This window comes from Monodelphis domestica, chromosome 1 (genome assembly GCF_027887165.1).
Source record: "Monodelphis domestica isolate mMonDom1 chromosome 1, mMonDom1.pri, whole genome shotgun sequence".
NCBI lineage: Eukaryota > Metazoa > Chordata > Mammalia > Didelphimorphia > Didelphidae > Monodelphis > Monodelphis domestica.
The window spans coordinates 191,835,993-191,949,082 of NC_077227.1; the positions used below are offsets into that span (position 1 = coordinate 191,835,993).

Consider the following 113,090-nt stretch of genomic DNA (forward strand, 5'->3'; position numbering starts at 1 on the left):
TCTGACTCTCCTTTTTCTCTAGTTAATCCTTTTCAGGTACTGTTGTGTGTTCCTCTTCCTCTTTTTGCTCCCCTGTCTGAGTGTATACTTGTTGCTTTCTTCTCTCCTTACTTTTGCCTTTTAAAATCTCTAATTTTCTTCAAACCTCAGCTCAAATATTACCTCCAAAAGGAGGACTTTCTTCATTTCCCCATTGCTAGTACTTCATCTCCTTCCCCACAATTATCTTGTGTTTACTTTATATATGATTATATGTATAGGGGTTTCCTGTTTTAAAAGAACACAAATCTGTAAGGGCAGGAACTGTTTCGTTTTTGTCTTTGTATTTCTAGGCTATGCCATAGTATCTTTCATATATTAGGTTCTTGATAGATACTTTTTCCTTTTTTTAAGTTTAGAATATTTTTCCATGGTTACATAATTCATGATTTTTCCCACCCCCTCTTCCCTTCCCCCCTCCTGGTGCTGACAAGCAATTCTACTGGGTGATACATGTATCATTGTTCAAAACCTTAATAGATACTTTTTTGATTGATGTCCAAAATTGAACTCATCATCTTCTCCTTCCATCTATCTAATCTTCCCAGTTTCATTTCAATTTGACTCAATTACACAAACATTTAAGTACCAACTATATGTAAGATAGTAGGCTTGGGGATAATAGGAAATAAATTTACAAGTCTATCCCAAGTACACGTTAGTACAGGGTACTTATACTGACACTGCTGCGACCATGGAGGAATTCTTGGGGGAAATGAATTCTCAAAAGTAACCCAGACGGTAGGGACAAGAGCCATTAACCTAACCTTATTCCTATACTCTTCACTCATCTGTTCTCCACTGAGATCATCATCCTTTCTTAGAGGCAAAACTGGTTTCAGTTTGGTTTGATTTGGGAGACTGAAAGGAAGTTTACCTTACTCCAAAATATTTCCCCTGATAATCCATGACTATCCCTAAGTCACATATCTTATTGGACCTCAGTTATAAGCTGAAGTTGATGGACTAGATCAGTGTTGGTGAATCTTTTATTGATTTGTGCCCAAACTGTACCTTCAAGCTGCTTGTGAGCACTCCCTCCCCCATAACCCCAAAGAGTGGAAGGAGAAAGTGCCAGCATTGGTCTGCTGGGAAGAGGGTGGGGCATGCAAAAATACCCTTAGGCTCCATGGAGAGGGTGAAGGGAGCAACGCCCTCTGGCATGACATGGGACTACTTGAACTCCGAACTCTCTTCCAGCACTAAAATACTGTTATTTATTTATTTAAGAGCTCTCTGGTTGATTTGAAGGAACATCACAGACAATTTCTGTCTATTTTAGGGTCTTGTCTAGGGTCAGCTCCGCTCAAGGGTCATCACCTTAAAAGATGGCATTCTTTGAATTCAAATCCCAACTCTCAGTTGTGTAATCCTGGACAAATCACCTAAACTTCCCAGCCTCCATTTCTGAAAAATGAGGTGTTCGGACTGGCGAGATCTTAATGCCTTTTCTAGTTCTAAGTTGACGATGCTATAATATTTGAAGAAAACAGTCCCACAAATAGAAAGGATAACTCATACAGGACCTACAAAAGTTCTATTTGAATGGATCATCATTATCAACAAAGTGTAGAGATCTGGAGAATTCCAACAGGGAATTTAGAGATAGGAGCTCCATTTGAGTGTAAGCTCCTTGATAGTAGGGAGTGTCTGTTGTCTCTTTTATTTTTTCTTATTCTCAACGTTTAGCACAGTGCCTAGAACATATTGGGTGCTTAATAAATATTTATCGAATTGAATCCAATTGGTCCAGAGAGCTAAGCCAAGAAAAAGTCAAAAGGATCAAGTTCCTGCATTGCACATATATCGCCACCAGGGGGACCTGTAGCGAGAAGTAGGGTGCCGTAGCCTTTGGAAATTCAGGCTCCTCCTCCCTTCCCCTTCACCCGAGGGGCGGGGCTGGAGCCGGGTGAATTGCTCTCCCAGCTGGCTGCGCGGCGGGTTTTGAATGGCGCTGCCGGGGGGCCGTAGACTGGTGCTTGGGGAGACGCTCTAAGCTATCGGAACTGCTGCTGAGGAGGCGCCGTACCATGAGCCGCTGGTGAGTGACTTCTAACTCTCCAACTTTTGCCTTCATCCTCCGCCAAGCCAGGGCCAGAGTTCTCCTTCCGAATCCTCCGCTGCGTATACTTGAGGCCGTTCTCTAGCTGCTGCTCCTGGGCCTGACTACCCCTTCCGCCAGAGAAGAGGTCTCCGCCCTCTCGCGGCTCTCGGCTCCCCTCTGTCTAGTGAACGCCAGGCGGTAATCTTTTCAGGCTTCGGAGCTAGGGGGTAGGAGCTGAGCTTGCTAGGGCGGGGAGGACCTGGGACGAGTGGGGGAGAGGCGGCCGGTCTGCCTTTAGGAGAGTGGGGGAGAAATCGAGACCTGCAGTCACGTATTAACTTATCCTTTGGGTGGAGCCGACATCTGCTGAGTGGCTAAAAAAATAAACCCGAACCACTTGTGCATCGGGAGGGGAAAGACTAAAGGTGCTGCTGGTTGCCCCTTTAAAGATCTGTGAACTTGCTTTTACCGAGAGTGCCCTGTGGCCCACTCTCTGGATTTCTCGGATGGCACTTCGGCACTTTTTTTTTTAAATTAAGCTTTTGTTTCCCTAGAGAAATAGTTGCATAAAATTTGCTGACTTCGCCTTTGAAAACCTTCATTGTGTATTTTCTGAAAAGTTGTTCTTCTGTTACAGTTCTCGGGCATGGTAACTTCTTAGGTGACTTAAATATTGAGATAACAAAGAGTTGTTTTGTTTTTCTTTTCTTGTTGCCTTTTGAAGTTCCTTGAAAACAGAAGTGTCCAAGCTACTCACTGTTTGAATTAAAACGCACAAAGCTGGGTAGAGAGATTTATTTTAAGGAATCAAGGTTTTAACCATTATAAGCTTTGGAATCTTAGTCTGTATCTCAGCTTAAAATACTGCGCCCAGGAATCTTGGACTATATATAGTTTAGCTGTTTAAAATATTTAGCATAATTTAAGATGTCCTTTTAAGGGACCAATATTTAAATAGTTAAATATTAGGAAAGTACAAAGACTTGGGCAATGTCAAACAACTTATCAGAACTCTAATCGCCAATTGGTAATTTGATGTGAAGTAGTTCACAGAAGGATTTCTATGTGGATTTGGTTGTATATTTTGAAATCAGGTGCCTCTTGTTATCGACAGTTCTCAACTTTAGAACACTAAATAAGAAGGCCATTGTATTTTCGAAGGTGAATGTAATTGTTAGAGTTGAAAGAGGTCAAGAAATGCCCTTTGTGTATATATCTGTAGTTTGTGGCTTTCTGCCTTTGAGTATGAAATATTACTTTATTTTTTATTTTATGGTTTGTATATACATGCAGTTAGCATTCAAGATATGAAAACCGTGTCCTACAGCACTCTTTTGACTGGTAATACCTGTGGACCCTTTGAAGAATAATGTTTTAAAATGCATAAAATAAAGAAAAAACATTATCTTGAAATACAGATGACAAATAATTATTTTTTAAGTGTATGGGTCCCAAGTCAAGAAAGAAAGAAAAACTTTGCACCTAATTTTAAACAGAATAGTTAAGAATCACTATTTACACGCCCACTGTAGGCTAGGCACTTGATGTTTGATAACAAAAAGAAAACTAAAGTATACTGAGACCTTCTTACAAGGAGTTTCTAGTCTAAATGTAGAAATAAGGCTTCCAGATGTGAAATAATTAGGCAACAAGTGCTAACCTTGGAAGCAGCTGTTTAAATGGGAAAAGTGATGAACTTTTTCATTTAACTTGACATAATAGGACCTTAATTTGAATCCTAATTCTTAATAAACCCAGACAACTCATAATTTTTCAGGACCTTTGTCTCCTCATCTGTAAAGTGAGGGGATTGGGCCAGATGATCTTTAAGGTTCTTTCCAGGTCTATAGCTATTTTATGATCCTATGTGGAATTTATCAGTAGTGCATGAGAGAAGGCAGTGTAGTCAGAAAAGGCTTCTTGGAGGAGAAAACATTTGAACTGGACCTCCAGAGATAGGTTGGAATTAATTAGAAGTATAAAGATGGACAGAATAAATAAAAGTACCAATAATGATTAAATGCATGGAAGTTGAACTTTTTAGGGAAAAGGAACATAGAGCTGGAAGAAACTTTAGTAATCATCTGTCTCACTGTTTTACAATTTAGGAAATAGAAGTTCCAAAAGGTAAAGGGATTTTACCCAGGGTTCTGATTCAGTCTAGTGCTTTTTCCATTGCAAGATACTTGGGTAGACCTGGTAAGTCAGAACAGAAGCTAGGCAGATATTTTGAGCGATAATATATGATTTGGGATTCCCTGTAGGAAATAGTGATATGATGAAAGTGGTATTTTAGGAAAATTAGTCTGACCCTAGTATGCAGGAAAGGTTGAGGGATAGGAATAGGAATAGAAATGGGTGGGGTTTGAAGTGATGAGGGACTAAGGTGGTAGTATTGTCATTAAAGAATAATCCATGTGATATTTTGATTAAGAAATGACAGAATTTGGTGACTTTGTCAATAGAAGATAAAGGATATAAAAAGTTGAATGTTTTTAAAGCTTTTTTCCTGAAAAAGTTAAAGAATAATACAACCATTAACTACATTATCTTGATGCTTTTATTAAGTTTCCCAGGGAAACCTCGAATGGATTATTGTAAATTATTATGTGTTATTCAAGACATTTATAACTAAAAAAGGAAAAAAAGAAGGAAAGGAGCATTTATTAAAATTCCTTTTTTGAGCCAGGCTTGGTGGTAAGTGTTTTTACAAGCAGTATCTCATTTGATCCTTATAATGCTGGGAAAGAGGTGCTATTATTATCTCCATTTTGCAGTTGAAGATATTGAAGCAGACAAATTAAGTGACTTATTCAGGGTCACATAGTGTCAGGTCACATTTGAATTCAGGCCTTCTCCATACCTGGCCCTGTGGCCATCAGTTGCCCCTAGACCACATTGTAATTCTATGAAAAGTATAAGTGTAATTGTTTAGATGAAGTTTTCTTCCCTGAAAATGACATTGTTTTATTTGTATTTCTTTTGTACCCATGTAAAGTTGGTGAGTTTTTTGCTTTTATTTTATTCAGTTCATTCTTCCAATCCTTTTAATTTAAGGAGCTTTATTTTTTTTGTGTGTGCAATTATGTTTCCATATGTTAGCTCCTACATTCTTTATTCTGACTGGATTTTTTTAAAAATGCATTTAATTAAATTAATTAAAAATGAATGCATTTTTGCATTGATGATCTGATATGGGAATGTAATTGTTTTACAGTATCTTTGAATAATCCGGTAATACACATCTTTTGACAAAATTCTCCAACAGACTATGTTAACATATTTAATTATTAGTGTTAGCACTTAATGGAACATAGGTTTTTATTGACAAATAGTCAAATTGAGGATGGGGGGAAATGATTTTGTTTTTCTAAAAAGGAACAGAAACTCATAAATTTTACCTGGAAAAGAATGGCTTAATAAATATATATATACATATATATATTTAAAATGTGACAGAGTAAGTCTATTTCTGAGCTCAGCCAATTGTATTAAAAAAGTGGCAGACCAAGTTGAGGAGGGGAATTTAGAAAAGTGTCTCACTCCCACTCCCACTCCCTTAAAAAAATCTGTCCCTTAGTGAGAAATTGTTACCTCACATTGGCAGAATTTTGGCATGTCTTCTGGTCAGAGATTCATTTGGGTAAAATAACAAAGTTTTTTATAAATGCTCTTTTAAGAGCTATCATCAATCTTTACCACCTTTATGTGAATTTAGCTTACTTTTTTTCTGAACTACAAGAGTTTTTAATGGGACAGGAAAATTAAGAAAGATTGAGGTTCTAAGACAAGAGGACTTTGGGTAGCATGTGACCTTTAAACACTAGGTGGTATGAAAAAGAGAATGAAAGGCTGACCCCCTTGACTCATCCCAAGGGGAACATGTTGGACTACAAATTAGGACATTTGTTATTGGTTCTGGAGATGACCCTAGATATGGATGGGATAGTATTGATCATCTTTTTGTCAGCCTTTCTTCTCTCCCTTATCAGCCTTAGTGCTAGGTCATACACACAAAGGATGTTATAATGGAAATATCTCTGAATTTTAGGAATAAAATCACAGGTCTGTTAAAAAGATGCAGTAATTTATAATATTATTTAAACTTTACAGAAACTTACTGAGGAAAAATTGTTATTCTTATTATATAGATAAAGATCATGAGATATGAGGGGGAGATTGTGCTATAACATGTCTTCTTATTAAGAACTGGCCCCCTTGGAATTAGGAGAGGGAAGAAAAGAAAATAGCTGGCATCTAAAGAGGTGCTTTAGATAGCCTCTTGGACAATTAAAGAATGGCTTAATAAATTGTGGTATATCACTGTAATGGAATTACTGTTGTATCTTAAGAAATGATAAGAGAATCCTGGGTAGCAGGAACTAATTCAGATTAAAATGAATAAAACCAGGAGTTTATACAAAATATGAAGAAAAACAACATTGAAAGACTTAAGCCCTCTTAAGAATATGGTGATCATTTATAGTCTTCAAAGACCTATAGGAGGTATTTTACTTATTTCCTGACAGAAAGATGATGGACACAAGGTGCAAAGGCATACATTTTTGGACTCAGGCACCTTATAGATTTGTTTTGTTGGCTCAGGCCAGCCATCTCTTTATTTCCTCTCAAGCTATACTCATTTGGACTTCTCTCTCATGTTCTCAGAAACCTTATTATCCTACAGGCTCATATTAGCCTTGATGTTCACACCTCCTCTGGACCCTCTGCTTTTGAGACCTCTCTGAATGCAAGGTAGAATGGAAAGCTCTTCTCAAAAACTCCATTCAAAGAGGATGTTCAGGTCAGCCATCTCTTTGTTTTTCTACCTAGTGGCATGCTCTTGAACTTTCTATCATGCTCCTGGTATCATCTCTCTTCAACCCTTTGAGCTTCTTTTGTGAGTGTTCTTCCTTTATTGTAAGCTTTTGTAGGACAGGGTCTGTTTTTGTTTTTTGTATTTGTATCCACAGCACTTAGTACAGTGTGTGACACATAGTAGGTGCTTAAATGTTTTGACTGATTGACTGTCTATACTATTTTAACATTTTATGATTAAAAAAAAAAAAGCCTTACCTTCCATCTTAGAATCAGTACTGTATATTGCTAATGAGGCAGAAGAATGGTAAGGGCTAGGCAGTGGGGGTTGTGACAGCTAGGAAATGTCTTGAGGTCAGATTTGAAACCAGGACCTTCCATCTTTGAGCCTGGCTCTTTCTTTCCACTGAGCCACCCCGCTGTTCCCTATTTATAGATTTAACATTCTTTTCTTTTTAAATTTTGAGTTCCAAATTCCCAGCCTTCCACTACCTCCCCAGAGAAGGCAAGCAATTTGATATCAATTATAAATAAGAAATCATTTCAAAACATATTTCTATATTAGCCATACTTTTTTAAAAGCAGGAAAAATAAAGTGAGAAAATTATACTTCAGTTTGCATTCAGAGTTCATCAGTTCTCTCTGGAGATGGATAGCATTTTTTCACCATGACATCTTTGGAATTGTCTTGTATTGATCAGAGTGACCAAGTTTTTCACATCTGATTATCACTTCAATATTAGTATTACTCTGCACAATGATCTCCCAGTTCTTCTCACTTTACATCAGTTTATATAGGTCTTGCCATGTTTTTCTGAAACCACTCTTCTTGTCATTTCCCATAGCACAACAGTACTCAATCACAATCATTCCAGAGCTTGTTCAGCCATTCCACAATTGATGAGCATCCTCTTGATTTCCAATTCTTTGCTATTGCAAAAACAAAAAGAATTGCTATAAATATTATTTACATATAAATGCCTTTCCTTTTCCTTTGATCTCTTTAGCATATAGATCTAGTATCAATATTGCTGTGTCAATGAGTATTAAAGCACTGCACACCTAGTTCCAAATTGTCCTCCAGAATGGTCAAGCCAGTTCACTACTCCACCAAAAGTTTAATAGTCTATTTTTCCCAGCATTTTTTCCCATCTATTTCTCCAGCATTTATCATTTTTGATAGGTATGAGGTGAATTATTTTAATTTGCATTTCTCTAATCAATAGTGATTTAGAGCACTTTTTCATGACTATAAAAAGCTTTGCTTCTTCTGGAAATTTGCCTGTTTGTATCTTTTGGCCATTTATCAATTAGGGAATGGCTCTTATTTTTTATAAATTTGACATGAGTCTCTATATTTTTGAGAAATGAGGCCTTTGCCCTTAATTATTAAAAATATTATTTCATTGTCTTTGGTACTTTTTAGCAAAATGTAGTTTCCTGATTTATCTCTTTTAGTTAGGTCTATTTTTATGTTTGCTTTTGTCTGAGATAATGGTTGCTACCACAGATTCTGCTTCAGCCCTTTTATTTTAACTTTGTGTGTGTCTTTCTGTTTCAAGTGTGTCTCTCATATACAACATATTGTTGGAGTCTGGTTTCTAATCCCATTTTGCTATCCACTTCTGTTTTATGGGTGAGTTCATCCCATTCACAATCAGTTATGATTACTGATTGAATTTGTCTCCATTCTATTCTTCTGTTTCGTATTCTCTCTCATTTTATCCTGTCCTACCTCAAATGCCTATTATGCTTCTGACTACTGCTTGCCTTAATCTTTCCTCCCTTTTATTATCCCTCTCCCCAATGTTATCCCATTTGGCTCCTAATTCCATATTGATACACACACACACACACATTCAATTGGGGATAGAAATTTATATTATTATATATGTGTGTATATACACACACACTCTTCTCTTTTTGAATCAATTCCATTGAGAGGTTTTCAACATTGCCTTCCAAACCCCTTCCCTCCATTTTGATTTCCACTGTAAAAACTCTTTGTACATCTCTCTTATATAAGAAAATTCTCCCTAGTCTGCTTTTTTTCCTAGGGGCATCTCTCTTTCTCCCTCCCCATTACTCCTACTTAATTTTTAAAAAGAGAACATCCTAACATAATGGACTCCCATTCTGTGTAGATTCCTTCTAACTGCCCTGCTAATGATAAAGTTCTTGAGTTACATGTATCATCTTCCCATATAGGGATGTAACAGTTTAACTTTTTTGAGTCCCTTATTACTCTTTCCTTTTTACCTTTTTCTGCTTCTCTTGAGTCTTGTGCTTGTCATATTTTCAGTTCAGCTATGATCTTTTCATGAGTTTTAGTCTCTGTCTTTCAAAGGTCACATTCATTTCCAAATTCCTTCATCCAAAAGCAGGAAAATATAGGTACAACAAAAAAAAAAACCAAAAGCAACACCATACTTTAAAGGGATGCAAAGTCCTGGTGGGGAGGTAGAAGCCTGAGGCCCCTATTATGTGAGCTTCACCTCCCCACTTGAATACAGTAAGGCAGAAACTGAAGAGCACTCAATATATTTTGCTACTGCCCTTTGGATCACTTGTAATTTTGATTCTTTTAAAAGAAAAGTTTTCTTTACTACTGTATTGACGATTTTACTTATCTGGGAGATCCCACCAGTGAGGCTTTCCCCCTACCATTTTATTGTTATGTTTTGCTTTTTTATTATAAACATTTATAGATGACTCCTATTTTGTTCAAGTTCTTATGTAACAAAATGAAAACAGTTAAATAAAACTAATAAACACAGTTACCTTTGAAAGCTTATGAAACATTTCACATCCTCACTTCTATAAAGGATATAAGTCTGTCATATAACTTGTTGGAAATCTGATGAATCATATATATACACACTTTTTTCCTATACAGAAAAGCTTGGGAGTTACAGAACATGATCTCTAGTTCCAGCTCTGGTGCAAATTATCTATGTGAATAAATAATTTCACTACAGAGAATTTCAATTTCCTTAAGTGCAAAATGAGAATGTTGGGCTAGATAATCTCTAAGATCCCTCCTAGCTCTAATATTTTAAGACATTTTATAATTTTGCAATCTAATAATGTGTTATCTAAAGAATAAGTGGTTGTGAGCTGTTCTTTGAGCATTCTTTTCCTTAACAAGTCTGTGGTTTAATAGTTAATTCTAAAATTTTGCCAGGGATCGATGCCAAGCTTATTTATCTATAGTTATTGTAGTCTTCTTCACTCTTTCAAAATTCACTCTAATATTTTCCTTTGTCTAGTGTTCTGTTATGTATCCTTTTTGTGATTCCTCAAAGATAACTGACAATTCCATCCACATCTATAAATTCTTTCAGAAGCCTATAATTTGCTTTAGACTGAGACCTGAACTAATTTAAAGTCAGGTCTATGTACTGTCTCACTATTTCATTCTCTATTTACTATTCATTTTTGTGTGCATTATCTTAATCATTTGTTCTGAGAGAGAAAATAAAACAAACAAAAAAAACTGGAGAGTTCTGCTTCTCTGTGCAACATTATATCATCTTTGAGAGTAGGTTTATGCCTTTCTTATTAATCTTATTCTGAACCTTTAAAAAGCCTTTTTGTCACCTTTACTAATTTTTTTTCAAAGGCTGTCTTCATGATACTATTTTAAAAAATTATTGTCATGCAAAACATACTTTCTTATTGGTCATTGTTGTAAGAGCAAACACATACATAACTTAAAAACCCAAAATAAAATAATAAATACACTGATATGAAAGATGACTCCAACAGTTCTTTCTCTGGAGATGAATATAATTCCTTGTCATAAGTCCTTCAGAATTGTCCCAGACCATTGCATTGGCAGTAGCCAAGTTTTCACAGCTAATCATCATCCAATATCGCTGTTATTCTGAACAATGTTCTCCCAGGTCTGCTTATTTTGTTCTGTATTAGCTACTGCAGATCTTTCCAACTTTTTCTGAAATCATCTTGCTTTATCATTTCTTATATCACAATAGTATTCCATCACCAACTTGTTCCACAATTTATTCAGCCATTCCCCAACTGGTGGACATTCCCTCAGTTTCCCATTCTTTGCCTCTACAAAAAGAGCTGCTATAAATATTTTTGTGTCAGTAGATCCTTTCCCCTTTTTTATGATCTCTTTGGGAGACAGCACCAGTAGTGGTAATACAGGATCAAAGGGTATGAACAGTTTTATTAAACCCTTTGGGCATAGTTCCAAATCGCCCTCCAGAATGGTTGGATCAGTTCACAATTCCACCAACAATGCATTAGTTTCCCAGTTTTGCCACATCTCCAACATTTACCACTTTCTTTTACTGCCATATTGGTCAATCTGATAGTTGTGAGGTAGTACCTCAGAGTTATATTTTAATTTGCATTTCACTAATTAAGAGTGATTTAAAACATTTTTTCATATGATTATTGACAGCTTTGATTTCTTCATCAGAAAATTGCTTGTTCATATCCTTTGACCCTCTGTTACTTTGGGACTGGCTTAACAAAGTTTTTTTAAAAAGAGGGAAAAAGTAATTCAGCAAAACTAATTAGTACACCAGTCCTGATTGGCAGTATTATACATGTAATATTCCACATCTATAGTCATTCACTTCTCCACAATAGAGGAGGAAGGTGCAATTTTTAACTCTTCTTCAGGGCTAACCTTGGTCATTATAATTTAACACATTATTTTAAAATTTTTATTCTTTTCCATTGTTCTCTTTTATTTATCATTGGTATCATTACCTTGGTATCATTTTTTGGGGGGGGGTATTTTACTTGGTATCATTTCATACATATTTTTTTATTCTCTGAGTTCTTCATATTTATCATTTTAAAAAATACAGCAGTATTCAGTTACATTAAATCACTACAGGGTTTAGTCATTCTCATAATTTCTGAGAATCTAATCCAAGGAGATTAAATTACTTATCTAAACCTCACAAAAGGTACCACATGATATATTTTGGTGTATATGAGACCTTTCTGTTTTTAACTGTTTTGGAATTTAGTAGAGGGACCTCTGAAAGCTTTGAGTTTTGTCTATATTAGGCACTTGGTTTTAGTATAATTACATATTTGCAGAATGGTTGGCTCCATCAACAGTAAAGTAATATGACTGCCTTTCCATAGCTCCTTCAACATTAGCCATTAGTTGTTATTTTTGTCAATGTACTGGATGGAATATAAAAGCTCAGTGTTGTTTGGATCTGCATTTCTTTTATTACCATTTTGGAGCAATCTTTTAGTTAAATTTATCATTCTTCTTTTGAGAATTTTTCATTCATACTTTTTGATCACTTATCTGTCAAGAATGACACTTATTTTTCCATATTTGTGTTAATTTCATATTTACCTTGAATATCAGACCCTTACCAGATATATTTTGATGAAAGATTTTTCCATTATTTGATGCTTTCTTAGCAGCATTGATTTTATTTATAGGAAAGCTTTTCTGTTTAATGTAATCAGAATTATTTTGTCTTTTATCATCATCTTTATCCTTTATTTGGTTAAGAACTCTTCCCCTAGTTACAGATATGAAAAGTATTTGATTTCATTCTTTAAAATTTTTCTAAAAATAGTATGATGATTAATATTTACATCTCAAATCCATTTTGCTCATTGTGGGGTATGTTATAAGACAGTAGTGACAAACTCAAAAAGTAACTCAAAAGGTTACTAAACCTTAAGGATCCCTATTCATGGCTTATTGACTTAGAAAACCACATGTTAACATAATCTTTGGTTTGTTGTATTTTTCTTTATTTTGTTGAATATTTCCCACCATTTTAATTGGTACCTCTGATGGTAAGGTATTGCTCTAAACTCAATTTCTGCCAAAGTGTTCTTAAATTTTAAAGACAATTTTTTTTTTTAACTCTTACCTTCTGTCTTGGAACCAATATGTAGTTTTGGCAGAGAAGAGTGGTAAGGGATAGGCAATGGAGTTTAAGTGACTTGCCCAGGGTCACACAACTGGGAAGTGTCTGAGGTCAGATTTGAACTGAGGACCTCCCATCTCTAGGCTTGACTCTAAATCCACTGAGGTACTCAGCTGCCCCTCTAACTCTAACTTGGTTTCCATTATTTCTGATTCATTATGTAGTCTGTTCTACTGAGCTACTTTTCTATTTTTTAGCCAATATGAAATACTTTTGTTTACCATTTTATAGTATAATTCAGAGTCTAAAAGTGCTGTTTGTTCCTATTTTTTCATTATTTCTTTTTAGCCCAAAGACCTTTTGGTCCACCAAATTATTTTATCCAGCTGTATAAAATAATCTTTTTGACATAATACTAAATCTGTAAATTTATTTAGATAATATTTTTATCATATTGGCTGGGTCTAACACTGAGAATGTATATCCCTCTATTTAAATAATTTCTGCTTTATAATTATATTTCTGTAAGTCATTCATTGGTAGATTGATTCTCAGATATTTGATGCATTTCATTATATGACATTTCTATTATTTTCCCTTGATTTTCTCTCTGTCATTGATATCTTAATAGCCAAATCCAATTTCTTAGTTATTCATCATTTGTAACTACTGTAGCATTTTACATTATTGACCATTTTCTCCTGGATTCCCTCTCCCATCTGGATTTTTATGACAATGTTTCTCTTGGTTTTCCTCCTATCTGTTTGGCTACTCTCATTCTTCTTCTTCCTCCCCCTTAATCCTTAAGTAGAGGCAGTTTTCTCATTTCTTAATTTTTTTTTTCTTTTCAAAACTATGCATGAGTACCTTAAATCTTATTAATCTATGGGTTGGAATTGGTGTATAAGTATTACTTTTGGACTTTGCCTACCCTTGAGAGGGTAAAATTTAGCACCTCTTTTTCCATTAAAATATTTAAAAATGCATCAAAACTATATTATTTAAGTATAGAAATGGAATTAGATATTAAAGAAACAGGGATATGGAATAAAAGAATTATGATTTTAGTCTTTTAGAGTTAAAAGTATCCTGGAAGATCATCTAATTTAACCAATATTTTTAGACGAGGTCAGATTTTAACCGAGGACCTCTCATCTCTAGGCCTGACTCTCTATCCCTAGAGCCACCTAGCTGCCCCCCAGGCTGGATCATCATCCACACTCCCTGTGGGTGTGCTATAAGATTCTGCCTTCGATCCCTTTTCTCTCTTCCTTCTCTCTCTCTTTTGGTGATCTCATCAGCTTCAATGGGTTCAATTATCTCTATGAAAATGACTCCTAGATCTGTACACCCATCCTACTCTCTCTTCTGAGCTGAAGTCATTTAACACCAACTGTCTTATTAAATGTTTACCACTGGATGTTCCTTAAGCATCTCAGGCTTAACCTATCTAGAGTCCTTTGTATGAATCAGTGGTGGAAAAATGTAACCTAGGTCAATCAGATTTTTAATAGCTTTTGAAAAGATAAAAGGGTTGCTGTCTTTTTTTTTTTTGGAGAATGACTTGTATTCAATGATAACAGACTTTATATTTCAATTTCATTTTTTAAAATTTACCATAAGAAATTGTTACTGGATGGGTGGGGGAGAACAAGTGTTATTATCTTAATGGTAGGAGTAGAATCAGTCAATCAGCAAACATTACTAACTGCTTTCTATGTGCCAGACACTATGATAGATGTTAGTGATACCAAAAACAAAAATAAAACAATTCCTGATTATCTACTGCAAATGCAGAGTTAAAAAGATCCTTTTCTCTTGATTCAGATCTATGATTTCATCATAGGGGAATTCTAGTGTGAAAACTTCATGCACCAGTGCAGATCAGTAGCTCAGGTAATTTATAGTCCTAGAAGGGCCACTGAGAAGTTAAATGATTTGCCTGTGAGATACAGTATGGGTCAGAGGCAGAATTAGAAGCCAGGTCTGCTTTACTTTTAAACCAGTTTTTTCTCTGCTAGACTGCTTTTCATACACGAGCATAAGTTATTTTAATCTTGTTCTTTTACTTGAATTATTGAAGAAATAAGTCCAGACAAGTTTCATTCCTTTGTGTTGAAAAGGCTTGTCTTCCCCAGGTCTTGTCAGTATATATGAAATAGTTGAATACTCATTACTACTTAGTCTTTGACTTGGCTGCTGTCAAGGTAGACTATGAGGGAATACCTTTCCATCTTTCTTGTGGGAGGGAGGTAGTGTTAAATTCATATCTAGCACTTCTTCTGAAGGCTATTATTTTCTTTTCTTTCTTTTTTTTACAATATTTTATTTGATCATTTCCAAACATTATTCATTGGAGACAAAGATCATTTTCTTTTCCTCCCCCCCAACCTCTCCCATAGCTGATGCTATTATTTTCTTACCTTTAAACAGAACAACTTATTTTAATGCTTCCAGAAAGACATTGAGTTTACAATTGATGACATTTAATTGTCAGGTTTGGGAAAAATGAAGTCAGTGTTTTGTTTCTTGTGTGTTCCCCTTTGACTGGTAATCTTTGATTCTTTTCCATGACCTATACTTATATTCATTTTTGATTCAAGTTCAATTCTGAGTTCTGAAATTTGGAGTTAAATCCTAGATTTGCTTCTTAGTATCTATGTGACTGTGAGCAAGTCAGCTTCCTGCTTTGGGTTTCAGTTTCCTCAGTTTTCAGAAATGGAGGATTGAACTACAGAATCTTTGAGATCTCTTTCAGAACTAAATCTATGATCACATAATAATACTACTTTATTGGCATAGTGGGAATAAGATCATAAAATACTGAAATATACTTTTGGAGAATTATTTAATTTATCTGATTAAGCTGTTTACTATAATAATGCTAATAATAAAACAGCATTATTTCTAAAATTTCTTTGATTCCATGAGAAACTATTCTGGCATACTATTTCTGACATTTAATATTTATTTTGAAGTAAATTAATAACTCATTATTTTTACTCTTTGAAAACTTTTTCATTTGTATTACAGCTAGTTATAGATTTTAGATTTAAAACTTTTTATCTCCTTTCTTTTACCCCTTTAAATGGCCTTGTCATTTTTATATATTTTCAAAGTTATACCATTCCAAACTTGAAATAGCAATCTAACCTGGTTCTGTTCATTCCTCTTACTTAATTTTTATATAGGGATGATACTTATGTATGCCCATTTGTTAAACATGTAGCTCCAAAATACAAATTGGTCATGTTTTAAAAGTTCACTTACAAATAAATTTCTTGAAACTCAGATTTTTTTTTACACAGAAACAGTCTTAAATAGTAGCTAGGCAATAATAAAAATAGCTAATATTTACATAGTAGTTTAAAAAGTTTGAAATGCTTTACATATATTATTTCATTTGCTCCTCAAAACAACCCTGTGAGGTAGATGCTATTATTTTCTCCATTATAAGAATGAGGAAATGGAGGCTCAGGGAAGGTAAATAATTTGCCCAGGATTATGAAGCTAGTAATTGTTAAAGGTGATATTTGAACTCATATTTTCCTGATTCCAAGTTCAGTGCTGTTTCCAAACTAATAGGAACAATATTATTTCAGTTACACTGTGAAGGTTTTTATGGGCAATCTTGGCAATCTAACCATTATTTATAACAATTTCTTTGGAAAAAATTTGAATTCCAGTTTGGGAGGCTAAGTACATCTTCCCCTGTGGCAATCTTTACAGGGATTCTTCTATGGCACCAGTCATTTGAACATGAGACCGTGTCTTTTGTCATTTCCTGCATTTATTAGTAATCACTTCTTCTGTTGCATTTACAATGTTTCTTTTCCCTCAGATGTGGCACCTTATTGCTTGTTGCTAAAAAACTTTATTTTTCTTGCTTCTGAATCTTCATTACCTTCCCACTTTTGTTTTTATGTACTCTTTCCTATATGAAAACAACTTATCTTTGAAGACCTAATTTAAGTTCTACCTCCCCAGTGAAGTCTTTTTTGACCTCTAGACCAAAAAAATTTTTTTTTCTTTTGTACTACTCATTTTGTCATTTTATTGTTTGGTAGTGTCTTGTTTCTCTGCTAAACTCCCTGAAGCCTGTGTTTATCTTTTTTTTTCCTCCTGAGTTTAAACAGTTCAACAGATATTAAGCCCTTATGATGTACAAAGAACAGTGCTGTGTGTAGTATGGGTAGAATTTTGAGAGCAGAGGATGGAAGAATATGCAGGTGAACGAAATAGCATGAGCAGTAAGGCAAGAAAGCATAGGTTATGCTTGGGAAAGTCAATTTTGCTTGATTCTTAGTGGGCAGAAAGGAAGAAATATAAAGCTGAAAAGGTAGCTTGTAGCCAGATTTGAAAGATTTTAAATGTCTAACTCATCAGTTGGGATTAGATTAAATCATGGGAAACCATCAAAGGTTCCTGAGCTAGAGGAAGTGACATGGTTGGAGAGGTGTTTTAAGGTTTCCTAAGCAGTAGTGTATGAATGGGAGAGACTAGAAGCAAGGGGACTAGATAAGAAGCTATTGCAGAAGTCCTACTGAGAGTTAATGTTGATAGTGAGGATAGATTGTAGAGGCTTTAGAGATATAATTGAAAAGACTTGATAGTTGTGATTCAGTATGGTAGATGAGAAAGAAGAGTAAAAAATTACATTTTCTCTTTATGACCAGGTGAAATGATTAAAAGAAATTACAGCAATAGGTAGGTTGGGAGTTTGGGGGAAATTGAAGATAGTATTCTGTTTTCCAAGCATTGACTTTGAAATGGTTGGAGAATATCTAGGTGGAGATGACCTTCAGGTTATGGATGTGGACCTTAAAAAGATGGTCAAAGTTAAGAACACTTTGCATAGAGGGGAGGAAGGACTGACTGAAAAGGGATGAGGAGAAGAAGATTAAAGGTAGATACTAGGGTTGTGTTGGTGAATCCATGGCACATGTGTGTCCATGTGCTGGAAGGGGCTGCTCTATTCCCCCTCTCCACAGTACCTGAGGACATTTTTTGCATGCCCCTCTACTCTGCCCAGCAGCCCAATGAGGAGTGCTTTCTCCCTCTCCTGTCTGGGGTAATGTTGGGGGAAGGCCCACAGGTGACAGTAGGGCAGTGATGGCAAACCTTTTAGAGACCATATGCTGTGCCCCTCCCCCAGAGACCTTGTGCTGTGCCCTCCCTCCCCCCAAGTGCTGTGTGTGGCTCATACACACCCTTACCCCATACAGGGGAGGAAGAAAGCACTCCTCTTTGGGTTGCTGGGAGGAGGGGCTAATGAAGTGAGGAATGCCCTCAGCACAGATGAAGAGGGGGAGGGGAGTGGTGGGAGTGGTCTGAGTGCTTTGCTTCTCTTCAGTGCTGCTGCCTGTGAGCCCACCTTACCCCCTGTGCATTCTCAGTGGACTGCTGGGCAGAACGGTAGGGGTATGTGAAAAAATGCCATCAGGCACGATGGAGACGGGGAGGGGAACAGCTCTGCCCAAGTCCCTTTGCTTTTCTAGTAACAAATTCTGGCTAGGGGGGTGACGGTGGTACGTGCCCATAGAGAGTGCTCTACATCCCATCTTTGGCATGTGTGCCATAGATTTGCCATCATGACTCTAGGGGGACATCAATCATTCTTTAGGTCCAGAGATGAGAGATGGAAGGAACAATCAGAAAAGAAGGAAAAGAACCAGAATAATATTATAGTACATTGGGGGGCAGCTGGGTAGCTCAGTGGATTGAGGACCAGGCCTAGAGACAGGAGGTCCTAGGTTCAAATTTGACCTCAGAAACTTCCCAGCTGTGTGAACCTGGGCAAGTCACTTAACCCCCATTGCCTAGCCCTTACCACTCTTCTGCCTTGGAACCAATCCACAGTATTGATTCCAAGACGGAAGGTAAGGGTTTCAAAAAAAAGAGAATATAGTACAGTGATAGTGAACCTATGGAATGGGGCCAAAAATGGAACGCAGAGTGCTTTCTGTGGACACATACCAGAGTTAGTTATTAGAAATGCAGAGGGACTCGCATGGAGCTGCACCCTTCTCTTCCACCCTGTCTGATGACTTTTTTTTTTCACATCACCCACCCCTCTGCCCAGTAGCCCAGTGGGAGCATTTTCTCCATCTCCTGTGTGGGGTAAAGGGGAGGGAGGGACATGCCTGGCACTTGATGGGGGAGTGGGCATGGCACTGGGGCTGGGGGGGGGGGCAGGACCCAGCACTCCATCTCTGAAAGGTTTGCTGTCACTGATATACTATATGGAAACTGGAGGAAAGACTTAACCAGGAAGGAGGAAAGCTGGTCAGCTTATCTGCAGCAAAAGCTTCTTTTAAGGAAGGTCATTGGATTTGATATTTACCTCAGAATATGGGGAAGGGAAGATAGTTACATTAGATATGTTTAGTTTTTAGCTGGATATCTAATAGATGTTTCACAGACTTTTGGGAATATATGGAACTAGAGCTGAAAAGCTAGATACAAGTTTTGGTTCTACATAAGATTAACTGTTCTTGTATTTCAGATACAGCTGAGAATGTATTAAAAGAGCTGCTTGCCTTCAGGGCAGAAGCAAGACATATTTAAGTAGATTTTTCAGCTGAATTTGGATATAGTAATTGTGAAGTAGTTTTGAGGTTTCTGTTAAAGCATTGAAGAGCAATAACACTTTTTTCTTTGAGAGGCAGAAAGCTATAGGAATATTAGTTTTTTGGGTTGGAATCTTTATTTTTTTTGCATTTCTTATTTAATAAAAAAATCTACTATGTGCTAGGCATGGGGAATAAAGTACAAAGAAGGAAACTTTACTCCTACCTCAATTCACTTGATTGTCCCTCTACCTCCTCCCCAGCTGCCATGCCCACTTCAGGATGACACTACTGTAACCTCCATTATTCTGATTATTGAATTCCTTGTTGGGATCACCATTTTCTTCCCTATATTTCCTTCTCTCCTTCCCTCCTTCCCTGATAATTTTTTAAAAATCAAATTAACCACCAGTTTATCTATTTTATTGGTTTCCTTAAAACCATATCCTTGTCTTCTTTTATTAGTTCATTATTTTCTTATGTTCAATGTTATTAGTCTCTCCTTTGACTTTTAGGATGTTTAATTAGGGATTTTTGATTTGTTCTTTTTCTAGCTATTTTTAGTTCCATAGTCAGTTCACTGATCTGTTCTTTCTCTCATTTATTGATGATATAAAATTTCCCCTTAAGGTACTGCTTTGACTGAATCCCCCCAAATTTGGTATGTTGTCTCCTTGTTGGCTTTCTCTTTAATAAAATTCTTTTTTTTTTTAAACATTATTTTATTTGGTCATTTTCATACATTGTTCATTGGAAACAGATCATTTTCTTTTCCTCTCCTCCAATCCCCCCCTTCCCTAGCCGACGCGCGATTCGTCTGGGTATCACATCTGTCCTTGCTCTGAACCCATTTCCTTGTTGTTGGTATTTGCATTAGGGCACTCATTTAGCGTCTCTCCTTGATCATGTCCTCTCGACCTCTGTAGTCAAGCAGTTGCTTTTCCTCAGTGTTTTTACTCCCTCAGTTTGTCCTCTGCTTGAGGATAGGTTTTTTTTTTTGTTTGTTTGTTTTTTCCTCGTAGATCACTGCAGGTTGTTCAGGGACATTGTAAAGCCATTACTGGAGAAGTCCATTACGTTCTCTTGTACCACAATGTGTACAATGTTCTCCTGGTTCTGCTCCTCTCACTCTGCATCACTTTCTGGAGGTTGTCCCAGTCTCCATGGAATTCCTCCACTTTATTATTCCTTTTAGCACAATAGTATTCCATCACCAACATATACCACAATTTGTTCAGCCATTCTCCAATTGAAGGGCATCCCCTCATTTTCCAATTTTTGGCTACCACAAAGAGCGTAGCTATGAATATTCTTGCACAAGTCTTTTTCCTTATTTAATAAAATTCTTGATTGTTTCTATGATTTGTTCTTTGACCTATTCATTCTAGGATAAAGTTATTTGGTTTCCAATTAATTTTTAATCTTTTTTCCTGTAGCCCTTTATTGAGTGTAATTTTTATATTCTTTTAGTCTGAAAAGGATGCGCTTAATAATATTTCTGCTTTTCTACATATGGTTGTGAGGCTTTTATGTCTTATTTTATGATCAGTTTTTGTGAAGGGGGAATCACCATTTCTTGAGGGATCCCAGACAATTTGTTCACTCCAAAATATAGCACCTCCCCATCAGTTACCTTGCTCCCTCATTGTTAGGTCCTTCTCAGATCCCCTTTATATTTTGTCTTCCTCTGTTACAATATAAGTATTTTGAGAATAAGCCCTATCTTATTTTCTTGTATTTGTATTCCTAGCACTTAGTACAGTGCCTGGCACATTGTAAGCACTTAATAATTAAGAGGGGTTTTTTTTTTGGCTCATTATCTCAGTGAACTTGCTCTCTATTGAGAAAAATAAGTATATATAGACATACATAAAGAATATAAATATAAAGTTAATAAATATGAAATAGTTAAATATACAGTGGTTGGGGAGGGGATAGCATTAGTGGTGGGGTGATCAAGAAAGACTTCATGTAGAAGATCGGACTATAACTTAAAGAAAGAGAAGGACTCTGAGGGGGAGGCAAGAAGGGAGTGTTCATTCCAAGCATGGGAAATAACAAATGCCAAGGCAAGGAGACAGGAGTGTCATGTGGGAGGAACAGAGAGGCCATTTTGGCTGTATCCAGAATGAGGGAGGGAGAATAATGTTGAAATACCTTGAAAAAAATAGCTTGGAACTAGTTTATATAGAACTTTAAAAGTTAAATAGCATTTATATTTGATTCTAGAAACAATAGGAAGTTAAAATTGGTTGTAGAAGAGTTACATTATCAGATCTACATTTACAGAAAATCATTTTGGTAACCTTGTATAGTATGTATGGAGTGAAGAGAGATTTGAGTCAAGGGAACAATTAAAAGTTGTAGTAATTTTTGTGAGATGTGATGAGGGCTTGAACTAAATTGGTAGCTATATGAGTGGACAGAAGAGATTAGAGGTGTGTTACTGATATCAAAATAGCAAGGTTTGGTAACTGGTGTGATATACGGGTTGAAGGAGAGTGGGAAATCAATAATAATGTTGAGATTGTGAACCTGAGAGGACTAAAAGGTTTGGAAGACAGGGTGTAGGGGCACAGATGAGTTCAGTTTGGGAGATTTTGCATTTCAGAAGTTTCCAGGGCATCTACTTTGAAATGTCCTATGGGCAGTTGGTGATATATTGAAGCTAAGGGGAGATACAGGGACTATATATATTTAGTACTATATCTCTTTATATCCATCTCACTCCCCAACCATCCATCAGATAGTAGAATGCCAGGACTTTTAATTGGAGAAGCATGGAACATTTGTGGATAATACCCAGATCTGGCATGTGCTGATTCCTGTGTATGATAGAAGTGAGGGAGAATGAAGTGTTTAAGATTTGAGGGATGGAGTGAAATAATAAACTTTGACGGGAGATTTTTAGGGAGAAAGATTATGAGTTCAATTTTAGATACTGGAGTTAAATTTTGAATTTAGATTGCCTCAGTGCAAAAAAATCTTCAAATCTTACTTGCAAAATCTTCCAGTGATTGAAGTCAACTGGTAGTGCCTTCAGGAACCAAGATCACCTTCATGCCTTGATGAACCATCAGATTAAGATTTGTATGGATTATTTAGAGGAAAGAGAGCTAAAATTTGAGTCATAAAAAGTTGAATTTAAATCCTACCTCCTCTAATTACTAGCCATGTGACCCTGAATGAGTAATATAGTATCTCACAGAATTGTTTTGAGGCACAAATTAAATCATGTATATAAAGCTCTTTGCAAACCTTAAAAGTGCTATGAGAAATATTGGTTATGAAAAGAAAATAATTTGTTATTATCCAATGCTTTATAGACTTATTTGACTGATTAATCTATTACTGGCCTTTTCCCAAGAACATAGTAACCAAGCCTTGCTAATCTGTTTAACATTTATTAAGCATCTCCTGTATGTCAGAGAAGCATCAAATAAGGCCCTAAAGAATGAAATATATTTTAACAGCCTGGAAAAGCCTTGTTATTAATGTGGGAGTTACTCTTGAATCATCTGTTTGTATACTTAGAACTAAGATTAGAATTAGCAAAACTAAGGAGAAAAATATAGGGCATACAAGTGAAATATCTTAAGCTTGAATTTTAAATGCTATTTTACAATATTAATGGGAAATGGATAACAGAAATGACACAGACCATAATAATTTTGTGAAGAAGTTTAACCAGTATAAATGAATTGCTACAACAAGAAGGCAAAAAGATCCAGAAAGCACTCCCGTTGACAAACATCTGACTTACTTGCCAAATCAGAAGAGGTGGCTTCCAAAGACAACACCAGGCTAGAATATAATAAGCTTGTTGTAAAATCTTACAAATAATGATGGATCATAATGAGTAATATCCCATAAAGCAGGTAGAGCATTGGAAGGTAAAGTCAATTTAAAGAAAGCTTGACAAAATATTCAGCCAAATAAAATCATCCCATTGGCATTTAGGTAAAATGAAATTAAGACAATAAATAACAGAAAAAATGGGAAAGATTTGTAAAAATCACTATAATGACAGTATGATTTTTTTTCTTCATCAAGGATAGTCAAACCAACAAACTTGGATCCTAATGTCACAGACCTAGATGTGTTTATAGATGAGAAAGAAATGTCAATAAGAAAAACAAAGACAAGAAAAGCAAACAGATTAGACAAAGTATTTTGGAGGAGATCTGTGCTAGAAGCAGTAGTAGATTTAATGGAATCTTATAAATCGTCATCCTCCTTGTTCTCTTTCCAGGATTTGACACTTGCCCACTTTTTCCTCTTGGATTCACTCTCCTTTCTGGGTTTCAGGACACTGGTATATAGGAGAACTAGAGAATTAATTAGACCCAGAATAAATAGAAGGAAGAGATCATACTTTATTGCTTTTGGAAAATTACTGAACTCCTTTAAAGACTCCCAAGTTACCTCTGAAAGCAAAGGCTGTCTTGTTAATACTGATATACCAGTATTGTTATATGGCAGAGATATGGAATAAAACAGTCTTCAAAGACTTAAAAGAGAGTATTACATAACTGACATAGAAAGGCCGAGTAGTGGGTGTGGGCAGGTGGTAGCATATACATAATGATGAAATCTGAAAAATTAGTATAAAAGATATCATCAAGGAATAATATGATAGACAGATCACATGGTAAAAGGGAGGCCTAATATGTGGACAGTCAAAATATTATACTGATAATATTTGTGATGCCAGGAGAAAGTAAGGAAAATACTAAGTACTATTTTTAAATGGCAAAATTTAAAAATAGTAAAAATATCAGTATGCCTTTGCTTAACTACAGTCTCAGCTCAAACTACTTTTAAATTAAATGCATTAAACTTCCATTTCAAACAATGTGCTATGTCTTAAATTCATATAATCAAAACAGAATTTACTGCCTTTCCCCCCACCACCTCCCCAACTTGCCCGCACTTACCTATTACTATAGCATGTTACCATCCTTCTGATCACCAGGGTTAATAGCTTTGTCATTTTTTTACTTCTTACTTTTAACCCCACATTTCCAATCAGTTGTCATGTCTTGACATTTTTATTGCCACAACATTTCTCATGTATCCTATTTTTTCTACCCTACTCCACCCACTACCCACCCCCACTTTACTACTACCCTACTGGCTTTCATAACTTAAACTTGGATTATTTTAATCATTTCCTCTTTAGTTTCCCATACCTAAAACCTCTTACCATTCTTCCTCTTCACAGCCAACAAAATGTTTTTTCCTTAAACATAGGTCTGACCTGATCATGATCATATAAAACTCCCTTCTTTTTTTTCCATAATAAACTCCATTAACCCTTTATTACCTCTATGATAAAACAAATTCTTGTTTTTGTCATTTAATTCTACTCTAATGATACATTATTCCTTTCTACATTCTTTACAATACAGGCCTACTTTAAGTTCTTCACATGGTGATCATCTCCTCTGTCATTGCTTTTGTTATTGTCCCCCCCTACCCCCACCCCCCAGTTCCTGGAACCTAGAATGTATTCCCTCCAAACTTCCACTTCCTGAAATCTCCTTAGTCTCTTTAGTGCAAGTGCTACCTCTTATAGAAGCCTTTCTTGGTCCCTCCATTTGCAGTTGCCTCCTTTTTGAAGTTTGGTTTTTTTGTGCTCAGTGGGACTGTGTCTAGTTTTTATATACCTATATAGATGCCACTCTAGTAGAATATAAACTTCGTGAACTCAGGGTCTGTATCACTTCCATCTTTGGATCTCCAGCACTTAACACATATAGGAGCTCAAAAAATGCTTGTTGATTGAGGGACCATTTGATTTCAACAGCTCTATGAAGTAGATCTCTACTTTCCAAATCCACATTTTAAATTTGGAGAAGGCAAAGGGTAAGGAAGTTAATATTTCCTAAATGATGATTGGGTATTCTCTGTGTCAAATGCAGTGCTTCCTGTTGTGGGAGGATAATGATAATTAGGACATTATCCTTGTACATAGCATGATAAGAGAGATGACTGCACAGGTGAACTTCAGTACAAAGTAGAATATAGAAGTGCAGTGATTAAGACATAACTTAAATGTGGGAGGAGTTCTGGGAGATTACATTCAATTAAGGCAACAATGATGAACCTTTTAGAGACCAAATGCACAAACTGCAGCCCTCACACCACATGTGAGCTGGGCATCCCCCCTTGCTTAACCCCAGACAGGGGAGAGAGGAAGCACTCCCATTGCGGCTGTGGGATGAGGGGGGGGGGGGGAGAGAGAGAGAGAGAGAGAATGTGTTAGTCTTCCTGACTTATTTGCTTTTCTGATCTTCAGTACAGCTTAGAGCTGATTATCATGTATTGCCAGTGTTCTAATAATTTGACTTTTTTCAGTGTCACTTTTTCAATGTCATATCTGCTTGGTGTGTCCTCACTTTTTAAGGTTCTGTAAATAAGAAAATTTAATTTACTTTGTGAATGAAGCAAAATTCATTACATGAAATGGGATTATTTTTGTATGTTTATGTTCGAGAAATAATGATAATGTTTCACCATATGTAGTCAAAACTTATTTCTTTCAAATTTTATCATCCAGGGATATAAGAGATTATGGCATCTGAAGCTCACAATGATAGAAAACGGAACCTTTTGTATATTGAGGGCCATTCCATTGATCTTCCTAGAAAAAGGATCTCTCATTTCACTAATAAGAACATGAAGGAGGTATGCTCATGTATTTGTAAATTTCTTAGATAAGATGTGCACATGGAAATGGGTATCAAGTAACAACATTTGTACAACCCAGTAGAATTGCTTGTTGGCTCTGGGAGTGGGGAAGGAAGATAGGAGGGAAAGAAAATGAATCATGTAAACATGGGGAAATATTTAAAAATTGATAAGATGCACAAAAAATAGAATCTAAAGTTTCTGTGGTGCTGGCAAAGTTCTGATTAATTTTTTACATGATAGCAGGGTAGTAATTTAGTGCAAAAGTTTCCTCTAACCTTGGCATTGTTTCTCCTAAATCATCATGAAATCATAAATTCTTATGGAAGAAAAAGATATAGGCAATGTGTTTTATATGTTTCCAAGGCAAAAGAGCTGTCAGTAAGGGTTAGATAATTGGGGTTAAGTGACTAGCCCATGGTCACACAGCTAGGAAATGTCTGAGGCCAGAATTGAATCCAGGACCTCCCATCTCTAGGCCTGGCTCTCAAATCTACTGAACCACCTAGTTGTCCTGCAGTGTGTTCTAAAACTTAAAATGTATTCTAAATGAAAATAGATTAGTTGAGATAGACAGATTTCCTACCACATACCATTGAAATCAATTGAATCATTGAAGATGATGCCAAATAAAAAGTAGGAAAATGCGTAGAGCTTAATAATTAAGGAAATGTTAAATAAAAATATAATTCTAATCTTTTTTTCTCCTCCAAAGAATAAGAACAAAGAAGAATTTTAGATTTATTGCTATCAGCCACTTCATTTGGCACAATCTCTTTAATAGAAACATTTATCTAGATATAATTGTTCTTGGGTGACAATAATTTTCTCCTTTTATTGATAGGGTAAGAAATCTCCAAAACAGTTGGCTGCTTATACAAATAGGTAAGAGAGACTTTACAATTGTCGGGAAGCAACTAGTCTTGAAGGTTGGAATGGTTAAAAGTAGGAAACTAATAAACATGTTGAATTATCTTTAAAATGAGGTTGCACAAGTATAATTTTAGAGTTTCTCTTAGTATCCTAAATTCTGAAATTCTGCCTTTGATTCTACACTATATAAAACAGCAATGATTGCTTTTAAGCCAATTCTGTGATTTTTCACCTTCCTTATGCCTGAAATTATGTCAGAAATACCTAGATGGTTGGATGGACATCAGACAACCAAACTTTTACTACAAAATTGTTTTTTGACCTTTGATTTTTAATAAGGTAGGATTTTGTTTCTTTTACCTAAATAAGTTAATTATTTTTACAGAACAGTTGGATACACTGTGAAAAGTCCAGACAAACTGCACAAAGAAGTATATTACAGAAAGAAAGTACATCATTATTTTCCAAATCCTTGTTATAGAAGAAAACACTTTCCTAGAAGCAGGGGCTGTGACATGGCAAATAAAGAAAATGAACTGGCTTGTGCAGGCCACCTGCCTGAAAAATTACGCCATGACGGTCGGACATTTTTACTTAATGCCAGTGATTCTAGTTCTTCACAAACAGAAAGCCCATCTTCAAAATATAGTGGGTTTTTTACTGAGGTGAGTTATTTCCATAAATTCATTTTTTATTTCACATGATTATATATATATATTTTTTTCTTTTGTTGCTCTTTAGTCTGCAGAATATGTCTTATTTTTTGTCTACCAAATCTCTTGAATGGGGTAGTTGGTCAAGCCTTCTCATAGTTAGGTCATGTAAACTTGAAACAATTGTTATGGCCACTTTTAAAAGTTTTTATTTTTCTGCATAAATAGAATAGATTTAACCAGCTACTATGTCTACTGCAGAATTTAGACTAGCACATTTATAGATGGAGGTTACAAGGGAGTAGAGAGAGAGAAAAGATCAAATCTTGTGAAAAAGTTGAGCTGTTCTGTAGAGACATGGGAACCAACTCTCCTGTCTGTCACACTTTACTTGTCTCTTAATTCAATGGAGGTATAAAAATTTAAACATCCTAGTCAGTGGAAAGAATTCTAGATTTGGATTCTGATCTTGGTTCTGCCAACAACCTACTTAGACCAGTCCCTTTACTCTCTTGGAATTGTAGATTTTCCTTATCTATGAAGTGAGGCTTTGGTGCCTTCCAATTCTAATATTGTTTCTTTGCCTACAGGTTTCTCAGGATCATGAGACAATGGCACAAGTCCTTTTCAGTAGAAATCTGAGGTTGAATGTAGCTTTAACTTTTTGGAGAAAACGAAGTATAAGTGAACTGGTAGCCTATTTGGTGAGGTAAATTGTAATTTTTTTCCCCCCAATTCTTGTTTCCTGAAGTGTAGCATCCAGTTTCAGGGATAGCAGTCTAGAAACAGCTTTTCAGCTTATGATAATGTTGCTTGACCAGAAAACGTGAACTCCCTATACTTAGTATTGTTAAATCCTTACCTTCCATCTTAGAATCAATACTGTGTATTGGTTCAAGGCAGAAGAGTGGTAAGGGCTAGGCAATGGGAGTTAAGTGACTTGCACAGGGTCACACAACTAGGAAGATATCTGAGGTCATATTTGAACCCAGGACCTCTTATCTCTAGGCCTGGTTCTCAGTCCATTGAGCCATTTAGCTGTCTGAGTTCAGTGTAGCACAAATTTGATAACCAAAAATTCAGTTATTAAGTTTATCTTTATTCACTGTGTGATGTTGAATGAACTTCCTCATATCTGTAACTTAGATCCTCATATATATAGAGAAAAATATAGATTGCTTATTGATTTTGTGGGAACTGACTAATTGTTAGGCACCTTTGCTGATTTAGGTGAAGATAACTTGAATGTGAATATAACTAGCTACCTAACCTTTGTTTCTCTAACTACTTTAGGATAGAAGATCTTGGAGTGGTAGTAGATTGCCTTCCTGTGCTCACTAGCAGGTAAAGAAAAACATTTTTTAGAAGAGTCAAATCCATGACCTCTCCAAGTTTTTTTTTAACCAAATGTATATTTTAGTTTACAGGAAGAAAAGCAGTACATTTCACTAGGCTGCTGTGTAGATCTGTTGCCTCTAGTAAAATCACTACTTAAAAGTAAATTTGAAGAGTAAGTGTGTTTTTGAATTTCATTTTTCACTTTTAACAGCATTTATTGATGACCTACTATAAAATAGTTCAGTATTTTGCTGAGATAAGGGCAATCTAGTTGGGAAGATAAGATTTATATGTGAGAAACAATTTGGGAAGATTGAAATGGTATCTTTATTAGCAACTCTATAATACTTAACATTGATGATGTTGTCAAGTACTAAAGAAAATTCAAAGTAAAATAAAAGGATATGTATTTAGTTAATAAAGACTTTGTAGGAAAATATGATTTTTACATAAAATATTATTTCAGATATGTGATAGTTGGTTTGAACTGGCTTCAAGCAGTCATAAAAAGATGGTGGTCAGAACTGTCTGCTAACACAGAAATTGCAAAGGATGGGTGAGTATTAGAATTTTTATACTTTTCATATGTTCTTCTATGTTAAAAAATTATATGGTCAGGATGACATCTTGGAGATAGATGGAATTTTTAAGCTCTTTCTATGTATCAAACACTGTACTAAGTTCTAGGAATACAGATATAAGAAAATAAGATAATTCCTATACTCAAGGAAATAACATTCTAATGGGAAAAGACAACTTATAAAAGGGAGCTAGAAAGGAAGAAGGAATGGAATTGGAAGAGGAAGAATATCTTTTTAGGGATATCTCCTGATAATGCAATTAACTTGGAACTGGAAGATATTAATTGAAATTTTATCTTTGCTGCTTACTACCTTTGTGACTGGGGCTCAGAGAAATGATTTGCAAAGGAGATAACATCATTTGCACTGTCTACTTTTTGAGGCTCTTGTGAGGTTCAAAGTTCATGTAAACCTTAAAATAATATATAAAGATAAGCTATTTCTATTAGGCTGCTACAATGATAACTTCATTGTAAGATTCCAAGATAATTGCTAGAATCTTTCTTTTTAACAGATTTTATTTATTTAAATGAGTACTTGAAGATTTTTATCTTAGAATATGCAGTTATCTCTTCCACATCACAGCATCCTCAGAATTCAGAAAATCTGTGTAAAATTTTTGGCCTTCTCTTTGTACCAAAGAAGAAGTCTAAATTTTTAATTTTTCTTTTATGGGGTATTTATACTACCTTAATGTAAATTTTCAGTGAAGTATGCATTTCTGAGTTTCTATTTTTTTGCTATGTCATCTGTTGACCAAAAATTCCCATTTAATTTCTTATGTCAACTTGTGATATGTCAAAACCATGATGGGGAAAGTCACAGTGTGGAAGGGGGATACCTGTACTTCCTGTGTAGAATTTCAGAAGCCAGTAACTCCTTTTTTCCTGAAATTGTTCTCATTTTGCAGAAAAGACAGGGATGGCACTGCTTTAAGTCAGCTTACTCATTATTATCAGGCATTTCTGGAGTTGCAGGTATTTGGGTTTGGGAGCAAGGACATCTTATGAAGGTAGCCAACCTATTGAGAGTTCACTAGTTCTGTAGTTTTAGGCATTTGTTGATTATTCTACAAACTGATTCACATAATCTTAAGTAGCTCCTGACTTTCTTCTGAGGGAGCAAGGTTTCCTTTGAGGACTCCCAGAGTCAGCTATTTCCTGTGTTGGTATAGATACAACCTTTAATCTCTGTGAATAACTGATATATAACTATAAATAATTTGAGTTACAATATCATGTTGCCTCAGAATAAATTCTTAAATATTAATATTTATTCATTTTCTCTGAATGTTTATATGTTATACTAGACTATATATATAAACATAATCATGATTAAATTTTGCTTTAATCTTTTTTTTTTAATTAAGAAACATTCATATTTTAAAACAACAGTTAAGTGGATTGTGGAAGCAAGAAAACCATCTTACTTCTGTTCCAGGATATACTGGTAATATAGCTAAGGTATGTACATAATCAAAAGTATACCAGATATTTGACTTCAAATGTTAAAAATATCCAATAATCTAGCCTTGTGGACTTCTGAAAATTGAACTTCTTAAGATCAAGTCAGTAAATTACCTCGCTAGTTAAGTAAATGATACTGTAGTCCTGAAAGGAAGTATACCTCCTAAAGTGCCAGAATACTCTGGGTATAGGTATAGCATTCTGTTGCTTGGCAAAGAGCAAAGTGACTGTCCATTAGATGTCTTTCAGTTGCATTTCACAAGATAGGGGTCTTAAGGGGGTATGATATCCTAGTGTGGTTGTCAGAAGTAGAGAAAGCATTTAAAGAATTTTAAGGAGGTTTCTTGGGAGCGGACAGTGGCAGGAAACCATAGAGAGATGATAGACTCGTCACAATAGCACAGTTCTGGACACTTAAAGCCTCTCGAAATGAGAAGGAAATTTGATCAGTTTCTCATACCAACTTAATTTTTTTATTTGGTGACAGATGTCTCTCCACATGAAGGATTATGTATTAACTCAGTTTTTTGCATTAGAAAAGTTCACATATAATAATTGTACCCAAAAGAGATTTATTAACTATTGACTCATTATAGCAGACTAAATAAAAGAGTGGAATTTCAGAAGTCTACAAACCTAAATCTATATTGGAGTATTAGTGGGGCATTTCACCAGATGAAGGTGATGGTATGTCGTCTATGAAGATAATCTCCCAGCTTCTCTTCTTGTATAGAAAAAGTCCCATTTCTAACATGAATTAGAGATGTTCCCTACTCTTCCAGAACTGTAAGATGATGATTGGCAGGTAGTAAAGTGTTACCTACTATTTTTGCTTCAAGATAAGTGAGTTGTAACCTTGAATACAGTAATAAGTCAAAGGGAATAAAAGTGTTAAAATATAATTTTTTTTATTTATTGAGCTAATGAGAGATAGGAAGGACCTTATTGATGTCCCAAGGGCCATTTGTGCCCAAATGAACACTTATTTTTGAAATCAAACTGAAGAAAGAATAGATATTCCAAACTGGTTTTAGTGGTGAAATCAAAAGAAAGCAAGAAACCAAGATATTAGCCCATTGATACAAATATGAATCAGAGCATTCAGGAAAAAGGCTAAGAAGATGGCCTCATGTTGTTTTCTCAAGTGAGACTCTAAGGCTTTATATAGGTGCTTATTACCTTTTTCTTTGTGATTCTACATCTGAAATGCTAGCACAAATTCTATAGTAAAGGAATAATACCCTCCAAACATACAAAGATACTAATGAGGAAAAGAGACCTTAATTGTTAATGCAGATATTTAAAAGTTTGTATGCTTGTGTATATTCTATAGCAAACAATATTGATTTATTTCTATTTTCCCAAAGGGAAGATGGTACTTTCACTCATAATATTTAAAGAAGAAGGCCAAATAACACTAGGAGCTACAAAATCACAAGAGGTGTGAGAAAAGGGAGATAAAAGCTAGAGAAAACCAAGGCATTTGGAGGAGATAAGGGGAAAAGGGAGAGAAGAGCAGGAAAAGTATAGAAAAAGTATCAGGGACATAAAGAACTGATAAGGTGGGAATAGAGTGACCCCGAAGTTGACATTCTTTATTTTACTCTGAGACAGAGGAATCAAAGTTTAATAGAAATGGTTTCCATGATATTTCCTGGGTCCAAGTCACTTTAGCCTAATCTCTTATATGTTCTATGTCTTGATTTGTATAGCTTTGTACTGGGAAAATTGATATGCAGAATTATAATATTGAAGTCCTGAATAAGCAGAAAAATTGATATTTACATAATATATTTTGAATGATTTTCAGTACTAAAGATGAAGCACAGATCATTGCTATAATGCTTATTAGTTAAGCAGAAAATTAATTTATTAAATTGTTAAACAAAAGTAAGCACTGTAATGGTAGAAATTTTAGGCTTCTGGGAGAGGTTATGAGCACTGTAATTGTTAAAAATGTGGCTACAGGATTTATGTAATATTGAACAATGGCCGCCAAGGAATTTACTTATGAAATTCCTAAAATGAAACACTCAAGTCAGAATGGAGTTTATGGAGGTTTAATCACACTGGGAGTAGGGAAAGGAGAGGGAGAGAAGGAGAGAAGAGAAAAGGGAAAGGGGCTACTCAACCTCTGACCAAGGCAGAGGGAGGTTTAGGCTCAAAGGGCCAAGGTGGAAAGAATCAGTCCTTAACTCACGTGAGTGATCTGAAGGAAAGCTGTCTGCGGGCGTCCTCCCTGTCCAAGCTCCTAACACCAACTCCCGTCTCGCTCTCTCCACAGGAAGTGAGCGAATTCCAGAGGCTGTTCCCTACCTCACTTCCTGTGTCTCACAAATGCCAATGGTTGGCTCTAGCTTGGCTTAGGACAGCCCAGGTGGGCAGTTAGTTATTTCTGATTTGTCATTGACTAGCACATGCCCGTGTAGTGTGTGTGTGCACAATTTTTGGGTGCTAGACCAAGATGGAGACTTTTAAAATTCACAGCACTTAAATGAGGGTAGGAGTTTAAGTATTAGTTAATGGTCTATTTTTATTTTATTCTTCAAGGACGTAGATGCTTATTTATTACAATTACATTGAGAAGTGTCATCACCTGAAGAGGACTACTTTATTCAGAATTCTCCTGGACTGTGTTGCTTCCAGAAAGAGGTGTCTTCTGAGAACTATGAACCAAGGAGGGAAGTGGAATCTTCCAGAAATGCCATTTAATGAAACCACTAATTATACCCTAACAATCTACTTCACATTGAAGTGGAAAAATATCCACAAGGAGCATCTTTGACTTCAATGAGGTGAAAGTGCACTATGAAAAATTGTATGTCTTGACTGCGTTTGGGATTTGTATGATTATTTGGGGGAAAGTTGTTTAAGTGCTTCTATGTCTTATTGCAGTCCTTCATATTGCATAAAAATATAATTTATACTGACATGAAAATATAAAATGAGCAGGACATTTTACTAGGAACCACAAAGACCAATCATCCTTAATATTTTTTTAAGATTGTGTTTTATAAAACAAACCACTAAAATGTGTGCAGCTACTTTGTGATCATATTGAAAAGACTTTAAAGATGTTTAAAACAACATAGCAAATAATGGATAATTTTTTCATACTGAGATACTGTGTAAAGCAAGATGCCTTAAATATTAGCCTGTTTGAAAAAGCCAATGTATTATGTTACTTATATCTTTTAAAACAATCATGCATACAAGCATGAAATCAGGGGTTTTACATTCATGTACAATATTGGTTTTGGAACCTATTTCACAGTTTGAAAAACTTGAGTATATTTTTCTCTGATTTTTTGCCAGAACTTTGTGTGTGTGTGTGTGTGTGTGTGTGTGCGTGCGCGCGCGCGCATGTATGTATGTATGTGTGTGCATGTGTGTTTATTTTGAGTATAAAAAGTTGAATATGAATTTGATGAATGCTTAACTGGAAATGTCCTTGGAGTTAGGTAATTTATATTCACTTTTAAAAATTATATTTGAATTTCTATTATTTTCAGTTCTGTATCACTTAAAACTTTTATTTGAGTAAATATACTAAATGTTTCTTTTTTTTATTTTTTAATTCATATAATTTCATACACTTTCTAAATTCTCGCCACTTGTGTTTTGGATAGTAGTACTTAATTCTTTAGAAATGTTTACAGCTAGACTTGACCTTATGTTCTCCATCCAAATAATTGATATACTACCTCCTCTAATGGTTGGTATGGAATAGGGTTCATATTTTTCTTGGTGTGTACAAACCCAGTTTTGGTATGATTACCAGTGGAATGTGTTAAAATTCCACAACTTTTATCAGTATGGCTAATATTGCCACTAGGTAGGGATAGGAAGCTTTGTTTGTATACCACCAGCTCACTTAGAACAAGCCTGGTAGTGATCTAGCCAAATGGTTTTGGTAATCAGTTTTCTCTGAAATGTTCCCTCATGGGCATGAATGTAAATCTGTAGCATTTTCCAATCAATAACTACTGATGTGAATATTGAATGTGCATCTTTCTTGCTTTAAAAGCATAATTTTCACTGAGTCTGGATGATTTTATTTTGTAGTTGTGCCACACAGTGGAAAATGTCATAACTATTGCTTTTCTTGAATCTTTAGCTAGAAACGTTCCACATTACTCTAATTCCGTGATCTTAAGAGGTGAGAAGGTAGTAAGTATTGATAATCTACACATTTGAGAGAGAAAACATTAATTTCCCTTATTTCTCATTTAATACCCAAGTAATTATTCTTTTTATTGAATAAATAGTCTGAGCAGTTAGTCAATTGGAATGAAGTAGTAATGAGATTTAGAGAATTAGGGGATCTGATCCTTTTTAGTTAGCTTCAGAGAAAAATAGCTGTGTTGAGTGCCCCTACCCAGTCTTCAAAATTTGTGGTTTTATTGACAAGGAGAACCAGTTGTGGATAGCTCAGCACAAAGCCATCACTAGTGGAAAAGTAATTCAAAAGTATATGTTCAGCTGACTGAATCAGTAGTGTCTTTGGATACCAAAGACAGCACTTTATGAATACTACATTTAATACTATAACTGCCATGTTGATTTTTGCTTTGGAACAAAGTTTTTAATTTATTTAAATTTTTTAATAGATGTTTAGTCGATCTTAAGTAAAAGTAAGATAGCGAACCTCTGACAATATACATCATAAGAAAATATAATTATTCTTCTATCTCCCTCCAAAAAAAAAAAAGTGCTCTTGCACTTGAGCACAGACATTTTGGATAGGAATGCATAATACTCTACTTTAAACACTCTAAGCTCTATAGGCAGCTTGAAGATCTAAGTTAAAAACTATTGAGTAGCTCACACTCCTGTTTTCCTGTTTTTAGTCCTCGTGTTTTTTATTTCAGTACCTACCTCTCAGACATTGAAATCTAACTAGTGTTTGTAAGTGACTTTTAGATTGCTGAAAGAAAGGTATTAGATAAACAAGTATAATTAAATACTTCTGGTGTTAAATTCTGTTCAGCTATAGTAATTTTAATCAGAACAGTGTTGAATTCCAGAAAGAGCCAAAGAAAGTGTTTACAAAGTATTCTGGTAATTGTAAACAGTTCAAACATGCTTTGACCTAGATTAGAACAATTGCATACTTGTTGCCCATTTGTTGAACACTAACAGTGTTAGCAGTGTGGTGATATTTTATACAGAATTTAGGGACTAGACCCTTTCCAGTAGGGACCAAAGAGATGCTTCCGCCTTTTCAGATTCTCTTCTTAATTTTGCAGCCTAGGAAGCCTTTGGGACTGGAAATTTAAAGATGTGAATTGGGGTTATCATATTCATTTGGATAGATTGGAATCATGAATTAGATCATAATTAGAATGACACGAAGAATTAAGAGACAAGGACTAAAGTAGCATGACTTTAAGAAAAGGTTGACTAATGATAGCACTAGCTTGTTTGCATAGCAGAAACTGTAGAGTCCTGAGTTATGTGAGAGTTTGCACGTATGCTACCTATATTTCCTTCGAGGAATGATGCATTTTAGCAACCAAACATTGGAGACTCTTGAGAAGTTAGCCTAAATGTTAGTTGAAACAGAATTCTGTTAAATTGTTCTGTAAAGATATGCTGCTAAATTTGTAATTGAATCTGTTGTTAAAATAATAATCTTATTAATAACAACCTTAGACTATTCTTTCATTTGGAAAGCTATTGAGAAAAGAATGTGCTACAGAAATAGAGATTAAATTGTTATAGTCCCTAAACACAATTCACATCGTCAGCATTTTAAACTGTTTACTTGGATACTTAAGTCAATCTAGGAGCCACAAATGGAAGAAGAAACAAAGTTTTCATTAAAACTGATTTACTCCATTAAAGTTTACCCCTTCCCAAACCAACTACTTTCTTATTTAAAGTTAAGATACTATCAGATGCTACTGTCAGTTAAAAAATAACAATTTAAACAGCCAACTCAACTAATCTGATCCATTCTGTATAAATACAAGAGTTTCAGTCTTTTGACATAGGTTTTTGCCTTGCAGGTCACATTAGCTAGAAATAATTTGCTGTTAGGGATGAACTATTATGTCCTTTTTCCTTTAGCAAGTTACATTTCAGACTAATTTGAGGTTATTTTAAAGCTTTTCTTATGGCATAGACTAAAGAAATCGAATACCTAATGATTTTAGAGTGAAGAAAACATCTCCAAACTTTTAATGCTCTTTTGATGTACTGCAGGTTTTTTTTTTGTTTTAATAACAGCACTATATTTCTTAAATTAATATGAGTATAATAGGTCATTAACTACCCTAGAACCTGAATTGAGATTATTGCAAGTCAACTAGGCAAGATGAACCATAGATCAACCTCCATAAGTGGGGTACAAAGTTAGCAACATTCTCATTTAAGATTAGACCACCTTATTAAATTTGTTATCCAGTTTGCTACATTATTGATCTAAGCCTTTTGTTTCATCCAGGATCTGCTGTGTGGTCAGAGCCTATCTATAATACTGTAGTGTAATCTCAGCATAGCAGTAGAGCTGGTATTTAAAGGAAGGACCTAATACATATTAGGGGTTTTGAGCTGGCATCCTCTTTCTCTTTTATTGTAACTGGAAAGGGAACAAAGTCAGCACCTTCCTTCTGCCCCAGAGTCACAGAAACTCTGATTTCAGTGCTGAAGGGAGGGAGACTTCAGAGACAGTATAAACACAGCTTTTGGTAGAAAAGAAATTCATTCTAGAGCATTCCTGAGAAGTAGCTATATTGCTTATGCTTAAACTATTGAAAGAGGAATCCATTACCATCAGAGGCCTTCCACTTTAAGTAGCTGTAATCATAATAACATTTTTCTTGCTATCAAACAAAAATATGACTCTGGGTCACTTTCACTCATTGTTCCTCATTCTGCCCTGTGGAATCTCTTCTGTATAACAGCTCTTCAAGAGGTTTTCTCAAATTTCATGGAGAATCAAAGTTAAGACTATAAATGCATAGATTAAATCATCTATCTTCCCTTGTTTATGAAAATAAGGGTAACATTTACTGATCTCTAGTTTTTTTTCTACTTCTGAACTCTGCAGAGAGGACTGACAACTTGGCAATGACTTCTGGATAGCTTAATTATTTTTCTTTACATCAAACCAAAAGCTGCCTCCTCATACTTTTTTACCCATTGTTTCTGAAGCCAAGTAAAAATCTCAGCCTTCATATATCTGACAGTTCTTTAAATACAAAGACAGCTGTTTTTATACTACTCCTTATTTTTTTCCCTGACTAGTCAACCTCAGTTCCTTTAAATGAATCTTCTGACAAGTTCTGTGGTTCCTTTTATTATATTGTTCTTCCTTCTCTGGAAATGTCCAAGTTTGTCAGTGTCTTTTCTAAAACCTGGCAGACAGCTAACATTTTAAAATGGGCATCCTGTAAGCATATCATCTTAATAAGTCCAAAACAGAATTATCTTCCTGGCCCTCCACCTTCCCCCAAATCGACTTCCTTCTTCCAAACTTCTCTATTGCCATTAAGGCACCCAGCTTTGTTGGTTATCATTCTTGATTTCCTCATTCTCCTTCACACTACCCAGTAAATTGCTAAATCCTGTTATTTCTTTCTATATATCTTTCTCGTACTTCCCCTCTTCTCCACTCACAGAACAATCATCCTAGTTCAGACCCTCCTCATTACATCTCATCTATATTACTCCTATTTGGTTTCTATGCTTTAAGCCTTGCCCACTCCAATCCATCCTCCACATCATTGACAGTGATTTTCTCAAAGTGCAAGTCTGATCATGTCAACCCATTCCCCCCCTCCCCACCTCTTAATTCCAGTGACTCCCTCTTAGCTCTTGCATCAAATATAAATTCTAATATTTAAGTTTATCATAAACTGGCCCCTTTCCTTTCCAATTTACTAATACATTTTTATTCTCACATTCCATGATCCAGCTCTCTTGGTCAATCCATTTTTACACTCATGCAAAATTCCATCTCCTATCTGAGCCTTTTCATTAGCTATATTTCTTTCCTCTCCTCCTTGAATGCCTACAATGCACTGCTTCCTCACCTCTGGGTTTTGGAATACCAGATTTCCTTCCAGACTAGATTCCAGTGCCCACTTCTTCATGAAGACTTTTTTGGTCCTACCTGCTGCTAGTACATTCTTGCCCCAAACTTAAGTTTATTCTTTTATATATATATATGTATTCTGTATAGACTTGTATGTATAGGGATCTCCCTCTTTAGAATGTAAACTCCTTGAACATGGGGACTGCTTACTTATCTTTGTATCTCCAGAGCTTAAGACAGTTGCTAATACACATTAAATGCTTAATAAATATTTGTGATTTATTGGTGTGCTATCATCAGTGGAAAGTGCAGTGGAACTATCAGTCACTTCCTTTATTATAGATACTATGCCTCTCTTAATGCAGTCTAAGTCATCAGGTTTTCTGACTACTGTTAAACTCATGACTCATTGAACTAGAAGTCTGCTAAAATTCTTGGATATTTTTCACCCATACTGCATTGTTTTGTATTTACACAGTAGTTTTTTAACCCAATTTTTTCTTTATCCCTATTAAATATCATCTTAATGAATCCTTAATTCAGGGTTCCTTACCAGAGCTCCTTGCTTTAGTTCATGCAGTTCTTTACATGAGTATATATACTAGCATAATTCTATGTCACCACCTCCTTAATAGAATGCTAGACTTTGAGTCAAGAACTAGGCCCAAATACAGCCTCAGACACTTACTAGTTATGTGTTGCCTTGGATATTTATTAGTTGTCTCAGTTTCCTTATTTGTAAAAAGGGGTTAATAGTCATGTTCTTCACGTGTTCATTGTAAAATTAAATGCAATAATGCACTTTGAAAACCTTAAGGTAATATTTGAAGATGAGTTATTATTTTGAATGCTAGTGAAAAATACTTTGCTAAAAAGTATGGGTGATAAATAGAGTAAACTAGATATCTTAATGCCAAGAGTGAAATTTGACTTACAGAGGTATCACAGATTCCATAGGTGTATCCCATTACTAGTATTCAAAATGATAACTCACCTTTAAATTGCCACAATTTCTTAATTATATTTTCAAGCCTTCAAGAAAACTTTTTTTCCAGTCTTACTTGTATTTATTTTTCCTGAGCAAAGAACTGATCATTTCAATAGTCATAGTTCCAGAACCCAAATCATGTTAATCAGATACTATCTTCCTAACTAGTTGTTCACATTCTCATACACACCTTTCTTTTTTGAAGTCTTCATTTTCATTTGGTAATGAAAATATCACTTATATTTTTAAGTTCTTCAGTTTCTTGTACAAAACTTCATTATTCTAGCAGCATTTCCTAGGTTTCTTTTGGTGGTATGCATTACCAGTAATGCATAGCAGTTGTGTTTGACAAATCTTAAGAGATTTTATATCACACTCCAGGCTTGAACTCCTGACCAGGAAAATAGCATATTTCTTTCTTTACCCCAAGTCTAAAAACAACCATCTCAGTTTCCCTAGCAAGATATTTCCAGCCACTGAACTTCACTTCTATCTTTGATTAGAATATAAACTATTCTCCAATGGTACTTGTGAAAACTCATAATTGTTCATTTCAGCAAAAATTTGTTAAGTACCTACTATGTTCAAAGCATTTCTAGGTGGTGAGGATCTTTCCATGGCATATGGGATACTGTTCCTGCCTGAGAACACTTGGAGCTGAGCTTTATGTTCCTTTGGAAGAGTTTCATATCTATCCATAGTACCAAAAGGTTTAGTAGTTCTTCCTTTTTTTGTTTTGTGTTTTTTTATTGTTTGACTGTCCAATACAGCTTAAAAATTCTTTTCTGCCTCTATAGATTTTTTATTTCCCCTTTCAAACAAGACTTCACTTTTCTCTGATAATTTAGAGAGTAGAGAAGATTCTTCAGCCCCTTCATCTCCAGTTTAATGTGCTATAGCAGACTTTTGCTACATGTTGCTTGCAGAAATTAAAATATAGTATGTTCTCTACAAATCAATGCAAAATACTCTTTGCTCTCTGTATTCAATAGAACCAGAATCCTTAACACTTTTGTAGTTCTAATTCTTGGGTTGGTGATTCCTACTTCCTTCCTTCCGCAGCCTGATCCACACTTAGTTTCCTGCCAAAGCGCTAATGCAAGCAGGAACTGCCTTCATTTCTCTGTGTGAAGGTGCTATGAAAAAAATCTAGCTTCTAGTCGGCTTTCTTTTAATCTATTTCTCCTTTTTTCTTTCCTTCCACTGTTGATCAGACCTCAGATACCTAATTTCTAATTCCCGTTTTTTCAATATTTTATACTCTCATTTTGACTATAAAATAATTACAAACTCTGAAATATTATCTAAAACATTTTTAGAATTCAGTATCACACTTGTATTTTCTCCTTATAGGAAATGAGGTATCTGAGCTTTTTTCTTTTAGAGATCTCACATGCCTTTTGGGACCTGTTATATAAGGAAATAATTTAGTACTCTGCCGAGAAGTATGAAACCAAAGGAGTTAAATTGCCATAGCCTGGAACAAAGATTTTTTCTCCTCTTTGGTTTTTATTGTTGTTTTTATAAAACCATGTGGGTTTTATGCTCTATGTTAAGTTTTCATATTGTTTCAAAAGTTAGTGGAAGTAATATTAATTACCTATAGTTTTTCATTGCTACATTTGTCTTTCTGTTATATGTTTTTCACATAAAATACATGAACTGTCTTTAAAGTGAGAACTGCCTTTGTTTATGTGTTTTCTTTTCCTGCCTCAGTTTGATCTAAACACTACCCAGAGGTTCATGTAAGATAATATTTCTACCCTTTTTTTTAAACTGAAAAAACTAAAAGAGGGGAGTGGGGAGTTTCCTTACATGAATTACCTACAGATCTTCTAGGAGAGAAATGGAAAGAATATGAAAAAGAATGGATTTGAGGAATGCTTTGAACAACTCACAATTCATGTAAAAACCATTAAGAAGAAGATAGCACATAGATTTTATTTTGAAGTTTGGAACAGAAACATCTGTCTTTTGGAGGTTTTATTTTTAATTATAAATATTTAGAGACAACCTTCCATTTTAATGTATTGACTTTCCTTCAAGCATCAAAAAAAATCATTTTCTGAATCAGTAGAAAGCTTAGATATCAGTATTAAGCAAGTTATTTGAGATAAGTGTGTGTGTAGAGTTGGAAAAGATTTTTGGATGAATTCCTACGTACGATAACCATCATACTGTTTTGCTTTAGAAAGAAGGACCAGTTTAAGATATAAATCATTTTTAGCTGTAAATAGGTTAATTGATTGAAGCCATCCTAGTTATTGCTGGATATGTTTTACAAGAACCTCATAACACTCAGATAGTAATCTTAAAATTGTTCTCCCTTCATAATTAAAAGCAAAACATAATCATTTCTACAAGCTTTCTTGGAAAGGAAAGTTTTCTGTAGCTGAATCTGAACCTAAATGTACAAATTTTCCTCCTTCAAAACAAACAGAAGCAAATATAGAAAGATTGTCGCTACAGTGCTTGACAAAAAAAAAGGTGAAAAAAAGCAAATTCATGTTTTCCTTCCTGCCCAGCTCTGTTGCTTTTTTATAGGAAGTTAACAAGCTCAAGTGATAACACAATTTTGCCGTTTGTCTTTTTGACTTTATAAACTGGATATTTTTAAGTGGTTATCCTAAGTAGGAATTGATCTTAAAAATAGATCTTGGCCATTCCTATTCATATCTACCCTGAGTAAAAGGGTATATTTGCATTTAGGAAATGTAATGATGTTCTCTGTTAAAATGTATCTGAAATTATGGGTTTATTTCCCTATGGCATTACTTTTGCCACAGCAGAAAATGAACAGAACCCCTTAGCAGACTCTTATAATAACACCTATGATTTATTGGTTTTGTTTAAAACAAAAGTATTTAAATTACCATATAATATCAGCAATAAAAATATATTCTACAAGTTATTTGGTGGTAGTGTTTGTTTTGACCAAGAATAGTTTTTACCTCTTAACTCTTTGGCTTCATTTTAACAACCAAAGTGATCAGGACATAACTATTTGTACCCTTGTTCTTTACTTTTTTATGAATTATTCTTAGTTTTGTGACTTCTACTTCATTTGTAAGCCTTTTCTTTAAAGGAAAAATGAATATTTTCAAAGTACAATGAATTAAAGGCATTTTCCAACTTCTGGTCTTTGATACTATTTTTTCTGAAGATGAACTTAGCAGGTACCAACATGTTACCACTCAGTGTTTATTCATGATTTTACTACTTTGATGTCTTTTAAAAAATTGCTTGTTCAATCATTACTGTGTTACCAAATTTCCAATAGATTGAACAATTTTATTTTTTCTTCTTTGTAGACCAGAATGTTTGCTAGTTATTTCTTTGATATGTGGAAAATTGTTTTGTTATAAAACATTTTTGATTGGTGATACTTTTTCAGTAATTTACAGACACATCCACAATCAACTACGTAACGAAGTTCACAAAGCACTGGAACAAGCAATGATGGGTCTGACTGAAGAAAGAGTTTTGGAAAGATGGAAAAAACTAGTATTGCATTGTGAATCCTCAATTTTTTCTTGGCAAGAATACCTTTCTTTTGTTAACAGTAGAGTGTAAACATGACTTCATTTTCCTGTATTTTGCTAGCTTTATATATTTTTAAAGTTTAGAAGGTTAACTACATGATATTTGTCTTATTATCTGCAGATAATAGTCTAGGTTTTTATTAATTTATTACATTTTATTTTATTTTTTGCATTTAAAAAATTTTTTCTAGTTCCAAATTCTTTTCCACCTTCCCGCCCTTCATCCACCCATTAAAAAGACAAACTATATGAGCTATATATGTGAAATAATGCAAAACATTTCCATGTTAGCCATGTGGCCCCCAAAAAAGCAAGAAAAGTAAATGAAAAAATTATACTTCAGTTTATACTCAGAGTTCATTAGATCTTTGTCTGGAGGTAAGTAGCATTTTTTCATCTTGAGACCTTTGGAAGATAATAGTTATTTAGTAAACTGATAAGTTCAAATTTAAACTGCTTCAGGGGGAAGTTATTTAGGCTTTGCCTTTATTTTTTATTTTTAAACCTTTACTTTCTGTCTTGGAATTGATTCCAAGGCAGAAAGAGTGGTAAAGGCTAGGCTGTGGAGGTTAAATGACTTGCCCAGCGTCACACATCTAGGAAGTTTCTGAAGCCAGAATTGAACCCAGGATCTCCAATCTCTGGGCCTTGTTCTCAATGCATTGAACCACCTAGCTGCCCCCTTGAGCTTTGTCTTTTAAAAAACAAGACATTTCTATTATTTTGTCATAGCATTACCTGCTCAGAGAATGTTCGTTAGAGACTGCCTGATATCTGAAGCAGAATACTTGAAGATCGTAGCAGCCATTGGTTCAATCCTTAATCAAATCACATATATTTTAGGTTTCTTTTTCAATATTTTTTTTATAATGTTTATGTCATAAATAGTATTTCTATGGTATTTCTTTTTTTTTCCAATTTAAACATTATTTTATTTGGTTATTTTCAAACAATATTCCTTGGAAACAAAGATCCTTTTCTTATCTTCCCCCCCCCCCCCCCCCCCACTGCCCTTCCCCTAGCCAACACACGATTACACTGGGTATCACATGTGTCCTTGATTCAAACCCATTTCCATGTTGTTGGTATTTGTATTAGGGTGTTCATTTAGAGGCTCTCCTCATTCATGTCCCTTCCACCCCTGTAGTTAAGCAGTTGCTTATCTTCGGTGTTTTTACTCCCACCATTTGTCCTTTGCTTGTGGATAGTGTTTTCTTCTCTTGGATCCCTTCAGAATATGGTATTTCTTTTAAGAAAGGAATAACAGCTGTCTAGACAGTGTGAAAAGCTTTGCCTATTTTATGGTAGCTTTAAACTTATATGTGTATATACATGTACACACACAAGATCTACCTATGGATATGACTAAATTGTGAAGGGGTACAACTGGCCTATAAGCATTCTAATAGAATGCATGTCAGTAAGTTTGAGTTACAAGGGAATCAAAAAAGCATGTGTCAGGTGGGTACAGTGGAAAGAACATGCATTTGCAGTTAGACTTCACGTTCTTCTACATGGGACCTCAAGAAACTCACTTAACCTTTCTGATACTCAGTTTTCTTTTCTATAAAAGGGGGAGTTGGACTAGATGACCTCTCAGATCCCTTTCAATTCTAAAGCTATGATCCTTTGATCCTATTATAGTTCTTTGGATACTTGTTTCACAAGTTTATGAATTTAGTTTTGTGTAAAGAAAACATATTCAAAATTAAAATGAAATCATAAACTCCCAAATAAATTGGGATTAGAGGATTCAGATCTGCTTTTTTTCCTTTACTGCTCCTTTTATGCAGTACTTTGAAATCATTTCATATAATCTTTCTTTCACCCAAATAAGGGAACTGAGCATCATCTCTTTTGAGTAATTTCCTTGACAACCTTTTAAATAAAAAATTAAAGTAGGAAACTTTTCAGTGTATACAAATATTAAGTTTTCCCCTTTGTGTGAAGCTAACCATCTGCTGAGCTATACTTAGCATCTAGTCATTTATCAACTTTTGGTAATAATAGTAATCTGGCTCCCACAGATTATTTGCTGTGTTCTCTTGGGTGCCAGACACTGTGCAAAATGTATGCAGTACTTGTTCTCAAGAAGTTTCTATTCAGTATGAAATTAAGTGCCTTCCATTGTATAATTAGAATCTGCTCCCCAGGACTCTAAATCCTAACATCCTACTTTCATTCTCATGTTAACATCCTTACATTTTGGAGAATAAGTTTAGGTGTTACCCCGCCTCTCTCTCTTTTCCCGTGTACACTGCTGGAAAAATTTTTCTTTACTCAGGCTCTTACTTTTGTACTTTTATTTCTTCTACTTCAAGTTATTATTAACAAATCTCATAAAATATAATACTTAGAATTATTGGATATTAATTTTAATTTTATGCCATCTAGGAAAGCACTATAATAAATTCTGGAGTTGCATGGACAAAAACAAAACAGGTTGTACCAAAAATACCCAAATATATTAAGGGATTATAGAATTTTAAAATACCCAAATACATTAGGAGGATTGAAAAAGACTTTTGAGGATGCCTTCAGGCAGAATGCATCTAAACTATTTAATATAGTGTAAGGCAGACTACTGAATAAATTGCATATATCAGTTGGAAATCCTGAGAGATCATGGACAATCCAAAATTGCTTAGAGGAAGGAACCCAGGATTATTTGAAGACCTTAACAAAGAAACTAGAAGAGAGGAGTCTCAGCTGGGGACATAATGGCTGTCTTCAAATATTTGAAGGACTGGCTTTAGAGAAGGAACTATATTTGTTTTACTTGATCCAATGGGATGGGAAACTGCAAAAATACAAAATTTAGCTGTATCTGTTTTGCCTGTGTTTTACATATATTCCTTTATCTGCATGCTGTTGTCCATTAAAATGTAAATGTTTGTAAATTTAGGCTATATATCTATACATATCCTAAATTCCCCTTTGTTGGAAATTTTCAGGCTGAGGCTAAATGGCTGTTTCTTAAGAATATTATAGAAGGGATTTCATTTCTGCTTAGGTAGAGGTTTGACTAAATGAATTCTGAAGTCCAACTGAGATTTTGTGACTCAAAGAGTCTAACTGAGTTACTCTGATTCACAAAACTAATAACAGATATATTGATCCAGGATTAATTCCAGAACACCAGTATTGTGTACCCTGCTTTTCCCAAATTTTCCTGTTTGTATGGACACCCTTATTTTTGTTGCCTTCTTTGCTTCTGAAGAACAAAGTGACTTCCCATGGTGAGTATTTCAGCCCATAATTTAAACATATATATATATTTTAAACCCTTACTTTCCATCTTAGAATCAATACTGGGTATTGGTTCTAAGGCAGAAGAGCGCTATGGGCTAAGCAGTGGGGGTTAAATGACTTGCCCAGGGTCACACAGCTAGGACATGTCTGGGGCCACATTTGAACCCAGGACCCCTCCCATCTCTGGGCCTGACTCTCATTTCACTTAGCCACCCAGCTTCCCCCTATTTAAACATATTTTAAGTAATAAGATTACTTAAATTTTAGTCCATAGGTGAGAAAACTGAATTTTACATATGCAGTTATTCCCATTTTTTAATTTATATATGTTCAGAATTACCCATTAGAATTCATGCTTTCTCCAACCCCACTTTTTTTTTTTTAATCAGAAATAGAGATACATCGTATTTGATATGCTAGGACCAGGATACATTTTTAAAATAATGTTAAACTGTTAGTGATACTCCCTCACATTTCTCTACTGCATATTATGACTTTCACAAGCATAGATAAACCTGTTGGAACAGGCATCTGGCTAGGGAGTTTTCCTTATGAGAACATGCCATAAAAGAATTCTGGTTACACAATTCAAGTCATCTTCTTACCAAGGCTGAGAATTTCAACAGCCATCAAGCCTTCTAGTGTTCTTTGTTACCATTACATATGCATAACTACTGTCTTGTTTAGTCACTAACTCTTTTGAAGCCAATTAATTAGTACTTGGTAGACTACATTAAAAATGCATTCATCTGAATTTGTTTTGCCTTTCCATGTTTAATTTAGATTAGGAAACTAGTAAAATGGAAAATCTATAGTCAAAGGATCATAAATTTAGGGCTGGACGCAATCTTAGAGGCCAACTTCTACAACTGACTTATTTTACAAATGAGGAAAATGATGCCCAGAGATGAGAAAAATGACTTGTCTAAGGTCTAGCAGATATTAAGTAACAAGTGGAATTTTTAATCTAGATCTTCTGACTTGAAACCCAATCTTTTTTCGAATAAACTACATTGGGTTTAATAGAATGCTTAGCAAATATGCTGGTTTTTACCCTACCTTTTTGTAGGGAATTCCTTACTGGAAGTAGGCACTACCCAGATATCTTAAATATTTATGCAAGTATAAACCTGTATGATAAGTACACTGGAAGGAACAATGGGTTTAGAGACAAAAAGATTCAGGTTCAAATTTTGCCTCTCCCCTCCTTATTGCCTGTGTGACTTTGGGCAAGTCCCTGGATTTTTCTTGACCTCAGTTTCCTTATCTATAAAATGAAGGCATTTTATTAAGAAGTTTTCTTTTTTTTTTTAACTCTTACCTTCCATCTTAGAGTCAATACTGTGTATTGGTTCCAAGACAGAAGATCTATAAAAGCTAGGCAATGGAGGTTAAGTGACTTGCCCAGAGTCATACAGCTAGGAAATGTCTAAGACCAAGTTTGAACCCAGGACCTCCCATTTCTGGGCCTGGTTCTCAGCACATTGGGGCACCTAGCTGCCCTGTAGAAGTTTTCTAATGTCCCTTGCAGCTCTAAATCTATGATTCTATGAGCCTAGGATTTATCAGTGAGAAAAGGGATATATACACTCATGAAATCACATCCTTTAACTATTGAAAGGGTAGGTGCAGTAGAGAACTACCTAGGGTTTAACAAAGAGTGTAGATCGAGAGTAGTGAAGGTTAACATAACATACATTGAAGGTGATGATAATATTTTTTACAAATACAAATATTTTTAATGCTAGGAAATTCCATTCCCTATAACCTGAAGGCATTTTGTGACCAGTAAAAGCCTCCATTAATAGTAATGCTGGCAAGCATTCATATAGTGCTTTAAGGTTTGCATAGTGCTTTTCTTGAGTTACCTCATTTGATTCTCACAACTGTGAAGTAGGTGCTTATTATTCCTATTTTACAGATGAGGAAACTGAAGCAGGTGGGGGTGAAATGACTATCCCTGTGTGACTTATCACATAGGTGTAAGTGTCTGAGACAGAACTCGAACTCAATCAAACTTTGCAGCTTCCAGTCCTACACTTGAATCACTGAATCAACTAGCTCAATGGGGACACTCAAGGTAGTGAATGAGAGAAGACTTTGTAGTGATGCTGGCATCTTGAAGGAAAAGGTGGAGATGGGTGTCCAGGGAAGAGCAAAGTTATACTTCATATGTGGAGGAGGACATCTGAAGCATTGCCAATAAGAAAACAAGTCAGAACTATTCAAAATTTTACCCAATTCCAGAAAGTACTGACTTGGACATTTAAAAATGGTTACTCGCTGCCTGGAGATGGTGTTTTCAAAGTATAGATAAAGGCCATACCAAAAATTACTCCCTCTCTTTGGGTGTGGTTAGTAAAGAAATCACTAGACACCTTAACTTCTCAATTGAAATCACTGATTTTTAACACTCTAAAATACTGTTCTAGAAATTCATTAAAGAGCCAGTCTCCCATTTTTCTTTTTTAGTGATTCAAAAGAAAGGTCTGCCTTAGATCTCTAAGACCTACATTTCTACAGAACATAGCCAAATAGAGTTTTAACATTTAACCTAGGGGTTTGGACTCTAAAATTAGAGAAGTGTCTGAATTAAAATATTCTACCTCTGAAGAGATGATAAATTCTCTGTATGTCCGCAAATAGCTTAAACAACAAGATGTAAAAGAACTTGGTTACATTGACTCTTATTTGACCTGGGGAAAGGTGGCTTAGGGAGGGGCCTCACTGTGACAGACATGTTTCTATTTTATACTTCTGCTGAAAACATATGCCAGAAAACAGCTGCTGAGCTAAACCCTTAATAAGCTTAACTCACTTCACTGTAACCTGATTTGTATGTATGAGATATTAAGAATCTTACTGAACACACAGCAGTAATAAATTTCATTTCAAATTTTGAACTTCTATCCTTTAACATATGTTTTGGAAGTATTTTCAACTTGTATGAACCCCTACTGTGGTCTTAGGTACAGGAAATGAGTTACCCAATGTCCATTCGGGTATCACATTAATATTTTTGGTGTGTTCAGATTTGAGTCACTCCTCATCACCATTTACTGCTCTTGTACTTCTATAGCAGTTTTTATATAAAACATAATATGACCAGAAACATATTTTGCAAGACCTGCACTCAAACCTTCCTTTCCTCAGACATGATCTTAAGTTCTTTTGCTCTGTTTGCCCAGGAGACCTCATGCAAATTGATAAGAAATGGGAAACGTACATAGAAAAATCTAGGAGAAATTGTTATTCCTTTGGTTGATTAATAAAAATTCGTTTAATAAATTATTGAGCATTTTGTTGGAATCTTGTGTGTGTCTTTGTAAGGCTAATAACAATCAATAATAGCAGTATCTGAGTGATTTTGTGTTACTGCAAAGAACCTCATATAAGACCCATAGTTTGTTCTCACTGAGTCTGCAGGCATATTTAAATTTTAAATGTCAGCTACATTAAATATGATGTAGATGTTGTCATTAAGATTAAATATCAACTACATTTTATCTCTATCTCCAGTTAAACTTTCCCTATCTATACCTATTAGTCCTATAAAATCTATCCAAGTCATGTATCTACCATATATAACCATAATATTGAATAAAAATTTTATATCATACACTACTTTTTTGAGAGCAGGATAATTAAGTGTAATTAAGAAAGACTTTCCCATACTTGATCAAAGATAGATTAGGTGCTTTAATAACAGGATGTCTGAACTGTGGCTGAATTGCAATGACTAGTTGAGAGTTTATACCATAATTGCAAATATGCATTCAATCAAAATTCTAATGTTAAATAATATTTTAAGAAAATTGAACCAAAATATGATAGTTATTATCTGCATATATAAAGGAAAATACAGAATGAATGTAATTTTTTCCCATACTAGTCTGAAGTGTTTTGTTTTGAATTAGATACCATTTCACTTCACTTTTGTGTGTGTTATTAACACATACAAACTATTGTGAGGAAAGAAGATACAAATTAGAAAAATAGTATGTGAAGTATTAAGTACTTCAAATTAACTGCATCTTAAAACTGCAGGGGTCATTACTTAAAATGTGTCAGCCAGCTAAATACAGATAAAGCTAGATATTGTCAGCACTTAATACTCAGCACTTCAAAGATATATAATATCAACAGCTTGTACTCACCACCGCTAACATTGTGACTCCTCTATACTTTAATAGGTTTTTGAGTCATTATGGATAAACAACAACAACAAAATACCTGGTGGCTAACCTGGTAATGAGCCTTGGAACTCTGGCTATTGGTCCTTTCACTGCAAACATAAAATTTGTTGCCCAGCAGTACTTTACACCTTTGCAGCTTGGTACAGCTGGACAGGTTTTGTACTCCATTGGCATAACCTTTCAGAACCAGGGTCTCCTCAAGAGCCTCTATAGACAGTGAGGCATGAGAGGAGGACTGAAGTGGAGGTTTAGCATCTCTTGAAAAAAGAAAGAGGACAGAGCCACATGTGCCAAATAGCTCATACTCCAGGGAGTATGGCTGTGCCTTTAGTGAATATACTTCCCTAGCTTTCTTCTTTATTACCTAACTGTGAGTTATCCTTGGCAGTGTAGTGTTTGTGGTACATACCCCATATATATGGGTGTTGGGTTCCTAGGCCTGGGAGTAACAAGTTGTTTGAACTTAAAATTTGTAGTCACTATACTTGAAGCATTTTATTTTATTTTATTTTAAACCCTGGCCTTCTGTCTTAGAATCACTACTGTGTATTGGTTCTAAGATAGAAGAGTGGTAAGGGCTAGGCAATGTGGGTCAAGTAACTTGCCCAGGGTCACACAGCTAGGAAGTGTCTGAGGCCAGATTTGAACCCAGGACCTCCCATCTCTAGACCTGGCTCTCAATCCACTGAGCTACCCAGCTGTCCCCAACTTGAAGCATTTTAAAGGGCTTAGTGTTTATGAATGGGCAAAGGTGGATGGGAGAGAATGTGGATTCCCATAGTCAACTCCCTTGGCAGTCTTTTGTTCTGCACAATTGGAAAATAATGTTGAGGGCCAAAGTCTTTGGGATAATCTATTTTAAAATTTCTGCTAACCTTGAAACTTGGGATCCCTTGAATTAACTAGTCCACATATTCAGGTATATACTATGGGATCAGCCCTAGGCTACAAAATTATCTCCCAGACTAGAATGAAAACTGGTCTCTGTCTTTAAGGAACTACAGAAGAGGAAGGGGAACAATGATAAATTCATCTAAAAAAATCACCAACTCAAGATGGTAGATAATTGTTAAACAAGGGTTATATGTAATCACTGCTAGGGGAGATCATTCACTTTTACCTCGAATGGTCATGGCAGGCTTCATCAAGGTAAGGCTTTAAGGTTTAATGGGGGAGAAAGGGGGAGAGGGAAGCTGAGGGAAACCTCTCCTGGATATTTAAAGTAATTTAAATAACAGGTTGTACTTTACCTATCACACATCATTAAAAGAAAAAACTAAAATTGTCACTTTGCTAAATACCAGGGTATATGAAAAGAAGTAATCATTTTTGGACTACTTCCCTCAAAGGTTGGTTATAAGGAAAGCATTTTAGTAAATTATTAGCATTTAAGTATTTCCTCAAAATGGTTTTAATAAAATCTTCTATTTCATCCCCCTGCTCTAGTTCAGACTGGGCTGAAATCTCAATACTGGGATATATCTCCTGGAATGAACTTCAGGGATGGAACTAATGGGGCTATTATATTTAAAAAGGAATGTTTTTTAAATTAAAAAAAATATATAAAACCCCCAAATTCTGATACTCTCCTCTTACTTTGTTTTAAAATTTAGTCTTGATTTTTCAATTTTCTTGCCTTTTATTTCCCTTTAAAATTGGTTCTGCTTCTAGTATCCATGTTTAGACCAAACTTCTGTTCCATATTAAATGGGTGACTAGTTAAGCCTGAAGAAGACAACATCAAAAAGTACTAACTCTACCAAAGAAAAAGATATACCTATCATACTTGGCTCAGTATCAACTCAGATTAAGGGGAGAGGGGACAGTTAGGTGGCTCAGTGGATTGAGAGCCCCAGAGACAGGAGGTCCTGGGTTCAAATTTGTCCTCACACTTCCCAGTTGTGTGACCCTGGGCAAGTCACTTAATCCCCATTGCCTAACCCTTACCACTCTTCTATCTTGGAGCCAATACACAGTTTTGATTCCAAGAAGGAAGGTGTTAGAAAACTGCAGGCATTTTTTTTTATCACCAATATGCAGGAGTTAAGTATAGAAATATAAGCTCTGGATAGAATGTAAGCTCTTTGAGAGCAAAAGCTGAGTGTATGCCTTTGTTTTTGCAATGCCAGGTATGTGTTCAATAAATATTTGCTGATGGATGGATAGAAATTACAGCAGAAAAATTTACAGAACTCATAAGGTTGTCTTTGGTATGACTTAAAGAAGACTTCTCTGTCTTCCTGCACCTCATCCAACCCCTGAGAGAAAACTAACTGAAGCACAGTTGTTTACAACAGTTACAGTGTATTTTTGACTGCTAGAAGGCTGTGCAGAACAAGAGTTTGTGCAGTTGTCAGTCATACATCATCCTGGGCAGTGGTCCCTTTGACAGAAGCATTCAGTGAATGCCAGTGTTTCTTCCACTCTGTGAAGATTAGAGCAACAAGACCTTGTCCTGCAACTGTCAATCAACACCACTGCAAAATATTACTGCTTTTGGAGATTACTTATTACAGGTCTGGGTCATTGTGAAAGTAAATGTATTAGTGAAAAATTAAGCTGTTTACCTTTATGTATACTTAGTATAGTTCTCTATGTATACTGAGTTCTCAATAAAAGTGGGTTAATGGGGGACCAAATGAAGAGAGGGGAAACTGGGTTTGCTGGGATTCTTATTGGGGAATCATAGATTTTACTGTTAGCACCTCTAATCCTTTGCCCTCACCCCCGTGTTAATTCCCTCAATTTGTAGATTTTGAAAATTTTTGAGGAAATTGAGGCTTAGCTAGGTTGAGTGAGTTACTTAGGGTCACCCAGGTAATTAAGGGTGTGAGGTTATCCTTTTTTTAATATGCTCCCACAATCACCCACCTGTGCTCTCCAGCCCATTCCTGCTTCATTTATCCAATATCCAATTGCACTATCAATTTTTTACCCTCACTACTAGCTGTATCCCTTTGGTCTACAAATGTATCCAGACTTCCTCTATTTTGTGCATGTTTACCCTAATTCTCCTGATTCCAAATCTAATGATTTCCCCAATATACCTGCTTCCTATTCTCTTCATTTTTTAAAAGTTTAAAATTTTTTTTACATGTGGATACAACTTTTAATAATCATTTTTTGACAGTTTGCAATACATGTTCTCTTCCTCTCTCTTAACTTTCTCCCTTCCCGAAGAGGACAGATAATATGATATAGGTTGTACGTGTCTTATCATACAATATATATTTCTATGTTGATCATGTTGTAAAAGAAGACACATTGCTTACATTAGGGAAAAATGCATTGAGGAAATAAAATTAGTGGTATGCATCAATCTACATTCAGACTGTGTCGGTTCTTTCTATGGTGGTAGCCTTTTTCATCATGAATTCCTTGGACTTGTCCTGGATCTTTGTATTGCTGATAATAGGTAATTCATTCACAGCTGATCATCCTACTATATTGCTGTTACTGTATTTAATATTCTCCTGCTTCTGCTCACTACACTTTGTATACCTCTTTATCCTTAAAAAGCAAACAAATCCCTCACCTGTTACCACTCCAGCTACCCCCCAACTCCTTTTCATCACCAATGTTCTAGAACTAGTTATTCAAAGAGTTATTCTTATTCTAGCCATCACTACTCTGAAAATGCTTTCTTGAAATTCACCAAAGGTTTAGCTAACAGTTCCACTGACATTTTCTAAGTTCTCATCGTCTTTAACTTCTACAGTCTTTGAATACCCCCTCCCTTGGCTTTTGTGACACTATTCCTTTCTCTTCTCACTACCTCATGATCACTTCTTTTCCTTCTCTATCTTAAAAACTCATCCCCTAAATTGGGAGGTCATCCCAAGTTTCTTTTCTTCACCCTCCATCCTCTTTCCACACTCTGTCCCTTTGTGATCTCATCTTCCCTGACCAACTAACCCTTTATGGCTTAAACATCAGAGTGCATGAATAATTCCCACATTATCACCAGCCCTAATTTTTCCCAGTCCCTCCCGTTCCAATTGCTTGTTGGATACTTCCATGTAGTTTTGGGTAAGCAACTCAGTATGCCTAAAACTAATCCTATATTTTTCCCAAAATTCACTTGTCCTGATTTCCCTTTTTGTGATCATTATAACAATAACCATAACACAATCTTTACATTTATTCAGGCTAAAAACTGGAGTAGTCTTTGACTCTCTCTCCCTTACCATTGTCACACTAAAATATGTTGCTCTATGTCTGTAGTGCCTTACATCTACTCTTTACTTCCATGGTCACCAGTTCTAATAAGGTTGCTTCACCTTTGAATCCAATCTCAAAAAAATATATCAATAACTACAAAAAAATGGAACAATATTTTGAGGCCCTGTTACTGTTGGTATGTGTATTTTTTTCTCTGCTATAAGGCACTGTAACAGATGCTTTTCTAAGAGATGTAGTAGTCAAAAAACTCATCACACTGTGACCATCCTGGGGATTCTGGGACTTTGTATAGTCCATTTCAGTATCTATACTTGAGTATTCAGAGCTGGTTTTCAGTGGCCAGGATCATGTGCATGGCACAATGAGCCGTGGGACGACTAGTGGAAATGAAATGAGCAAAACAAATTAACTGTGATATGTGTACAGAAAGTGCAGCTGTTTTTTTTCCTCCCCTGAAACAAATGTACTGTAATGGGAGAACTAGATTTAAATAGATTCTGTTCTATAACCCTACAGTGAAAATAACAGAAAAGGTCACATCATAGTTATCTTGTGGTAACCATCTTTCATGTGTTGGGGAAAAGGCTTGCTAGAAAGGACATTGGATTTGGGAGCCAGACAGTCTATTGAAATCTTAGCTCTATTACTCCCTTTGCAACCATGGTCATTTAATTCACTTTATACATTTGTTTTCTCCTTTGAAAAACAGGAATTATAATCCTTGATGAGACAGCATGGAATAGTGGAAAGAGAGCCTGAAAACCAGGAAAATCAGGGTTCAAGTGCTGTCTCTTATGCATGTTGGCTTTGTGACTATAGGTAACTCATGCTCTGAGACAAGTTTCAGAGATGACATTTTTATATTTAGTAGAGGGAGTTTCCTCATCTGGTAGTGGCTTACACCTATGAAAACATTGCTCCCCTACTGTATCGCCCTAAGTTTACCTAATGGGCTTGTGTGGAACAAGTGTTTATAGGACCCTAGAGTGGTTATGGAAACAGGAGTTGATACTAAACCTTAGAAGCCTCATGGAATAATGGATAGAGAATAAGGCTAGTCTGGAATCAAGAAGACTTTTTTCCAAGTCCTTTTTCTGAGTACCTACTGTGTAACTTTTCAGGTCTCCCAGAGAATTTATTGGACCATAAATTATCAGTACTGATGAAATGACAGACCCAAACAAAAAAACATGCTGAACTTAAACTACAGAAAAATTCCTGTTTTCTGTAATATCTACATAGGGATATAGTTTGTTTTCCTAGAAAGATGCTAATGACCAGTTGTCATGCAGGAAGCATTAAGTTCAATAATAAAGCTCAGGAGCTTTACTAGGATCCCTAATTATTTAATTTACATGTTACTCATAGGAAAGAAATCAGTAGTAGGAATGCTACCTTTAGGGAGAGCAGAGGCTTATGGGCATGGAAGAGGTTTGGAACTGGGTAGGGTTAGATCTCAAAAGCTTTGATTCATTTATCATGTACTCAAGTGGTAAAGAAATGATTTGACTGTTATTTAGAGACATTCCTTTAGAGATGCAAGGATCTTTGAGTTCTAACCCTCTGATTTTGTGGATGAGGATGTTGAGGCCCCAATAATTTAAGTGGCTTCTATGATCACAGAGACAGCATAAGGATGCTCATAAATTGTTCCTTCAAGACCCTGTGGTTGTGACCATTTGGTTCCCCAGAAGAAAAGGGAATGATCAATGATAATTCATGGTAGAGTATGCCAATGTCCAGACATGATTGACATGTAGTGAGAGACAGAACCCTTATGCTTTGTCTCCAAATCCAACAATCTCTGCTACATCATGCTCCCTCTAAGTAGAGTATATAAAATAAGGAGACTAATGGTCTTTTAGTTATATTCAATAGTATATTCAAGTTTTCCCTTTATATTCACTGGGAAAAACAAATACAAAATGCAATGATTTTTCCACAATCCAGTAAAGTTGTTTTTTAATTTTCTTGTTATGGTTTCAACCTCTTATTGTTTAATAGATTATAAACTCCTTGAGGGCAATGACTTTGGTTCTGTGTGTATCCCCCACAGGGCCTATCAATGTGGCTTAATCTAATAGGTATTCAATAGATATTTTAAAGTTATTATCTTCTAAATTTGTGCCTTAAGTTTCCCTTTCACCTCTTCTTCTCCTTCTCCTTCTCCTTTTCCTTTTCCTCCTTCTCCTCCTCCCTACTCCCCCCTTCTCTCCCTCCCCCTCCTCCTTCTCCTCCTCCCTACTCCCTCCTTACCTTCTATCTTAAAATCAATACTTCTGTACTGGTTCTAAGAGGACTGGCAGAAGAGTGGTAAGGACTAGGCAATGGGGGTTAAGTGACTTGTCCAAGGTCACACAGCTAGGAAGTGTCTGAGGCCAGATTTGAACCTAGGACCTCCCATCTCTAGGCCTGGCTCTCAAGCCACTGAGCTACTGTAAAGACTAAAATTTAGGAATATGGGGAGACCGAGGCAGGTAGAAATTAGTTTCTCTCTGCAAGGGGTATTATATTTTTTAGAGGTTTATTAAGGATTAAGGATTAAAGAATATACAAGTAAGAAACATGTGCCTAGGCCAGAGGCCTAGACAAAATAACCTCACATCATGGAAGAAATGCCTCTGCTCCAAAACGGAAGTCCAAAAAAGCCAAAAAGAGAGAGCCTTTCCCACCAGCTTAAATCCTTCCTCGATCAGAATTCCCATGAGATTACAAAGCATTTTGGGGAAGTGGAGCAAGGGCTTGTGGGGATTGAAGTCCAGAGTTCAAATCCTCTGGGAAGAAGTCCTTCCCCAAAGGATCATAAAAACATAATCAATTTAAAGATTATAATAATTTGAGGATAAGAGAAAAAAAAAGAACAAAACCAATAATTACTGGATGCATTGACAGAAAGCCAGTTAGGGGGCAGTCCCCTTTGGCATAAAAGTATACATATAAGTAAATGTTCAATCAACCACACCCAAAGTTCATTTTTGTGCAGCTTGTGGTCTGGAGGCTTCTTCATGGTGGCTTCTCCAACAGTTCAGTTCTGGATTCAGAGAGGTAGCATCTTCATTTTTACCTAAAATTCTTCTCAAAAGGAATTTAAACTTTGAAATTTAAAATAATAATATTTTTTTACATTCCCCCCGTTAAGAGGGTGATTAAAAAACCCGGGATCACTTAGGGATGCATGGCTCAGGTATATGAATCAATTGGTAAGAGAAATTGGTTCAAGATAGATCTTCAGAGAAGAAGCTTGCTAACTAACTGAATCCAGAGAATGAACTGTTTGCAGAAAGATATCTAAACCTTTTCACTACAGGAAGATCCAGAATGAACCTTGGGGTGTGATTGATTGAACATTTTTTGAATGTACACTCTTATGCCAAAGGGAACTGCCCCCTAATTGGCTTTTGTCAATGCGCCCAGCAAAACATTGGTTTGCTGTCTTTCTCCTCTATTTCCCCATATCTACAACTATTATAGTTTTCCTCTTAGTGGGTAAATTTTTTGTATACACTTACAGTTAGAATTTTATGGGGTGCAGTATGCTTATGTTTAGTGATCAATTGGGGAGACTAGTCCCCCAATCATCATCAGGGGGGATTGTGAATTTTAAAATCTCCATCTTGGTCTAGCACCCCAAAATTGTGCACATACACACTACACGGGCATGTGCTAGTCAATGACAAATCAGAAATAACTAACTGCCCACCTGGACTGTCCTAAGCCAAGCTTGAGCCACCATTGGCACGTGTGAGGCACAGGAAGTGACGGAGAGAGCAGCCTCCGGAATTCGCTCACTTCCTGTAGAGAGGGCTAGAGGGCAGTTCGTGTTAGAAGCTTGAACAGAGAGGAGGCCCACAGACAGCTTCCCTTCAGATCAGTCACGTGAGTCAAGGACTGATTCCTTCCATTGGCCCTTTGGGCCTAAACTCCCTCTGCCTTGGTCAGAGGTTGAGTAACCCCTTTCCCTTTTCTCCTCTCTCCTCTCCCTCTCCTTTTCCCTACACTCATTGTGATTAAACCTCCATAAACTCCATTCTGAAATTATATGAATTAAAAAATTAAAAAAAGAAACATTTAGTATATTTACTCCATTCTGACTTGAGTGTTTCATTTTAGGAATTTCATAAGTAAATTCCTTGGTGGCCATTGTTCAATATTATAATACTCTTAAAAGGTGAAAATTTTCACAACACTACCCAGCTGTCCCCTTTTTCAATATTTTGGTTACTTTTGCAGAACATTTTTTTTCTTCCTCTTTAAAGAAATTCCTTGTACCAGTTCTGATGACTTTGGGAAAGGATGAGGAAGAGGGATATGGTAGATAATATACATGATTTTAAAACAGATAACAATAAAAATTAAAACAAAATTTACCCTTCATCATATGTATATTGGAAAGTAAACTTTTTAAGGACATTTGTTTGTGTGTTTCCGGAAGCATCCATTGTGTCAAAACCCAAATGTATTATGTAAATCGTTTTTTAAAAAATAATGTGTTAAATTATACATTTTTCTCCTTGGGCTCCATTTCTTACTCTGTTTGCCTGAAGCCTTTGCTCAATAACATGACCACAGCACTTCAGATTAGTCTTCTGCTGCATTCCAGAGGTCCATGGCTTCTGCCTTATTTTTTAAATAGTGGAGGCTGTTTCATGTCCAGGTCACCCAGGTGAGCCACTTCCTGGAATGATGTACCTGCAATTATAGTTGTTAGAAGCTGAATGTCATGGTGAAGCATGGGTGCTATATATAGATATTTAATGGGATGTGTAATCATAGAGGCAATACATAAAGATGAAAAGAGAATCTTAAGTTCTTTCAGGGAATTACAACCACGTACTCCAATTATGTCTATAGCCACGTAATTCACATGCTCTCTTAGCAGCTGAAGCATAAGGTGGTGGGGAGGCAACCCTTCATGTTTAAGGTTTTTAGAGATATTTGTTTTTGTGCTGAAATATAATGCAATAGATAATGGTGCTTCCACTGCTCCCCCTGTAGCCCAGTTAGGGAAAAGCAGCCTTCATGATCACTGTTAAATCTGGTTTTGCTACCTGAGTCTAACTAAGAGACTGGCTCCCCCCCCCCCCCACCCCCCTTGCCTTTTGCAAAGAATTGTGCCACACTGTGAGCTATGCTCTAAAAGAATTTGGAAGAAATCAGACATAGGCTTTATTTACGCACTGAATGCTCAGCTGCCATCGGTGCTGTCCTTAAATATTCCTGGGCCAAAATATTCTAAGAGTCAGAATTCTTGTTTCTTTATTAACAAGGTATATGAAAGGCATTTGTTTCATTTTGGAAAAGCTTTTGAACACAGGCATTGAAGAATGAGCTATCTAAAAGTTGACTACTACTCTTTTTTCTTCTTTATTAAGAATTTATGGTTCTCATGAGGTTGAAGGTGCTTATATTATCTCCATTTTATAAATAAGGAAGCAGTGATCCAGACTGAATGTTGTGTAAAGAGTCACAGTACTAATAAGAGTCTGGCAACTTTTGAGAAAGTCTGGCCCAGTGATAAAACAAAAACAAAAAAACCCAGGCATTGAAGCTCAACGATGTATGTTCAAATCATGGCTTTCTTACCTTCCTTTGCTATGCTCTTAGACAAGTAACAATCTATTTTAAAGTTACCTCAGTTAACAAAATAAATAAAGTTACCTCAGTTACCTTCTCTACTGAAACAAGGGTATTGGACTAGATATTCCTATACGGTCCCATTCAGCTCTAGCTCTCTCTATAATGCTATGACCCTCATTCTCTTGACTCTCAAGTTTAATACTCTTTTTCTATGTTCATTACATTGTGCCAGATGCTAAGGGCATAAAGATTTTTTTTAGAGGATCCCAGCTCTCAAGGAGCTTAGAATATTAAGTGTTGCCTCTACACTAAATAAGTAATCTCTCTCTAGAATACATTTGCCCTGTAATGGCACCTTTATTTCAATGGCAGAATCAATGCACCAAATATTCATTTAATATAAGTATTTCTGATTTCTAGTCAAAAAAGCATTTATTAAGCTGTTCTGTGCCAGGCATTATGCTAATAAGTGAACACTGGATTTTAGTTCCAGTTCTACCATTAACCAAGCGTGGGACTTTGGATGAGTCACCTGACTTTTTTAGGTCTCACAATTGTCTTTTTTAATATAAGGATGTCAGACCAGACCATTTCTAATTCTTCCAGTTTTGACATGCTGTTCTTGCTTCCATAAGTGCTTTTATTTCACTGCTCTAAGACAGTGCTGGTTTGCACCATTCTGAACTTAAAGGACAGGTCCAACAAGATAAAGGCGTTTGTCTAGTAGGCCTTTCTCTGTGTGGAAACCTTCCTCCTAAGGTTTAAATGTTGCCTTTGCCAAAGGGTTTATATTTCTGTTACACCCTTTTCTGGCTAGCTAGTTACCCCTCCCTTTTAAGCCTATTTACTGGTTCATTTCAGGCCAACTGAACTCTAATCTGAGAACAACTTTCATCTTTGAAGGCAAATAATGAGAAACAGAAAACTAAAATCAAACAAAAAAAAATCTTAGCTCATAAAAACCCAGAATCTAAGATGTTGTAAAATAAGTCCTCTGGCATCCAAGCAGGAGGGAGTTCCAAATAGCCACGTGATTCTTAGAGTAGGGATCACATTTTTCTAAATCCAGCATTTCGTACCTGTCTGGCAAAAATGAACTACTTAATAAATGTACTATAGTGCTTCTTTGTATCTTTAGTACTTACACATAGTAGGTGCTTAATGCATTTATTGACTGATTGACAGTTAATTTCAGTAGTATCCTTCATGGCCTTTTTGTCCTTTGGGTGTTTACTTTGTTGGTTAATATTGCTGTTTTTTCAAAAGTCAAGGTATACACTACCAAAGAGACTCTTGTCATTAAAGACTAGTAATAACTGCTACCTATTTGTTGTGTGACCATGACCATATAATTTTATCTGGGGAGGGGCATTTTCTACCTATCATCAAGAAACTTTCAGAGGAATTAAGGAGGAACGTGTTCAGAGTTGTCCTATGTATACTTACACAACATATTACTAAAGAAGAAGGAAAGCCTTTTGAAAAGTACCTACCAGCACAACAGAACTAGGGAGTTCTGAAAGTATAGTGAAAAGAATGTATTTAAGTGAGTATTCACAGGAGCAACTCGATAGCACACCAAGCCTGGAATGAGGAGGACCTGGCTTCAAATTTGGCCTCACATTTCCAAGCTGTGTCACCCTAGGTAAGTCAACCCCAATTGCCTAGTCACTCTTCTGTCTTAGAACTGATACTAAGACAGAAGGTAAGGGTTAAAAAAAAAAAAGAGTATTCCCTATGAAAGCTGTGTAATCCATGTAAATCTGCGGCTTCAAACTAAGTGTAACTCCTTTGTGTATATCCCTCTGGGAATGAGATAACAGGTCTCTACAAATACCTAGGAGTCAAAAGTGTTGGTGACAAGGAGCAGAGAAAAAATTTTCATTCCTCTTCCATATTCATGGAAAAGAGTTCATTTTTTCATCCAAGCAGTTCTGTAACCCATTGTACTTCTATATATAAATGTCCCTTATATTGCTGCCCCCAAATATGAGCTATATCTTTTACTTTTTGGGTGGTGGTATTTTTCCCAATGCCATTACTCACCCTGATACCCTTGAGAGATTTCAAGATATAGCTTGAAGAAGACTTTCAGTATGTTGGATACTTCCTTTAAGGAAGATTTGCGGGAAGATATAAATAGTCTCAAGGGAATGAAAGAGGAAGATGAGTTCTTGTCAATAGGATCTTTGTGAGTGAGTTGATACATTCTGTAGTATATACCTTTTCACAGCTGAGAAAAAGAAATGAAGTAGTAATGTCAGGTATCAATTTAGAAATTAAAGGACCTTTTACCTTTAACTTTCCTGGTTGAGCAGAAGCACAAAAATTTTCTTGGGAGCTTTATCTGGCTTAGTATGATGTTCTGATCTCTTATACTGTTATTATTTATTTTTGGCTCTCAGGCTTCCAAGGAAACTAAGTAAAATTTATCTACATGAATTCTAGGATCAGAGCAACCACAGAAATATGCTAATTATCACACAAAAAACTAAATGCTATGATTCATATGAAAATGGCTAGGTAGTATGGAGTAGTGGAAAAAGAACTGGATTTTGTGTCAAAAGTCCTGGAATTGAGACAAGTCACTTTCAGTTTCCTTATGTATGCAGTGGTAGGGATGATGTTTGTATTACATTAATTCATGGAGTTGTTATAAAGAAAACTGTAAAATTATGAACAAATTGCTTCACATATCTTACTATGTCACTTTCTTACTCAAAAAACTCCAGTGGCTCCCCTATGGGACTGAATATAAACTCCTCTGTCATTAAAAGCTCCTCACAAACTGATTTCCAAGGTACCTTGATATCTTTTATTATACATGGCTTCTCTTCATGTACCCTCTGATCCAGCCAATCTGGGCCTCTTGCTTTTCCTCTCATACAACACTTCCATCTGCCTTTTCCTTTCTTTTGCACAGATTTCCTGGAATATACCCACTTATAACCCCTGCCTCTGAATCTCTAGTTTTTCTTCCCTAAAAGCTTAGTTCAAATACCTGATTCCTTTAGCTTGCTACTCCATCCTCCCAAATTACCTTGTATGTATTTTATAAGATATGCAAAAATTCCAACCTCTCCACTGTAAAAAGGAATTCTTTAATTTTTTCAATTTAACAGAGGACCTGAAGGTCCTCTTACCATAGAGATGTGTAGGGATTAACCAGCCCACAGTGACAGGAAGGATAAACCAGAGAGACAGGAAGGAGGAACCATAGAGATAGGAAGTGAGGAAGAAGGGTATAAAAAGGTGCCAGCATCAGCTGATCAGCCTGTCAGTTGCTAACAGGATTGGCAATTGTGGGGAAGTTGGCTGCTGGGCTTGAGTTGGTATTGGGGATTGGTTGCTGTTGGTGGTGGTTGGCATTTAGTTGCTGGAATATAAAGATGGGCCTGAGCTTACTGAGAGGGCTTTTTGGCTTTTGGTTTGGGCTATTAGGTTTGTTTTTTTTTTCTTTCTTGAACTTTTTGGGAGGTGGCTGGTCTTTGTTGACAGATCTAATTGGGGTTGGATTAAACACTGATTGGGTTGGAACTTTGAGGGGTGGTTGTTATTAGTGGTAGTTACAGGAAGTTTTAGGTAGTAATTGTAAAATTGAAAATCCATTACCCTAAAAAAAGAATTACATTTCCTGGAAGCCCACTGACTTCCTGTCATTACGTACTTCCTATAGACAGAGGATATTAGCCAGTGGGAAGTCCTCTTGGGTCTCTTTGGCATGATGACATCGAGCTTGGTGGCAGTGGTAAGCCAAGTGTGGGGATTTTAGATGGGTTGATCAGCCATGGGCATGTGGTATTTATTTTGTATACTCTTTATTCCTTTATTTCTAATGATCATTAATAAATCTCCTAAAATAGAATATTTTTATTACTGAGATCTAATTTTAATTTTTACATTGATGGCAACCACTAATTGGAGAACTTCTCAATTTTTTTAAAGATAGCCTAGATAAATTTTTTAAGCCACGTTTCTCCTGCCAAGACTTTTCACCCACCCACACTCGAAAATTTCTAAAGAACTTTGAACTCTCTTTGGAACTGCCGCCCTTTTCTTTGCCTACTTTTTGCCTGATCGATCTCCAGGCTGTTTTTAGCCAGGGGACTCTGCTTGAGCCAATGTTCCTCAGTTCCTTGCTGATACCTCTGGCAACCCTTCTCCTGATCTCTGGCCTTGCTCCTACTCTTGCTCCTGAATCAGCCTCCACCCAGACCCTGACCACTGTTGCTGATCCTGCTGGGCTGCTGATTGCTGCCCCCAAGAAGCTAGGAGTTTTTGGAGCTGCTCTCTGGGCAACTGGTAGAAACTGGGATGTATTTTCCTTAGGCAACGATTAGCCTCCTAACTCCCTCTTCAAGTGGCTGGGGAGACTAGCATTTTACCTTGGGGGGGAAGGAAAGAAGGAAGTTACTCTTCCAAACAGGAAGTAAATTACAAGCATGGCATACTCTTTGAAAGAGCAGTACCTTGCCTATTTCAAACAGCTTCTACCATTCATGAGTGCACTGATCTTTTCACTTACCTTGCCTGAGATTCAGGGGAGAAATTCATCTCCCTACAACCCTTTGTCACTTGGGTCTGCCCAGTCTCTGAGATTCATCCAGTTTGAGATTCCTCGAACCCATGTTCTCCCTTGCTATGGGAAATACCATAGTTCTGACAAAAGGAATCTGAAGAGATAGAGAAAGGAACCTTAAAGAGACTGGAGGTGAAAATTTTTAAGCCTCTTCAGACTCCATTGTTTTATGAAAGTCTCTGTACTTTATTGTATTATGCTAATGGTCTGCTTTAAGATTTAATTGTGTTGTTTTAAGTTCATATATTAATGTATTCAATACTATTCTGTTACACTGAATCAGTTTAATCTACTGTGTTTTAACTATTAGTTATATTCTGTTACTTTTTGTGAATTTTAGATTTACTCCACCCTGCTTAGTCTTTAGAATTTTAGCAACAAGGAATATATACACCCCCACTTAAGGATTAAGTGTGGGGGTGGAAGGTCTATGACCCATGTGTGCTAGCAAGTGACAAATGAGAAACAACTAACTGACCCCCTGGGCTGTCCAAAGCCAAGTTTAAGCCATTATTGGTACATGTGAAACACAGGAAGTGACATAAATAACTGCCTTTATATTTTGCATCTCTTCCTGTGAGAGAGACTGGGCGGTGGAACTTGACTGTGGAGGAGCTCAAGTGTGAGACTTGAGACTGCTTCGCTTAGATGATCATGTGGTGAATGATAAGGCTGACTCCCCTTTCCTTGGTTTTTCTGGAGCCACCAGCCTCTGGAGAGACCTCTTGGCTGAGGCCTCTGAAATCCTGCTGGGTTCAGACCAAGCCAGGGCATCTATCCTTCCTTTTTTCTTCTCTCTTATTCTTAATTTCTTCCTTCTATTGTAAATAAACCACCATAAATTTCCATTCTGACTTGAGTATTTCATTGGGATTTAGAATTTAAACCCCTGGTGACCAACTAAAATATATATTCAGTCCAACCATAAAATTTACCCCTAACAATCCCCCTATAACTATACTGAACAAATACTATTGAATAATCCCAATGGGGGAAAAAAAACAACCAGCTTTTTCTTCCATTTTGGCTTTGTAAATTGTCACATAGAGGATGATTGGACTTCATCAAAACTGGTTACAATTGTATAACAACCTTTGGAAAATTTAATGAGCTAAATATCTTAAATTGATTTTATGGGGTCTTTAGACATGGTTTTTAGATTTTTTTTTCTTTCAACAACTTTGATCATTTTGCCTGTCTTTGAGTTATTTGTAACAAGAGGTAAAGAGTCCATTTTAGTAGCTGAAGTGAAGCACTATTATAATCCCCACCTCCTGCATTTGAAAAAATGTGAATGGACAGGACATAACAGTCTCATACCAAAGGAGCTATGAAGTTGATCCCAGGGCATGGTACCCCTGGATGGCTCCCAAGAGGGAGCATCTCTCATTTGCAACTCTTTGGCTCACTCTCCCCTTCCCCCAGAATTATCTAGATTCTTGGTGACATTTTTAGACCCAACATCAACAGTACAGAGATTTGTTTTTCTCTGCCACATTTTTGTAATGATGGCGGTAATAAGATTTTTTAAAAAACAATATCTCAGCAAAGGTTGAAAGATATGCTACATCTGTAAAAAATATCCAACAATTCATAGGTTTTTAAAATGCCATATAGCAGACTCATATGAATTCAAATGATAGTGAGTTTGTTTGCTATTGCCATTAAATGGGCTCTTATAACTTTGGGGATTCTGATACTTCTTGAATGTGTATTACATGTTGTACTATTGTTCTTTATAAAAACTGTTTCTTTGTAAACAGTGGATTATGGCCAAATTTGAAAAGGAATGGATCTCATTTAGGGGGGTGAGAGACCTTTGTATTCTACCTTTTCTTAACTGACACAGTGTGTCAATGATTGTAAGCTATATATTTTGAATTTTAAAACCTTTTTGTGATTTTCTTTGATGTGCAATATAGTATGAGTTTCATTTTTTTCTCTTCTTTTTATATTTGAAACACATGTCAACAGTATTGAGATTTTTCTTTAACTTTCTCAATTTGGCAGCAATACAAGTTTAAAATACATTTGTCCTAATATCAATGCATAACCAAAAAGCTTTATAAAAATGATGCCATTGATTGTTTAAAAAATTATGGGACTTTGATTAATGATTCTGTCTGATTCCAGGACAAGAGAATACAAAAAGAACCATTGTATAGTGCCAAAGAAGCACAAAGCTAAACTGCATAGTGCCAATCGAGCACAAATTCAAAGAGAACAACCAATCCCAGTGGGATTGACAAAATTTTGAGCCAAGACAAGAGGATTGGAACTTGTTTGGGGTTTGAGGTTGCAGCTGTTTTGACATATGTCAAAGACATGTCTTCCTTGTCCCACATTCTACCAAGTATCTCAAATTTGGCTCCTATAATTTAGTCCCTATTCTGTCTTTCATAATATGGCAAACTTTCTATAATCCTGGCTACTGATTGGGTATGTGCATAAGTATGTAAATCATTTTAATTGGACTCTGATTCAATCAACTGTTATAGGTTTATTTTCCTTTACATTTTAAAATGTTTGCACATAAGGCTTTGACAGTCTATATTTCATCCAGAAATTATTTTTTCTTTGGATTTTTAAAAATGTTTTTGATTTCTCTTGTCAGTTGATTCATTTACCTCATAACTCAGCCATGTATCCCTAAGTGATCCCTGTGTTTTTCAACACCCTCTTCAGGGGGGAATGTATTATTATTTTAGAATGCAAAGTTTAAATTCTTTTTGAGAATATTTTTAGGATAAGAAACATACTACCGCTCTGAATTTAGAAAGTGAACTGTTTGAGAAGGCACCACAAGGATGCCTCCACAGACGACACACTGCACCAGAAGATCCAGAGTGAACTTTGGGATGTTGTGATTTGAACTGTGTGGGGTTGAATGCATTTCTTTTTGTATGTGTACTCTTAAGGCAAATGGGGACTTCCCCCTAACTGGCTTTTTGTCATTCATTGGTTTTGTTCTCTTTTCCTCTTATCCTCAAATTATTGTAATTTCAAAGTTGGTTATGTTTACAAGATCCATTGGAGAGAACAGTCTTCCACGGATCTCAGGGAAGAATGCATAATTGAAAATCTGTTACCCTAAAAAAAGAACTACATTTCCTGGGAGCCCACTGATTTCCTGTTGTTACATACTTCTTGTAGACAGAGGATATTAGTGAGTGAGCTCTCCTCTTGGGTCTCTTTGTCATGATGACATCAAGCTTGGTGGTGGTGGTTAGTGAAGCACAGGGATTTTAAATGGGTTGATCAGCCATGGGCACATAATAATTATTTTGTATCCTCTATTCCTTTATTTCTAATGATCAATAATAAATCTCCTAAAATATATTTTTATTACTGATATCTAATTTTAATTTTTACATAATTATAGGTAGTTATAGGATAACTAGTATAGACATTAGGAAATTTTCTTTCTCTACCTTCTTTCCTATATTTATCATATTCTTTTACTATCTATTTTAATTAAACTAAATTATTAATTGTTAAAAGCTGCTCTCTTATTTGCTAAAACTCCTAATTTAACTGTTATATCACCCAACCCCCATATGCTCCTTAAAGTCAAGGGCTGTTTCATTTTTTTGTCTTTGTTCTAGTGCCTGATGATTTCTTATTGCACTAGATAACTCTCTAAGAAGTCAGTTACAGGTGAGTTGCTGATCTACAAGTGGAGGGAATTTCTACACTCCACTAGGGAGTTTTCCCACATGGACCAAATTATAGGCCTAACTGTTCACTTTCAAAAGAAAAGCATAACCAAAAAAATCTTATATAGGATTATATCATATAAGAGTTGGAAACATCCTTAAAGGTCTTTAAGTCTAAATCCATACATGAAGCCTGAATCCCTTTTACAAAATACTCAACAAGGATCATCTAATCTATGTTTAAAGATCTCCAGGGAGGAGAAATTCATTACCTACTAAGAGAACCCATTCTATTACTACCCAGCTCTAATTGTTTAAAGGCTTTTCCACGTGTAAATTTGAGCTGTTATAATATTGAGAAATGACTTTCAGGTTTTGAATGGTAGCCAAATGAACACTTTAAATATACTCAATACTCCAGTGGACCGGCAATCTCATCTATTTGGATGATCCCTCTAATTAGGCAGGTTACAACCCATCCATGCTTACTGATTCTGTGCCATTTTTTATGGAAGTTGCTAAGGACCTTTCTCAATTTTTTTTTTACACTGAAATGATACCAGTTGAAAGCACAGGCTTTCTCATGATGTCCTTTGCTTCTATTATGTTACCAACCCATTTTTTTAACCATGTATTTCTTCAAAAACATCTTTTTAGTTACTGATTGATTTGTAATGTATTAGGATATACTCACAACCATCATGTGCTTCTCCATTGTCCTCTAAGTAACACTCATGTTAAATTCTTTGGAGAGTAAGTGTTCCAAGCCTCTCAAACATATAACACTGGTAGAATATTGGCATAAAAAAAATGGGTCTTTGTTTCAGGGAGACAATTTGGAAACTTTGCAGTTTTAACCTGTTCCTTTTGTGTTGTGTATCCATTGATGGTTAACTCCTATTGGTTACTAACCTAACTGCATTTTATAATTTAGACAATAAGCATCCTTCATTCACTTTTTTTTCCTGTTTGCTTGGTTTTGCCAAACTTTCAAATGGATATCATCTTTTCCAGGAGACTTTGCAATATTCCGGTTCTTGATGCAACCAACACAATTTCAAGCACAAAGAAGAACATCTAGAAGACTACCATTTAGAGGAAATCCCTAATTAATGAATGAAAAAGCATTTATTAAGTACTTAGTATGTATCAGGCACTGTGCTAGACATAGGGGATATAAATATAAAGAGCAAGACAATCCCAGCTCTCAAAAAACTTCCATTTTATATGAGAAGACAACACATATAGAGGAGTAGTGGCTAGGGAGAAGTCTGGGGAGTAATCTGGGAAGTCACAGGGTTGGTGAGTGGAGACAAAAGCCAACTCAATGGCATATCCTCCCCCAGAATGATTGTATTGATTTGATTACTGTACACAGAACCAAAGGTGAAAAGCTGGAGTTAAGGCAAGTGGTAAACAAAGAATATGGATGTGTGTGTGCACACACATGCAGTTAGCATGACATGAAGATGGTGAGAAAGCAGCATGCTATGTCTGGGTCAAATTAGAAAATGCTCACTAGAGATCCCAGGACTTAAGACCAAGAGCAGAAATGAGGATGGCAAACCTCCCTGTTGACCCTTTGGCCTTGTCATTTTCTGCCTTTCCTGATACTGATGATCAGAAGAGTGGAAAACATTTGTCTCCTTGTCATAGTTTTTAAGTATATATTTTCTCCCGAGGTAGAAGTAAATACAAGTATAGTGGGAGGATTGGAAAAAGAGATCTCCATTCTTTGAGTATCCGTGGGGTACTATATGTTGAATACCCATGTTGGGGTTCTGTGACCCTGCTTCTAGAAGTTCATGATGACATGGAATTTCCAGAGGGCTTTGGCTCTCCAGAACATGGAGGGATATTTTATGACTATATTTAGGTATTTTGTGATGATTTCCTTTTTTATTACATGGTAAAAAAAAAGACCTTTTGCTTGACTGTTGAGCCACAACTCATGGATAAGCCTGGATACAAAAAGCACTAACCAGCCAGTTCAAGTTTTATTTTCCTGATGGTGACCAAGGCAATAACTGATACAAGCCTACAGTTGTGTATGTGGCGTGGGGTGGTGGGGTGGTGGTATAGAAGCCTAACCTTCCTACCTAGGCTTACAGATGGCCTCAAATACATGATGCCTCTGTTCTTTGCCTCTGTTTGTTTGTTTTTTCCTGTGGTTAGGCAGAATGAGTGTTGATGATGAAGTAAACTAGACTGTGACCTTAGCTTTGAAAGGTCAAAAGAACATGAGGAGCTCAAGACCATATCAGAATCATCCAGCAGCTGAATCGAATGGGAAGTATAGCCCCAAGGACCAACTGTGGGATTCAGCCCAGCAGTAGATTAACAGCAGCCAAAAAGTTATGTCTTAGAGCAAGGGAGCAATTCATCCAGAAGCTATGCAATATTCTGAAGTAAACTTGTTGGGGCAAATGCTTTCTTGTATCTCTTTAAACATGAGCCCATCCTCCACAGAGGCCAAGTTGATAAAAGAGGATGTGTGCTCCTAGTTCAGTGTGTGTGTGTGTGTTCTTTGTATGTCTACATTTCAGTAAACATTCCTTTGAAAAAAGCCAATTGATGTTATTGATTAAATTATATTGGGGCATTAATTGCTGGGTTAGTCAGTCCTATGTAGGGAAAAAATTAGCTATAACTGACAACTACTACTGGGAGAACACAACAGAATAGATGGCATTAGAAAGACAATCCAACCCCTTAGAGTTACCCCTTAAATCTTGAGAGGGGTGTAGTCAGCTGCCATCTTGCAGAACTAACCTCCTTGGGCATATGTAGGCTGGAAGAGTAAGTCCAAAATCTATAAGTGCTACACCTCTATGTAGATGAATTATTGAGTTTTCATGATTGTAACAGATCTGAGATTAGAATCCAGTTCTACTATCCATTTCAGAGCTTGTTTTGTTAAATTATGTTGTTTTCTTTATTAATGGATTATATAAGGAGTTGGGGAGAACTGAATTCAAGTGCTACCTCTGACACATACTACCTTTGTGATCCTGGGCAAATCACTTAAATTTTCAGTGCCCTAAGAAAACTCTCTAAGAGGAAAAACTGCCCAGCAGGTGCAGGTCTGCTTTAGTAGAGGGATATTCCGAGTTCCAAATACTAATAAAATAACAGGCTAAACCCCAAAACAAATAAAACAAAACAAGGTCCTCACTTATACCATGAGCAATAAAATCTGAGAGTTCAAAGGGATCTCAAAAGTCATCTAGTCCAACTCCTACTCTTTATGATATTCTTAATAAGTGGGTATGTAGTTTTTTTTGAAGACCCCCAATGAACAGGAACTCATTACCTCTAAAGGCTTTCAATTCTCCTTTTGGACAGCTCAAATTCTGTTGATATCTGCCTCTGCAATTACCATTTGTTTCTGCTAATTCTTCCCTCTACGGCTGAATAGAACACATCTCATCCTTCCACAAGATGACAGCAACCCTTTATTTAAGTGAAATCTCCCTATTTCCTTCATTGACATTGCTTGGACCCCTCTACCATTTTGATTATACATATCTTGTCATATTCCATCCTTTCTAAAAGAAGGCACCTAGAATTGTGCACAATAATCTAGGTACAAATAAAATATAACAAGAATATTCCCATCTTTGTTCTGAATAGCATGGTTGTATTGATTCAGTCTAAATTTGCATTCATTTTTTTGGCTGCCATGTCATACAACTTCATCAACAATGCTTTAGTGTCTCAATTTTTCTACCTCCCCTCCAACATTTATTTTCATTTTTGGTCATATTGTCCAGTCTGATAGATGTGAAGCAGTTTTAATTTGTATTCCTCTAATCAATAGTGATTTGGTGCATTTTTTCATGTGACATGAGATAGCTTTGACTTCTTCATTTGAAAACTTCCTGTTCATATTCTTTGACTATTTTCTGATATCATCAGTTTAACATTTTTATAAACTTCTATTCCATTAATACTGGGACAAGCCTGACTCAGGCTAGTCCAATGGGTCAAGTTTGCAACTGGAACATGAGACCAATTAACATTTAACAACAATAACAATTTATTTAACAATAGCTTAGAAATATATTCAGTAAGAATACAGTATTGATTCATTTAGGGGAAATTTTTCCTTACTTTTTTTTGCTATAATGCTGTACCCAGTCAGAATACATCAAGGCTGAGCAGCTCATGTTTGCTCTTATAGAACTACTAAGTTTTATTAGCAGTTTGAGCCTTAAACCACTTTTAAGAATTAAGTTTTGAAGATGGTTTCATTGATTTTGGGGGAGAAAGTTGTCTAGTCTGCATGGAATAAATGCTTTTTTTCCCATACTATGGAAGTAATTTCATTCCATTCCATTAAATACACATTTATTAAGTATCCAGTAAGTAGTATACTAGGATGTGGGGAAGATAGAAAGCTTAAGGACAATCTCTTCTTGGTGTCTTCATAAAGCCTAGTCTTCTCTGTCTCACAGATGCCACTGGTGCTACCTCCTATAAATAAATATGCCACAGTTTTCTGTACTTCTCTAATGAACTTATGTCCATTTGCATCAATTATTTGTAGCATCTTTTGTGCCACAGCTGTTCCTCTTACATATACTCTGTACCTATTTTAAGCATTTAGATTTGAAGCTCCTTGGATTTCACTTGCTTAACTCACAGCTCTATCAAGTGTGAATCAAACTCTTTGTCTGTCAATCAACAACTTTTAATTTAATCAACCAAAAACTGAAAACACTTTGTTAGCCCTCAAGTAAGAGAATTCACAAGTCACTTAAAGAGTTCACACCCTCAGAAACTCAAATCAGTCAGGAACTTGTGAATCGTTTTGATAAGAGTTTAAACCTTCAGAGGATGAGAGGTGTGAATCCCACAGACACTGTACCCCTGGGCAGTGCTAGGCATTTTGGAATTTGTGATTGGCCCCCGTGAAGAGGGGAAGAGACAAGAAGTCACTATAAAAGTCATGAACTTCTTCCAGCTGGGGGCAGACTTCTAGAGATAGTTTTCAGGAGGTTGTCTTCAGAAGAGCTTCACTGGAGACTTGGGCTTGGATCTTGGGCTTGGAGCTTTGGCTGGTAACCTGCCTCTAGAAGATGACTTTGGACTTACACTCACCTTCTACTTGGATCTTGGCTCTTGGACTGTTAATTGGGTGAGTGAGTAGCTGGTCTTTCCTTTCCTGACTTCCTGGAGAGAGATTAGTTCCGGAGAGGCCTTCCTCTTTTGGAGGAGGCTGGTTGAACTGAGCACTGGAGCAATATTTAGTGTGATAGGCTAGACATCTTATCTACCTTTTTTCCTCCTGTATTTCTCTACTTTCACTCTTTTGTAAATAAAAGCTATTAAAAGTCATTTTGAATTTGAGCAATATTTTAAATCGGTGACCACAAGATTATTTTAGAATATACACATTTAGTCAAACACTTAAAATTTAATTCCTTACAGCTTCATTGACTGGTTGGACTCCAGGTGTAGTAGTTACAATTCCCAGGGCTCTAGAGGTAACTCATGGATGATTGTCCTAAATACTAGCTCTTGAGGCCCCCATGGTTGTACTTCCCCATAACAGTCAACTAGTAGGCAGCAAGGTAGTACAGGGGATACAGCTCTGGGCCTATAGTTGGGGAAGATCTCAGTTTAAATCTGGACTCAAGTTTGCAAAACCCTTATTACAGTGCCTGACACATATAAATGCTTATTCCCTTTTCTTTCCCTCCACAGTAGACTAAAGGTTCAAATCACATGATAAGAATACCAGTTACCAATATCTTCCCCAATACCTGGGGAAGATACACTTCCCACACTTCCCCACAAATATACCCAGAATCTATTGAGAGTCTAGTCTCTCACAAATATACCGAGAGTGGGCACAGTTTGTTCCAATAGCCATGAAGATAACTAAGTAGGCATTATGGAGTACCTAGGACTTGGTCAGACATTGAAGATGCCAAGGTCATGTACTACATCCTGGGTCATCATTGGTTCTCCTGACTTTTGCTTTGCCACTGGACTTGGATGACTTTGGAAGAGATAGTAAGGCTGATTTTGCATAACTATATCACTTAAATTTAAATTCACTCAAAGTCAAGATATCACCCCGTGATGTTATTGATCCTTTTTGAAAATAAAGGATCAGCAATGACAACCAATATGGTGCTATAAAGGTCTTTGGGCTAGGGTAATGACCTCTACCTTGTGATAAGTAGAAGCTTCAGAGCTCTATGCCTAGCCTCTTCCAGACAAGAAAGCATAGATTTACTTCTGCTAGAAGCTAGTACTTCCTGGTTCTAAAGCCACTTCTTTTCTTGTAGCTTTAGGGTGATAAGTTTCAGTTTGATCATATTCACCACCCAAACTCTTTAGAATCTTATGTATAAGAGTTTGGTTTTGTGGTCCCCTAGCACATTCATTGGCATGTTGGTCTTTTCAGAATGTAGTTAATGTATTCAAACTTTCTACCCTTTACAAGATGGGGGACGTCTTTTTCTTCCAAAGGCTTTCCCTAATTGCCTTTCAAAGTCATCTTTGGCCAAGTGGATATCTCCGTTTTCAAACAGTAATAATGGTGACCTGAATTTCTAATGTGAATTTGTTTCTGTTGGAGTTGGAGTCAAGTATAGGAAGAAATAGTCTTTTCCCTGACAACTCAATCCTACCTACTACTTCTTCCAGCTGAACTTCTCTGGATCTTAATTCTCATTTCTAAAAGGAGAGGGTGAGACTGTTAGATAACCTTCAAGCTTTCTCCCAGCTCTATAGATATGTCCTGTGATGCCTGGCTTTCTTTTTTTTGGCACCAACTCCAAACAGGCCCTCAACAAAGGAGAGCCCAACCTCAAGAAGAGGCCTGTTCTAGTATAGCAGGCGTTCACAACCTGAGGGTATTCAGATTGCTAGATGCTTTTACAAATATTACCTCATTTGATTCTCATAAGTCTGAGAAGCAAGTATTACAATAGCCCCCATTTTATAGTTGAGGAAATTCAAGCAAAACAGAAGTTAAACAACTATCCCAAGAACACACAGCCAGTAAAAGTCTGGTGTTGCATTCAAATCCAGGTCTTCTGGACTCCAGGCCCAGGAGCTCTATCCACTGAACCATCTAACTGCCATTTATAATAAGTACTTATTAAGCTCTTGCTCTGTTAAGATCCCTAAGTACTGGAGATACAAGGAAAGGTTCTCAAGCTCAGATTAATGGGGGAGGGGAGGAGGGACAACCATAATACAATCAAGATATATATATGATAAATTGGAGATGATTAATCAGAAGAGGAAAGGCACTAGGATTAAGGGGGATGGGGATGGGGATGGGGAGGCTTCTTGCAGAAGGCCGTATTTTATTTGGCTATTGAAAGGAGCCAGAGATTGGGTAGTAGAGCATTTTAAGCATCTTTGCGGGTGAAAATACTAGATGGTGCATCTCGAACCAACAGGTCAGGGGCACTGTTCTGAGTAATTTGGGTAAGGTATAAGAAGGCTAGAAAAAGAGAAAAAGGTAGGCCCTGAACTTGCTTTAAACAAAAAATATTTAAACACTTTGATGACCATTATTTCAAAGCAAATAAGTTTTCTCTATAATCCTGTATATACAATATATTGTATTTTATGTACTTGTGTGAGATTTAAAATGGTTGAGGTCTTAAACTGTAGTGATTAAAATAGTGGAAGATATAAATTGTGATAGATATAAGAGAGGGTGAGTAAATTTGACCGCAGAAATATGTTTCACTACAGTGTCTTGGGTTTAAAATCAAATATAAGGTGGTCGCCAGGGAAATATTCCCAATTATTCAAGTACCCAAGTCAATTGGGTTTTATAGAGATTTTAATTAACAATACAATGAGTAATCAAAGAAAGAGAGAGAGAGTAAGAAAGGAATAAATAATGAAGGGCCTCAAGCCAATATGGCCTAGACCTGAGCCTTAAGAAAATCAGTTTTTTTAACACTCACCACAAGGTCTAACTAAACAAAGATTTTAGTGACACCAAGCCAGCAGCATCTCAGCTGCTTTCACCAGCTCCCTCCTCCATCTGAATGTTTCATAATCAGTCTCCTCAGAATGAGTCTCTCCAATCTGAATGTTTCAGAATGACTTCCCAGCTCTTCCCTGAGCTCTTATTTTTAAGGGCAAAATCTTCTCTGTCACCTCCCCTAAGTCCTTACATCTACCAATCACTGTAGATGTTTCTAAAGGACCACCCATTTTGAATTCACAGCTGAGTAGTTTTAATCTCTTTAGTAAGTCAGGAAAAAAATGCTGCTGTGTTGACACATTTCATTAGGAAAAAAACTCTGAATAAGTTATCACCCTTTTTAAGTAGTTTACAAGTTGCCCCACCTTTATAGGTACTTAGTATCCTATTGTATCAATTCTAAAACAGTCAGGACTCAAAGAACTTCCTGTCCCTTCCATAAGCATGGATCAAAGTACTTTTCATTGTTCTCAGGGAGCTCTCTGTCCTAAAGCAGTCCTAAGTAGGGTGGAGTAGGGATATTCCCAAGGCAAGGAGCCCTCACATTCAAGTAGAATTCTCACTATCTGCTAGGGAATTTTTTTTTTTTAAGTAGAAGATTCTCCGATGGGGGAAACCCCTAACATTCATAAGTCTGAGAAATTTTGAGGCTTACACTTGTAAAGATCATTCTGTGAAGGAATCCCTAGGCTGCAGCAACCTGGCAAGGGAAGCCATGACTTAAAAAGCATAGAAGCCCCTCTATTACTAGATAAAATTTGCTCCGTGAATCTTAAATGGTGGGTGGCTGTGGGCGTGTGTGTAAAAGGTACCCTGTGCTCGGTGTGTGTGTGTGTGTGCAAAAGGTACAGTGTGCTGTGAGAACCAGCAGATTTGCTCTGCGGACACCACTGCTCTGGTCTTGGCCCAGATACTACTTCCCTAACAGCTCCTAAAAAGTACGACCTCGGGGGTACCAGAGCACCGTCTCTCCTTTCCCCCTGAGTCATACTAAGAGATACTGCCATTCTTGAAACGTTGAGCAGAAGCTTCAATTTGCCCCGTGAGAGCCCGCTCTCCCAAGCCACATGATTCGACGGCGACTTTCGCTAGTCTTGCGACGGGAGAAGGAAAAGGTAGAGAACCAGAGCTGCTTCACTCACTTCCCCAACCCTCGCTTCTACTTCCGTCAGGGCAACGCCAGGTCAGTCTCCATTCTTTCCTTGCGCAGTTCGTTCCAGAGTCACAGAACAAGTTCCGGCGCGAGGTGATGACATCAGAAAGCCGGTTGGCGGAGGCTGCTGGGACACTGATAGTAGAGAGAAGTCGATGCTTCCGGCCAGCCTCCCCCCCGCCCCCAGGACGGTTGTCATGGCTGCCGTGCAGTGGGGTCTCGTCTCGGTCCTGCTGCTGTTGCTACCCGCCTCTACTCAGTGTTCGGAGGGGGCGGGGGCGGCCTCCGAGGGACCGGGTGGGAGCGGGGGCGGCATTGGGGAGCGCTTTAAGATAGAGGGGCGAGCAGTGGTACCGGGAGTGAAACCTCAGGACTGGATCGCCGGGGCCCGAGTATTGGTGGACGGTGAGGAGCATGTCGGCTTTCTCAAGTGAGTGTCACCGCAGTGGAGAGGGAATGGCGGGGAGCCAGGCCCCGAGCCTTGTCATTGGCCGAGGCCCGGCCTTCCGCACTTATTAAGCGCTTGTTCGGTGCCAGACGCTCTGTTAAACAGAGTGGGGGTCTTCCACGAGCTGAGCTGAGCCCCATCTCACTGGTAAAAACCTTCTAATGGGAGCAGGTGAAGTAGGCCTTCGGGTAAAGCCTGACAAGCATCCAGAAGCGAGGCACATCAAGGGTTATTGTCTTGTCCTCTAGGTGGTAACGGTAGATATTCGACCCTGGGCTTAACGAGGAGGGCGTTAGCCCTTTTTCACTCCGCCCTTCTTCCTTTTCCCCAGGTAAAACTGGCACCCTGTTGGATTGGTCTGTATGGACCTGTCAACCTTAGATGCCACCTACACTTCATTTTTCTTGCCTTTTTTTAAATGTATATTTTCCTTCCTATTCGTGATATGACTTCAGACCTCATTGCAACTTTTCCAGTTTCTCTGCTGAGAGTAATGAGCAAGTGGGAATTATAAAGCTATTCCCAAGGGGCATTTGTTGACTTCATAGCTAGGCAGCTAAGTACATTGCAGCTCAAATGAATGAAATCTGAATCTCCAATCAAAACATCTTTTACTAGAGGCCAGGGAGGTGGAGGAGAGGAATGAATTATCCTTTTTTTTTTTAATGTTGGATCCACAGGGGACATTTACAGCAAAACCTAACTCATTTATATTGGGCTTCTGGGTTTCTCTATTTTCATTTCATGGTTTTCTTTTTTGTAGCAGTGGCTTTTGAGGCCAAAGCAAGCAACTGCCAAATCTGGTGGCAAATGGCCACACTGCCAGATTTCTTAGTGCTCTGGTGCTTCAGTATCTTGCATTTCAAAGGACATGATGAAGGGGTGTAAAAAATAGATATTATGTTTCCTATTAAAAAATGAAAAAAATGGGGTTAGCTGAGTGGCTCAGTGGATTGAGAGCCAGGCCTAAAGATGGGAGGTCCTAGGTTCAAATTTGACCTTAGATACTTCCTAGCTGTGTGATCCTGGGCAAGTCACTTGACCCCATTGCCTAGCCCTTACCACTCTTCTGCCTTGGAACCAGTACACAGTATTGATTTCAAGATGGAAGGTAAGGGTTTAAAAAAGAAGAAAAGATGAGGTGAAAAAAAATCAGAAAATAAAACCTTTCTTTTGAATTATTGCCTTTTAAAAATAGATATATAGTATAATATGAACAAAAGGTTGAGGGGACCATTCTGTGCAATGAAAAGACTGGCTCTGGAGTCAGAACCTGAATTCTTATCCCTCCTTTGAACTTTTCTGATTATGTGGCATTGGCCAAATTGTTTAATTTCTTTAGACCTTAGTTTCCTCTTCTGTAAAGTGAAAGCATTCAACTAGAAGTTTTCTGGTTTGGCTTCAAGCTTTGTGTCTATAGACACAGACCTGTGACCCTTTGACTAGACTTCAAAATATCTTGTTTTAATTTCAGACTTCTGCTCAGTAGGTTTGAAAGTTTTGTTTATTTTTTATTTTCCCCCTAGCATGGATGTTTATTTACCTTAATTTTATTTAACTAATTTAGAATATTTTCTATGGTTACATGATTCATGTTCTTTCCCTGCCCTCCCACCACCCCCTTCCATAGCCAACACAAATTCCACTGGGTTTTACATGTGTAATTGAACAAGACCCATTTCCATATTATTGATATTTGCACTAGGGTGATCATTAGAGTCTGTATCCCCAATCATATCCCCATCAACCCATGTGATCAAACAGTTGTTTTTCTTCTGTGTTTCTATTCGCACAGTTCTTCCTCTGAATAGCGTTCTTTCTCATAAATCCCTCAGAATTGTCCTGGATTGTTGCATTGCTGCTAGTAGAGAAGTCCATTAAATTCTGTTGTGCCACAGTGTATCAGTCTCTGTGTACAACGTACAATGTTCTCCTGGTTCTGTTCCTTTCACTCTGCATCAATTCCTGGAGGTCATTCCAGTTCACATGGAATTCCTCCAGTTCATTATTCCTTTGGGCACAATAGTATTCCATCACCAACAGATACCACAATTTGTTCAGACATTCCCCAATTGGAGGGCATCCCCTCATTTTCCAATTTTTTTTTAAACCCTTACCTTCTGTCTTGGAGCCAATACTGTGTATTGGCTCCAAGGCAGAAGAGTGGTAAGGGCTAGGCAATGGGAGTCAAGTGACTTGCCCAGGGTCACACAGCTGGGAAGTGTCTGAGGCCAAATTTGAACCTAGGACCTCCCATCTCTAGGCCTGGCTCGCAATCTACTGAGCTACCCAGCTGCCCCCATTTTCCAATTTTTTGCCACCACAAAGAGTGCAGCTATGAATATTCTTGTACAAGCCTTTTTCCTTATTATCTCTTTGGGCTATAAACCCAGTATGGCTGGATCAAAAGGCAGACAGTCTTTTAGTGCCCTTTGTGCACAGTTCCTAATTGCCATCCAGAATGGTTGGATCAATTCACAACTCCACCAGCAGTGCATTAATGTCCCAATTTTGCCACATTCCCTCCAACATTTATTACTTTCCTTTGCTGGATTTGACAGTTTTATGCTGGAAGTCCAAAAGTGACATCTTTTGGGATTAATATTGATTAGTCATTATTGGGTCAGATTATGGAGGGATTCTGACCTTATCTAGGTGAGCCACCACCCAAGTACCAACTGTCAATGTCTGTAGCGCATCTGTAGAAGTTGATTTGCCCATCCTAATAGTTTTTTTATGGATGCATTTCCTTTCTTTGCTTTGCACATAAAAGATAGGAAATAAATATAGATATTAATACTGCTTGAGGTTTTTTGGGTGGAGAGGGGGGTTAATTAAGCTTTTCTTCTTTTAGTAGAATTCCTTTGGCATATATGTTTGTTTCCTATAGCATTTGACACTTATAATTTTTTTTATATTAATTTGTAGTTAATTCTCCAACTTCTGCTAGATTGTTTAAACCTTTGAGAAATGTTTAATAGGTAAAACTACTAGTATTTTGTTTTGATGTTTAGTTTGAAATAACAAGGAGAACACTTATTGTGCTATTTATCATTGGATACTTTGGATATACTTAATAATATAGTTCATGCAGATTGTAAAAATGTCTACTATGTAATAGATAGCCATATCCTAACACTGGTAGTCAGTAACCATAGGTTTTTAAGCTTTATATTTATTTATTTATTAAATTTATTTACTATTTATTTATTTTTAAAATATTTATTTTTACAATTTATGAAAACTTCCCAAAGATCGCTTTTTTACTTTTCAAATACAGTTTTTTTTATCAATTTCTTTTTGCTTTTGTTTTGTTTTTTTGAAAGATGAGTCCAGTACATCTTGTTATACCTAATTTATATTTGGTCCATAGTCAACTCCTGATTATGTCCATAGATTTTTTTCAATTTTATATTTGTATAATGCTTTATAGCTTTCTAAATACTTTTTATCATACTGTTTGAACCTTCAGACAACTCTGAGGTAGGCAGAATATATACTTTGTCCCCATTTTACAAATGAGAGAGCTGAGGCTTATCTTAGTTATGAGATTTGTTCAAGGTCACTTAGCAAAGACATGGAGCTGAGTCTAGACCTCAAATCTGAAGAATTCTACCTAATCCAGTTTTTTTAATTAAAGCATACCAAATAACTGACAAATCTAGTCTTTTGGCACTTAGGGATTTGAGAATATAAGGTTGTGGGGGTGGGGGGTAGGAGACTTTTTATAATGTGTTCTTTAGTGCCCCTTGCTGTACAGAATAGAAGTGTATCATTGCTTCTTTGGTAGATCCTTTCACTTCCCAGCTACCAGAAAAAATAGGACTATTCTTCTTTCTGAAGTGGTGGCTTTATTTCAGAGAATTCTACTTATTTTGGGATCATGGTCCTCCTTTTCGTAACAAGATTCCCAGCTGCTAGTGACCCAAATCATTGGAATTGTTTGTGGTTTTCAGTTACCTATCTGTTGGGATAGATAACCATAGTTAACCAGTCTCTTTTAACTTTACAAGCTCTTTACTGATACTTCTTCTAAGAAGTAGATAATATTATTTATTATCATTTTGTAGCTGAAGAAACTTGAATGGTTGAAAGGGTACATTACTTGTCCTTGTCAGTTGATTTTAGTATGATTTTTAAAAATAGTTTAAGATAGAAACATTTAAAATATTGTATCTTGAGTTCAAAGTAGAGAATAAATTATTGAATAAAAGTTACTGAAGTTGATTTTTATTTTTCCAGGACAGATGGAAGTTTTGTGGTTCATGACATACCTTCTGGTTCTTATGTTGTTGAAGTTATATCCCCAGCTTATAGGTTTGACCCCGTCCGGGTGGATATCACTTCAAAAGGAAAAATGAGGTGAGATTTCCTTAGAGTTGTTTCTTTTAAGGGATTTTGAACATTTTGTTATATCCATATATGTTTTGATTAAGATTTAGGCATTGCTTCTCATTCAGATGCTAATATCAGATTAAAAGACATGGAATATCAAAAATTCTTTGGTGAACTTTTAGTTAGGATGTTATTATTTCCTTTATACCTCCACAAACACTTTTAAAGTTACATGCTGATTGATCTATTATTGTTGTGACCTTATTTGTTTAAATTGAAAATAAAAATAAATTTTTTTGCACTTCAAAAATAACTATCGGCTGTCTGCCTGGTGCAAATACTACCAATGCCCCTAATGACTATTTAATGTTGTCTTACTTCGAAGATTTCTCTTAATCTTCCCTTCCCTTGCTCTAGAATATTTAATTGATAGCTGAAAAGTTTCTGGAATAAGCTAGAGGCCTTCACATAGTTACCTAACATTTAAAAAAATCATCCTATTTAGGAAACAAGAAGAGGAGAAAGAAAAGTGTTATGGTTGAGATGTGTAAATCAGTACCAGGTATTGGACTTTTTTTTTTTTTTAAACCCTTACCTTCTGTCTTGGAGCCAATACTGTGTATTGGCTCCAAGGCAGAAGAGTGGTAAGGGCTAGGCAATGGGAGTCAAGTGACTTGCCCAAGGTCACACAGCTGGGAAGTGTCTGAGGCCAGATTTGAACCTAGGACCTCCTGTCTCTAGGCCTGAGGTATTGGACTTTGTTCATAAGTTTAGGCTTTTGGTTTTCTTGTGTTTCACTTCTCTGATTAACTGGTGGTCTAATTTCTGACCAATAAATATATGGCCAAGTTTCCAAGTAGCAGTGTCTTATCTGAGAAGCAGCATAGTATTATATATAGAAAACCTGACTTAAGAGGCAGGACAACCTTGGTTCAAATCCTGCCTTTGGCACATACTGACTTTGTGATCTTGAGCCAAAGTTTTTGTTTTCTGTCGGAAAAATCATTTGACCTCTCTGTTTCAGGCAACTCTCTAAAATTGTAAGGTGCAAAAATAGTTAAAATATCTGTATTAGTAAAGTAAGTTTCCTTGCTGAGGGTTCCCTTCCCTAATTTAATCATGAGTCTGGGACAAAACTAAAAATTCTTAACTTTTTTGAGCTGTCATGTACATTGCTTTTTTTAATGTATTATTGATACATCCCTTCCCAGTAATACTGTTCAGTACCTTCCCTTTAAAAAAGACAACTAAGAAAAACAATCTTGTAAGGTTATTGTAGCTGACAATGCATATAACTTTTTATTTTATGGTTTTGCTTTTTTAAAAATGTATCTTTATTTTTATATCAGATCTGTGATTTCATTAACATAGGGGACTGAGTGTAGGAATTTCCTCTACCAATATAGTTTGGCCCCTATTCTCCAACTTAAAGAATTAAATAGTTAACTAGGGCATTGAGAGAGTCAAAGTATTTCTCAGGGGAAATGAAGGACGTGTTTTAACTTTAGCAATTTTGAACTAACATTGTCCCATTATATTTGATCATAATTTAGTTGCCTTTTAATGTTATCTTTATTTACATTGATTTCACAACTGCATAATGTCATTGTATAGATTCTTTTAAAAAAATAAAATCTTTACCTTCTGTCTTAGTGTCTGTTCTAGAACATAAGAGAGCAGTAAGAGCTAAGCAATAAAGGCTAAGTGACTTGTTCAGGGTCACACAGCTAAGAAGTATCTGAGGTTAACTCTGTCCTCCCAACTCCAGGCTTGATGCTCCATCCTCTCTACTACCTAGCTACCCCTGTGTGAATGTCCTTTCGATTCTGATTTCTTGTTCTGTATCAGTTTGTACAAATCTTAACTCATTTCTATCAAATCATATTCATTGTTCTTTACAGCACAATAATATATACACATATCTCTATATATATGTCATATGTTAGTTACTGTCCAGTTGTTGAGCAAATAATTTGTTTCTTGCCTTTTTGGTATTACAGATAGATACAATTACTTTAAGTAAAAGTAGAGAGGTTGAATAAAAAACTCTATGAACTTCTACTGTACTTGACTAGTTGATTATTTTAATGTAATGTGAGATATTATTAATTTTTTTTTCAGAACAACTGCATTGATGATTTTAAAGGATTTTATTTATTTGATGTAAAGAGTGCTTCCTGATAGTTATTAGGTTAATAGTTGCAAAGATATTTCCTTCCTTGGACCTATTTTTGGTGAATAAGTGCCTTAACAAAAGCCTTTAATTTTAATGAAATATTAGTTCTTGGTAATGAGAGGAAAGTTCCTATTCAATAATAGATATCTATTCCAACCATTTCAAGGTAGAGTTTTGTCTTTTGTTTGGTAACAGGTCAGGAAATGTTTGGGCTAAAATTGTGTTTGTATGAATGGGTGCCAAGGTTCCAAAAGTATCTGGAGTTCTTGAGAATACATAAGGGGAGACATGTCAAATTTAAATAGAAAATGGAAGGGAAATTAGATAATGAATGGGGAAAGGAGAGGTAAGCAAGGGCAAAAACATTTGGAAAAGGTGACCAAATGTTTATATTCTTGTTACATGCATCAAGAAGAAGCTGTCCTTATAAATGATCCAAGTGAACTCTAAAAGGTTCTATTGCAGCTATAGAAAAACTAAAGTATATCAGTTATTTTTTGAATTTCCATATCTAAGTGTATTCAAACTGTTAGTTCACTTTTCCTCTAGTTTATAACTTTTCCTAGTAATTGGAGTTGCCCTGGAATAGCCCTTCAAGCTTTAAAAAGAAGTTTTTGCTTCAGGAACATTTGAAGCCAAAGGATTCCTTCCTCTGGTATCTCTTGGTATTTCTTCCGCTTGAAGAAAGTACTGTATCATGAGAATCAACTCCGAGGACAACAACATTCAAGGTCAACAATCTACATATTAGCAACTTGCAAACACTTAACCAAAAAAATCCCAATTTATAAAATTTTATCAGAAGTTGCTATCACAGCTTTTTAAAAATAAGTCAAATTAAAAATTTTCAAGCACAATTGATCTGCAGAAATAGTATATACAAGGAAATCTTTTAAAAATAATTTTATTGACAAATTGTTCTGCAAAATTTCCTGATCAACAAAATTAATTATCTCCTCATCAGCAAAATGACCTTTGCCTGGATTAGTTTTAGTGTATGGGTTCTGTGGGTACTAATACTTCTTTCATCATATATTGGCTAAAATAAAGGCTTATTGGTTGAGGTTTAGAAATCTTTTTTTGTGCATGTGTGTGTATGATGATATTCATGTTAACAGTATTCTACCATTCCAATCTCTGCCTATATTTTATACTTCTATCACTGTGATATATCTGAGGGACTAAGCAGGTAGAGAAATGATGATTTACATTAAAATAAATGTCAATATATGCTTAAAATTTGGTTTGCAAATGATGCCATCTGAGTAGAAATTAATACAATTTAATTTTTCCATTCCTGAACTTAGATTTTAAAGCTTTTTTTGCGATTTTCCTTTAAAGATCGGGTATGTCTATAATCCACATGCTGAGTAAATAAACAAGTGTTTAAAAATGCCTCTGGTGGTAAAATAACAAGTGTAACTGTGGAATTATAAAATTTTAGAACTGGAAGGAGCCTTAGAGATTTAGTCTAATTTCTACATTATGTGATTGAGAAAACAGGTCCAGAGAGTTATTTGCCGTTTAAACTATAGATTGTGAGAGCTGAAAGAGAACTTAAAGTTAATGGAAAAGAATAATTTAAGACTTAAGAAGAATTTGAATACCAAAAATATGTAGTAAACTTACATAATATCACAAAGCTAATTATAATTGAGATTAAATATTCTTTACAGCAGTATACTGAATAATTTGATATTTTTTAAAAAGGTTGTTTTAAAACATTCAAAAAATGAAAAGTGCAGGTGTGAAAACAGTTGCAAAATTTTTATTATATGAATGTAAGGCATCATGTATTGGTACTTTTTGAATTAGTAATATTTTAATAGAATTATTCAGTTGTTTCTTATTGTTGTTTCACCAGAGCAAGATATGTTAATTACATTAAGACATCAGAAGTGGTCAGGTTACCCTATCCTCTTCAGATGAAATCTTCTGGTCCACCTTCCTACTTTATAAAAAGGGAGTCCTGGGGTTGGACGGATTTTCTGATGAACCCAATGGTATGTATTATAACAAAGCTGAAACATCTTTATTAATTTTGAGTTAGTTTTTAGGTTACAATTCTCAGAATTCAATTTTTCTCAGCAATCAGTTAGATAGATAACCAAAGTTAAAATTTTTAGTAGATGGTTACAAAGACTGTTGATTAAGAGAAAATGACTAAAGGATGAGAGGTGAAAAGATTATGTTGGGAATCACTTTATGTTGAAAAGTGATATAGAAGTTGGAAATGTCCTCGTTTTTTTGTAGACCTTACAGTTGGAAGGGGCTCTAGAGATGATCTAGGTCAGCCTTCTGCCCAATTCAGGAATCCTTTCTACTACATTCCCAGCAGATGGTCGTCCAGTCTCTGAATACTCCCATTGATAGTGAGTGCACTGCTTCCAAAGATAATCTATTACATTGTAAGAAAGCTTTCAATGTTAGTTCTTAATTTCATTGAGCAGAAATCTGTCACCTTGTAATTTCTACCCTAGTTCTACTTTTTCCCATGACAGCATTTCACAATTTGAAGAGAGCTGTCATGTCTCTCTTTAGTTGTCTTTTTTCCAAGCCAAACTTCTTCAGTAATGTCTCTAGGCATTTTATGTACCTCACAACTTACTCATCCATTATTATCCTGGTTATTTTTCTCTTCAGTTTTTGTCAATGTCCTTCTTAAATGTAGCAACTAAAATTAGTCACAAATACTCTGTGGTTTAATCAGCATACAATAAAATTGGAACTATTTTGTAATAGGATAGGAACTTTTATTAATTTGGCCAAAATTGCTTTTTTAGCAGCCAGATTGCACTGTTGATTCATATTGACCTTGTGGTCAACCAGACTCATGCCTTTTTTTATTTATTAATTTATTTAAAATCCTTACTTTCTGTCTTAGTAACACTGTGAGAGAGAAGGGAAAGGGCTGACATCTCCCCTGACCATCCCCTCTGCCCCAGTTTTCCTCTGGGCTAACAATATTCCCATCCCTTTCAGCCAGATCCTCACATTGCCCAGGTACAGTATTACACATGAGCTCCAGCTTGTCTCTGCCCTTCTGTAAATGTGGCATTGAGCGCTGAGCATGATGATCCAGATGTGGTGTGGAGTCATGGTCAAAATAGAGCATAACCATTACTTTCTTTATTCTGGGTGCTTAGCTTCTAGGTACTCTAGTGACATTAATTTTTTGGGCTGTTGTATTATTGGCTCATATTCAACTTTACATCTGCCAAAATGCCTTTTTAATAGATTTCTAGCTAAGCCCTCCTCCATATTGTATTTGTAGATCTGTGGTGTTAAACTGAATTGGAAACGAATCCCTATAGGCCCACATATTGATTTAAGAAACTGTAAATTAATATTATCCATCTTGTATTATATTTTTATATTGTTAAACATTTTCCAGTTACATTTTAAGCTGACTTGGCACAAGCTCGGGTTTTACACCTTTTATAAGGAATAATTTTTGAGCTCACATGTAGAACTTTGCACCAATCACTATTCAATTTCATTTTTTCTATTAGCCCTCAAACTCAGCCTGTTAGGATCTTTTTACATTCCTTTTGTGTCGTTCAGCATATTTGCTTTCCTTCTCAACTTTGTCCCCTTGGAGATTTGATAGTAATGCCAATTATGGCTTCATCCACTGTTATTGATAAAGATATTCAACAGCATAGTCAGTTAGTAAACACGTTTTAAAAAATGACAAATACTTTAATTACTTTTATTAATTATATTATGACTTAAGATGTAGATTACTTATACCCCACATTCTGTTATGTGTAAGGACTCCACCAGTTTTATGTATTTCTGATATGCCCCAACTTTTAAAAGGTAAAGGTTTTTACCATCCTGCATAATCTGCTTTCAACAGAATGAGATCTCAAACTTTTGAAGGTTCAGCAAGAACATTATTCCTTGACATACAATATTGGATTTAGGGACCTTTATGTAAAAAATTCTTGCAATGTGTATCCATTTATATCATCTACAGGATTGGTATTATTGCTGTTTTGGGGGGGGGAAGGGGGAGAAGAATTTGATCTCTGCTTCTGAGGCTTTCACACAATGGTGATGTCTCCCCATGCTGGTTAAACCATCATGGACATCAGGTACCACTCTTCTGGCCTTCCTAATACCAACTAAATTCACAGAATCTCTATTGATTCTGAGTTATTCCTAGGGTTTCTTCTTAAGAGATGGGGAAACTCAGGCAGAGGAATAGGAGGCATATTAATTGTATTTTTACTACTCCCTAGAAGGACTCTTTCCTTTCTATAGGAATGCAAATCTTAAAATTCAAACTCTCAAACCATCTCTAGTATAGTCTAATAAGGAGGTGGGTAAGCACATTGGCCACTTTAGTTACTATGGTGACTGATAAAGTCCTATCAAACTTCTTTCTTTCCTCTCTTTTTTTTTTAAGTTCCATTAAATTTCAAGGGTTATCTGTCCTTTTCTGATTCACTAAAGGATGCTAGTGCTAAGAGCAATGCATCCTGTCATGGGAGGCAAATGATGATCTTGTTTGCCAAGGTTCACTGTTGTTAGGGAAATAATAGCAAATTTCTAACATTCCCTTTGGCAAAAATATCTACAGAAAAAAAAAGGAGAAATCATTTGATATATAGTAATTACAAAGTACATAAATTTTTCATTGAAATATTCCCTATTAAGTTTAATAAATGTATATATGGATGCTATCAATTGTCCACAGTAGTACATTTTGTACTATGGAGGGCTTCTTGAAAGGAAAGAGGAAAGTTTTGAATAATGGTCTAATATTAGTCACTTGCTTTGAAATATTGTTTTAAAACTATTATGTGCAAGTTTTACCATAGAAAACTTCAAAAGTTTTAAAATCATATAGGAATATAAAAGTGGAAGCCAGAAAGTTATTCCATGCAACTAAACAGATATTTACTTGTCGTTCTTGGTATTTAAAATCTTTTCCCCACACATTGAGCAGGTGCCTTTTTTGTAAGCACAGCCTTGGCAATAATGAGAACCTGGTTGATGCACAGAACTTTTACAAATTCTGCAAGTAGAGAATTTATTCTTTCCATATGAGCCAAATTTTGGTTTCCTTTAAGACAAAGACTTGTTTTCATTTAATTTCCTTCTATCACTTTCTATAGTGTTTCTTGTTCTATTTTTCATAACAGTACCAAGTTAGGGTTGTTTGGTTTTTTTCACGTTTCACAAACCAATCCATCAGAGGGTCCAAGTCAGTTTAAACTTTCCCAAAAGGCAATAACCACTTATTAAATGATTGAGTTCCTGCTATGTTCCACTTAACAATTGCTAAGTGCTAGAGAAACGAAGAAAGGGAAAAGCCAATTGCCCTCAAGGACTTCATGGTCTAATGTTGGGGACAAAAAACAAAGAAGTATGTACAAACAAGCTATAAACAAGATACCCAGGAAATAATTAAGAGGGAAAGGTACTAGAATTAAGAAGGGTTGGAAAGACTTCCTATAGAAGATGGAATTTAATTAAGACTTAAAGGAAGCCAGGAAGCAGAGATAAAAAGCATTCCAGAAATAGGAGACAACCAGAGAAAATGCTCAGAGCTGAAAGATGGAATTTCTTGTTGATAGAATAGTGAGGGAGCAAGTGTCACTGGTAAGAGACTAAAATTTGAAGGATTTTGAGTGCCAAACAGAAGATTTTGTGTTTGATCTTGGAGGTGATAGGTGACCAGTGGAGTTTCTTCAGTAAGGGAGTGACATGTTCTGCACTTTAGGAAAATTACTTTGGTGATGACTGATGTATTAGAGTAGGAAGAGACTTGAGGTAGACAGACCTACCACCATCAGGCTGTTAGGATAATCAGGATATGAGATGATGAGGGCCTGTGCCAGAGTGGTGGCAATGTTAGAGGAAAGAAAGGGACATATTCAAGAGATATTTCAAAGGTGAAATCAATAGGCAACAGATTTGATATGGGGGAAGAGGGGAAGAGATATAGTGAGGAGTCCAAGATGACACCTAGGTTGCAAGCCTGAGGGATTAAGAGGATGGTATTGCCCTCTATGTTAATAAGGAAGTTTCGGGGTGGGAGGGAGGTTAAGGGGAAAGATAATGAGTTTGATTGTGGACATGTTGAGTTTAAGATGTTTACTGGACATCCAGTTTGAGACAACTGAAAGGCAGTTGGAGATATGATATTGAAGGTCAGTAGAGTTTGGAGCAGGATAGGTAGAGTTTGAGGATCATCAGCATAAAGATGGCAAATAAATCCGTGTGAGCTGATGAGATCACTAAGTGAAGTATGTAGAGGGAGAAGAGAAAAGAGCCAGGGCAATACATTGTGGGATACCTGTTGTTAGAGGGCATGATCAGAATGAGAAATCAGCAAAGGAGACCTAGAACGGGTAGTGAGTTAGAAGAACCAAGAGAGAATGGTGCCTTGAAAACCTAGAGAGAAAGGATTATCAAGGAGGAGAGGGTGATCAGTAGTGTCAGAGGTTACCAAAAGGTCAGAGACTTTGGAGAGAGCAATTTTGGTACTGTAATAAGGTTGGAAGCCTGGAAGAGAATGACAGAAAGTGGAGGCACCAATTATAGATGGCCTTTTTAGAGAGTTTTGGTACAAAGGGCAGTAGAAATAGAGGGTAATAGTTGGCAGAGATGGTGATCAAGGGAAGATTTTTTTCAGGATGAGGGTGACATGGGCATATTTGAAAGCAGTAGTGAATGAGCTAGTAGAAATAGAGATTGAAAAAAAGCAAGAGAGGTTTTGCATAGGAGGGAATCTCTAAGACTCTTCGAGTTGCCATCAAGCCATTAATGATTACTCTTTTGGTCTAGCCATTCAACTATTTCTGAGTCTACTACATGTATTATTAACTAGCCTACATTTTTCTATCTTGCCCAGTGTTAGCATGAATTATCTTAGTCAAATGCAGTGTTAAAATCTCTAACTGTAGTGTTTTCTTATGAATAACCTTAAAACAGAAATGAGGAGGCAGCTGGGTGACTCAGTGGATTGAGAGTCAGACCTAAAGGCAGGAGGTCCTAGGTTCCAATTTGACCTCAGACACTTCCTAGCTATGTGACCCTGGGCAAGTTATTTAACTCCCATTGCCTAGCCCTTATCATTCTTCTGCTTTAGAATCAGTACATAGTATTGTGTATTGTGAGACAAAAGGTAAGGGTTTAAAAAAATTGAAGTTTATATGATATAACTTGTGGTTTCTTTTTGTAAATAAGTTTTAATGATATATTTTGTTTTTGTATCACAGTAATTTCTACATTAGCCTCTCAAGATATTTTCTATCAAAGAAATAAGTTAAATAATAAACCTGTACATTGACTACAGTGTCTGACAGCGAATGCAGTGTTTTGTACTTTTCTGTCTCCTGTGAGGAAAGATGTCTTTTTTGTTTTGCAGAATTTTTGATTCTTCAGTTACTCTGCTTGGTTTCCTCTAATAATCTTTTAATTTACATTCTTGGAATCTTTGGGTATATTGTTCTCTTGATTCTGATTTATTTTATTTAATCTGTATTGGTTCATACAAATCCCCCATGTTTCTTTGAATTCCTGATATTTGTCTTTTCTTTCATATTCCTATGCCATCACTTTTGCAAACTTTCCTAAAAGGACACATTTTTCTTTCTAGTACTTTATTATAAAAGGTAGTTCTTATGAATATTTTTTATATGCTGAACCTTTTTATTCACTGAACTTTTATATACTGAAATTTTTGGTAGCTCTGGTATATATCTCATGGTGAATGACTTTGTCAAACAGCATCATGAACTATTCTTGATGAAGCCATACTGGCTCTTTGCTTATTTTCCTAGATATGTTTTTAACTCTTATCTTTAATAATACCTTCTAAGAATCTAAAGGCTTACAGTTTGCTTTTCCCCCACTCTTCTCTTTTTGGGAAAATGGAACAATATAACTCTCCTACTACTAAAACATCTCACCAACAGTAGTGATCACACTTGTTTGTTCTTTCATCATCTCATGGTACAGTTTTTCTAAGCCTGGTGATTTGATCATGGAGAGCAGCTAGTTGTTCTCTTAACTTCTGTTTATCTTGGATTTCTACTCTATGCTAAACATTCTTATTTTGTCCTTCCCAGTCCAAAGGTCATCCTGAACGAGAAAAACAGAAGGAAAATGAGTTGTGCCTTTTCACTGTGTATTCTTGTATATATCCCACCCCAAACAATTCATTCTTTTCATTTTCTTTTGCTTCTCAAATAGTGAGCATACCCTTTTATTGCAATCCTTAGCATTCATAGCCACTCAGATTTCATTCAGGGCTTTAAAGAATAGCTTCTAACTGCTGTTATTTTAGTAACACTACTAGGTGTTAGTTACTTGTCCTTGCTTCTGTCCTCTGTGTGTGTGTGTCTGTGTGTGTGTGAGTGTGAGTGTAAATGTAAATAACCTTTACCTTTTGTCTTAGACTCGAGAGTAAGAATTGATTCTAAGGTGTAGAAAAGAGGATAGGGTTAAGTAATTGGGGATAAGTGACTTTACCACAGTTACACAGCTAGGCAGTGGGCAAGGCCATATTGAACCCAGGTCCTCCCAACTCTAGACCTAGTTTTCTATCCACTGTACAATCTATCTGTCTCCTTTCTGAAAAAGCCTATGTGGTAAGGCATTACAGTGACAGCCTTTTTTTTTTTAGCAGCTGCTTCTCTTTGTTTTCAAAGTTTCTTTTGTCTTGTGTCATCAGAATTTCATTCTTTAGTTTTCTGGCCTTCTTGGGCCAGCCAATTTCTTCTATAAAATAATTAGATCACTGAATCCTATCTATCATTTTCCCAAACTCTTTGGACTTCTCTGAAATCTAGAATGCACATCAAACCATATCTGGCTTTCTTCTCCTTTTATTATACACTCTATAATAGTGTTCCCTTCCCCTAAGTACTGAACATTTCTAATTTAGAAAGTAGTTCTTTCTTGTTAGAATTAGACCCCAAAAGGCAGTTCCCTTTGTTTCTTCTGTCATGGGCTCATTCTCTTCTCAATTCTGTGTTTTATGAATTTATTTTACCTAAAAAGTTTTATCTTTCTCATTGTGTTTTCTTAGTCTGAGTTCATTAGATAACTTCTTTATTTGGCCACACTTAATTCTTTGGGTGCCTCCAATGTTTGTTTTTCATTGGGATCATTGCAAAGGTATGACCAGAAGATACAGTCAGAATCTGTTTTCCCTCTTTTGTCTTTCTTGCCCTGAGATGACAGCTGTTTTTTTCCTATGAACTTGTTGAGAAATTTAGGGTACATATCCAGCTGTACTCAGCATTTCATTCCTTTAATATTATAAAGTGTCAGGTATGGCCACTTCCCCCCCCCCCCCCCCTTCCTCCCCAAGGTTCCTTTACTCTCTGTGTCATCATTGAGTTTTGCTCTTATTAGAAATAAATGCTGAATAAAAATTTCTTGATGTTTTCTCTATTTTTGTGAATTGGAATTTCTAGCAAGTTAAGAATTTTACAGCATCATAGCATTTTAAAACTGGAGAGCTAACTTAATTGATCACATAGTATAATCTCATTTTACTGATGGGGAAATTGAGGCCCTCTGAGTTGACCATGATCACATAGAAAGTTAATGGTACTTTCAGACTAGAATCTATGTTTCCTGATTCTTTACATGATAGGTTCCCTATAGCCACTTTTTAAAGCAGTCCGAAACCAGTTGCAGGCTGGTTAAAATTCCTCATCCCAAGTAGATTGTCATTCCATCAGTTTTGCTTATCTTTTAATTTATGTCCCAAGCATCTTTAATTTTATGTATTTCTCATTCTCTGTTACTAAATATAAAAACAAATTCAATGATGGTGATATTGAAAATCTTAACACATTTCAAAATATAGCAATTCAATTTTTTTAATCTAAAACTTTGTTCTTTCAACTTGCATAGGGAAAAAGCACATTTACAAACTATTGAGTTGTGGAATAGAGTGGAGTTACGTGTGTTGTAAAAGCAATTAATTAAACACTTAGACAATCTGCTGTAGCTAGCTTTCTATTTTGGGACCATTCAAATACATACCTTCTGGGATTGTTACCCTTCTGTAGAATAGCCCTGTGGTCTGGAGTTTTCTGTGTTCACTGAGCTGAGACATTAAATATGAGTTGGTGATAGAAGGTGGTGCTAATGATGAAGGGTTATTTCATATGGCATTCATTTAAATAACCTTAGAATGTACATGTAAAATGTCAGGTTTTCAGAGGAATAACATGCTATTTGTTAACTTGGAACACAATAACAGAATATTGAAGCAGTAAGTTTAGGTTTAGAAAATTAATTTCTAAGAGCGAAATTGAATTAGGACATGGGGAAAATGGAAAGTACTTTTCTGTCAGTATCATGTTCCACACTCCTACTCTTTCCACTGATCCATTCTCTTTTTCTCCTGCCACTTCATACCTATTAACAGATTTCAGGAGCCAATATATTGGAGCATTTTTTTTTCTCTAAGGAGAGCACAGTCATCTGAGCCACCTTAATGAATTAGTACACATTCAATAACATTTGCCATAACAAATTGAAATAGCCTTGCTATTAGTAAACAGAATTTTACTTTCTTTAAATCTAATTAGCAACCCAACTCACCTTTATACAAAATAGGGAAATTGATTCATCCAATACTTTTTGCCTATCACTTGAAGAATATATCTGTAGGAGAGAAACAAAGATGAATAAAATATAGTTCCTGGTAAGCATGATGGTACTTATCTGTTCTGCATGTTACTGGGGAATGCTGAGGCTTGTGAATCACTTGAGTTTGGGAGTTCTGAGCAATAATAGGAATAAAGTAGATCAGGTTAGGTCTACATAAAGTCTGTCACCAATATAGTGAGCTCTTATAGAGGGTGACAAAGCTGCCAGAGGAGGGTTTGGAAAATTAAGCAGGTTAGAGCTTCTGTGCCAATAAGAATTGAGTTCCAGTTTGGGTAAGATGGGGAGACCAAGTTTCCCAAAATAAAAACACAAAACCATAGTTCCTATTCTCAGAGCAATAGCAATAGCAGCAGTTGTTATCATTGTCATTACAGTTGTAGTAGTGGCAACAGTTGAACAGTAGCTAACATCAATATAACATTTAGATTTTGTGAAATACTATACTTGCATTAATTCTTTTAATTCTCTCAGCAACTCTGTGAAGTACACATATACCAAAGGAGGACAAATAAATATGAATTAAACTTTTTTAAGTGACATAAGATAAAGGGAGGGAGAATCACTTCCACCTTGGGCAGTTAGTGAGAGCTCCATGGAGAAAGTGGGCTTTTAGCATTGGAGAAAAATGGTTAGGATTTCAAATAATATAAAATAGCCAGGTATGAGTACAATGATATGTACAGTGGTCAGAGGCTAGAAAGAAAAGTTAGAGGGGTCACTGGAGGGGTACCCAGCAAAGTGTTTTGCTTTCTCCCACCATTATTTTTCCTACCTTTAGTTGAGATCATAGGTAGAATAAAGTGGGGAACTTTGGAAGGTAGGCAGCTAACTAAGGCCATGCTTTTGATAGATGTTCTTTTTCTTTTAAGGCTACTGGAGATGAAAAAAAAATGATTTCTAATTATTTTTACATCATTTTAGGAAATATGAAGTTCTTAAAACAAAATTATTTTAAATAACTGCTATTGTTTATATTTTGTTTTAAACTTTAAAGTTTACAAGCATTAAACTTTACAAGCATTATTTCTTTTGATTGTGAAGTAGCTTTATAAGGTAGACATTTTGCAGAATAGAAACCTGATGCACAGAGGTTTAAGTGACTTGCCATGGTCTGTCTCATATCTAGTGTATACCATGGGTAAGTTTTTTTTTTTTTTAACTCTTACCTTCTGTCCTATATATAATACTGTGCATTAGTTCCATGGTAGAAGAGCAGTAGGGGCTAGGCAGTGGGGGTTAAGTGACTTGCCCAGGGTCATATAACTAAGAAATGTCTGAAGTCAAATTTGAACCCAAGACTTTCAGTTTCTAGGCCTGGCTCTCAATTCACTGAGCCACCTAGCTGCCCCCTCTTTGGGTAAGTTTTGAATCCAGGTTTTCTGACCCCCTAAGTCTAATGTTTTTCTACTATACCATGTTCCCACTGACATATAGCACTCTTAGGAGGCAAGGCATTCCCAACAATCTAAACATAAGCTATTGACTAAAAGATTGGTAGTCACTCATATACCAGTTACCAAATGTCAAGGGATGTACTTTGTTATATTAGCAACAGTATTTGGAAATGTGTTAGAGAGATTATTCAAATCAAATTATTTTTATCCCCCAAAGAAACATTTGAGAGGTTGTGGACTGCTACTTTTATTCTGTCCACTTGTATTTGGTGTTTTGATTCCTATATCAGTTTATACATAATAGTTGTTAAGTTGCTTCTGTTAGGTAGAAGAATTTTCTGAATTCTTGTTTTATCTTCTCTAGGTCATGATGATGGTACTTCCATTACTGATATTTGTGCTTCTACCGAAAGTTGTCAACACAAGTGATCCTGACATGAGACGGGTAAGGACATTGCTTAGTTCAAGTTCTTTGATATGTCTAGTTGTTCATATTTGGGTGCCAAAAAAAGATATTGGGTTTTTTCTCCATCCTTAGCCTACTTACAGATTAGCTTGACCTGTAGATTGAGCTGATGCATTGTTATGTTCTTGTGGGGCACAAACTGAGGAATAAAAGAAGGAAAGTTATAGAAATAAGAAAACCAGGAAACTGTGATGGATCAGTTAGCCAATATTAAGTGCCTTCTATGTGCCAGGCATCACACTGGGACCCAAGATAGAAAAAAAAAACCCAAACCCATTCCTTCGTCAAGGAAATTTTTTTAAAAAGGCCACAAGTTTTGCATAAAAATAAACAAATTTAAGGTAAGATCCTGGCATTAACCCAATTCACTTGCTTTTACTCTATTATAGATTTAAGTAGATATGTATTTTAAAACATTGCTCTGAGAAGATTCACATTGTTCAGATTTTCCAAAACAGAAACCAACATCACTATTCCCCCCTCCCCCATTAATTGTCAGATGAGAACATATACATATATGAACACGGTACTTAAATTCAAGTTAGGGTAGATGATGTCATAAGTAATTGGGGAATCAGGAAAGGCTTCATGTATAATGTGTTATTTGTTCTGTGTCTTGGGCACACAAAACAGGATTTCATTGAACTAGAGTTGCATTCCAGGCATGGAAAGTAGCCAGGGTAAAGGCATGGAAAGGGAAGATTATTAAGTGCTATGTGTGAGGGTCAGAGAAAGGGCTAGTTTGTTTAAACCTTTAAGACTGCAAAAAGAGAGCCAGACCTAGGTTCAAATCTGGCCTCCCCAGCTATGTGACCCTGGGCAAGCCACTTAACCCCCATTGCCTAGCCCTTACCACTCTTCTGCCTTGGAGCCAGTACACAGTAAGACAGAAGGTAAGGATTTAAAAAAGAGAGAGAGAGAGAGAGCCAGACCTAGAGATGGGAGGTCCTGGGTTCAGTTCTTGGCTCAGAAACTTCCTAGCTGTGTGATCCTGGGCGAGTCACTTAAACTCAATTGCCTAGCCCATATTGCTCTTCTGCCTTGGAACTGATATTATCAATTCTAAGACAGAAAGTAAAGGTTTTTTAAAAAAGAGTGCAAGAAGAGAAGCTGTATAAGGAGCCTGGAAAATAGGTTGAGGACCAGATTGTAAAGGACTTTAAAAGCCAAACAAAGTGTGTTTATATTTATGTCATATAAACCATGAGGAGGGAAAGGGTGGTTAACAGTGTCAGGTGCTGTAGAGAGGTTGGGGAAGTTAAAGAGTGAGAACATGTTCGTTCCTTTTGGTAATTAAAAGGTCATTGATGATCTTTTGAGAGGGCATTTTTAGTAAAGTAGTGGGGGTGGGCAATAAGACCTTAGTAGAGATGGGAAAATAGGGATATGGTAATGACACCAGCTCACAGGGTTGTTGTGGGAACACTGAAATGCCTAAGAGGCTATCTTGGATAGAGAAGAGCTGAGCTCGTATCCTCCCCCACACTCCCTTTACCTTGGGCATACCATCTAACCTCTATCTGCCTTAGAGTCCTCATGTGTAGAAGTGAAGGTCATAAAAGCACTTTACAGTGGGTTTATGTACAAATATGACGTGTACTCTGTAAACCTTAAGTCACCATTTAAATGGTTGTTATTGTATAAATGTGAGTTATGGTTCTTCCTTCAGGGATAGAAAGGTAAAATGAAAGGTAAGCAACCATTTCCTTCCAGATATTTTAAGAGCTGGCACTTCTGTTGTCTTATAGATTCACATTGCCTTGTTTTATAGTGTTAGTCAGATCTATCTCCATTCCCCCAACCCTACCCCATCCAAGTCTGTATCATGCTTAATAGAAACTGAAGAACTTCAAGTTATTTCTCAGTTTTTCCTAACTCATCCATTTTACTGGAAACTGCTCTTGAAAGTGGCCCCATCTCTGGTCTGGGAAATACCTCAGAGCTTTTCTTTTAAAGTTCTCTTTCCTTGAAGGGCAGAGATTGGCATTGAGCAATGAAAGTTTTCTTCCTATGAATCTAAGTAAAAACAATTCAGTTGCATTAACCTTGGTTATTTGCTAAATTAAGTTAGACTTTAAAAGAGCTAGGGTTTGTTACTTAAAACATTTTGGGTTACCTTAAGAGGAAATTTATTATAGCCAAAGGTTTTAAAGTTGGTTTGGTCATAATCTCATTTATTCTTCAGATAGTAATTAAGATAATTTATCCACAAAGATTTAATACTTCTGAATATTTGTTACTTTCCTGGCCTACTTTGGTGTTGGCAAATGCATGGAATGTGTCATAATAATGATATCTCATTGCTCTCTTCTGTCATAATTTAAGATAAGCAAGGCTATTCTAAATTTGCACTACTAATTAGAACTTGCTTTCCCAAAAGATTCTGTCAAATTTAAATTAAGGGAAAAAATGACCTTTAATAAGCAATAGATTAGATTTGTGTAATGGCTTAATACTTCCTAGAATACTGACTCTGTAAGGGAAAGAAGGATGATTAAAGGGTAAATATCTCCTATGTTCCCTTATTCTGGCTTGTTTCTGTTACAGGTTTTCAATTATGTGGATACCAAGAACACAGTTTAAAATACTAGTTGAATCAAATTAGCAAATATTTTTTATGTACCTACTATATGCTTAGTGTTTGAGGGCACAAAAGAAACATAAAATATGATTACCAATGATTTGGAGTGAATCAGCTTGACTTTGGCTGTTTTGCAAAATTATTAGCTTATCTGAATATTGGCTTTCTGTCAAAGTGTTATATAGTCTTACAGCATCATTATTCTGTGGTGCTAACACTATGACCTTCATCTGTCAGCTTACCTCAAATGCTCTTCACACAAGGTCCTTGAATTGGGTTGAAAAAAATTTTTATAGCCATATTTCCATTATAATTGGTTCTCTTTGTCATTCTGTGTATTTTATTTTCTACATTTAAAAACATTGTTTTGAGGAATCTATAATATCCCATAATCACACACATGTTAAGAACTTGTGCTTTAGTAGAAGATGTAAAAAATGAGTAAACCTAAAAGCTTTTGGCACATCTCTCACATCATTGTGCTGTGTCTTCCTGCAGGAGATGGAGCAGTCAATGAACATGTTGAATTCCAATCATGAGCTGCCTGATGTTTCGGAGTTTATGACAAGACTCTTCTCTTCAAAATCCTCCAGCAAGTCCAGTAGTGGTAGCAGTAAGACAGGCAAAAGTGGGGCTGGCAAAAGGAGGTAGTTAGGTGGTCCAAAGCTGGCATTTGCACAAATACTCGATGACACTGGGTGGCATCCAAGTCTTGAGGGAGAACTTCACAAAGCAACTACTGTAAACTTGAACCAACCTGAAAGTTGCCCTCTTGCAACTGTTGTATGTGATGTAACTTTTTAGCTCATTTAAAACTGTTTGGTACTTGGTACGCTAAAGATAACCCAGATCCCATCCTTTACCATATGAGGTCAATATTGATGTCACTGAATTAATTACAGTGCCCTGTAGAGAATGACATAAATAAACTAAATTATATGAAGTGCTATACATTATGTATAATAAAATAAGTCTTAATCCAGAGACACTGTTATCTATTTTTTGCACTTTTTCTAATGTTCTCTTATTTTTGCTAATGCAACTTTATTTTGCTGTATGTGTTTTGGGCATGAAGCTTTATTCTTCTAAAAAATAATGGTACTGGAGGAAGAAAATGGTTTCAATTTTTAGAGGTTTTTTAAAGATAGGATATGCAGTGCTATTGAGTCTGAGAATAGATTTTGGTGTATCCATATTTTTCAGAATCCTTTGGGATATTAATTTATCTGTACAATTGCTAAAATATAATAAACCCTCCATTATTTGAGAGAGCATTAACAGCAGTACTACTGTGTAGTTTAAATGTAATTTCTCTCTCTCTTTTTAAACCCTGGTAAAGACTAGGTAGTGGAGGTTTAAGTGACTTGCCCAGGGTCACACAATTAGAAGTGTCTGAGGCCAGGTTTGAACCCAGGACCTTCTCTCTCAAGAAATGTAATCTCTTTAATGCCATTTTGAAATATGAATGTAGATGTTGGGGTAAATGATAAAACAAAAGGTTAAACTTGATAGTAACCTGTGGCTCACTTAAAAACAAGTTTTGGTGATGTTATTTTCATTTTTTTACACCATCGCTTCCTAATTTCCCCTACTAGCTACCCAGTAAAACAACTACATAGTCAAACAAAATAAATCAATACATTAGCTATGTTTGAAAATATAGGCATCATTCTTTAGTTAACTGCCTCTTTAGTAAGAGACAGCAGGCATGTTTCCACCAGAAGTCTTTTTAAGTCACAATTGGACACTGCATTCATCAGTTAGAAGTCCTTCAAAGTTATTTTATTTTGTTATGGGGGTCAGTCTATAGATATTATCCTGGTTCTTTCTTTGCATTAGTTTATACGGTTTTCCTTTGTATCTCTGATTTGTTATTATTTTTTGTATACTATTCTTCCATTACATTCTCTTTTTTTTAAACCTAAGTAATAAGGGGAAGTCAGTGGGAGTCAAGTGACTTGTCCCCAGGGTCACTTGTCCCCAGGGTCACATAGTTAGGAAAGTGTTTAAGGCTATATTTGAACCCAGAACTTCCCATCTCTAGGTCTGGCTTTCAACTCATTGAGCCATCTCACTGCTGCTCTCCATTGCATTCTTCTTAAATGTGTACGTGTGTGTGTGTGTGTGTCTGTGTGTCTGTGTGTTTATTTTACATTTATAATATTCCCCTCCCACAACTCACCTTACTCCCCACCCCACCATGAATAAAACTAAAAAATAAAACCCTCCGCAAGACACAAGCACACTGGCTGTGCCAAAAAATGTATGTCTCTCTGAATTTCTAGTTATTCATCTCTGATAGGAGGTGGTCAATGTGTTTCATCTTCAATCTCCTGAACCAGTGGTTTGTCATTGCAGTGATCAGAGTTCTAAAGTCTTTAAAAGTTGTTTTTCTCGATAATGAGATTGTATAAATTATTCAAATTCGGCTCAAATTGTTCTGCATCCATTCAAAGGTTTTCCCAGTTCCCTCTGACATTTACATTCTACCATGTGGGATGTGGCACATTCATGGGCAGATATATAGATCTAAGAAATAAGTGATTGGAGGAAAGTAGATAGGGCATGGTAAAATCTAAAAAAGGCTTTCTTGAAGAAGATGATACTTTAACTGATCTTTGAAGGAACAAGGAGATTTCAAGGGGCAATATAGAGGGAAAGCATTCTGGACATGGGAGGATAGCCTGTATATAGGCATGGAAGTGGTACAGCAAGTAGACCCATTTGGCTGGATCATAAAGTGGGTGAGGAGTAGCATATTATTAGTTTGGCAAGGAGCTAGGGCCAGAGTGTGAGGGATTTAAAATGCCAGAGGAATTTGTATTTATCCTTGAGGCAACGGGGAACCAGTGGAGCTCATTGAGTAGGACAGAGATGTGATAAGAACTACACTTTAAAAATACTAATGTGGCAGCTATTTAGGGGGATGGATTAGAGGCGAGATTGGATGTAGGGAGCTCAGTACCTTAGTACCTCCATCAACTCTTTCTTTCTCCTCTCTCCCTCTTTCTCTTTTTCTTTCTGTGTCTCTGCCTGTCTCTAACACACACACACACAGATTGAGAAGCCCACAATTAGTAGTTGGGGTAATCATAGAATGAGGTTTGTAAAAGGATAAGCAATGTTTTAAAACTTACCCTAGGTATGGAGCTCCTCTCCCAGGCTCACTCTCTCAGTTCTCTCTCTATTGGAAAGTTGGGTCTCCAGAGGGAGAGAGTCTGTTGCTCCTTAAGAGTTTTAGAGGTAACCGTAAAAGCTTGTGTGGCTTCCAACCTTATCATGAGCCCTATGTTGGTGTGTTCACTTCATTGATTAGTCAGTTGATACAAATTAACTTTTAACAAAAAATATTTAACATGGATATATATATATATATATATATATATATATATATATATATATATGTAATAATATAACAAGGATAGAAGTTACAAAAAACATTCTCCCAAACCAGAGGTACAGTCTTCCTTCTGCACACAATCAGTTTCTGAGCAGAATGGGTTCATACCTAAGGCAAAAAGGAAGTGGAGGGATCTATGTGAAAATATGACTGGCCCTGAGAATTGTTTTTTAATTTCCCCTTTTCAAAGTCCCCCAAAAATGTGTAGTATAGCTGTTAAACAAATCAGTCCCATCCTCTTTTGGATTAGCTCCTAGCACAGTGATGGTGAACCTTTTAAAGACCTCATACCATGACCCACCCCCCCCCAGGGGAAGGAGAATGTGTACCCCTTGGGCAGCTGGGCAGAGGGGTGGGTAAAGTGAGGAATGCCCTCAGTGAGGTGGGGAGTGGCCCAAATGCTTTGCTCTCTTCTGGCTCTGCTGCCTGTGAGCTGCCCACCTTCCCCCTGTGTGCTCCCATTGGCTGTTACGCAGAGAGGGGCAGGGGATGTGAAAAAATGTCATCAGGCACGGTGGAGATGGGGAGGGGAACAGCTCTGCCTGAGTCCCTCTGTTTTTCTAGTGACAAACTCTGGGGTAGTGAGAGGGGAAGCATTGTGCATGCCCACGGAGTGTTCTACGTGCCGTCTTTGGCACCCATGCCTTTGGTTTGCCATCATTGTCCCAGTGAGACATGATGTTTCTACTACCTGTCTGGGTCATTCAGGCTCCAGCTCTTCTCTGGACTCTGCTATTACTGTTACTAGTTCTGGTGGCCTCTGCAATTGGATCCAGTTGCTGAGGGGGACTTCTGATGAGTCCTCCAACTTTTCCAAGTTCATAAGGTTGTACTTTAGTCCATTCATCTCTGAATATTCATTTATGTAAGGCCAGGAAAGAATAAACAAAAGAAACTGGCATCAGGTGGCTTGGTAACAGTGCTTTAAGCTTTGCATAATGCTTTACATTTATAGTGTCATTTGAGCCTTCCAACAGTGCTGTGAAGTCCATGCTATCATTATCTCCACTTTACAGATAAGCTGAGACTGAGAATTAAAGTGACTTAACCAGAGTCAAATAGCTGTTATGAGACTAATGCAAGACAAAATCTCAGATCTTACTGTTCTCAAGCCTACCCTCCTCAGATTAGAGTTACAGGGAAGTGAGCTCCAGATCATAATCTGAACCTTTTGTATAAATACTCTGTTCCAGTTTAGCCACTGTATTTTCAGTACTTCTGACTCCTTAGCCAATCAAAAACCTTTTTATTGTCATAAAACATAGCCCTTCCCTCCCACTCCTCAGTTAGTCTTAGCCAGAAAGCACACTTCCCAGAATTCCATGTTTTGGATTGAAACTCAGCAGAGAATATTTTTCATGTTTGTTTTCATCTACTAGGAAGGACGAATCCATGCATATTCTAAGGACTGAGTACTCATTGACTGCTTCTTTATTACACTTTTAAAGAAACAAACCTAGAAAAGAACATTCTTTTAGCTGAAGGACTTATGGCTATCTGTTCAACACAGCTTCTACAACACTAATTTTTTTTTTTAACTCTTATGCCTTGGAACCAATACTTTGTAGGACTAGGCAATGGGGGATAAGTGACTTGCCCAGGGTCACACAACTAGGAAGTACCCAAGGTCACATTTGAACCCAGGTCCCTCCAGCTCCAGGCCTGGTGTTCTGTCCACTGTGCTATGTCATTGCTTTTGAAGTGGCCTATATGTCTGAGTAAATGCATTCTTTCCCATCACAGACATTCTATTATATAAAGTAAGCCTAAAAAACAAACAAAAAACCTTTTTGTATCCTTTCAGGATATTTCTTGGGTTGGAGTAAAAAGCACTGCATCCAAACTCAGCCTAGGTTTGAATTCCATCCATTCCATTCCAGGCTCCCTGTGGCTGTATGACTTTTTGGAGAGTCATTTCTTTGGGCCTCATTTAATTCCCTCGTTTGTGAAAAGGAGTTCTACCAGATGATGGTGGAGGTCCTGTCCTGTGCCAAGGATCCCCTTTATGAGATGATTTTCATATGGGCACATAGCATAGTAAAAGGACTTCAGAGTCCACTCTCCCCTCTAAATCCTTGTACTTGCCCTTCTCTGTGCTTGGGAAATATATAAACGACTTTACAACCTATCCCTCCTGGCTCTGGGAGATGAACGGCTTTTGTAATTTTCCTTTCAGATACCTGCATCCCTTTTCCAATACAATTCTTCATTCCTCATTCTTGTCATCAGGTTGAAAGATCGAATTGGAATGGTGATGTTCTTTGATCAGTGCCTTTCATTGGCTATGGAGCACCCACATTTTAAAGAAGTTCTCCAAGATTGAAATATCTCAACACAGTTTGGATAGAGATGAGATCGTTGAGAAAAGATTCAGTTCCATCCAGACTGCTCCAGGAATATCTATTTCTCTCCTAGGAGAGTTTTCAGCAAGTGGCCACCAGGAGGCATGGCAAGGTTGTTATCACCTACTTTTTAGTGTACAGAAGATTTCTGATGTTCTGAGAAAAGTGTCTGGTAATAAAGTCAAATGTTTTCATTGAAATTGCCATTCATATTTTTCAATATAATTTTCAAAAGGATCACCTTATCAAAGAGAGTCCAGCAAACACATTTTTAATTTTTGGCTTTATGCAAAATTTTTACATCGGGGGGAATCAGGCTATAGTATATTTTTGCCTTTCTTCCCTCTAATATTGGTTCATTTACATCTTTGCATGTAGAACATAAGCCACATGCTTATCATTTGAAACAGATGTAATTTTTCTAAATAATATTTTTGCCATGCTTATCATTTTAAACAGATATAATTTTTCTAAATAATAATTTTTTGATGTGTCATATTTTACTCATTGGATTGTGTTCCAGAACACCATGTAGCTTCCTTGGACTAGAATTCCACAGTTAAAACCAAAAGAGATTTTCTTCCCTCAGTTTGGATGGTTAGCTCTGAATGAATCAAAATTGCTTATTTGCTAGATTATGGCATCTAAATGCCAGCCCTTTAAATTTGTCCATCATTGTACATATTTTGAACAAGTGCTTCAGATGTATATATTACAGCTAGTGTTTGGAAGGCAAAAAGCATTTATGAAGTACATACTATGTAGTAGGACTTGCTATTGGGGCACACAGGATGTTCAAGGAAGACCAGTACCTCTGGTGTGAGGACTTGCCAGGTCCTTTTCAGGTCCGTTTTCCTCCTTTGGCATCTATCTACTGCCAAGCTCTCACCTGTTGCTCCAAGAAGCAACATGTCCAGCGATGAGATCTCATCAGAGGGCTAAACCAGGTTGCAAGTAACCAATGGACTACTAATCCGTCAATGAGCTGGGGGTATCTACCCCACACATGTGAAGACTTGCCCTGGTGGAAGGGTGGACAAGAACAATTTGTTCCAGCAATCACGAAGGCAGAAAAAGAAGGCACTGTGAAGCTTGTAGAGCTCGTTCAGATATGGAAGAAGCCAAGATCATCCATTGCATCCCAAGCCATCAGCAATCCTTTTGACTTTTGTCTTACTATTGGACTTGGATGTCTTTGGAAGAGACAATAAGATTGACTACTTCTTGCAACTCGGCCTCACTCAAATCTAATTTATGTTCAAGTACACAAGTAAAATAAATTCCCAAATATTGTCATTTTGGTTCTCTCTGAGTATGAAGGATAACCAACCTCTTGCCAGACAGGTAAGTGCTGGGGATATAAATGCAAGCAAAATGAAAGACATTTTTTAATCTCAAGGAGCTTAAATTCTCATGGGGGAAGATACTGCACAAAAGGGAGTTGTAAGGGGGAAATGTAGAGGTCCCCCTGGGAACATGGTAGCAAAATCTGGTAGAGTCAGAATTGCAACTAGGAGGGAAATGAAGCATTGCTGTCATGGGTCCATCCCTAAAATGGAGACCCAGAAAGGAACTCACCAATAGAAGAATGGGACTGGTATGGTAGAGGTACACTGCAGTTAGTAATAAAACACAGCGATTGCAGAAGAATTAAAATGACAAAAAATTCAGAGGTAAAGGGAAAGGTAGAAGGTAGGTGTTTGCAGGTTCCAGCACTTCACTAACGAGGATTATATTTAAGAAATGGAGTAAGAAACATTATTGAGGGCCTTGATGATAAAGGGAAAAAATGGACAGGTTATGAAATAAGGATGAGAGTATCCAAGTCATCAACCTGCATTGCTACCCTGGTAATCCTTAAAATATTAAAAGAAGAGAAGAAAGTTTTCCAGCACTTTGGGGAACTAGTCTTTGAAGGATCTTGTGGTAAAACTTCAAAACAAGATATGGAGCATGAGAAGGAATGGAGGGATTGCAATCAGCTTTGGTGGAAGGAATATCCATGGCAAGACCCATGACCGAATGAATGATATTCAATTCAACAAGCATTTATTAAACACCTTTGTACAATACTAAATGACCCAGACGCAGACAAAATGAAAAGTGGTTCCTTCAAGGTGCTTATATTCTAGTTGAGAAAACATGTAAACAGAATTTACACATACATTGTTCTCTTTTGTTTTTATTTTTAAATTAGTTTTTATGATGAACTTTACTACCAAATGGAATGATAAATGTATAACAAATTCAACATCCAGGTTTAAAAGTTGTCCTTTTATGATTCTAGCCTTCTGTTATATCTACAACAAAAAATCTTTTAATGACTTTTTTTTTTCTCTTAGAGAGGAATTGGGGGATAAAAGGAAAAACTCATGTTTACAAGTAAATTTAAGATTTATTTAAGGAGCAAGAGAGTATTAATGACTAGGAAGATTAAAAGAACACTTCCAGTAGGGGATGTCACATGAACTCGATCTTTTTTTTAAACCCTTACCTTCTGTCTTAGAATCAATACTAAATATTGGCTTCAAGGCCAAGAACAAACAGTAAGGGCTAGGCAATTGGCCCAGGATCCCATAGCTAGGAAGTGTCTGCAATTGGATTTGAATCCAGTACCTTCCATCTCAAAGCCTGACTCCTATCTTCTGAGCCATCTATCTGCCTCATGAATGAACTCAGACTTAATGAAAATTAAGGATTATAAGAGGAGGCAGATGGCAGAAAGAAATGTCTCTCAGGTGAAAAAAATTCAGTCTCTTTAAGACCATTAGCAATCAGTGATGAAAAGAGCAGAAAATTATTGAAGATTGCAGGATATTTCCCCTATTGTGAATGAACATTTTGACCCCTAATATAATTAGAAAAAGAAATTTTGTTTTAATGTAAATTGCCTACACACACACACACACACACACACACACGCACACGCACACACACGCAGGCGCCTCTGTGCCTATGGGCAGCTGGGTAGAGTGCTGGGCATAGATCTGAAAGATTCATCTTCCTGAGCTCAAATTTGGCCTCAGCTATCAGCTATTTATTAGCTATGTGACGCTGGGCAATTAACTTAATCCTATTGGCCTCATTTTCCTTATCTGTAAAAGGAAATGGCAAACCACTCCAATCATTCTGCCAACAAAACTCCAAACGGGGTCACAAAAAGTCAGCTATGACTGAAACAACTGCACAATAAAATATATGCCTACATCTACATACACGTACCCGTTATGTATTTGTATATGTGTGTGCATGTATACATATATATGAAGAAACATAGCTTTAAGAGAGAATTTTGGACAGTTTGGGGGAATAAATTGTCTGTGGCATGGATTTGAGGATCTGGATGTCTTTGTTAACAACATGGAATGATGTCCTGCTTGTGTGGGAACAGTTTAATGTTATAAAGAAGCCAGGTAGTTTTTATTTCTTTCGAGAAAAAAACATTAACATAAAGCCCAGAAATATGAATGTGAAGACATGGTTTCAATGGCTCCAAAAAGACAGACGGCTGAGTTGGAGACTTAAAAGAAGACAATGGTGGGTATCTCAAGCTAATTTTCATGCTCTATGGCTTAAAAGAGGGATGGATTGATGATTAATTGAATGATGGTAATACATAGCATTTATTTAGTGCTTCACAAATATCTCATTTTATCCTCATAACAACCTTGAGAGGAAGATGCTATTATTATCCATTTTAGAGATTCGGAAGCTGAAGCATATGTAATTTGTCTATCATTTATTCTTGGCCATCATCATCATCATCACTGAGACCTGACATAAAAAATTACTAAGTATGATGTGCGGCGTAACAGAGTTTCCCCTTTGAAGACGAGTCTCTGGTCCAATGGGGTCATATCAGAAAAGTGGATTGGAGGAGAGAGAGTCGGGGCTGAGAGCAGGCATCTCCCACTTGCTTCTCTTTCTCTCTTGGGCTATTGGTTTTCTTGTCTTTGCAGCTCAGAAAAACTGAGTGGCCAGGGTGTCCTTACCTTGGGCACTGCTGTGGGTCCTGTGACGACTGCCAATTCCTACTTTGTCCCTCTAGAAGATGCGAAGAACTTTCAGGATAAGGGTAAAGTGCCTTTACCTTTGACTCTGCATTCAAGCAGCACAAAAGGCTAAAGGAATCTTTTTTCTTATCATCAGTATTTCAGTACTGAAAAGCCCTTGGTCTGGAGTCAAAGAACTTGGATTCAAATTCTCTCTTGGTTTTTTTTTGTTTGTTTGTTTTTTAAACCCTTACCTTCCATCTTGGAGTCAATACTGTGTATTGGCTCCAAGGCAGAAGAGTGGTAAGGGCTAGGCAATGAGGGTCAAGTGACTTGTCCAGGGTCACACAGCTAGGAAGTGTCTGAGGTTAGATTTGAACCTAAGATCTCCCGTCTCTAGGCCTAGCTCTCAATCCACTGAGCCACCCAGATGCCCCCTCAAATCTCTCTTGTGATGCTTACTTCCTGTGCGATATTGACAAGACACTTAACCTCTCTGGGTTCCAATTTCTTTATGCAGAAAATAAGGAATCTGAACTAGACATCATCTGCACTTCTTTGACTCCATCATGGCCCCAAGAAACCTCCTAACAAGTAAACTCATCATCTTGTGAAATTGTATCGGTTTCAGTACTCTCTGTTTCTTTGACTAAAGGGCTCAAAGGTAAAACAAAGAACTTCTCCCAGGGCCCCTATTTATTAATTTATCTATTTATTTATTTATTTATTCATTTATGTATTTATTTTTTAAAATTTATTTTCATTTATCCATTCATTCATTCATTCATTCATTTGTCTATTTATTTGTTTATTCATTCATTCATTTATTTGTTTATTAATTAATTTATCTGTCTATCTGTCTGTCTATCTATCTATCTATCTATCTATCTGTTTGCTTGCTTATTTATTTGTTCACCCATTCATTTATTTATTTACTCATTTATTTGCTTGTTTATTTATTTGAGTTAGTCTGTTTATTTATTTATTTTAAAGTATTTTTCCACAGTTACATGATTCATGTTCTCTCCCTCCCCTTTTCTCCCCCTCCTAGAGCAGACACACAATACTACTGGGTTATACATATATTATCACTGGATACCTATTTCCATATTATTCATTTTTGTAAAAGTAATCTTTTAAAACCAAAACCCCAAATCATATACCCAGGCCCCCTATTTAAAGAAGACTTGGGGGCCAGCCAATACTTCATTTTCTGCCAACTGCCTATCTTTGGATTAGACTGCATCCTGCCTCCACATTGAGTACCTTCCCTTTCCACCCTTCAATTTCACTTGGTGTGTTGCCTCCCCCCATTAGACTGTCAGCTCCTTGAGGTCAGAGATTATTTTATTCCTTTGTATCCCCAGTGCTTATCATGACCCCTGGCACATAACAGGCTCTTAATACACATTTATTGACTGCTTATCAAACTAAAATCCTGGCAGGGACTAGATGTGGTCTGACTGGTGCAGAAAATAGTGGGACTGTTAGCCCTCTCATTTTGGATCTATGAATGTAGCTGATAATCACATTTTGCTTAAATCAAAAGCTGAGCTTGATTCTTCATACATATGGAGAAAGGGGTTTATATACAGAAAAAAGTCTTCCTCTCTCCAAGTCTAACATTCTATCTATGATGCCCTCTAGATACATCAAAATCCTATTGCCTGTATATGACAGTCGAGTTCCCTACCAAGGACAGAGCCTCTCTTTGTGGAACCCTACCAAGCTGTAATAAACTTGAGCCCCCCAAATGTAATTTGGGGTAAAGATTTAGAGCCACGAGGCTCACCAGTGTAAATGTGTTTGACTGAAAGTGAAGTTGAATCAGCAGGGTTCAGCCTATTTTTTTTTTAATACTCATAATGATAGTGTCTCGCCTCCAGTAAGGATAATATTGTGGAGTTCTACCACTAATATATTGACTATTCAATCTCTAAAACGGTTTTGTCCTTGTTGGTTTCGATGGGAATGTTGGGTAGAGTAGGTCTTCTTCTGGAGCGGTTCAACCACTCCGAGCAGGTCAGCTTTGTGTCCATCACCTTATGAACACACGTGTGTCAGAATATGAGCTTAAGAGGTAAAGGAGCATGTCTTGTCTTAGACTTATTTGTACACTTGGATTCTAAACCCGGAGCCAAGGGGTGCTTCCAGTTGTAATAAAATAAATGCTTACTAATGATTTGATGTTTCTATCATAAGTTTTGTGAATGGGAACTCGAGGAAAGGGGATTTTAGGAAGGAACATTCCATCAACAGCCCTTTCCAGCATGAGGTTTCCTTCTTGAAATGCTAACTCTGTTTTCTTTTTGTTCTACTTTGAGGTGTGTGTGTGTGTGTGTGTGTGTGTGTGTGTGTGTGTGTGTGTGTGTGTGTGTGTGTGTGTAAATGCTGTCTCTACCATTTGATTGTAAGTTCCTCAAGGACAGGGACTGTCTTTTGCCTCTTTGTGCATCCCTAGCACTTAGCATTGTGCCTGGTACCTATTAGGCACTTAATAAATAAATGCTGATTGATGCTCCCCAAACTTCAGAGCATGTTTTGTTCAGTTTTTTTAAAGCTCTGTATACCTCATTGGGTGGTACAAGGATAAGAATTGTAGTAGATGTAGCTGGTCAATCGACAGGGGGGAAAGGAATTTAATTGCTTTTCCTTTTTTTTTTTGGTATTAAGTGCTTAAGGCACAAGAAGAGGAATAGAAGGCTAAATCAGCCACTTCTTTACCTTCCCAAGCAAATTTACCAGATGTTTTATGTATCCCTATTAAAACATTAGACTTTCATTTTGTCTATGTATCCCCAGTGATTTACGTGATGCCTTGCACAGAGTAGGTGCTTTATAAACCTGTGCTGAATGTCTGAGTAACACAAGTCTGAGAAAACAGAGCACCTACATCCTCCTGATTTTTAACTTTGCAAAAAGAGCGGAAGTGAAGAATTTTTTTAAGAATGGCGTCAGTGCTGTGAGTTGCTGCCCTGTACAGAGTCTGACTAGCTCCATCTCTCCCTTCTCAACAAAGACCAAATTGTTCAGAAGTTGGCAACTCTGAGATTAGGGAGTAGACTGTGTGAAGTGATGGATAGACTGTAGGACTTAGAGTCAGGAAGACCTAGCTTCATATCCTTCCTCGGGCATGTGTTAGCTATGTGCCTATGGCTCTCTCTGCCGTATAAGATGATTGGGTTGGATTCAGTGATCTCGAAGATCTTTTCCAG

General features: G+C 36.4%; 2 protein-coding genes and 1 long non-coding RNA gene across 4 annotated transcripts; 2 read left to right on the forward strand and 1 right to left on the reverse strand.

Annotated features, from left to right (window-relative positions):
• The first annotated feature begins 1,925 nt into the window (after nt 1-1,925).
• Nucleotides 1,926-43,124, forward strand: KATNBL1 (katanin regulatory subunit B1 like 1). Of its 2 annotated transcripts, XM_007479991.3 has the most exons (11): nt 1,945-2,080; nt 6,752-6,887; nt 25,918-26,045; nt 26,893-26,933; nt 27,307-27,586; nt 28,165-28,283; nt 28,868-28,918; nt 28,995-29,084; nt 29,379-29,468; nt 30,863-30,956; nt 33,510-43,124. In XM_007479991.3, the coding sequence occupies exons 3-11, from the start codon at nt 25,932-25,934 to the stop codon at nt 33,540-33,542; spliced, it is 912 nt and encodes a 303-aa protein (XP_007480053.1). In that variant the 5' UTR covers nt 1,945-2,080; nt 6,752-6,887; nt 25,918-25,931; the 3' UTR covers nt 33,543-43,124. The 2 variants fall into 2 exon arrangements, with proteins under 2 accessions (XP_007480052.1, XP_007480053.1); XM_007479990.3 differs by lacking the exon at nt 6,752-6,887 and having other exon boundaries at nt 1,926-2,080.
• Nucleotides 43,125-49,372: 6,248 nt separating this feature from the next.
• LOC130456270 (uncharacterized) lies at nt 49,373-78,052 on the reverse strand. The gene is made up of 3 exons (XR_008914884.1): nt 65,263-78,052; nt 62,784-62,970; nt 49,373-59,849 (listed from the first exon to the last, which is right to left on the reverse strand). It is a non-coding gene; the product is annotated as an uncharacterized LOC130456270 (long non-coding RNA).
• Nucleotides 78,053-78,136: 84 nt separating this feature from the next.
• Nucleotides 78,137-101,125, forward strand: EMC7 (ER membrane protein complex subunit 7). The gene is made up of 5 exons (XM_001380762.5): nt 78,137-78,521; nt 82,782-82,901; nt 86,915-87,053; nt 97,459-97,539; nt 100,640-101,125. Exons 1-5 carry the CDS (start codon nt 78,247-78,249, stop codon nt 100,790-100,792), a joined length of 768 nt encoding a protein of 255 aa, XP_001380799.3. The 5' UTR covers nt 78,137-78,246; the 3' UTR covers nt 100,793-101,125.
• The last annotated feature ends 11,965 nt before the right edge of the window (nt 101,126-113,090 follow it).

Coding starts and splice junctions, on each gene's coding strand:
- EMC7 (XM_001380762.5), top strand. CDS start 78,247: ATGCTTCCGGCCAGCCTCCCCCCCGCCCCCAGGACGGTTGTCATGGCT. Junction 78,522..82,781: donor GAGCATGTCGGCTTTCTCAA/GTGAGTGTCACC, acceptor TTATTTTTCCAG/GACAGATGGAAGTTTTGTGG. Junction 97,540..100,639: donor GTGATCCTGACATGAGACGG/GTAAGGACATTG, acceptor GTCTTCCTGCAG/GAGATGGAGCAGTCAATGAA.
- KATNBL1 (XM_007479990.3), top strand. CDS start 25,932: ATGGCATCTGAAGCTCACAATGATAGAAAACGGAACCTTTTGTATATT. Junction 29,085..29,378: donor CTTAAAAGTAAATTTGAAGA/GTAAGTGTGTTT, acceptor ATATTATTTCAG/ATATGTGATAGTTGGTTTGA. Junction 30,957..33,509: donor ATACTGGTAATATAGCTAAG/GTATGTACATAA, acceptor TTATTCTTCAAG/GACGTAGATGCTTATTTATT.